At 41.2% G+C, this 144,179-nt stretch overlaps 1 protein-coding gene across 2 annotated transcripts; it reads right to left on the bottom strand.

Moving 5' to 3' along the window:
* Positions 1–55,534: 55,534 nt before the first annotated feature.
* Positions 55,535–140,284, bottom strand: CLIC5 (chloride intracellular channel 5). 2 transcript variants are annotated; one of them, XM_065835810.2, is made up of 6 exons: positions 139,682–140,284; positions 85,407–85,516; positions 84,950–85,075; positions 83,499–83,605; positions 62,475–62,656; positions 55,535–60,186 (listed from the first exon to the last, which is right to left on the bottom strand). In XM_065835810.2, exons 1-6 carry the CDS (start codon positions 140,168–140,170, stop codon positions 60,019–60,021), a joined length of 1,182 nt encoding a protein of 393 aa, XP_065691882.2. In that variant the 5' UTR covers positions 140,171–140,284; the 3' UTR covers positions 55,535–60,018. The 2 variants fall into 2 exon arrangements, with proteins under 2 accessions (XP_065691882.2, XP_065691883.1); XM_065835811.2 differs by lacking the exon at positions 139,682–140,284 and adding an exon at positions 113,975–114,336.
* Positions 140,285–144,179: the final 3,895 nt, after the last annotated feature.

The raw sequence follows: 144,179 nt of genomic DNA, 5'->3' as shown, positions 1-144,179 counted from the left end.
GCTCAGGTTTCAATAAGTAAGGCATATGGAGGCATCTGCCCTGGTCTGGCCCTTTCAGTATTTTCACAAATGACTTGCATGAGGGGCAGCATAAATGTAAGGGTATCAACAGCATGGGAGAGGCTCTGTGCATGTTGGAAGCATGAACTGAAAAAAGTGGAGAAATGGTCTGAATGAACAGGGTGTAATCTAATAACAGCACACCCAAGTCCACATCAGAGTAAGAATAATCAACTGCACAAATATGAGGTGAGGATGACTGGTAGTTGTGTGGAAAAAGGTCAAAACGTTACAATGAATCAGAAATTGAGCGAATGTACATCAACAGTGTCATGCTGTTGGGGAAAATAAAAAGATGAACACGACAAAGAGCAGGGTAGCCCACAAGATCATGAAGCATCCCTCCTTCAGTATCAATATGTCCCTGGCTGAGATATACAGCATCCAGTTCTGGCACCTCTCTGAAGGAAGCATACCCACTGACCAGGGAGCAGCCAGGGGACAGCAGTGAAGCTCACGTGAGGATGGGAGAACAGCTAGAAATCCTGGCTTGGGAGGAAAAACTGAAAGAATGGTTTTTAAGAAGACAATGAACCTGCAACAGCTCCTGAAGGTGTCTTCTGTACATTCATGTTTGCTCACAGAGTCCATAAAACATGTTCACTTTATTTCTTCAGCAAACACACACGAATTCTCTCTTTGCCCTTTGCCAGGGATGACTCCCAAGCATCTATGAAGAGTCCTGGATCTCCTTGTTTGGACTTCTCCAAATTTGGGATTGATCTCCTCATCTCAAGCCTTTAGACAGCTCCAAACGTGTCAGCCAGCAGGTCAGGGCTCTCCACAGCCTCACAGCTTCTGCATGAGGAGTTGGCTGGTCCCTGCCTGCTGTGTACAAAATAGTCTGGGTTTAGGCATCAACATGTAGATGAATCCTTCCCTCTGTGGAGCAGTGTCTTCCCAGCTAAATTACAAGAGCTCTTACTTGCCTTTAACCAAGATCGTAGTAAAGTAGTCAGCTTTGAGCTATAAATGCAGATCCATTGCCTATTTAGCACTGGGAAATGGCAACTGTTCATCTTTAGGGCCATAAAATCAACTATAATAAAACATATACTTTCCTAAAAGGGTATGTGTAGACAGCAGAGCTGAAATAGCATCTGCCTGGGTACACAAAAGGACAGGTACTGGGGTCCAGTCTCTGCCACAGGTTTATCACTTGAACTAGATCAGTCATTGATGCTCATTAGCTATGATTAATATCTGTGATTTAGAAAATTTCCTCTCCACCACGCATTGCCATCAGTGTAGTTCAAAGTGAGTCACCAGGTAAATTGTGCACATTAAAACTTGAAACTCATACAAGGTAAAACAGACGAAGTTTGTAGGACCACGTGTACTTCCATTGCATCACTTACTGTTGTACTGCATTAAGGCACTATGCTAAAAGGGTTTTTTTCCTTTTTTTTTTTTTTTAAAGACATGCATTTTCAAAGCAGAGTATTTGATGCTGCAAAAAGTTAACTTCTGAAGCCTCAGTCAGATCTCAGACAAAGCAGGAATGTCATAGGCTGTAAAACTATCTGATTGAGGTATTCATTAGAAACACACATGAACACACACACAGAGGAATGCACGCTACATACGAATGAGACTTGAGCAAACACAATCTATATTCTGACAATATCCATGCATGTACACCATTCATCTACAGATGAAAGATTTGACTGCTTGTATTCTGTCTATTTTTTATTAATCCAAACCATTTTAGTGAAAACAATCATTGCTGGGGATTTTCTCCAGTGCCATGAATTAAAAGAATGTCTTCAAAGAGTTTTCAAAGAAAATAATGTGCATCATCATCTAGGACTATTCATAGCAGCATCAACGGTGCAAATAACTTTGTTTAAAGCAGTGAGTCTAGGAACTTACCATGTAAACAGATACACTGAACCGGGTAAATTGTGGGCACCCATTTAAAAGCTTGGCCATTACTGACCACTGAGCTCAGAATCATTTGCAAAAATTTTTTTAATAAGTTATCACGGAACATGGAAAAAAATCAAGGGAATCAATAATATAATCCAAAAATACAGGACTTACTGGTTGAATTTTTTTGTGAACTTTTAGCCTGCAGTCTGCACATAGCACGTATAAACTAATTTTCCTAGAAAAGAAGTCTTAGGATAGACTTGAACTACAGTGAATCTTGCAGCTGTTCAAGCTGATTGTATCTCCATGAAAACCGCTCAAACCTCTGTTTATTTCTTTTTTTCAGTTATACTGAGTTACTACTGAAAGGAAGAGTTGTGACTCCAGGTGTCAAGTATGTGTATCCATTTAACAATCAGATTATTGACATTCCAGTCCCCTTAGTCTTTAGGCAATACCTCCAATGGAAAACTTCCCTTTGAGGTGAATGAATATTACATTAAATGCTCAGTTTGTTGTGGTTATGATCAATTCACGCAATGAAGCCAAACCCAAAAGAATTGTTTTTAAAAATATGTTGAATGAAGCATCCGAGGGCATTACAAAAACTGAGCAAAGGTGAAATTTGGAGAAGAAGATACATTGTCTTGTCTCAAATATATCAAGCATGTTCATTAATCCAATTTATGGGTAGATGTGTGCATCTACACACACACATATGTGCATACAGAGAGACAGATACATGCACACACACATCCACATGCATATGAATAGTTTTATGGCAGGTGTCTCCAAATGGCAGCGTTCCCACAGAATCTCCAGTTCTATCTCCTGGCATACAAACAAAATTTTCTGCCATGTAAAGACATGCTGTTACGCTGTTATGAGTTTTAATTTTCTAGCTAATTGTTGACAGAAGATCACGAAATCTCAGGGCACCAAGTCAACCCTGAGACTGCAAGGGAAAGTGAAGAGCCGAGGCACACTTAAGAACTCTTAATAACTTGTTGAATCTGAACTTTTGTCGACTCTGGCCTTTATTCTTTCCCCGAATCTGTGACTGGAGCTGTTTTCCATGTTGAGACATCTTGGAAGGAAGGATTTCTCTGCCCACGGTTGTAATCCCCTCTCTACAGGAGAGGTCCAGACATCTAAATAAAGCAAACTGCACTTTGCGTGTCACCAGACTCCTCATCCATCATGCTGCTTAGTCAAAAAGTGTGTTTATATGCCTCCAGTGAGCTATCTATGGTGGAACACATAAAAGAGCATGAGGGATTGCAATATCTGTCTGGTTTCTAAGAAAGCCATGGCCTTCCAGCCTAGCAAAAAGAAGAGTTCAGATTAGAACACCACAACTCTTTCTGATTCATTGCCTTGGAGAAGTAAGAGCAGATTTGGCATGTACCCCTGTTATTGTGTGCCAGCTATGCAAGAAGCCACACTGGAAAGCCTGGGGCCTTACACCGTCAGAAAAAAAAATCCACCACAGTAATTGCTTCTTGTTAGTGCAGCTCAAACCCACAGACTTCAAAAGGTTAACCTTTTGGTATAAAAGCTAAATAGAGTTTGTCATGTTGGTCCCACATAAATACAGTACTCTACTGTTTAGTTTGTTGTTTAAATCCTCCCCCTGCCAGTGCCTGGGATTTCTGCAGATGTCTGAACATGGGAGAAGCTTTCTGGTGTCAAATTCATTTTGAGCCTAGCCATTTATTTTGCTTTGGTGGTTTTGTTTTGTTTTGCTGTTTTTTGTTTTGTTTTTGTTTTTGTTTTTTTTTAAATTCTTATTCCATTCACTGTGATCAACCTTCTACATTTGACACGCAGAAGCACACACGCTCGTGAAACAACACTGTGGCCCCTTGCCAAGGGAAGGGTCGGGTCCTCAAGACGTGGGTTTGCATAAGTGCATAAGTGTCTATGATGTGAACACGTTCACCACGGGAGCTCACCCAAAAGTGCTATGACAGGGCTTGGGGCTCTCACCAGAGCTGCCATCGAGAAGCCACAGCCCCAGCATTGTGGGGGTTTCAAACCCCAGAGCTTTGAAAAGGCAGCAGATTTCTCAAGCATGGCTAATAGCTTCACGAAAGCCTTTATGCACAATTAATTTGGGGAACTCGTCGTCACTAGATAGACTTGAAACCAAGGTTCTACTGACATTCAAAATATAGATACTAGAGCACACCACAGAAACATCCAGAAGTATCTTAGCTTGCATAAAAATATGTGCATAGGAAAAGCAGCACTTTACATTCTTAACAGGCAAATTTCTGAAGTCTACACTTATTAACAAATTTCCTTAAAAGGCAGCGAAACAGTTAACCCAGGCTACAGCTCCCTGCCGAAACTGTGCATAAAAATGTAAAAATTTTGTTTTGTTTCTCCGTATCAGCTTGTGTCCCAATGAACTTCTATAAATTATCCTGCAATACAGATTCTGAGTAGTACAGTTAAGCTCATCTCAGATAAGAAAAGTTTGTTGTTTGCAAAGATGTCATGGTTATACCCATAGTAATAATGTATCTCTAGACACAGGAATCTCAGCCTGCTCGTGTGAATCCTCGTGACTTGCTACAGCGGGAAAATATCAGAGTTAAAGATGGGTTGGAAGACATCAAGTTAGTGATCAGCAATGCTGTCTCCTGAACTAACCTCTGAAAATCATTGTACCAAACTCAGAGGTGAAAATAAGTTCAGCTTGAGCCATTTCAGCACAACCTAAACTGTCCTGTTCAAGCCATACAGACAGTAGGAAAACATTGCATAGCAATTTCTGTAATAAAAAAAAAAAAATTCATTTAACAGATTTTAAATAGGTTCTATTTTCCAATAGCAATTATTTTTTGTGAAGCACCTCATTTAAACACTTATCAGTATGACAATTACGATATGAAGTCAACTTGGGAGAGAGTGAGATTTTTAAAAGCAATTATTTTGCTAATGGTTAAGACAAGAATTTCCCTAATCATTTTAATTAAAAGTACATTGTAAAAAGTGAAATAAAATTAATAATATTGGAGATTGTGCACCCACAAAAATGTATCAGACAATTTGCCTTTCTTTAAAGTAAACAGTTTAAAGATTCTTCTATTATTTTGCTTGAAGCTATTAAACATTCAGTTGCACTGACTTGAGATTGCAATCATGTCTTTTGTGATGAAAGAAGAAGATTAGATTTACTCTGGCTGTGGAGCCTGGATCACGACTGCTTCCTGTTCTCTCTAGAAGGAGTATGAAATAATTCCATTTAAAATCCTTTTATGAACCTCAAACCTGATTCAAGTCTCATTTATAGGCCTTTTTACCAAGGCACATCTCCATATCTACCTGCTGTCCTGACATCCCTTCTCAGATTCATGGTTTACCACCTCTCCCATTCTACCAGCTGGCTGCCCTTCAGACTTGGTTTCATCAGGCATGGCCCGTACTCTCTCTAGCATCTCTGTTGCTGGATTCTGCTTTGGCGGTGGGTTCTGCCCCTGCTTCCTGGCTCCTATCCTTTGCTTTTGTGTCTCCTCCCTCTTGCCAGGTCTGCTCTGCCTCCCGCCTCTGGGGCTCACCCCCAGCTGCTTCTTGCCCACCTCTCTTGTGTGCAGAGACTCATGGGAAGCCCCAGACTTGGCCAGTTTCCCTCTTACTCCATACATCTTCCTGTAACTTTACTGACCATCTAGCTAAATATTTTTAAACTATTTCCAGACAAATCTACATCCTAACGTTACCAAAGCCTTCAGTGCAGTTTCCCCCACCTCACATTTGTCTCACTGTCATCCCTTTCATCTTCCTTTCTTCTTGAACTTTCTCCAAGTCAGATCTCACCAATGCTTTCAGAGGTGCACCATAGCCTTCTTTATTTCTTTGGTGACTACCTCCCAGCTCTCTCCTTCCTTCCTCCTGATACAAACAGGGACATATGCGTTCCTCCTTTAATGCTGGCAACCTCACATGACAACCTTGTAGATCCTGTCCTTCATTCCTCTGAATTTTTCACTTTCTTTTCACTCTTCTTGTATTTTTCTCTTCCATACCCCTCCTTAAAACATTGTACCTCCAAAGATACTGGCCAGGATTTGAGGTGCCACTATGCTTTGTCTACTGATTGTCACATTAAGTAGCAGTTGTCTCCCTTGCTGTCCAACTCCATCTGTTGTTTCTTCCCTATCACTGCTGTACAAGATCTCCTTGCCAACACTTGGAGAGTCACCACGACCTTCTGAGTCCCCAGGACAGCCAGTGTGTAAGCCATTAGCCCTCAGAAAACACGATGTAAGACAGCTTAGGTGGTAACTTTATTAACACAGAGACTGTTATTTATACATCTCCTCATTGGGGACCTGACCTTAGAGTTCAAGTCTCCCAGGAATGAAGATACTACGACTAATAATAATACTAATCCCATGAATATCAGCAAGGGAATGTTTTTGATTACAATACAGATGCTGATGTTTGAACACGGGGTTTCAAAATCTGCTTGCATTGTAATTTAAAATAAATGGTTATGCTGTGGAAGGCCCTTTGACCCATCTATACTTGCTCCCAAAGTGATGTGAAATTCATCCCCTGCAGACAGGCAGTGCAATGAGCCGATCAGACCCCCAAGACCCACAAAGGGTGAGTTATGTTCAAAGAGTACCTACATGTTATGAAAGTATATTGCTGCAAAAAAGTACCCTGACTCTGTAACAGTCTCTTTGAACACAATATAAATGCTACTGTGGACCACAGGGGTTAATCCATTACAACAAGGCAATTAGATTTAGTGACTGTTTGGAAGATAAAAGCGGCGAGTCATAATCAATCCTGAGAACCCAGACATGATAAATTTCTATAATTTCCTCTTACTTCATAGATCTGAGCATGACAAAGCGAGTTAGGGTGGAGTGGTTACAGTCCCATGTCAGAAATGCAAGAGGAATTTTATTTTTATTAAACAAGTTACTTGCGAAAGAGGAGTCTTTCTCTCGCTCTCTTTCTGGCACTCCCATTCCAGATGATGATACGTTTAGCCCTCAAATGTTTTGTAGATACCTCTTGCTAAGCTTTGAATGTCAGCTTCTGGAAGGAGATGGGAACAAAGGGGTTTTTTTCCTGATTCTACTGCACCCAGGTGACTTCAAACTGAAGGTCCCATTCCCCAGCCCCTGGCTGAACCCTGCTCAGGACAACTATGTTATGCTTACAGCTTGTTTCACCCACAGTGAGAAAACATATTTTCAGTCTCCTTTAGAGGTGGTATGTAGCATTATGCACAGCCAGATGCTTCCCAAGCCAAATTTCAATAGTGAACCAAATGATTTCTGCAGCAGAGAGTGGCAAGACCCCAGTCATCAGGCTCTCCACAAAACCAAAACCCCAGGCCACTACAAAAGACTTGTGAAAGGAAAAGCCATTGCAGCAGTTTGAGTTGTGCATGTCAGTCCACTCTGCAGCACAAGCCACCTAACCTGGCTGGAGGAAGATCTGGCTCTCTGACAATGTCCTCCAGCAACCTGCGCGTTGGTATAAATCAGATACGCGAGGTTGAATGCCTGCTTGGCGCAACTCAACTGATCGCACTATGTTGTCATGTGCCTACAAAGCAAAAGATCTTGTTCTCATAGGGTATGAGTATCAAGGTGATGCCCTTGAAATGCTGATCTCTGTGAGGAGTTGCCACTCAAACTTTCCCTGGAGACTTGAGTTGGAGAAACAGCAATGCAAGTGCAAGGTGTTACCACCCCATCCAGCACAAAGCCTGCTAGCAGCTGGGGGGCTGAGATTCATCTGCAGATAGTGGGGTTTATCTCACCTAATTTTGGCTCTCCAAGAATTAGTGACCTAACCTAGGCAAGCCATCGAGATTTCCTCTGCACTCAGGAGGAGGAAGATATTACCAGGGGCTAAAATATCCCTAAATAAATGGCCTCTGAAGGTACTAACCATACAGAGTGACTAAACGATTTGTTTGGACAAAACGCTTAGCTTTTAAAGAGTTAAACTTAGGTGAGATTAATACAATTCTCTAAATCTGTACCAAGCTAGAAGCAAAAAATAAGTTCAGGTGCCTAAAATTGTTTGATAAACCCATCAGCTGATTAGCCTCCTGCTCCCCTTTTTCCCCTTTTCCAAGGGAAAGACCCACATTAAGCAGGTTGGGCAGCACTCAGGCATTGTTCTGACGCTTTGTAGAGATGTTAACTCAGAAACACCACATAGGAATTCTCAGGAAGAAAAACTGTACCTTGGTGGGACAACCCTACCTTTTCCTAGAAGAATATTAGTGAATTGTCTTCTTCAGTGAGCCCACAGGTCAGTGTGGCAGGAGTAAAGCACCAACCAAAAAGGTGTCACAACTCTGAAAGTAAATAAACTGCACTCCCACCACTGCCCACCCACTCATCTGAGGTGCATCTGCTGGTGGCATTTGGGTCAGGAGAACTGGGCTTGAGCCGCCTCGTCGGCTGTGCCTTTATTCAGTGTCTTAAGTGACACATAATCCCCCATTTGACAACTGGCCTGCATATTTGTGGTGATGCGGCCAGTTAACTGTAGTTCAAGCATTCCTCTTCTGTGTGTCGTTTATTAGGACTTTCAGAATTTTTTCTTATTAATATAAGAATATATGAGGAGGAAGAACATGGTAGCAATTAAGTGCGCCGTGAATTTTATGAACAGTTTGCTGGCAACTGCATTAATGACTTCACCAAGGCTAAGTGCGCACTTCGGCCCAGCAATATTTACTTTTTAAAATAAATTTAGTGCTTAGGAAAGATGCCCAGCTGACGGCCCTGCAGACAGAAGCCTTCTCCTAGCCACAGAAGAGATATAGTGAAAGCAGTAGTGGAATATACCTCACCATGTTGCCATGCACATGTGGGCCTCAAGAATGTTTCAGAAGGGTCACCTCTAGACTGGCAGAATAATTCAATATTGCATCCTTTGCTGTTTATCTGTATTTGGAAGAGGTTTGCGTTTACGTCAGCAGTAATAGTATCTCTAGAGCTACAGTAGCCAGAGCCTGGATTCCCTTCCAAACTGCAGCTGAAGAAATCAAGTTACAGGTCCCCAAGAGTCAGCATCATTTTGGTGTATATCTTTGCCCAGTAGAAACTAGTGGCTCTGAGCTGCCTATAAAGCTAATTGTTGTTGTCTACTTGCTATTTTTTCCTGACACAGACCTCTGTGCATTTTTCCAAGCTGCCCCTTAGAATTTGGAAGAAGTTTCCCATAAATATTTGTAAACCTGACCTTTTCTTTTATTACTTTGGTTCCCTTCTTAAGCATCTCCTTTGCCATACTATCTACTGATGACTAATTTGAAAAAAAATCTTACCCCAGTCACTTTCATACTGACCAGCAATGACTTGGTGGCTTTTGCTGTGGGGCCATCTCTTGGCTTATTCTCATGCAGCTGGTGGCTCATGGTCAACACTATCCCGCTAGATGATTTATTCCAGCCCACTGCGTTGGTACACCTAAGAGGTGGACAGTCTCACACTAGCCAGATGAATGGTTGGCTTTTGAATGCAGGAAAGTTATATTTTAGACTGTTGGCTTTTTAGTGGAAGAAGCCACCTTTAATGGAGTTTGAGCAGAGAGCGGAGTGAGGTCCAAGTCTCCCGCAATAACAACAACAAATATTTCAGACAACGCCAACCACGAAATTCATATCCAGTTCAGCATCCAAACACCCATAAATTTTGTTCCTGGTTATGAAATTCAGCTCAGATACTCGTTACAAATGATTTCTAAGGTCAGTGTCGTAACTGGACCCAGGCCATTCCCTGCTAGGAACTGAATTACTGCACATAGAAAAATGGAAAATTTTCAACTGAAAAGAAAAAATATTGCAAAAAGATATTAATGCAGAATCCTTTCAACAAAAGGCTGTTACCTGGGTACTCCATTCATAACACTTAGGTCTGCTTCACCCTATTTTTTCACACTTTTATTCCAATGCTGGCAAAATTTATCACATGCTGGTTTTGTGTGGGTACTATTTCATGAGAAGATATTTGAGATAAAAGGCGAAACCAAGTTTTCATATTTCCTCCTCCTGATAGTGTAAGGAATAAAGAAAATTGAAAGGAAGTTCTTTCAAACACATGAGAGGAAAGAGCTTTTTAACATGCTGGGTAGTGAGCCTGTGAAATTCATTACTTTTAGATAAGATTATCAAATCTACCTGAGGACCTAAACCAAACAATTGATTTGAAAGCAACCTTATGTATGAGCAGAGCAGGTTTGGTTTTTGTTGGTTTGGTTTGTTTGGTTTTTTTTTTGGCACTAAGGCCATCATTCATTTATTTTTTTATGGATTTTCATGAAGTTAAGCAAATGAGGAAATCATTCATCACAGAAATTGTGTTCTCTTCAACAGAACTGCAGAATTGCAGAACTGCTGAGTCCAGAAGGCACCTCTGGAGATCACCTAGTCCAAGTCCCTGTTCATCACCTACAGCAGGTTACCCATGACTTCTGTCCAGTTGGGTTTGAATATGTCCAAGAACAGAGGCTCCAGAACCTCCCTGGGCAATCTGTGCCAGTGTCTGACCACTCACCCAGCGAAAAACCTTTTTCTTGTGCTTAAGTGGAATTTACTGTATTTAAGTTTGTGTCCACTGCCTTTTCTTCTTTTACTGGGCTCCACTGAGATGAGTATGGCTCCCTCTTCTTCCCCCTGCCCTCTCCAATCAAGTATTTATACACAGTGGGAAGATCCCCCTGAGCCTTCTCTTCCTTGAGTGGAACAACCTCAGGTGTCTCAGCCTCTCCTTCTGTGACAGACGCTGTGACATGTCCATGCCGTGCACTGGGACACAGCATTCCAAGTGTGCCCTCACCAGTGCAGGAGGAGGATCACCTCCCTCAACCTGCTGGCAGCGCTTTCCCTGATGCAGCCCAGGGTGCTGTTGAATGCAAAGGCACATTTCGGACCCATATTCAATGCTTTGTCTGCCAGGACCCCAGATCTGCAAAGCTGCTTTCCACCCAGGTGCCACCCAGCCTGGTACATGGGGTTGTTCCTCCCCAGGGGCAGGACTTGGCATTTCCCTTTGCTGAACTTCAGGAGGTTCCTGTTGGCCCGTTTCTCCAGCCTGTTGAGGTCCCTCTGAACAGCAGGGTGTCCATCTGGTCTGCCAGCCACTCATTCTGGGTTTGTATCATCTGCTGACATGGTGAGGGTCCATTCTGTTCCATCAACTAGGTCACTAAGCTGATAAACACTGTTGGCCCCAGTGTAAACCCCTGATGGAAACCATAAGTGACCAGCCTCCAAATGTATTCATGCCACTGGTCACAACCCTTTAAGCCTTACATACTACATATACATTATTCTTTTCTCACCTATATCAAATGATCCTGCAAACACTTATATACACATTTTTATTTTTCATATATATATATATATATATATATATGCAAACATATGACTGGCTTTAAAACTGCATATAGCCCTGATCATTTTAGTTATTCTTCTCTGCAAGCCTGTACAGGATCAGAACTTTTAAAATAACCTATTTGGATCCAAACAAGAAATATGCATCTGACCTCAGAATGCTGGGCATCTCACAATCATAACTGAGAATTATGTATGTCAGGAAACTTATGGGGAGAAAGATTAGAAATGGAAACTATGAATATTTAAGTGTCTCCTTGGGTTTTTTTAATGTAAATTTCACTGAAGCCAATCTCTTCAGTCCATGTTTTTTTAAAACATTTCCATACCTCTCAAAATATCTAAGGTATGTTAATAGCCAGCTTTTATGCAACGCAAGCAAAACTACACCGTTTCAAGTTATCAGAGTTCCTGCTTTGCAAAAATGTCACCTTCCCAAGGTTTTGCACTTGATTTGTTGAGAAGCAAGGTTTCTTCCTGTATCTTTTCTGAATTGAAAAAGGGAGGGCAAAGGTGGATAATGAAACGTGCTGTGAAACATAGTTATATATGAGGAACCGTGCATGTAATGTGTATTTTCATAATGTCCCCAGCAGCAACTGAACTTCCATTTCAGAAGAGCTAGCCTTTCACTTTTTGCTTTTTTTTCCTAGAGGAGGGAAGATTTCCAGCACTTCTGTGTTCAGTTTCCATATCATACTTTTGCTGGAAATGTCCTCTTTCCATACAGGACCTCTGAGTCATGGCTCAATGGGAATGCTGACTATAATCTCCTCTTGACATTAAGATGTTTCTGAGCGACTAGAGGATATTTCAAGCAGTGGAATTCATGTTCAGCCACATGTCTGGGCTGACAACCAGTTAAGCCTTGCTAGAGCAATATTTTTCTACGCCGTTAGTTTTTATACCAAACAAGGTCTGTAGTAACTGGATGCCCCAATTGAGCAAAACTGTTTACAAGAAATAAATCACTCCTGGCATTAAGAAAACACAAGGCCCATGACTCGCAAGCACAGCACCATTCAGATCTTTATTTCTCATAAACCTAACCCCCAAACATGTGTATTCTCATACACTGTGACTTGCGCTCTGAGTTGTGGTCTGTGCATTTCCCTAACCCTTTATTATCATGCTTACCTAATCTTGTAGCCATATTTAGCTGCGAATGCATAAGACACCATTTCACTGCTTGAAAAGGAAAAAAAAAATGCAGCTGAAGAACTGACATAAGGTAGACATTTTATTTGCTTAACACCAAAACTTAATTCTAACGCAAAACTCCCAGTGATGCATGAGCACCAAAATTCGGCCCTGAGAATAGCGTGCGGCTTGTGCACGCCGCTGGCGCCCCTGAGTTTCAGGTCCTCTTTCTGCCGACCCACAGCGGATATGAGTTATTACAACTTCTAGCTTGGCTTTCCGGTCTGGAGGTTCCTGAGTTGCACCATGACGTGTCAGGTAAGCGGGACACGTCTGGCACTTGCGGAGCTCTCAGACCTTGGTGCTGCAGACGAGCTGGCTCTGAGCGGAGGAGGAGTGCAACCCCCCGGTGGCTTGGAGCTTGGGTTTTCACACAAATTTCACATCAGAAGGGGGTTGTTCCATTCAGTTTGTGGAGCAGCATCTTTTGCAAGGGCAGCTGCTGAAATCAGAGAGCACTGAGCAAACTGCTTAGAAGAAAAAAAAAAAGGAAATGGAGCCCAGCACCCTCTCCATCATAGAAAGATGCAAGCAGAGTGCTGGACCAGAACTGGATGTCACCCTCAAAGCCACAAGATGACCTCCCTGTCAGTGTCCATCTTTGCATCAAACTGTCCAAGTGAACTGGATAAAACTGCAAAGTCCTCTAGATCCCCCCACCTTGCAATGCAAGATCAGATCATAGAATCACAGGATGTTCTGAATTGGAAGGGACCCACAAGGATCATGGAGTCCAACTCCTGTCCCTGCACAGGACAACCCCACAGTTCATACCATGTGTCTGGGGACGTTGTCCAGTCTCTTCTTGAACACTGTCAGGCTTGGGGCCGTGACACCTCCCTGGGGAGCCTGTTCCAGTGTCCAGCACCCTCTGGGGGAAGAACCTTTTCCTCATGTCCAACCTGAACCTCCCCTGGCACATCTTCCTGACATTCCCTTCGGGTCTGACACTCTTTTGAACAGACTTTTGTCCAAGCTGCACGTTTCTCACCTCAGATAAAATGGATATTCAGTCTTCTTCGTGATGCATGCAGTTATTAGTTCCTCTTTCATAACGTAAAGAAAACAGTACTTGCATTTTATTGCCCGTAATCTCATCTCTCCAGACAGTTATCTTTTAGCACCAGAGCCTGCTTCTTCCTCCCTCTCTGTACAACACGTAGCATCAGAAGACCTTGATTTTTTACTCAGACCTCTCATTTCCTCACCATAGAAAAGAAAAAATACCAGGTTATTTTGAGACTTTAAGTTCCCACACTACAGAACTTCACAATTTTTTATTTTTTCATATAGGTAGTATGAAGTGGTATCAAAAGCATATAGTTACTGCTCAAACATAAAATGGTTTCTTAAATTATATGTGTTACATGGTTCATTGTTTATGTGCATCACTGCTGTTTTGAAACCTTTTGTCAAACGTCCTTGTGGTTCTGAGTCCATTTTACTAACCCTGTGGATACCAATTGCAATCAACAAAAAAGTGGGTTTTTTCTTAGCTTTTAATAGAAATGATTATGAAAATTCTTGCAACTTCAAGAGTGTGTGTGCAGAAATTTTGGTTACTGCAGGGAAGGTGATTGACTAGATTTCAACAGTGATATTTATGATTCTAAAAACATGGCTTACATCCACATGAGAGACAATTTTCTGTATTGTTTTCTGTTACTTATTTAATTTTAGGCTATTTGCTAATTTTGCCATCTTGGAAATGGCTATTTAAAGATGCAAGTTAACAGGCAGAAGAAAGGATCCCACTTAGAACACCTACATTTATAAAAGAAATTAAATGCAGTCGGTCCCCTTTCTCTGGTCCTCAGGGCAAATAGCACAGCGTAGCCCATGTTCATGACTTCTTCTCTCTCATTCCAAAAAACTCTAATGTGTCCTCGTCTGTACTGCTTGTGGGGAGCACCATGTACCAGGTGGGTGCTTATTGACGTCCATCAAAAGCATGAGGAGAGCTCTTTTGATCGTATCTCCCCGTGCTTGATGTGGTGGATTTTGAATCAGCCCCATGATCAGCGACCTTGTTTTCTCATCTTAATAAATATTTTTTATGGACAGAATTTTAAGGAAGTTTTGCTCCATCAAAGTTTCCTTAAGCAACTTTTTTATGCTTTGGCTATGGACGATCCCCTATCCATCCCCTTGCATGGACCCAGAAAATTTCACTTTGGGGCCAATTAATGAAATCAAAAGTGAATATTTCTCTCCTGGGCTCACTCCCAGAAACACAGGAGCTGGCCCCACCGTGTGGCCTTGGTTTCAGCTTGGTGGGCATATTTCCAGGCTCAGTGGCGAGTGCAGCAGGTAGATCTCATGAGACTCATGATGGGAAACTCAATGCCTATCAAGTGCTTTAAGATGTCTTTGAAGTCTCAGCTGTGAATAATCATAACAGTTCCATTAAACTGACATAAATTCTGCAGTGATTATACTCTGTTCACCTTAACTGTGGAGCCAGAACTGTATAAAGCTGTGGCACCGGGTGGCAAGCGTGCTCGTGAAATTGAAGACCCAACACTGTAATTTGTAAAATCGGAGCTTGTATTTGGCCATTGGATAAAATTGGAACAGCTTAACTTTGTGTCATCAGTCCTAATAATATTAGCAACACTTTTTTCCTAGATGGTCATTTCTGCCAATAATCCTTAAAGCATTTTACAAAGCTGACAAGTATAATTAACTCTGGTTTATAGGATAATAATTCTAGGCACAGAGAAGTAAAACTTCTGGTATTAGGACTCACAGTCCAAGTTTTTCATGTCCAGCACACACCAAGCTACTTTCTTACCGATGTTACGTTTCAACCAGCAAATTCTGAATTCATGTCTTTTTCTGCCCCAATGCACTTCTAATACTGTATGTATGATATGTGTCTGTAAAAGACTTAGACTGGTTGCTAAAATGTTAGTGGAATGTTATTTTACTTCCAAAGCCCTGTGAGAAAAGAAAGCAGGTGAAAAGAAAGCAGGATGGCTTTTTGAATACAGCAAAATCGCTTGTGAGGTAAATTTACCTTTTCTAAGGTGTTCAACTGTTCCAAGAACCGTTGTTCTTCAGAGACAGCAAAACAGAAAAACACAACATATGGGCATAAACCCCTTAGATAAATTAAGAAAAGCAGTTAGCAAGTATGAGACAACTCAACCAACTCTACTCTTCCTCTAAGCTCAAGTGTTGTCTTCACCCTCTCACACAGCAGTAAGTAGGAACAGCGCCAGATGCACTGGGTTTAAAGGTTCAAACGCTTCCTCCTCCCCTGCCCAACGAAGAAAATAAATGTCAAAATATTTCCAAAGCAAATTATAATGGAGCCAGCCACAAGAATGTCCTGCCATTTCACAGTGGCTTGTACCAAGCCAGTCTCACTGTTTTCCCAGTGGAGCACAGCAGAAGATTCGCAGCGCGTTGCTCTACGACCTCAGCCCCATCAGCCCTTTCCAGCCTCAGGAATCTCAGGGTAATTTATGACCGGCTGCCCTCTGCCTCTGTGGCCACCTAGGTAATTAGCAGCGTACCGGAGGGGACATACTAAAGGGTGAGAGCTGTGCACTTTGGATCACCCTCCATCATGGTTGCATGGATCTCTTGGAGTGCTTGGTGCTGAGTTTTCGGGTGGACGTGTCATCTGAATGGCACCGCTCCATTTTTGAAATGCACCACTAGAAACCCAGGCAGACTACACCAGTGTTTGTTCTTTTTTTCTGACAGCTTGGCTTTCTCTAGAGCTTTTAAAGACCTTTTTCTTGGCTTTGTTAAAAGTGTTTTCCAGTTCAAATGTCCCATTTTTTACAGTATCCTTCATTGCGCAGCTGTTAGGGGATTAGTGGCGATCAGACAGGAAAGGCAAGAGCCACAAAAGGTCTTGGCTGCTTAACTTCTCCTCACTATCCCTCTAAGCTCCTATGAAACCCAAATCTCTGCCTTACCTCCCACATAACCTTGGAGATGCCTCCAAGGCACCACCAGTTGTATTCTCTAAATTTGCCACTAATCCGTGCTCCTGACATGACTAAATAGCGAAGACACTAACCCAGGCTGCATCTCTAAATACTTTCAATCTTCTTTTAAGTGTATGCCTGTATCTCCCCAGGAATACACTCACCACTGGGGAGGAGAGGAGATTAGGGAAGGTCTAGCCCTCCTTTAACACCACGTGGAGTGGCACATACCCTCTGTGACAGCACTGGGAAGAAGCTGCAGGAGCACACATCCTCACCTGCAGAAGAAATATGCAAGCCCTTAGCTCTACACCATTGTTTATAGAAAATTGTCCTGTACCCTGTGTCCCTGAAAATCAGACATATCCTGAAAAGAAGCCCTGGCATGACTCTTCAGGATTTTTGAGAATGCTCAAAACATAAGCCCTACTCCAAAAGTAAGCCCTAGTTACAGTTCATAAAAAAAAGTCAATTTAAATAGTGTCCAGGCAGCTATACACGTAAAAAAGTAAAATTAATTGGCAGTAGAATGCATTTGAATAACTGCTGATTTTTGTTCAAGAATAAATGTAGATTGTTGTTCACAGAAAGTAAGACATCCACTGAAAAAAGACCCTAACACATATTTTGGATCAAAAATTAACATAAGACCCTGTCTTATTTTCAGGGCAACAGGACAGCATATGTGTGGCTTTCATATCCTGGCCTATGGTAAAGGAAGCTTGTACTTCCTCCCACTAAGACATTCTTTTTATAGCTCTTCATAACTTTGTAAGTTTAACCATTTGGGCTGAAATTTTACAAATGTGGTTCACCTGTTTCCAAAACAGAGCCCAAAAAAAAAAAAAAAATCATTGTTTTACAGCATAAAACACAGCAAAACCCAAATAGGTGTTTCATTAAAAAATTCTACTATCCTTCTTCTCTGGAGCAGAGATTTGGAATTCAGCAAGGGGCTTACCATAATGTCAGAGACATGCCTTTTCCTGCAAAAACCTTCTCCAGTGAAATTACCCAGTGAAATTATCCTACAAAATGAGCCTTTGGGAACTCTGAGGTCGCACACACTCCACAGAGAACTTTTTTTTCTCTTTTTTTTTTTTTTTTCAAGTTTAACAGCTTTGGAGTTTCCTCCAGCCCTGAGCCAAATATGAGTTTCCAGATAATTTGCTGCTCTTGGCTGTGGAAGGGGCACTGGTAATGCTGGGGGAGATGGAGGACGCCTCTCATATGCTCCCATTGCTCCTCCTGCTGGGGTAGCATGGCATTTGGGTGGGAGGTGGGTATGAACGGGGCAAGGAAAAGACAAATCCCTCAAATACAGGTTTTGAGCTGGTGTCTGCTGCTTGGGTTGTCTGTTAAGGCTTTTCCCACAGTCACTGGAGTTGGGAATTTATATAGTTTTTAAATGAAGAATGAACTTTCTGTGCCAGCTTTATGTGCTGATATAAGGACAAGTATTTGCAGCACCAAGATCAGGAATCACAACAAGAAAGCAGATGGGGCCTTTTACACCACTCTTTTTTCCTTTCGTAGTCCCCTACTCCGTTTCCCCACATCCTCACATGAGGTCTGGTATTGCCGTACAGCAGATCCTGGGTCTCTACGCTACTCATTCATCCCTGAGACCACTGATCCAGGGCACTGGATGAGACGGAGATTGTGGAAGAGATAGGACATAACCATCTGATCTGAGATGCTATCATGGACCTTCTGTACAGCAGAAGAAAACTGAGGTTGCAAAGGCTATGTAAACTGTGGCTTTTCCTAATTTCTTGCTTGACTTTGTAACCTAAAGCTCTTGAAGCACAGAAGGATCTGTGCATGCATATGTATGTAAAATACATATTTTTCCCTAGCTAATTTGTGTCTGGGCTGACACAGACATCAGACCATCTAGTGTGAAAAACTACAATTATACTAGATAAAAATGCAGTCAGAAACTACCGTTTTGCTATGGGTTGCAACGCTGAGAGATGCCACAAATGGGATAACAAAGCGAGTTTCATGAATCCAGTTGCTCAATAACCTAATGCAGCTTTTTCAAAGCCTCAGCGGTGGATTCGTGTCTCCAGGCTCCCTTGTGGTCAAGGAAGTGTGAGGAGCCACAAATGACAGCGTGTTCTTGGCGGCAGCATGCCGGCTTTTCAAGTCTTGTAGGACTCTGGTACTTCAGGACCTTAGGTTTTCATTCACTGCAGAAGTAAAGAACACATGTATGTTTTGGTTTGGGTATTTTTTCTTGTCTTTTGCACTTCGTGCGCGCCCTCTGGTTTATCTGTGTGAGTCTGAGAATGAAAGAGGAAACTAACAGATTTATGTATTTCACATCACTTTTCAGTAATGTTATTAGACGGAAAATTAAAAAAAAGAAAACTCATGAAGCAATAGAAAAGCATTTTTAGAAATGGAGATGGCAGAGAGAACTGAAAATAGCTGTCTGTGAGGTGGCATCGGATTTGATATGGATATATTTGAAATTTCTCAGGGAATATGGCAGAGAGCACAATTATTATATGTAGTTGTGACAGAGGGTGGTAGGCAGCAGGATATTCACTTTAAATTTCACTACAGTGGTTTTCCAGGTATCTCTCACCCCAAGACGTATTCAACGTCTGAAGTCCTTTCTAATTGTAAATACAAAAGCTTTTATTTTGGACACTATCTGAGACAGACTTGCCTGTTGTAAACCTTGGTGAAAGAAGATGTTCAGAAATTACTCCTGGTAAATGGGAGATGACTAAAGTACAGTTCCCTCCTCACAAGAGCAACTTTTCACTGTGCTGTGGGCAGCTGCTCTTTGAGATGTTGGAGGGGACAAGCTCCTCCAGAGTTGTAGAATCCCAGAGCTTCCTCCAGACCTGGTTCAAACCAAGAAAACTGGGTTAAAAACAAGCAAACAAACAAATGCAACAAGCAAACAAAAAAATCACACACACACAAACCGATACAACAAAAAAACCCAAAGAAAAACAAAACAACAAAACACAAATTCGAAGATCAAAGTGAAAATTCTATTCCCTTGACCATGTCTTCCTCGACAGTAATACATAACTGAAGTTAAAACTTCCTTTAGAAGACAAAGGGATTCAAAACTCTGCTTTGGACGGCTCAGGATTTTTATGGACAAGGTGCACACAAAGAGCAAGAGAAGATAAACAAGAAATGAGGAGCTTAAAATTCAACAAGAACAATTTAGGTTTGACAACAGGGCAAACTTTTCAAAGATAAGACAACGTATTGCTTGGGACTTTGAGTTTGTCATCACAAAGTGTTTTTTGAAACAGGCAAATATGGATGATGTTCAGCCTTGTTTTCAATGTCTTATTGAAGTCTTTTGCAGACTTCTATTCCTCTAATTCTGAGATGTCACACGCACACATGTAAAGCTACACCAGAAAAAAATCAGTAAGATTGCAAAACAGTCTTCGAATTGTTCATAAAAACTAGACTTTGTGCTTCTCTCTATAATTTTCCTATATTTAGCCTCCTGCACACATGATGAGACAGTCAGCAGCATTATTATTGCCTGTCTGCCATTTTCAGTAGTGGCAGAAGCATTGGGCCCATTTGTACTCAGATCTTTCATTCTTAAGTCTTTTTTCTGTCCTTTATCAATGTTCATTAGACAGACCTACAAAGAGGGACTCAGCCTGTCCTGAATGTCCATATTTTTGGCCTCAGACATCTTCCTGCAGCAAGCAGGCCTTCTAAGACACCCCAGCATCATCCACCCCAGTAGTGTCCCCAACAGAGGGGAGAACTGATCAGGAAGATTTCGGAGTTGGGGAGGTTTATGCAGGATACAGCCTGAGCTTTCCTGTACAGAACTACAAATTCAAACCCCAAATCTGGTGCAGGTGACAGTGGTGGTCTTTGATAATTCATGGGCATCTGTAATTCACATCCACAGAGGGAGAGAAGGAATTACAATAGCACACTGTACACACGTGGGAGCCAAATACCAGGTCACTTTCTACTTTTTAATTACATTTTCTACCAACAAGAGAAGAATGAATGAGATTGCAGAAGGACGGCTCACTTTGCTGGGCAAAATATTTGAAATATTTAATCATTTATCAATATTGTTTCAGTCAAAACACCACAGTGAAATAGCAATTCTGGTGTGTCTCTATGTATTTTCTACACTTTTATGGGAGTGAAGATTATATCTATGGTTTCACAACCAGGTAGAATCTGCAATGCCTCAGAGGAACCACTTTGTCAAAGCGATGGCTTCTTAGAAGATTGGTTGTGATCTGAGTTAACACTTTCCCAGGTACAGAGATGAAGAAGAGACCACAATACTTGTAAAAAAATTTACGATCTAAAAATCAGTGGTTTATCTCTCCTTTGCAGCTATTAGTTCTTTTTTTTTTTGCAGCTGCGTTTTTTCACTCAGCTCTGACGCACACTTAATAGGCAACTCTTCCATTTCTTTTTTCTGCTTCTCATTGTTACATGTGGATTAGCGGAGACAGGAGCCTTGAGGAAAAAATCGTATGTGATGAGATAACTGAAGGCTGTATCATAATTTCCAGTGCCAAAAGAGAATGTTTTGAAGTTGATTGACATCCTTAATTCTGACATTTATCAGCTTTTAAGTGCTTGATTCTACAACTGTAAAACGTACTTTCAGGTTGCTTGGATTATTTATTTATTCTTAGATGTAATATCCTAGGTCTCAAAGAAACCCACCCTCTTCCCATTCTCCTTGGTTATCAGGTGTTGTCATGCTGACATCCACCTGGGTCAGGGGAAGGACTGGACTGCATTAATGCAGATTATGGACCAACCACTATTAAAGGTAAAAGAAAAAGCAACGGTGGGAGGAAACTGTTGACTTCTGCTGGAGCCAGGTAAAGGTGAGAAAACCTCACCAGTAATTTTCACAGGCATTTACTGACTTCAAAGGAATAATGAGCAATAGAAATGCTGGGACCCATCCAGACTTCAATGGGCACGAAACCAGGGCTGATTCCTTCTTCCCCTTCCTCACTGACCTCTCCTAATCTCTTTCATACTTCTGACACTTTACCTCATCCCATCCTTTCCCCCTAGACAGTCTCAAATACAGCTGCTCAACGCGCAGCTAGAACTTTGTGTCAAATTATGTTTGTGGGCATTTTATTATTCCCTGGATGGACAGACTGAAGAACAGCAAGACAGACAATCAAACAGATAAAAGTTCCTAAATAGGTGGACCAGCACAAGAAGAGGTATGTATTTCTTTAACCTGGTAAAAATCTGATAACAGATTTCATATCCTTACTGTGTTCACAACTGCATTAAAAAAAAATAATTAAAATAGGGATATGTTATACAAAACTTACCAAATCTGGAGTCAGCACTTGTTCACACACATCAAAGCCCCAAATAAACGTGGGCACGTTTGACTTCATAGTACAGATGCTAGTGACTTTTTATTTTTTTTCTGTAGAGGTTTTCTTACTGGTCACTCATGTGGTGGAGAAGATAATTTTCAAGAAGCACAGTAAGTAAATTCAGGAAGGCCCAAGGAAGTGGGTATTGCCATCTGCTAACTACCATGTTGAGCTTTGAAGTTAGGAGAAGCCACAGTGCTCACCACACCGCCATGGCCGATTTTTGAATGGTAATGTCTTCCTCCAGATGTCATTATGTCGACCACTGCAATAATGTGCTCTCTCTCTAGCTTTGAAGGTTTTTTTCCGATCAGCGCCTAGGATTTTATCGGAAGAGTCATGGACCTTAGGGGAACAACTGCCAAAAACTCATTGTGAAAGTCTGCAGGATCAGATTACTGTGGTGGAGAGAGGGTGAGAGTCCAAGACAACTTTAGGCGAATCTGTCTAACTCAGTTTATTTGTTACAGGTTGTCTGATTGCACAAAGCCTTATTTTCCTGTCAATAAGAAAGTACTGCTGCTTAATAAAACAGCAATTATATATCTGTATTCTGGCTCAATAGAAGGGACTTTGCAGCAAAATAATTTTGTTCCCTTAAGATAGTCATTTTCTATTAATGTTAAAGTACAGTGTAAAAAAAAATCTTTGTAAAAATGATGTTCTATGAATGCCTAAATGATCATCAACTATTTATTACTCAGATATCATCTATTGAAAAGACATCATGACTTGTACACTAATGCTTTTTATCATCTATCTCTTTAACCTGTTTATCCTTTGAGTTGCTCCCTTACTGTAGAAAGACAGACTCTTTTAGCTCTGTTATAGTGTGGAATTCAAATTAGCTCTCTTAGATCCTCATTGTTTTCAACTAAAATATGGCTCAGAGCTAGCCAAAACCCTCATGTACCATCTATTACTGTATTACCCTTACAGTGCTACTCACCCATGGCCAAACAGGAGAACTATGAGATGACCAGAAACTGAGTTTATGTATCCTATGCCCAACTCCAGTGCCTTGACCACAACACTATCCTTCTCTTAAATCAGTCACATTTGGTTTTGGTTATCCAAACTCTCATTGATGAGGTTTTGTACAAACAGCAAAGTGCCAGCATTAGGTTAAAAGCAGCAGTTAGCTGGACTGATCCAGTCTTAATGGCTTCTGTGGGTTCGAATTGTTAATAATGAGGGCAGGATTTGCCCTTCTCTTGCTTGGTCTACAGAAGGCTTTCAGTGTTCAATTCTTGAGACGGATGCGTAAGGGGGGAATGATCGTCAAGTTTTGGATTTGTGCAAGTCAGCTATTTCTTCTTTTTGTTCTTTTTTTATTTGTTGTTGTTGTTGTTGTTCTTTTTTTTTTTTCTTTTTCCAGGTGATTAAATCTTATGGTCAGTCATTTCTTGAATATATGGATCTTACCTAAATTTTTTTTTAGAATAAGTAGTGTTGCACATTTGTATTATTAACAGCAACTCAAGTGTAGTCATATGTTTCAGTCAAGGCTTGTATGAAGCTCATATACAAAGGTTCTCCTTGAACTCAGATGACAGTGATCTGTAGGTAAGGACAGAGTATGGCTTCCAACCTAATTGCCTTCAGGAAACATGCTTTGGCAATCTATGAGGGATGAACAATTTTTAATTAGATAGATCTTGGTAATTTGCACCTAAAAACTAGCTGAAAGAAAGTTTGGTGAGTTGCTACCTATTTTTAATAACTGTAGAAGTTCAGGAAAATTCCAGAAGTTAGTTCAAAACTAATGTGCAAGTTTTTAAGGCAGAAGTGCGATGACACAGAGAGCTAAGGAGATAGCTAATACTGGTATAATTTCAATTCACAGCAAAATTAAAGGAATGCAGAAAAGTGATTCAATAAGTAAAGCATTGAGAAATAAGGTGTAATTTGGGGTCACTCAGTAAGTTAAACTGTTTCTGTTTCGAAACAACACATTTGATCTGTAATTATATCTTCTGAGATATAGGAAGTATACAGACTTTCATAAGGTCACTTGACTGTGCCACCATTCTCCTTCAACTGCAGTCTCAATAGCACATATGTTAAATGGATTAAGAAATTATTAGCTAATAGATCTCAGAAGTAGGAATGTCACCAGGAAATTAGTTTCAAATTCAGTGCATCTACTGGGCTCTATAGGGATTGGTGTAATGTGTCATGTCATTCAGTGCTTTAATCATTGTTCTGAAAACAAGTATAAAAATTGCTGCTCACAAAATGTTTGGATTGCACAAAGTTTTCCAGGTGGCTAAATAATAAAGGAAGGCAGATCCTCAACACCAAGTGATTTTGATCATTCAGTAACCTCATACCAGACAAACAAAAGATGTTTTAGTGGATCTGGATGTAAATATACCTCTAGAATTAAGTATCAGAGATGGTACACAAGATCTTCAGAACAACAACAGATGTGTTTTTGGAAAATATGGGTAATCACATGGAAGTTGTGCTTTGGACAGGTAAGATGTGGCCCAGGACAGCAATAATGGAGTAAACTGTAAAAGTCTGCAACATGCAGTGGGTTAGAACATATTATTTCAAAGTTTTCAGTTTTAGTCCACAAGAACCAAGTTCACCTGACCCCAGGCAGACACCTAAAACCAAGACCAAGTCTACCTTCACAGGTAGACACCTGAAACTCAGACCTCTGCATAAAACTAGTAATTCTGCACTCCCTTTATAGTTATGGATTTATAGAATCACAACATGGTTTGAGTTGGAAGGGACCTTTGAAGACCATCTAGTCCAATCTCCCCACCATAGGCAGGTACGTTTCACTAGATCAGGTTGCTAAAAGCCCCATCCAGCCTGGTATTGACACTGTTCCAGTGTCCCACCAACCTCATAATGAAAAATGTATTCCCTATGTCCATTCTAAATCTACCCTCTTTCAGTTTGAAACCGTTGATCCTTGTCCTGTCACCACAGTTCTTGGTAAAAAGTCTGTGTCCATCTTTCTTATAAACGCCCTTTAAGTATTGAAAGGCTGCAATAAGGTTACCCTAGAACCTTCTCTTCTCCAGGCTGAACAACCTCAACTCTCTCAACAGTCAATAAGGTGATATGCGTTTTAAAATCAGGATATATCTCTTCCAAACATAGATAAAAAAATGAGCTAGACGAAGTAATCCCCAAGAGATCTTGTTTGTTTCCTTTGGCTATAGAAGATGCTTGGGGTGACTATCCTAGAGGTAGATATCCTCACTGTAGCTTTCTAATGTTACACAAGATGAATCCCACCTCAAGTGACAATAAAAGAAACAAATTCCCTTGAAGTCAGAAGACATTAACATATCCCTTACTAAATTATACCTTCAGAACAGCCTATATCAGGAATAACTAAAATGACTCATAAATAAACTGAAATTCAACTGACAAATTATATTGGAAGATAGTTTGAGGTCTCAGTTTTCAAAAATAGGTTGTTATGGTTTCACAGTACACTTTTTGAATCACAGACTCTGTAACCCTCAGGTGAAGCTTCCTTAATCAGTAGCTGTTTTTAAAGTCTGATATTTCACTTCTATCATGATATTGTAGATTGAGTGAAACAGTGTTCTCATGTATTAATGCCATTAGTTTTCTCTTAAAATCCACTCTTCAAAGTGAAATTCAATAATAACTTTGGTGCATTCTTATTGGTGGAGACTTCAGGGTGTCTTTATCACAAATTTAACTGCATCTGCCTTTCAAGCAAGTCTACTGACATTTTGAAAGATGAGGAAGGGAGAATGGCAAGCCTGTTCACCCCTACGTGTCTGGCTTGCCTCCCTGATGTGACATCACTGCTCATGCCCTACTCCAGCATAATCGAGCAGGTCAGTGGTTATTCCAAGGTTCACCCATTCCAGATTCCACCCTTAACCCTTCAAAATGAGTCTTTTATAGTTAAATGATTCACTTATTAGGTAAAATAAACATGAAAATAATGTCAAATTAAAATAAAGCGAAGTAGCATGAAGTTAAATTCAGACTGACACTGAGCAAACAGTCTGGCTGGAATCATTATACCCTTTTGGAAACCGGCACGGATATCAGAGCATGGATCCAATTAGTTTCAACTGGGAGGACCCTTCCTGTTCCTGGCTCCTTGAGTTTAAATCTCACAGTTTAGATGTTAATTTAGAGTTTGGAACAACTCGCCTGCAGTTGCCATCTGCAGGAACTCAAGAAACCTGCAAACTGTGTTCTGAGGCCAAGGCAACAAAAGAGAAGTATTGAAAAGTATGTAATTTATCATTTGCAAAGGTATTTAAGACCTTGGTCATGTAAATGCTCAACAGGCTTTGGCTCGTACGAAAGCTTCAAGAGAGAGCCAAACCCAACCCAGGTTCACCAGGTCCAAGCATTGGTCTTCATATTTGGAGCCAACAGACAGGCCAACATAAACAGAAGAAAAATGAGTTGAAAGGGGTGTGCAAGGGCTGCTCTGCCACTACTTAAGAGAAGTGCTAGACCACACTTTCAGGTTTGCTGTTATTAATCGGGCTCCACAAATGATTCAGTTAGATGCACTACCAGACCACTGCTACAACCACTCGTTAGCTTTCCTGCTACTGCCCCTTGCTTCAGTCCAACAGATACAAAATGATACGCAAAGTGGTATGAAAGAGCAAGTAAGCAGTATGGAGTAAGCTTTTGGCTGTAAGCAACTTTCTGCCTTTCTATAACAACGTAAGCTACTTTGTTAAGTTGTGGTATCGTATATGGGAATGGCAGGAAGATGTGCCAGGGGAAGTTTAGGTTGGACATTAGGAAAAGGCTCTTCACCCAGAGGGTGCTGGACACTGGAACAGGCTCCCCAGGGAGGTGTCACGGCTCCAAGCCTGACAGTGTTCAAGAAGAGACTGGACAACGTCCTCAGACACATGGTGTGAACTGTGGGGTTGCCCTGTGCAGGGACAGGAGTTGGACCCGATGATCCTTGTGGGTCCCTTCCAATTCAGGACATTCCATGATCCTATACAGAGAAAACACAAACCCATAAAATTATTATAACTCAGTGATGCCACTTCAGAATGCAGAAGAATCCATCACTGGGCACAGCTACACAAATACAAATGCCAGAAAGGGAGGGAAAGTACATTTCCTTGCTAAGATGAGCTTGGCTGAGTTCAGTGACATGGTATCTTTCACAATCCCTTGGAAGAATAATGCTCAGTGGCACTTGTAGTTTTTAAACCACTGTTGCAAACATGTCCAGGGTATGTATAATATGAGGTACATCCCTACTTGTTTGCAAACATACCACCCTGCTGAGAACTGGCAGTGCTCCTTAGCTATATCACAAGGGGTGATACAGCTGACCCAACAGAACTCAGTACCATCTCAGCAGCTACCCAACATGAGTCAACCATGAGCACCACTGATCAGGTTTGTGCAGTTCTTGATTTTCCATGCAGCGAGAATCATGAGCAGTGTCAGGGTGTTACTTCAAATACTTGGATTTTTTTCTTGGTGGGGAGGGAGGAAATATGGACATTAAATACTTTTTTTTTTTTTTTCCTTTCAATTTATTTGAAAAGTCTTACAGCAAATGGAGTAATAGTATTTCTGCTGGTACATCCATACTTTTCTTCTATATTCTATGCATTTGGTGGCAAGGAGTTTTCAGCTAGCTCTGCCTGGTACACCTTAAATCGTCAATGCACATAAGGGTATAATGCACACACTTAAATTCTCTTTCAGCCCACTGAAAACCATACATATATTTTTAATTATCAAGCTGTTGACTTTGAAAATTGGGCAACAGTGATTTAAAAAAAAAATCAAAGCTGATATCACCATTTCTGCCAAGTGAGAGTGATCCAATCAAAACTTGGCATAATCAAGTACTATGAATCCTTCCAAGCATTCATTACAATCTTTAAAATAATCCTTCACCCAAAAGGCTGATACAGCATCAGTCATCACTCCAAGGAAGCATTAACAAAATAGGTAAAAGGCAAAAGCAAAAAGTTCTTAATAAAAATCATTCAAATCGGGCAAGGAATGTCTTAACTTTGTTTTTATTGCACTCGCATCTCAAATATGACAGACCATGTTGTCTACTTTTGCATGTCATCTGCGTAGGCTGAGTATTCTCTGGATGGGGACAACAGCTTTTCTGTAGAACACTTTACATCCTGGCAGTGTGTCACAGGGCTACGGCCACACAAAGGCCATGTCTACATTATTCTTGAGAAAATAAAACCGGCAAGATGGCAGCTCTGTAGAATTTCTCCCTTAGTACCTCAGGGAGGCTGAAGATCTCTGCCAGCATTTGATAGCTGCAAGCCAAAACCACAAGAGCAAACTAAAAAAGATGGGAGTTATCCTTGGCTGGAGAGAGCCTCTGCAGCCACCATCACTATAAGGGAAATGCATTCTTGGTACAAGCCTCATCCTCCCAACATGCAACACCAGCCATCTTCCTTTCACGCCCTTTGGTGGCAGCTTGGACCCCTGGCGTTAATATGGCCACTACCAACAGAAAAGTGAGCCTTGAACTACCAACACACACCTCTAGCAGAGCCAGCAGCCTGGGTCTTCTCCCAGAACACAAATGGCCACTTGCAGCCTCCTTGCTTCCTCCAAGACACACTTCTTCTGCCCCACCAGTCTGTCATGATGATCCAACCCTGGTACAATACTCTCTCCTCTCCTCTCCTCTCCTCTCCTCTCCTCTCCTCTCCTCTCCTCTCCTCTCCTCTCCTCTCCTCTCCTCTCCTCTCCTCTCCTCTCCTCTCCTCGCCTCGCCTCGCCTCGCCTCGCCTCGCCTCGCCTCGCCTCGCCTCGCCTCGCCTCGCCTCGCCTCGCCTCGCCTCGCCTCGCCTCGCCTCTCCTCTCCTCTCCTCTCCTCTCCTCTCCTCTCCTCTCCTCTCCTCTCCTCTCCTCTCCTCTCCTCTCCTCTCCCTCCACAGTATTCAATTCAAGGACCACAACAGCCATTATGAAGATGTTGTAACACAGGCAGCCTGTTGGAGCATTTCTCATTTGGAAAGGTTGCACATAAATCAACAGCAAATGCCCACCTACATACTAAAAGAACAGTTTTTGTGGATTTATGTACATAAACATCTTGTTTACTTTAGTAGGATAGAGAGATGGTTTGAGTGAACTATGGGCCCCAGGACTGTTACTGTTGATGACTAGAGCCATCCTAGAATGCCCTCTGAGTCCAGTTTGACTCATTCATACATTCAAAACCAAAAAGTGAGGCAGGGAATTAGAAGCCTACTACTGCTTTAGGACATCTCTGCCCCATTCAGTGTACCTGCCATCATAATAAAATCTGAAGAGCTTGACCTCTTTAAATTTCATGGGAGTAAGTACTTGTACCTACACGATCCATATCTTCCAACCAAGTCCACAGATTGCAAGCAAAATGGGGAATAATGGCCAATTTCTCTCACCAGTCTGGACCAAGGGAAGAAAGTACAATGATTTACCACTATTTGTCCCCTGTGGAACTACAAATCTTTCTGTGATTCTCTTATTTTTACCCTTAAAAAATACAACAGAGAGATTGCAAAGAGCACTTAGCTCTTACTGGTACCTAAGAGCATGTTTGTGAGCTGATATGCTGAAGAAAGTGATACTGTAAGACAGATGAAGTATCATAGAGCAGTAGTAGCTATATATACCCTATGTTTCCCCTAAAATAAGATCTGCCCCAAAAATAAGACATATCCAGAAAATGAGCCCTGGTATGATTTTTTCAGGATTTTTGAGGATGCTCGAAATATAAGCCCTACTCCAAAAATAAGCCCTAATTACAGTTCATAAAAAGTCAATTTAAATAGTGTCCAGGCAGCTATATATGTAAAAAAATAAGCATATTTGGAGCAAAAATTCATATAAGACCCTGTCTTATTTTTGGGAAAACAGGGTAGTACGTAGTATAGTGCTGGCTCCCAAATCTCTCTCTCAGCAGCTTTCAGACAACCCTTGGAACCTGGCAGGTGTGAAGTGTAAAGTAAGAAATCTTTAGAGAAATGTTACAAAACTAAGAAAAAGTATTTGCTGATTGCAAGGTAATGCCACCATTATATTTCAGATGAGAAACCTGGGAATATCATATGGAGCAGGCGATTCAGCACCTCAGCACAAGATTAGAAACTTATCAAATGGAGATTGTTAAACAGAATGTATTTAACAAGAAAACAATGGATGATTGAAGGGATTGCCTTCATGGTCCCTTAATGACAAATACTCGAAGGACATTCATCCTACAAGCTGATGGTGAAGACTGTAGTCTGGCTCCTGCCAACCCAAATGTACGTTTATATAAGGAAATCAATATGCCCCTGCATGGTCCCTCTCCTCCATTTTAATCTCACAACAACGTCGGAGCAACTTAGTATTTTTTTCCAGCACAAATATTGCCAGTCACTATTTTGTACAACACGGCATTTAATCTGTTTTGGTACTAAGAATATCTTATAAATAAACACATAAAACCTATTTTCAGTGTCAAGGCATTGTAAGCTAGTTGAGCAGATGCTATAGAGGTAGGCAATAATGCTCTCATTGACCTCACAGAAATCAGAGAAAGGCTAATAAGAAATAATTCTGGAAACATCATCTTGAAGAGACCCATGAAGAAAAAGTTGCTCATCTTGATCTCAGTAGTACATTTCCATATCTTGCCCTGGTGCAAGGCAAAAGGCACGAATCGGAGCACCTCCTGATGTCTGCTTTCCAACAAGAGTTTGAGGGCACTCTGTCTCATCAAGTTTTATAAACAGAGCAGTCCCAGCACACTTGCTACTGTTTTGTATACTGAATTGTTAGGGGGTGGTATCAATAAACAGCTGCAGAGTTGAATTAGTACTGTTTACTGTCAAATTAACAAGGAAAGTGATACTTTCTGCTCTTGTTTATAACTCTGCACAGTTGGCCCTGGCACCAGGAAGACCAAATGAAAATGGACGGCTCCCAATGGTAGATGCTCTCCTAGATCAAAGAGAAGGGAAATTTTGTTTGTCTTATAAAATAAACAGTATCTTTTCAGGTTCATGTGCTCAGAATAACAGCTATTCAGTTGCACCAGCTGTTTTTTATTTCACTGCTAATTGTATGTCTCGGGCTTCAACCGTCTTGCAGGTCATTGTTTGCTTGCTGATGTGCACTCAGGGAAAGGGAGAAGTCCAGCTCACGTGTGTGTATATTTGCAGGCCTGTGATGTACAGAGCTTTAGAAGATACACCCTGGCCTTTCAGAACGCTCCCTGGGCTTTGTTCTTGGAGAAACAGTATGAAAGAGACACCACAAACTTGCAACAGCTACACAGAACTGAGCTCTGACACTCAGAGTGGGGTTTTTTTCCCAAAAATGCCCCCAAAGTCTACAAACAGTCATTAAAGAAATATTCTAAGCTCTTCAGTCAAAATTTTGAACACGGCTGAATTCCTACTCTTATTAAAATGTTTTAAGAGTGAAAAGATTTTATTCCAACTGAGTCTAATTTTTAGGTGTGGTCTGGGCTACTTGCATCGGGAAAACATTATCTCTACACACTGCCATTCACTCACTTTTCTGACTTCTTTCTTTCACATCTCTGTTCATTAAAATTTCTCTTACAGTCACTTATTTTCTATATCCCATACATTCAGATACTAGCATATAAAGCCTGTCATCACTCTACAAAGACAATTTGCTCACGCAAATCTGGCACAAGCTTTGCTTATGATGGATTTTTCCCCTAATTTTGTGCTATATCGATTATTGTCACTTTAAGACGTGTTTTTACAAGACACTTGATGTTGGTGTATATTTCCCATTAAATCCAATAATAATTTAGCATTTATTTACATAAATATATTTAGGAGAGCTGTGTGGAGAGCCTTCTAGGACTATAGTTCTTATCAAAGGAAGTAAAAAATTGACAAAGTAGATATACAAACTATTACAGTTCACTGTTTGCATCCTTTGCTAAATGCACAGAAACTATGTGAATGAGGGTGGCATAAATGCTTGGATGCATTAAACCAAAAAGCCAGCTCTTCTCTGTCTCCAGTTAAAAGGCTTTTGTGGTGATATGTTGATAAGGATTTTGAAATGTTATAAATAGGTAGATATGATCTCCGAAGAATGCGTTTGAGGTCATTCTAATTCGTGTTGAGAAAAAAAATCACTGCAGGCAACTTTTGCAGATTTCATTAAGTTGGGTAGACAGTTCTAACAGCGAGAGCTGGTCATGTCTCCAGAGTAAGTTGGTGCCTTACAGGTCAGTATTACAGTTGAGAGTCCTCACCTAAATGGTTTATTTATAAGTTTGACATGAAGGGTGGGATGAATCATGCCCAAAGTGCTTTCTGGACATCTACATGTGTGCTGGGCATTCAGACCCCTGTTATAGTCCGTGGAGGTTCAATCCCAACAATCAGTGACATTTAGACTAAGGTTCATCTTTCTGTAGACACCTTCATCTGGTCAGATGATCTGTGCCCCAGTTCCAATAACCATCCCAATGCAATTTTAACTGTCATGGGAGCCAAGACAACTAGTTCACAAGTAAATACCTACATCTGTAAACACCTGAAGTTATGATTTAAAGGTGATATCAAAGTTACTTGCCTGTGTTCCCTGAATAAATGATGGAGAGGAGTGGGAACCCTCATAATGTTTCTTATTCCATCCTGTGAGACAACTGTCATACTTCATTAGCTTCTAAGGAACCCTAGATGAGTGATTTAAGCTACCTATGCAGCTTTAGATAAATGAAATGCAATGAGATGAGAAAAAGAGAAAGAGAGATGGGAGAAGGGTGGAGGAAGAGAAAGAGAGAAAGAAAGAGAAAAAACAAAAGAAGAAAGAATAAAAGAGAAAGAAGAGCGATTTTGCTTTTTGGTTAGAAAATAACATCATTTATTCAGAAATTATACGGTCACCTTTACTAGCATTTTTAAAGGCAAATCCTAACTTGCTATAAAGCAAGATATCAAATCAGGATCCTACCAAATGAAATTCTTCCTGTGCTTTCATCTGTATGTTTAATGATATACTTTTGATCCAAAAGCCTCTGTAATATTATTCCTTCAGTATGACACCTCACAAATGACTCATCTTCAAAGGTAAGTGAAGCTATTTCTGAACCTTCTGGACATTTGCAGGCTGATGAAAATAACATCAGAATCACACAACAATAAAAGGTGCCCAAGTAACATACAACATAGTTCTGCTAAACCCTAAACATGGTGCGTGCTTTATTTACCTCTAACAGCATTTCTGTTGTGTGATGGCAAATAATGCAGGGCAACACTAAAGCCAAACAGGGTAAAGGAAATAACTTTTTGCAAATCTGTGCCAGACCCTTTCAGAAGACAACTAGGAATGTAGAAAAAGTGATCAAAGGCAAAAGAGCCTGCCAGGCTTTATTTACTCTCTACTCCCTGTCTGTTGGGGATTGACATTTTTTATATTTTTATTCCATTTTTAAAAACAATAGTTTAGACAAATGTGTCTAGACTGATGGTAGAGCAAATGTGACATCAATTATGGATTCCTACACAGTGGCTCAGTGTATGTGGGCAGTTGCCAGTTCCCAGGGAAACAAAAATTGCCGGGCTGCCAAACTGGAAATAGCTACTCATCTTACCACGATCACGTCTTTGAGCATGACTGGTATCAGATGCTTCAGAAGAGGTTGCTGGCACTTGAAGTGGACAACTGTAGGGTAGCAGCACTGGAAAAGGTGCTGCCTTTCCTGCAAAAGATGTTAATGGGGGGAGCCTACAATGAGATTTGTTTCCACAGATCTGCAAGAGGTATTTCAGATCTAGTCACATGCCACATGAAAGCTAATCTGGCTTCAAGAAAATTTTCTGCAAATGTGGCGAGGATGTTTCTGCACCTCAGCTGAACCCTTGGTCTCCTCTCACAGGCTTGATTTGCCCAGGCTTGTCCACAGAACAATGAATACCTAGGACATAGGCAATATTGCAGATCTTTCATGACAGTGTTAAAACATCTTCCTTGCTGGAAACAGCTTCCATCCTGAGAAGACTTTTGTGTTATTCTGGTTCCATTACATTGGTGATTCTGAATAAATATGTTATCAGCTAATAAATTAACGCCTTTCCCATCTCAGTTGCTTCTAGCTGATGGCTTTGATATTCCAGCAAAAATTCCCATTATTAATTATAAAGTGAAATCCTTGTATTTTGCTCTGTTGAATATCACCCTGTTTCTACTTTTCTTACCCTCAGGACACCAGTTGTCCCTGTGTGATATTCCAGTGTCTCTTTCTTTCATCGGTAATATCAACAGCCTTTTGTGCTGAAGTGAATAATGAGTATATTAAATATGTTTATTCTTAATAAATGGTTAATGACAAGTATAATTCTTGGAAAAAAACTGATCTGGTAATCTCCTTCCAGACAAACACATAATTTCTTTCATCACATGTATTTTTGCTTTCTATTGAGCTAATTTCTTACACATCTTCCAGCTGATTAATATTTGATCACTGATGGACTACCACATATATTCTGATACCTTGCGAGGCTTTTAGAGGGCAGAGTAAGATATAAACATGCTATAACAACAGGGCAATGTCACTTAGTGTAGAACATACTGCTGACCATACCATTCTCAGTTTATACATGAAAGTCTCTATTGTACCAGTGTCCCAGACTGGATTCTCAGCTTCTGCAGAAGTTTGTAGGCAATGTCTTTAGCAAGAAAATGATTTATTAATATTTGAGTCCACAGCTGAACCTAAAAAAACTCAAATAAATTTAAAAAAAAGTAAATAAAAAATGTAGGCAAAATGTATTTGCCTTTTAATAAAGACTCAGCACTATAATTTTTAGAACTTGCAAGTGACACAACCCGTTATTGGTTTGTCCATATTAAAAACTTCCTGGTTTTATTTTTAATTAAAAATAGCTCTGACTGGCAGAAGTGCTGAAGGCTGTAACCTTCTGGTTATCCACAAAACTAGAATAACAAGGGCAACGGGGCAACCTCTCCTCACCCTGCCTCTTCACGCTGTCTCTGTTCTCCCGGAGGGTCTAACTCTTCCCACTCAGTCTAGGGCTGTTTTGCTGAGTCTGACACCAAAACTGTGGAGCTGATTTTCCTGTAGGGCTGCCAGGGAAAAAAACAGAGTCAATGTGTAGCCACAAAAAATCCCTTAAAACTTAAGACTCAGAAGAATGACTCAGACTGGCTGAGGAAGCCAATTCATACTGATAACTGCTCTCTGTAGCATTCATGCTAGGGTGAAAGAGGTGGGTGAAAGCTCTTGCCCTGTTATTAAAAAAGCAATTTCCCTGAATTCTTCTTCAATTGAATTCTCCATTGCCTTAAGTAATCTGCTGGTGAAAGTGTGGCAGTCAGTGTTGCTGGTGCCAGAACCACAGGCGCTAGGCATTGCTAGAGCATCATGCGTTCTCTCTGGAGACAATGCACCTCTCAAAATTTTTAGTTCCCAGCTCTTTTGAGGGGTGTGAATATGGAGCCACTGAGAGTAGAATGGGTAGGGAAGGACCATATGCTTCTCTGCTGTGTCAGATCAATCAAGGATCCAAACCAATTTGTTATGACATGTTCATAGAATCATAGAATAGTTTGGGTTCGAAGGGACCTTCAACGCTCATCCAGTCCAACCCCTGCCATGAGCAGGGACATCTTCACCAGCTCAGGTTGCTCAGAGTCCTGTCCAGCCTGGCCTGGGATGTCTCCAGGGATGGGGCATGCACCACCTCTCTGAGCAATCTGGGCCAGTGTCTCACCATCCTTGGTGTAAAAAATTTCTTCCTCATGTCTGACCTGAATCTCCCCTCTTCTAGTGTAAAATCATCACCCCTTGTCCTATCACTACAGACTCTGCTAACAAGTCTGTCCCCATCTTCTTTACAAGCCCCTTTTAACTACTGAAAGGTCGCAATAAGGTCTCCCCAGAGACTTCTCTTCTCCAGGCTGAACAACCCAAACTCTCTCAGCCTGTACTCACAGCAGAGTTGTTCCAGACCTCTGATCATCTTTGTGGCCTTCTCTGGACCATCTCCAATGGGTCCACTTCTCTCCTGTTCTGAGGGCTCCAGAGCTGGATGCAGGACTCCATTTGGCGTCTCACCAGAGTGGAGCAGAGGGGCCGAATCACCTCTGTCGACCTGCTGGCCACACTCCTTGTGATGCAGCCCAAGATATGATTGGCCTTCTGGGCTGAAAGTGCACATTGCTGTAGTGTTGAAGCCCCATTAAACGGCCGAGAAGCAACCAGCCTAATTGCACGTAATGTGGCTATGTCCTCCTGAGCTGAATTAATGATTCAGGCATGATTTGACTCTTTTCACTGGTGCAAGTAGCCAAGGTAGGCAGAAGGAGCTGAAAAACTAGAGCTCTAAGAGACAAGCCAGTAGCAATGCCACCTCCTGCGGTCTGTATCACCTCCACCTAACAGCTAGCGTGCAATGAACTTTCTGCCTCTTCAGCTCTGCTACATCCTTATTTATGAACTGGTGTTGCCGGTATTTGCCTGAAGACAGCAGAATGAGGGTAAAAGAGTGGGGTGGTAGCTCCCAGCAGAGAGGCAGGGTGGAAGTTTGGGAACGATGGTACCTGGACCCATCAATGCCAATTCCAACAGCACTGTTTGTTGAACTCCTGCCTCCCCATGCTGCCCCTTTTTTTCATGTGGTTTGGCTTTCAAGACAGAGCATGTTTATTCCAATCAAGTCCCTGATATCAGCGGGGTGAAAAAAATGTCCATTTAACTCAGACCTTGCCAATAAAATGTTTCTTTTTTCCAAAATGGATGCAGTCCTTGAAAGAACTACTTTTAACAGAGTTGTACCCTGAGGAGAAACTTTTACAGATATGACACAGAGAAGAAATTGGAAAGTCCTTGAAATTGTATATCAAGAAGGGATTTCTAAAAATCATTTAAAAGTGAGGTCTTATTTTACCCCAAGCAGTTCAAGGAGCATCACCATACCTGCCGAAGTGTCCATACTCAGGAACAGCAACACAGAGAGGGGGAGATGAGGTAGCATACGGGGCCAGAATGTTTCTTCTCACCATGAACATCATCAGTTCTTGGTTCTTGTTTCCCTCAAAACACACAGAGAAAATCAAGATGTGCAAACTTATTTTTGAGGGTACATACTGTAAAGGCACTGAGTTAATGAAAAGCATTTACTTCATAAAAAACAGGCATGTTAGAAACTGTCATCCTGGGGTAAAGTAAGATCTACCAAGTCACAGTGAAAGACTGAATGACATTTTGGGTATCATAAGCCACCAAGTCCCCCTACACTGTTTCTCTACATTTGTACTGACTGACAGCTTTGACATGTCCACATTTCAAGCTAAAAAAATTTAAAAATCTAGAAGAATGTTCATTTTTCATTAAATCATAGAATCATTTTGGTTGGAAAAGACCTCTGAGATCATCAAGTCCAACCCTTAACCTAACACTGTCAAGTCCACCACTAAACCATGTCCCTAAGAACCTCATCTACATGTCTTTTAAACACCTCCAGGGATGGTGACTCGTCCACTTTTTCAATTGAATCTACAAGTGGTAACAACGCATGGAGTATGGAAACAAATGGTCTGGTTGGCTGTACACGCTGGGCACAGTTGTACTAGTTGACTTAAACTCATTCTGCGTCTGCCAGAAGTCAAATCTTTAACACCAGTGCACAGCAGAAGACCAGTGACTTTCAATCTACTCCCGTTTGCATGATGTGTCTTTAAACACAGTCTAAATTTCAATAGATGGTATTGTCCCAGGCGTAACTGATTTGGGTAGGAGCTGGAGATATATTCTAAATATTCTATATCCTAATACTTGTCTTATTGATGTCTCTCTGTGCCTCTGCTTATCCTTAAAAAAGCATTAATACAGCCTGAAGCACTACGGATGCAAGATAGTACAGTAAAATTAACCAGTCCTGTTTATTTAGGAAGTTCTACAACAGAAGTCATATACAATATTATTAAATATGCCACAAAAGAAGTTGTGAAAAATTGTTGATCAAGGGTTGCTATAAAATTAATTAAAGAAAATTATTTCCTTCTTTTCCCTTTGATTTTTAACCATCTTTTTCCAATCTTTTCTCATTTTCTAGTAATTGTCCTGGTTTTGTTCATTCCTATATTTCTTTGTGTTGGATAATGCCCATGTGTTGGGTTGGGGTTTGTTTTGTTCTGTTTTGTTCTTCCCTTTCTAATATTTATGTGTTTAACTGGTCATTTCTCATGGGAAGTACTGATTTTCCCTGTGCTCATTGTGTAAGATATGCTTATGAAAGTACTGAAAACAGCCATTTTTTCATAACTGGACTTTTGGAACAGAAAATTCCTTAAAAATACGTAGGATTCAACCTCAGAATAGGTTGTTGGTTTTTTTTTTTTTTGTATTGTACCAAAACTTGATTTCTTCATGTGGGCTTTTCTGAGGCTGTTGCAGTGAATTTCATGTTCCGAGAATCCAAAGATTTTGAATGCTCGCTGTCAAATGCCAGGAGTTACTATTTGACTATTCCCTTCCTCATAAATGACTGTTTCTGATACAGAACGGGCTCACACTTGGAATGAGCCACATAAATTCAAGACTGCATGTTCATGAAATACATGTGTTCTTTAGGAGAACACGGGCCAAGATACAATAGGGAAGAGAACAGGGAGATGGGAATATTTCATAGGCTGTGAGAGGAAAGATAAAAGACAATACACAACAAAATGGACCTGCTGAATGGGGAGACCCAGGTGAGGAGGGCATGTAAATCTGTGTACAGGATCTCACCAATATCAGTGAGATATTCATAGACCAGTGTCAAGTCCCACTAAGACCCTTGGAGATCCATTCCTTTACCTTCTCTGGTGCAGCTCTTGCCCAGGTCTTCTTCGTTGACCCTTTGCTAAGTTAATTCACCTCATTAAAGTGACAAAAGATTCTTGAGTGTTTTGTTGTTCCCTCCGTCATCTCAGAAGATGATCCTATTGTATCAACATTTCCCAAACACTCCCAGCATGTGGACCCTAAGTTGCCACTTCTTCAGAACAGGGCTCAGGACTCGTTTTTAAAGCATATTCAGGGGATGGCAGAAAGATAGAGGAAGAGAAACATACAGAGTCAATTTAGTTCTTTTGTTGTACTAGAACAAATCCAGATTAATTCCAGTTGTGCTGATGAAAGAGAAATTTGTCTTTGTGCTGCCCAGCAGGGATCTTGTTGGCTACAGAATATTTCTCTCCTTGGTTGTAGACCAACACAACCTTACGGTGCACAGGGCTCTTTCTTCACAGCTTTCATCTGGCTCAGCCCTGATTTGCAGAGATGTCAACAGAACCTTTTTCCTTGGCTGCAGCAGTGGATATTGATGGGTCTTGCCTAGTTGCTTCCTGCTCATCACATTTTGCTGGCAGTTACCTCTGCCATTGGAGGGACAAATGTGTTCTCATTTATATATCTCCTAATCACTGACCCATGGCACTGCAATGCGAGGAGCCTTTCTTGGGCTGGAGTAGAATTTGTTGCTTTCGGAGGTGTGGTTCAGTGAATGTAACCACGGGTAGTCTTAGGGGTTGGTTATTGCAGCTGCTAATTGCCTGATCCAGCAAATTGTGCAAGTCCAGTGTTTCAGTTTTAGCTAATTGTAGTCCCATTAATCTCCATACAAGATAATTCTCAGCTGCCTCCAGCCATCCTAAAGCTAACTGCATAGTCTGAGATAGTCCTCTGGAAAAGAAGGTGGTTCCTTATATCCCAAGAGAGTTGTCTATAACCAGCAAGATAAACAGCTTTGTGGAGGTTCTCATCTCATGTCACTGCTGACAGAGACACCTTGGTCTGAGATGGCCAAAGTCAGAGGAGGACAAGCCCAACTGAAGGGTTTGGTGTAAGCCAAACCTTCGCCACGTCACATCAAGGTTCAATGGGCTCTGCAGAGGCAACACTCAACCCTTATTATAAAGCAGTTCCTGAAGATAAATAAAAATCTCAGCTCCCTTCCCCTCTGAATCATCAGCAGCTGATTGATGTTCATGGTTTAAAGTAGCATAAATAAATAAACTGACCTATGTTTCTCAGCAGCCAGGCTTCTAAAAGCATTTAATGTCTTTGTGAGTGAAGCTTTTTGCAGAGTGAGGTACCAGTGTCCCAATGGGAGCCACTCCGTGCTGCTGGATGAACCCACTGGAAAATCTGGCCCAGCCTGTAGACACCAAATGGAAGAAACCCAGCTTCTGGCTCTTTAAAGAACCTGGTCCATTGCATTTCAATGGACCTCAATGTGTCCTCCACAGCTCTCATCTCTTGCAGTTCCCAAGGAGACGGAAGCAATTCAATGCTAGACAATAGCAAATAAAATTTAAAAATAATTGATAATTGCAAAGAGAGTGCCAGCGGGCCTGATTTCCAGAGCTCGTCTTCACAGGTACTGCAGCTCTCTGAGACCCAATACTTGCTATTCTTAGATGTGGGACAACCACGTGATCCCCCAACAACTGCATGTGTATAACCTACATGTCCAGGAGGTTTTTAGGACAAACCACTGTCACTCTTGGTTTGCACAAGTCCAGAGAGAGAAGCCAGACATCTCCTTGCAATGCTCCTGCCATGATGGTGATGGCAAACACCAGGAAGGGGTTGGCCACCTGGGTACCACCACCAAGTCATGGCTTGGCTGGAGAAGCGGCTGCAGAAGACCAGCTTCAACTCAGGTGAGGTCAGACACATGAGGTCAGACGTCCAGTCTGAACAATGACCTTAGTTTCTCTCTGCCTAGAGAGCATGTGGGCATGTACCTCATTTGAGTGACTGAGTAGATGCTTAAAATAAGGAGAAAATGTTTTGAAAATGTCATGTCCTCCACTGCCTTTGGTGCCCACAACTATGTTTGCACAAATATATCAAGGGGATCAAGAATTTTATAATGATACTCCCTCACCAATGGTTCCAGTTAAAACCACTGTAATAAACAAAACATACAGAGCACATCACTGGCAGCAGAGGCTATAATTTTCTCTGAGCAGAAATATTACAAAAAAAAAAAAAAAGACAAGATTTCATCCAATTTAGGAATAAATCTATGCAGATCTTTCCTTTCATTAAACTTCTCAACTATTATTAAAGTCAGTAGCCAAAAATTCTTTGATGATGACATTGAATCAGTTGATGATAGAGTGTGTTGGGAAAGGCTACAGACGCAGATCACTGGTAAAAACCTTGAGTCCCAGGAAGAATAATCTTTCAAATGTCACAATACTTTCTCTTTTGCAGGGGAACACTTTTAACCCTCTTTTTCAAGTGAGCTCTATACTTTCTCTTAAATACTTTGATTTTGCAGCTATGAGGAAAATAATATACAATGTCTTTTCTTCTGAAGCTGAAGAAGATCTTGACCGATGGCAAAGAGAAAGCAAGAACCAAGGGAAGAAATCTTGATACTGCAGAATATGAAACATGCAATGTTCAAGCATATTGGAAGTAAAGGTGTTTGTTTTCTTATTTTCCTGCTTAAGATGTTTCATAAAATCACAAGGAAAATGTGGGTTACATAGTGAATGATTAATCACTGCTTAACTCCTCATTATTCTGAATTCTATGGTCTACCTATCTTTATGTTTCAGATTTCCTAATGATTTATTTTTCACTAGCTTTTAGTGTCTGACTGCAGGCACTTCAAAGAAGAACCAAGCTTTAAAGGTGCTGTTCAGAGGACAGAGCTACCTGAAGGCGCTTCTCTTGCTGTGTCATCCCCATCCAGTGACAATGACTTTTTGCCTTGTCTTTTTTTTCAATCACTTTCTCTTTAAAATTTGTGAAAATGCTCCCATTCAGTAAACTAAATGAGGAAGTCTTCAAGCACGTACTAAACTCTATCCCACGTCAACATACCATATAATGCCCTTGACTTCAGCCCTGGATTTAAGGATAAGTGTGTCACTATGTATTTTTTTAAGTGGGAGTCAAAGAAACATAAGATATCATCCAAGCTGCATCTGACCAGCTTTGAGCACCCATGAAAAGAAGTCAAGGGCTGTCTGCACCCATTCCTGAGATTGAGGTAGGAAACATTTATTCCTCCTCTCCATCCATATTTCATCAGTAAAAAATTGTGGGTTCCCTGTGTTATGTGCCACGGTACACACAAATGAAGATGTTCACCCAGTCAACACTTTAGAGGACAGCAAATGAGTAAAGTAGGCAGGGGGAACACAACGCGACAATGACTGTCAGCCAAAAAATGCCCATTTCAGTGCACTGGAAGGAACAATTCCTTTTGAGCTGCCATCTTACTTTAAAATGTAACTTCATTTCCAAATACTGACTTGAGATATTTAACTTTAGTATCCTGGTTAGTAAATTAAGATTAATTGTTTTGGTGGGGATTTGAGTGTGTGTCAAAACCAGCAATTTTATATGGAAAAGTTTTACTAGAGTACATTTTTTAATTAAGAATTTCCTTTTTGATGAAAAACAGCTCTCATTGCACAGAAGAGGAGTCATACGCAGAAGATCTATGAGGTGTGCATTCCAATTTTTCAAAACTGGTGATAAAAATGAGTTGTGCACCTGGGAACCCAAGTCACCAGTGCAGCGAGAGGTTCCTGGTCAGGTACCTGCAGGTGATGACCCACCCTCATGTGTCTCAGGATGCTCCTGGGAGACATCAGGATTTCACCGCTCTCACTAAGTAGTGAGTAAAGGCAGGAGAAGAGCGGATTTGTGATGTCCATTCCTTTGTCTGCTATAGCAATGTTAACACTGAGGAGATAAGGAAGTTTTGGTCAGTATTATTTATCAACAGCATTTTTAGACCCAAAGTTGAGCATGGTAGACTTCAACCTGCTACAAGAGATGGGAAGTCAAGAGCTAACATGAGGCATGGCACAGATGGGTGTGGCAAACAGAGTAGAGAGGAAGAAATAGCAGTGAGATTGGCATGGTTATTCAGTGTCTGGTGTGCTACATGGTCCCAAAAATAAGTGAAGACAATGACAGTTGGGGACTCAGAGAGGAGCCTCTCAGAGCATGATCTGGCTATACTTTTCTGTAGACCAAACAGATGGCAAAAAACCCTAAGGAGACCTCATTACTCCTTTGCTCTGGCTTTCTCTCCCAAACCTGTTGTCTCTAGTTTTCTCTTGTACCTCACCACCACCCTTTTCCTCTTCCTTTCTTTTCCACGGAAGAGAAAACCCTCCTGCAAGCCCCTCTATTTATACCAGGAATGGGAAGGCACCGATGGTCCTGTGCTTCATACGTTATTGTCCAGGAGATGAGAGCTGAACAACTAACCTGGACATTAGAGATGAGTGAATATCTTTGGACAATCTTCTGTCTGCAGATAGAGGCTGCAGAGAGACATCTTTATCCCATTTGGATCCCAAATTCATGGGATTACCACAGTCACTTCAAGGACTTATTAAATTACTGACATAGAGTGTTATATGTTTTCATCGTTTTGTTGCTGTAATAGGATGTCAGGATGTGTGGAAAACCTCTTTCAAAGCTTCCTGTGCCAAATGATGCTGGTGTTACCCATTCAGTATTTGTCACCATCCCTTATGCTTCCCTGTAGTTTTTCCAGAGGAAGTGATTAACCAAGTGCTCTGCTGTCAGCTCCTGACACAGCCAGGCAGGCTTGTGCACAACCATCCTCACTACTCTTCCAAACTCCTCCAGACAACCACCATCACTGATTTAAGGAGAGCTCAGGTAACCCCTTGCCCATGGGTAGAGCAGTGGAGGTGGTAACAAACATGTGAGACAAGGACATCTTCCAGGGGCTCAGCTGTTTGCTTAGCAAACCATCATCCACAGTGTTAGTGATAGCACCCAGGTGGATAAAACAGGTCTGATGTACTGGACAGGATTCATGAGGGAGGATCTCAGCACTCTGCTTTACCCAGGGTGGTTGGTGCCACCATGGTCCCACTTGGCCACTGTGGCTTGTGGCTGCAGTGCGGTGCAGTCGATTTAAATCAGGTTGTGCCTCTTTCCAAAAAGCGAATGATAAAAGCATGTCAAAATGTGATTTGTCGAATGGCAACCAACAGAACAAAACTCCCCAGACAAATGCTTTTCCCCAGTGCACCCTTTCTGACAGGCAGCTGGAACTGATAAAGCCATAATTGCCCCTTCTACTTTGGAGAACATGAGGAGGAGTGTACAGAAAGCAGCCTCTGTACTACCTGGTCGGTACAAGAGTCTCATGCAAAGCAAATCTTTGAGTGATACTGGAGCAGGGATGTGAAGAATTTCTTTTTATTTTCATTTTACAACAGCAAATATCATGCCATCTAAAGCCCTTGATCCCTCTGCATCTTCCCAGCCTCAGTCCTGCCAATCATTTCTGCAGGACTCTTGTGCAGAGGATGAAGCAGAGCCCCATGTTGCTCCTTCGTGCATGGCAGATGCTCGTCAACTGGTGGTTTGGCTGCCAGAGGAGCCCCAGAATCAGGCTGGTCTCATAGGAAACAATGGCATTGTTGCCACTGGAATAAACATCCTGGTGGCCCATTTGTGTTTATCTGGTATTTCCATTCTCTGCTGATTAACCCAGCCAAGCGAGGTCTTCATGTGGTAATTACAGCACAGCTCATTTGTGTGTGTTTTACAATGGTGTTGATATAATCCCACTAGAGCACCCCAAGCATGTGCAAGGAGTTCCCACCAGAAATCTAAATAACGCCCCAGCGCTGCTGACAGCTTAATAACATGACAAAGTTCAGTCTTGCTGGATGTCAGGGACAGGAATGCAGCTCAGGCTGCTCTGACCTGGAGCTTTCAAAATACCGTACAGTTGAGGCTGAGCATTTGACAAATAACCTTTTCTTTGCCTGCTTGAATCCATCAGACGTTACCAGGTGCCATGGAGAGGCCACATGCCACTGTTAAAATGTTAAATTGAGTGGCATGGCCATCGAAAGCTCTGGGGAGGGACATTTATCTTTATTATTATTGTTATTAATAATGCAGATATTGCTGTGCATTGCATTCCAAGGTATTTTTGCAGCACTAAATCATCCAAACGCCCATCGACGGCTCTGATAAATCACACAATAAACCAAAATTCAATACAGCTGTCAGCCCAGACCCCAAGCAAAATCTCAGTGAGCTTAATTATGAAGTTCAGGCAGGAACTGAGCCTGTTTGCGATGGGACAAGGAGCAACACAGCACTGCCATTTCAGGCTCTCAGGGAAGGGTCTATCAGTCCTTTTCTGCCACTACTCAGTGTCTCAGCACAGTCAAAAGCAGAGGGATGAGGACAGCTTCACGTGACAATATTTCTCATTGTTTTCCTCTTTCTGCTTTTTCCCTACTATTTCTTTACTTCTTCCTATTTATTTTAAGCTGTTTCTCTCTGTAGTACTTTTACTTTTGCTCCTTTCTTTTCCTCCCATTCTTTCATTCTCTCCCATCACTTGGCTTCTATCTCACCGTCAGTTTTTTGGCCTTTCCCTCTTCTTCCCCTCCCAATTCCCCCATCAAAGCAAGGAAACCGTAACCCAAAGGAAGAACAAGAATTGAACCTGTGCCAATGTAATGGGCCAAGAGGCTACATATGGAACCAGCAAATCACAGAGCCATGAAGAATGTTAGTGATTTAAAGTTATGTATATTGAAGTCTGGATCTTAAAATGAATCCATAATGGTAGAGGTAACTAATGGAGAGACTTAACTGACAGCAAGCAGAGTTTTTTCTTTTACAATGTTATGTTCCCACAAACTCCTCTTTTCCTGTCCCCACCCTTTCCCTGCTCTCCCTTCTGATTAGTTCAACATCCACATTGACAATGAAAAGCTAAAGCTGCTGGTTTATGAATAAAGATTTAAGCCCATACACTATAAATATGAGTGCTACTCCAGCTGGATGCAGAGCAAAGCATCGTGCAGGCTCTGACAGCCACAGGGCTCTCCCTGGGGAATTGTGCCCCGTGGCGAGGGGGAGTGAATTTCCCAGTTGAACGGGCACAACATTGCGACTCTCACTGCCCTGTGATGAATAATGTCCCTAGGACTTGGGCTTCAGCACTGATTTTCTGTGATCATTACAGATACCCAGAATTAAAATGCTGCTCGGAGGGAAAGATGCCACCATATGTGTATAGACACATATGTATAAATATGTGTAACTATGTGTGTATGCGTACATATGCACACACACACACAACATTATACAAGGAAAAAGCTACACTAAAACCTTACTATACATGCAAAGTCATAAAATCATAGAATCATAGAACAGTTTGGTTTGGAAGGGACCTTCAAAGCTCATCCAGGCCAACCCCTGCTATGACCAGGGACATCTTCACCCAGATCAGGTTGCTCAGAGCCCCATCCAGCCTGGCCTGGGATGTCTCAGGGATGGGGCATCCACCACCTCTCTGGCCAACCTGGGCCAGGCTCTCACCACCCTCAGGGGCAACAATTTCTTCCTCATGTCTGGCTTGAAGTTCCCCTCTTTTAGCTTAAAACTATTACCCCTTGTCTTATTGTAACAGGTCATGTTAAAGAGTATGCCGCCAGACAGACTTTGAACCAGACCAATACTGTTCGACTGAGCCAAATCTGCTACTTTTCATGGTGGTTTTGGTACCTGAGGTGGCAACAACTGAGATGCAGGATCTCTGAGCATTCCCAGCTGCCCTGGAAAGCAGTGGGAACATAGCCCAAATACCTGCATTTACTACTTTGGGTATGTATACACCATTTATTTATATATAAGTTTGTATGTCTAGACTGTGAAAGTCCTGTTGGTTCAGGTCATCTAACACCCTCCCAAACTAATCTGTCCCCAGCATCATTTGGAAGTTTGTTTGTCCAGGGCCTGTTTCTAATAAGCAGTTTGCAGGCAGCCATCCAGTTTAAGAGGGTAAAACCCATGTGGACATGAGCCATTTTGAATCAGTTTGTCCCAAAGTCTGAGAGTTTTCCCAGCAGATTGAAATTATTGGTACAGCAGTACTCTGAAATTGCTGTGCAGAGCAATGTACTGAGAAAAAAATCACATCTTAAAGAGGTGAAACAGAGTATCCAAAGTGAAGAGAAAACCTATATCTGAAGTTCTAAGCCTTGGTTCCCACGCTGTGAAACATCAACCTTTCCCCCTTAGGGACACATGAAGTGATCTAATGAATGTTTGTGAAGCAGTTGCAAACAACACTGCTGCAGAAAGCACATGATACCGTGACTGTTTTAAAGAGCTTCCTAACAGGCTGAGTAATAAGCAATAAAGAAGTTCCAGCACCACATATTGCTGAGAAAACAAATTACATCATCCATTCAGGGAACTGAAAGGGGCAGGACTTGTGCAGGACTTGGTACATGGGCAGATAGAATTATAGAACCAATTTGTTTGGAAGAGACCCTCGAGATTATTGAGTCCAACCGTAACCTAAATCTAGCACTAAACCATGTCCCCAAGGACCTCATATTTTAAACACCTCCAGGGATGGTGACTCCACTGCTTCTCTGGGCAGCCTGTTCCAGTGCCCGACAGGCCTTTCTGTGAAGAAATTTTTCCTAATATCCAATCTAAACCTCCCCTGGCACAACTTAAGGCCATATCCTCTCACTGTTTCTTGCTACTTAGGAGAAGGGATCAACAGCCTCCATGCTACAATCTCATATCAGGTAGTTGTATACAGCGAAGATGAAAGCTGGAACCACAGCCCATCCATATGAGAAGGTGAATGAGGATTACATGGGTAACCTGAACTTCAGCAGGTTTCTAAAAGCCCTTCTCTTGACACTGGTAATGTTCTTTGACGTTGGTTTAAGAAAGGGTTGAAAGATGCGGAACTTCTTTCAGTAAGCTCTTTCTCATACTTCTCAGTGAATATAGTTCCATCCAGCTTTTCCCAAATCTTGTGGCTTTCCTATGCAAGGAAACTAGAAGAAATCGACCCTAGCATCTCTGCCTGAGAAATCAGGAGCATAACAGTACTTAAACACCAGAGAAAACACTTTTTATTTTGGGCAATTTAGGTTTTCCAGACAGCTGTGCCTTCTTCCCTATGGCATGAAATTCCCCTTTACGTTCCACAAAAGCCCCTGGAGTGTACGCACAACACATGAGAGAGAAGGACTGTGTTTCCCTCTAATTGCTGACCAACAGGGCAGATTGGAGACTGACCACCAGCTCCACCATTGCCACGTTCAGCCCTGGTGTGATGGTGATGGAGGAGCCAGTTGCAGTCCTGTTGTGGAGCGACTAGACTGTGGGTTTTTCCTTTTCATCCAGGCTCCACCAGAGAAAGGCTAGATACTGTTAGCGGTGGCTGAATATTGGCCAGATTATGGGGTATGTGGGTATGGCCTATATTTATTTTTTTTAAAGTATATATTTGTTTGATGTTTTGCAAGCATCTGCTTAAGATTTCTGTGCTTATCTAACGGGAGGAAAGAGCCCATTCTTCCCAAAGCCAATTCAGTGCAAGAAAATGTCATAACACTGCTGGGCCCCTTCGTTTCATCCTTCGCCAAAGGGACTCCATAGTTCCTCTGCTGCTTCTTGGAAAGCCAAGAGCAGTGGCTGGCAATTAAAGGCATCTGCTGGGCTCATGAAAGGCAAGGCATGCACGAGATATGAAGGATGGATGACACCTGAAATGTCTAAAGTCTTGCCTGGTGCAGACTGAACTGGTTGCAGTGTTTCTAGTAGGATGTGTAGAGTGTTACAGCAGGTATTGAGATAAAAAAGAAAAACCCCAAACTAAACCCTCTTTGACAAAGCTCCCCACAACCCCATCCCTGAAGGAAGAGGTGCCAGCAGCTCTGTAGACACTGCTAAGGACTCTATTTTTCACGTGGCAAGCAGGGAGAGACAGCAGAACAAACCCCTATCAGATAGAGCGATTAGCTGGGTAGGAGTGATCCTTCAGAGACTGAATGACCCAAACCATGACCAGCAGCATAGAGACGGAGCTGTGGAAAGGGGGAAAGCTTCGGCTTGTTCAGAGTAGATGCATAAGGAATGATAAAATACAGACAGGAAAGATGATAAGTGATCCAGGTTGTTACTCACCCCATTTTTCATCATTCAGGTCTGCAATCACTATCACTCAGGCACAGAAACCTCTCATTTTACGCAGTGCCTAGTGGATCTGATGCACTCACTGCCATAAAATATCACCTAGACCAGTGTCTGGAGAGTCTGAGACCAGTGTCAGGTCTGTTTGTATAATTAGAGGACTTAGAGCTATAGGTAACTACTTTTAATCAAATAAACACCAAAAAAACACCATAGGTGTAGAACATGTTTTGAGTCTGGTCAGTGTGGTAAACCCCAAGTGCTGGGGCTAATGGCATCAGTCTTTGAAGAATTCAGTACCGGTTGCTCTTGGAGATGCTCATCAGGATGGCAGAGTCTCATGCATGTGGTTCTGGCAATGCAGTGACATGGTGGAGCTGTGCAAGATGTGGGCTTCTATGAGAAAATGCATGGCAGTGTTACCAATAACCCACAGCAGTGGTTGTGGTCAACCTTCATGCAGCTGGATGGTCAAACAGCAAAGCTCTAGTTCCATTCAGGACTGGTTACAAATCAGGCAATAATAAGGATTGCATTGCCTTATTTATTCCTTCTTTATCTGCCTGATGATGCATTTTGCAGATGCCTTGGTTTTCTTCCATGCTGTCACGATCTGAGAGAAAGGGGAAGACCACATCTGCTATGAAGGTGTACCTGGGTGCTTGCACTTGCAGATTTAGTCCAAAAGCAATCAGCCAAGGACCTGGACCGCTACAGTTCTGGACAACTGAACAGCTATTTCAGCACTAGGTAAAGCCAAAACATTAGACTGACACTGATCAGCTTGGGTTTGAAGACTTTGAGCCAAATTCTCATTGTTAGATCATGCAGCACATCAAGAGAGATGTGGTACTAGAGAGACGTGGCCCAAAGGTAGAGTCTTTGGTGACCAGAGGAAGAGTTGAAATGTAAACCAGGAGGAATCCTATTCGTTCCTCTCCAGTCCCTTGTTATTTCAGATGGCAAATGATTCCCTGACACTCTTTATTTATTTATCGGTAACATTTATCTAATATTTACTTTAAATATTACTTTAATTCATATTTAATTTTAATATTTCGTCTTAATATTTATTATTTACTAGTTACTGAGTTATCTTTTTATATTTCTTGTATTTCTGAGTATTTTCTCCTGACTGCTGTGCTTTCAATAGTATGGTCTTCAAACATGGGATTAACAGATAAAATGCTTCATGTAGATGAGATTCTCAGGGTATTGTTTAGAGGTGGACTTGTCAGTGGTAGCCTAATGGTTGGGGTCTATGTTCTTATAGGTCTTTTCCAGTCAAAACTAGTGTCTGATTCTATGATTTGCTGTGAGAGCGACTCAGAGCCTCTGTCTCTAATGTCTCTCTGGAAGTGGTTTGCTTGGAGGAAGATAAATTTGAAGTGTTGTTTATCATAATATCAGTTCTGCTTTTTTATCACATCAGAAAGACCATCCTGGAGCCAAGCCACCTCAGCTCTCACAGCAGAAGCTATGTAAGAAATAAGTGGAAACTACTTCTCCCTAACTCTCTCCCAGACCTGGTATTTAGGGACTTCTTGACCTGAAAATTGCATCCAAACTTCAGTGTTTAACAACAGTAATGGATCTGTTCTTCATGAAGTTATCCTTATTTGAGCCCCGTATCCATTTTGATCTGCATAGCATGCACTGGTAAAGGGCTCCAAAGTTTTATTACACATTCTGTAAAAAAGTACTTCTTTATGTTTGCTTTAAACGTAGTGCTTAATTATTTCATTAGGAACACCTAACCTGGATTACGAGAGACACTGAATAATCCTCATTTCAACACATCCATTATTGTATAGACCTGTATTATAACCCCACCAGTTCTCATATCCCATGGCTGCACTTGGACACCGCCTTGGAGTGTGGTCTCTGGTCCAGGCCACCACGGTGCCACCAGCTGGCACCAAAGTCTGAGGGACAGTGCAGGAGTTATACCCTGGCCATGGTTCTTCTTCTACCACAGATGTAGCTTGCTTGTCCTTTCTGTCTTTCCCTTTACTTCTATTAAATTGATTTTTAGACCCCATGATGACTATAGCTGTATTCAAGCTGTAAGTGCACGGTTTTTCTTGCAGCCGAGGGAATGTTGCCTGTTTAAATCAAAAACTATTAACAAATGAAATAAAAGTCCAGGAATAAAACAATGAGAAAATAAACCACATTTATTCAAATTATCAGGTGTTAATCACTCTTGGAATATAAGATTATAAACAGCTCCAATTCAAGAAGGTGGATTTCTTCATTTTAACACATACTCATTTGAAGGATACAAAATAAATGTTTGATGATTTATCCAAAAGCTTAAAATGAAACAAAGAGCAGATACTTTTTTTCTTTTAAAAATTAAATTTAACTGTTCCTTCAATAATAAAATATACTACTTACTATACAAAAAGGACATTAATTTTATTCACAGTTGACAGAGTACAGCCGCACAACCGTAATATTAAAGGTGAACTGCAATGACGTTTTAAATATATTATTCCTATTATTATATATTACAAGGGTTAGAGCAGCACATGAAGGCTCTAATCAGGCTCCTATTATGTTAGGAGCTGCACATACAGAGAAGAAACATATAGCTCCTACCCCAAAAGGTTACAGTCTATTCTAAAATTACCCATTAACAGAGGATGCATCTCAACTGACAATCACAACTATGCAAAAGGATTCATCCTGTCTTTCTTATCTGAAGGAGACCCCTAGATGTGTGGTCATTTGTCATTGTCAACCACTATAAAATAGTAGTTTATAAATAACTTTTCTTTGAAGCTTACCAGGTCTGAGTTTAAAGATCATTCCTGCATTCTCCTTAAGAGTTACCAATCTTTACTTTTATTCCCGCAGATCCGCCATTAGGTGTTTCTGAGATTGATGACATTTCAGTGGAGAAAATTCAGCCATGGACCAGTACTTAAACAGCTGAGTGTCCTTTCAAATGAGATACTTTTTACCTACAGAATGACATAAAAAGGTACCATGCCTGATCATCATGTCATTATTCATATCCCAAATTTTGCTTTTTTATGTTATTTCAATTTTTAAGCAGTTGTGGGGTAGTATAGGGCAATTCAGGTCTCTATACAAGTTGCTTTCACACTAAATATGGAAAATATGTCCATATAACTCTCAGGATTTCCAGACTGGTTCTTGCTGTCCTCTTTCAGTGGAAGGACAGTAGCATGTCTGGTGCCTCCCCTTTCTCTCTTTCAGCCTCAAACCTTTCTCTAAGCAACCAGAATTGTGCCCTAAGTGAGTCAGGATTTGAAAATTAATGGGTTTTGAAGGAAAAAAAAAAAGCATTTCTGTTCACCACTGTGCAACTTGGTTTTGATCTTCAGGCTTTAGAACTGAAAGCAGTCAAGCAGTCAAGACTATTAAAGTAAAGCTATTGATTGTTAGATCATACGTTTCTAGGCCATACAGATCAGAACACTTAATTAAAAAAAAAAAAAAAGGCAGAAAACAAAAGACATGGGGGTACCATTATATCTACAAAGATTTGCAGAGATGAGGACCTGTTCTCCAGAAATCAAATGAAGCAGCTATTGGCAATTGATTTGCAGCCTCTGAAAATATGGTTGCAGGCATAAGCAGCCAGTTTTACACTAGGAAAGAGGGTTGAATTTGGGTTTGGGTCTTTTCACCCCAATTTCTTATGGTCAATAACATCAAGTACTTTCCAGCACTAGACAACGCAATATACTCCTGGCTTATTTGACACAATAGTCTTAGACATAAAATAGGATTGGAAAGGAGAAGCGAGGCAGAGTGGCAGCTCAGCACACTTAAGGGAATGTTTTTAAGCCATTTAGCAGGAGTTTATTGCTCCAGCGCCGAAGCCTTTGAGCACTGGAGCACGACAGGGTGTGCGTTGTGGTGCCAGGATCGCCTGCCCCGGGTGCGTGTGGTGCGCGGCACAGGGCCAAGGGCTGTCTTTAAACCCACCCGAATGAGAAATGCGATTTAGGCAGAACAAAGGCCACTCCTGTCGTGCCTCCCCATGATTATAAAATAGATCCGTGTCATTATAAATAGAAAACGACTGGTGGCGAAGATGCCGCTTTGACTCGCGTCTGAGGCCGAGCTCTTGCGCTGCGGTTCCTGATGTCAGAGCAACTTAGCGGTTGCGCTGCTGGCAAATGTGTCTGGTTCAGGGTGGGCCAGTCCACGTCTCATGATGGCTTAATCTCATTTTGTAACAGCAGGGGATTCTCTGCGGTCATGCGCAAGCAACGCCATCCGTTCAGCCCAGGACTGTCCTGTCCGCTTTCCTGTGCCCACTGCAAGGCTCAGGTTGCTAAACAGCAAATTACCCTCCACAGAGGCTGCCAAACTATCTGCATCTGGGGAGCTGAGATCCTGCTTCTATACAGCTAAGTGATGCGGCTCTTGTTTATTCCAGTGGGAACAAAATCAAAGACTCAGTAGTAATAATGCTGTTTCAAGGGTATAAGTTTTCCTTTTATGCCACCTTCCATCCCAACACATTACACAGCATTCTTGAATTAAATAATGCAGTTAAATAAAGTCAATATATATAGTTTTCATGTTGTACAATCATTAGTTAAAATAAAAATAAAATAAAATAGAAAAACACCATACAACAGAGACTAGAACTGAATCTTGAATCCCTATTGCAGTTTCTGAAGAATCCTGTTTGTTTAGTCTTAAGTATGCTCCTCAAAGCAAACTGTAATCTTCTGGCTTAAATTATTTAATCAGAATCACACTTCTATATATGTTTTATACCACATTTTATTCCCAAAGCTGGGAATAATCTCTCATTTCCTGAAAGCTCTTAAAACCTTCCTTAATGAAAAAGCAGAGAAATTCACTGTTTGCAAATTCTATTTACTTATCGGTTACTTCCAAACTAAAGTAGTTAGTTTAATGAAGAGGGAGAAAAAAAGTCAAAAAGAAAGACATTAATGTGTTGCCTGTAGCCATTTCCTAAATTCTTCAGAGTTTATAGACCTAGGGAGACAGGGAAAAAGCAACTTCTCAGCAGTGTGGCAGAATAGGCTGAAATGACTCCGTGAAACCCAAGTGATGCTGGGAATTAAAGGATGTTCACTCCTGTTATGGTTCTACACTGTAAACTGCTTTTAGGGCTCCCAGTAGTACCCATTAGCAACAGCCAAGCTTTTCTGTTTTAATTTAGTTTAATTTAATTTCCACCAACAAATTCCACCCTGTGGTGAGAATTGACAGTATCATGTTGAGAACCATTAGAACATATTTGGATTGTTTTTACTCCATATATACATAAAAAAAAAATCCCCCACCCTTCTTACTTTTCTTTAGACAAGCTACTTCATAATAAGAGGCAGAGACAATGGAGGTGGTGTTATACTGTGGGATACCACCATAGAGAGTGTGGTTGGAGACACAGCAGAACATGCCTTGGTATCACACCATCAACGTGACCTGGTCCCAGCTCCCCTCAGAACATCCCCATGATAAATCAGAATGGGGCCTGACAGCACTGGTGATGACCCCCTATTTATCACTGGGACCAAGCTGGTGTCCTGCTTCTGTAGTAAGAAGCTGCCTCCTTTTCTCCTTGAGTGTTTTCTGTTCACTGAGGGCACCTTCACACTTGAAACATCTTCGTGCTTATATAGCCTTGGGCTCTACTGGGAATTCCTATTGGGAATTCCCCCACTGGGAATCCTGCCACCAGATTTCAAAGGAAAAGAGAATAATAATGCTCTTCATTAAGATAGGCTTCTCTGTCATGACTTTTAGGCCCCTCTCCAGGCAAGCAGGCAAGCACATGTTTAGCATTAAACACATGAGCAGTCTCTATTCACGTGCTGCAAGCTAGAAATGCTCATTAGTGCATGGCCCCAGCTGAGCTGCTAACACACTTCAGCTCAAGAGCCAGGCCGGAGAAAAGGTGGCACCAAAACCTTTCATCTTGGTTGCACCACCCTTGGCCGAGCAGCTTCAGCATTTCCCACCTGAGCGCTGCTGCTCCAACAGGCGATGGGTTGTCCCTTTGGCAGCAGAGCCATGACCTGCTGAGCTGCCACGATGTCAGCATCCAGAGCGGGTTAGGTGATGAGCACAGCTCAAAACAGACCACGTTCAAGCGCATCTTCCAGAGTATTTTCAGCTTTAGCATCTCTCCAGTAAACGGGAATGATTTGGGGCAACGGGAATAATGTGATCGTTGCAGTCTCTGAGTCCTGAGTCCTGCAACACTGCCTGAGGAGCTACACGGGGGTCTTCTGACCTTTATGTCCCATGTTAAAAGATGGACAGATCAAGCTTTGAAAACCAGCACTGGATGGGGTTCCTGTGTTTTCCCAGGGTTGGAGTGTTGCCTGGGACATGGGGCAAGGAAATAAAACAGGTTAATGCTTTCTGCTTTCCCTGTATGTGAGCCACAAGGGGAGAGAAGGGAACAGGAACCCTTTTTTCACTGCCTAGCACTGAGTTAGTGGGCTGTCGTAGTCCAGCGCCAGTACAAACCAGCAGATCCCTCCTGACCAAGGAAATGGGAAATTTTGTGACGCAGCAGGAATGTCTCTATGTATCCTGAGGAAATCCCAAGGCAAAGACACCTCAAACATGGTGGCTTGCACAGATATGTGCTGAAAATCACAGTCTGGACTCAACAGTCTATCACTCTTGGTTAAAGTATCCCAGATGAAATAACACATTTTAAAAAAATATTTTTAATATTGTTTTCTCAAAAAAAATCATTACCTCTTTCAACTTCTCAACAAGTATAAGCCTCACAGCTTTCCTGCCTCCTCTGCAATTACCAGGTCATTGCAGTCACGTAGTTAATGAAGAGATGAAAGATTCAGCAGAAAGACAAAATCTTACTGGAAAGTATTTCTTAGTATCAAAAGCAATTCAAGAATAATGATTTTATCTAGCAGAATAATAAACAAATGCAAACTTCCTGATGCTTAAAAGAACATACATGATGGAAGACACAACATTTTTGGGTTTTTTCTTTATAGCACCAATTAATTTTGAAAAGTGAATGTTTCCATTTGCTCCTGGGGCTTTACATAAGTGGGATTTCCACTACCTACATTTTTGCAATACCTGAAACTCAGATAACTAGCCAAACTCAGTCAATGCAGAAAGGGAGTTCTCTCCGCTTCTCACCTTGGCTGCTGGTGCAGTGGTGGCCTTTGGACTTCATCCCACAACATGGATAAAACCCGCTTCCCCGTGTGCCCATCCATGAGCCCCCTGCCACTTAGCACTGGGGAAATGGTAGAATTTTCATGGCTAATTTACACTTGACTTTTAGTAGGGATGAGAGAGGAGGAAAGGTGGCTGGGGGTTAAAATAAAATATATATGCAAAATAAGTTGCAACATGCAATTCAGCTGAACTTGTAGGAAACAAAGGCAACAAAGGCATCTAGTTTCTCCATGATTTAGGCTGTCATTCCTCCATGGCAGTGACTTTTCAGCTGGTGCAAACATAGGAGTTACCTGTAGCTTTGTATTTCACACTAGACCAAATAAAGCAATGTAATTATATGATTCTTTATATTGGAAAAAAAATGTTTGTCAGAAGACTTATCTTGAAAATGGTACTTCTTTAGTCCTACTTGCACAGCAAGATGACCTCTTGGCAAATCAAACAGTCCAACAGAAAATAGAATAACTAATATATGGGATCCTCTAGCACTCTCATACCACTGCTAATAGAAGAAGAATCAATATTAGTTCCAATATGAATGGAGTGTTGGATTGACTGAACAGGGAGCTTTGAAATAAATATCTAAGAAATGTTTGGATGAAATGGACATCTTTACAGACATTTGGTCTGCATTTCTGTAATGCAGATGATTAAATCCACATTGTTGGCTTCTTCCCCCTCTGCACTATGTCTTTCTTTACATCTTGCAAAAAATTTATGAACAAAGTTATTGTAAATCTGCAATGTCTGTCTTGTCACTTAGATTCTTTTCAGAAATGCTGCCTTGCCAATGTAGATATACAATCCTGTATGATTAATATTTATTACTTATAATTCTAAATACAATGGAAGGTCACAAAAAATACTCTGCTTAAAGGAGTCTGGAGCCCTTTAAAACCTCACTGGTGATGGATCCCAAGTCTCGAGAATTGAGCTCAAAATCTTAGCAAAACACTTTTCTATGTAGGATTTCCAGTATTTCCTGCTTCTGACTATGGCTAAAGCCAAAAAAGCACAAAGGTGAGCAAAAGTTACAGGTCTGAAAACATGAGCCTGGATTTCAAATCTAAACAAAGGTCAGGGAATGCCTGAACCTGTCCATAATCTTGCATCAGCCCACAATAGAGCTATGAGTAAAATGCAAAGTTAAGATGCAGAGTGAGACTTGAATTCAGACAGAATAGGCACGGTAGCTGAAAACTGTTTTCGTTTTCCTCTTATTCATTTTCGTATTGATCGATAAGTTTCATCAAGATTTTGGAGGGGCATTGTTAGAAAAATTGAGATATTTAGGGGTTGTTTAATTATTAATTAAAAGGAAGGTAGCTTGGGGAATTTCAGATTTTACAATGAAATTCTAAAAAAAATTTAATAAGAGCGTGAAAATCATCTTAGAAAACACTCATTGCACTAACAGCTCTTTTTGGTACAAGCCAAACCATTATTAAACATAGTTTTTTTTAAAACAGATGCAATTTGAAGTCACTGAAATCAACTGTATTTTGGCCTTCTTCTAGCAAAACTAAAGTAAGACATACTACAACATTTCAGGACCATGGGATTCAGGAAATTGATAGATTCACAGAGATGGAAGAAATCATGACGGATCCTGAACTGGTTCACTTACTCAGCCTGAGATGTGCTGCATGTTTGGACAATCTTCTTTAAGGAGCTAAATATAATAAGCACAGAGGAAGAATCTGCATCTGCCTCTGAGTCTTCATTCAAAGATTCACTGCAAATGTGATTAAGCAAAGCCACTAATTGAAACAAACCTGGAAAAAGACAATGTAGATTCTGTTGATTGGCATGCTCCTGGTCAAATCATAGCGAAAGTAAAAAATCCCAGTGACCATTAATCAGACAGAAGACTTTTCCCCAGAAACAAATTTGCAGAGCGTTACTAATAACACTTTTCTAAATGGACAGAGCCATCTTGATCAGTGTGCTGAGCGAAAACAAACCCAGAAAAACAGACAGAAAGGACTGAGTCAATTAAAATAAATAAATAAATAGTTGCCTTAATTTACACACACACAAAAAAAAAATCACAAATAACTCCAATGTCATGAAGAAATGCTTTTAACAAGCCACATGTGCTTGCAGACACTTCGAATCTTATTAGATTTTTCTGGCTGCTATTAGTGTTCTCTGAGCCAGCTGATTTCTCAGCAATATTTTAAAGAGTGTGAGCCTTTGCCCTCCAGTCTAGCCGTTGTTAAAATAGCCCATTCTCAGGGAAGATTTGGGAGTTCATGGATTTTCTTCCATGGTTTTGAAACATTCATAACAAATTGACCATTGCATGCAAAACAATAGTCAACCACAAGCTATCTTCACAATCAACGACCAACATTCTGCTCCCAGCTGGGTTAGCGTGAAAAGCGGAATAATCAGGCAACAGAGATGGCTTCAGATTGTCATCAGCATCACAGGGCAGAGGCTGATTTTCGGTGCTGTCTCCGGTTCTTCAACTCTCTGGCTACAAACAAGCCAGCTGTGAGGTTCCCCTGGATCACAGCTTGGGGTTACCCTCAAATCAGTGCAGCTCTCTGCAACTCTGATCAGAAGGGGAGTCACATCGGGTTTTATTTTATCTTTGAAAACAACATTTAAATCTCCCCAAACTGAAAATCAAGAGCTATGAGCACTGTTGTTCATATCAGGGCATGTGAGTTTCATGTAAATGAGCTGTCATTCTGAATTTGCTAAAATAACATGCAAATAAATGCTAGTATATAGCATATTGTGTCAGGCAGATGCTACAGACAGAACAAAACAATCAGTTTCAGGGAACAATCCTAATTCCGAATTGTGTAACCTGGGTTGGTAAACCCTGGAGGAGCAGGACTAAGGTGTCACACATGGATTTCTGCTAGCGTCCTTGCCAAATTTTTTGCTGGAAATGTGCCTCCCTCTGTTTTAGTCTGCCCTCTTTGAGGCTTTTGGAGCAAACTTCTCCTGGGGTGAGACGATGAGTGCTTGAAAGTGACCCATCTGGAACTCAACATGGAGAAAGCACTTCCCCTGCCTGGAATTCATGTGCAGCGACAGCTTTCTCCTGCCGACCCAAGCTTCCCAAGATAGTAATTATAAAGGAACTGGCAACCATACAGTCAAGACGACAATATCCTACGTGGTTTGGTTCACTGTGCCAATTCCCTGTATTTGCTGGAGTCAATATTCTGCCCCCGCTATTGCTGTGCCTGAGTGTCTCTACCAACTAGCAGATCCACTGGGCATTTTGGCATGAGCCCTGCTCTTCCAAGGGCTGCCTGCTTAATTGCTCATTCACTCTCTTTCACTTCAAACATTCGGATCCAGCAATATCATGCAAATTTTATGCAAAGTAGCATCTGCAAGTCTGACATATTCGCTCAGGCTTCCCCCCTTTGCGCCAAGTTAAAAATAAATACCCTAGAAGCTCTTGGGCCTGCTAGGACAGAATATGCATTCAGAGAGTTTTTTATAGTATAACTGCTAATAGCATTTCACCTTTGGGGACAAACTTCTTCTTTACCTCTCTCTCTCTCTCATATTTTGCTCCTGCCTCAAGGATCCCAATAGCACCAGTGCAGGGGAAGCATCCTTGACATAACCTACAAAAGAACTAGTTCTGTGTATTCCTAAATCTCTTATTTGAAATTTCAGCTAATATCTTATTTTTAAAACTCCAAACATGGTTGATATACCCCCAACATGAAACAAGAAACTAGTAAAGTGGACTCATTTCCAATACTGATTGCGAATAATACTAGTTTAGCCAGATCTTAGGTTCAGATTTCAAAGGCTCTCCACCCCCCCCGCCTAGAGCTGCCTTCTGTTTTCTCCAGGGAGAAGCAGATTTGTCCCTGACCAATACACTCGAATAGGTGAAGTCATTGGGATGCCAACCAGATAGTGTAATGATAAAGTAGATCTTAAGGCAATGAGGAGAAGAGTCTGTAAAAGGGGATACTGAGCCACGGCTGAGGGCAGTTAGGACTTGCTGAGCCGCTTGGCCACGTCCGCGTAGGCTTGCTCAATTTCTTTGTCTGCCGCACAGGTGTTGGTGAATTCATCCCTGGCGTACGCGTTCTTCAGGTACCGCCACAGCCCCGTCATCTCTGTCGGGAAGTCGAAGTTGCGGTATTTCTTCGTAACAATCTAAAACAAAGAGAAAAGAGAAGGAAAAAAAGGCATCTTACGGGTGATGCATCTCTAGATTCCCTTTTAGAGAGCTTCGTACTCTTTCTTGTCACATAATTAATAGCAAAGGAGAGAAATGCTTGGAGGATCAGGGTGTTAGAAGATAAAAGCCTGAAAAGAGACCATTGGTCATACCCTGTCTTGCAAAGATGCTACCTGGCCTAAGGACACTCTAATGCAATGTCCTGGCAGCTGTATCACCAAATTCTTACTTTTATGATACCCAAGGCTCATTAATTTTACCCTAGTGGTATTTGGTGGTTTTTACCAGTCTTATGTACATCACTTCTTAAAGTTGAGATGCCAAATAAGAGAGAGCTGATTATCTGAATCATAGAAAGGAAGACAGAGTGAGTGGAAAGTCATTAGTAACAGTTTACATATAGTTTAGCATTAATTGCTATACTTATGTCTAACATATTTAATCATCATATTTATATTTATCATTATATATATTTAACATATATTCTATATATACTATGTTTCTACTTATAATATATCTAATATATTTTGCCTGGCCAATGATGTCAGAGAATGTAACCACCTACAGCTGTTGTAAGACTGTATCTGTGTTCACTCAAAGGGAAAATTCGGGGTGGTATGTGTACCATGATTGAGAAACCAAGATGATTTAGCAGACATTAGAAACAGGAATATTAGGATAAACTGGGGGAGAAAATGGTTCTTTCAAGACTTGTTAGACTAGGAAATTGTCTATCAAGGGAAATTTTTGATTTCTGAAAACACTCAGCCCCTTATTCAGGAAAATAGTTAAGTGCATACTTAATTTTAAGCACCTGTATAGCGCCATTGAAGTCAATGGGACTAATCTGTGCTTAAAGCTAGTTGGTTGGTTAAGTAGCGTCCTGGATTGGGATATTTTAGTTTTCCTGTAAGAACGTACCACATAGAATAATCCTGTGGTGACAGAATGAACTAGCCGATAGGAAAGGATGGATTAGCTGATTTAATGTCCGCTTCCAATCTCTAATTTTTCTGACAGTATAAAATTGTTCCTGGGCATAAATTACATACATATGTGCCACAGAGTTCCCCTTTATTTTTCAAGCACTTGGTAGAGGTGTTTTCCATCACAGATTTCTTTGGACAGTCAGATTCTCAGAAATGACTGTGATTTCTTTCTATTATCAGGATCTGTTTGGTATTTGCAAGTCCAAATCCTATCCTAAACTGCATTTAATTAAGCATTCTTGCCTTCAATGATGTTTCACACACACATGGAGAAGATAAAACTTGCTGGGCAACTTAAATCAAGATTTTCACAATTTCTAGCACACATCTTCCATCAAATGAATAAGTGTTAATAATTTACACTTTCTTCCATCTGTAAAAGACTTTTCAGGCAATAACCTATGGCTATACTTGTCTGAGAAAGATTTCAATTCTCTTTTGACATCTTTCATTTCATCCCAAGGAGACAGGAACCAGTAAGGGGCAACACATTCATTTTGCATTGTCTGACTTCATCACCAATGAAAATGAGCCAAAAAAGAGCTAGATCTGTGAGGATATTGTCACATTTCTTACCTGGTGACTTATGCACTATTTTTTTCAATTTTTTCTTGCATGTGTACAGTCAGGTCCCAGGCTCAGGTTATGTTTTGGCTCATGGAGCCAAATTAGATGCATGACTTGGCCTTAATTCCTAGCTTTCTTGCTTGCCAAGGTCTGCCAGGTACTTGCTTTATTCTAAAGAAACATGTAATCTGATAAATTAAATGAATGCAACATTTAGAAGTCAAGATGATGTACACCAGCGACCACTGTACATCTTGAATCCTGGACCTCAGTGGTGAGTTTGATTTGTTGACTTCCCTGTGTGAAATACCAGCTGGAACAAATAGTCCCCAAAATGATTGACTGCTGCTCTTAAGTTACAAATGGGTGGGAACTGACTAAAGTTTTGACATCGCTCTTAATGAGAACTAATGAGTATGAAATATGCTGTTACTTGCAGCATGGTAAAAATAAAGAGATGGGATACCTAGATCTTAATGTTGTCTTTCTGTGCCTTAGTGATAGGACAATTTCTTCACGTACTAAATACGAAGTTGTTTAACTTAAACTAGAAGACATACTGAGGAGCAAAAGTGTGTTTCAAACTCTGCTCTTCTAGGACTTAAAATGACTCTGCTGAAATACATGTTGGCTTTAGCTCTTGGCTGTCAGAGCAGGCGTTTCATTGTCAGATAAGGCTTCATTGGCCATCACATGGTATCTTTTACCTTGACAACATGGAGTTTGGGCAGAAGGTTGCAGTCAGCAAGAGTCAGGTCATCTCCATCCAGAAACTTGCGTTTAGACACTTTCTCCTCTTCAGTGCTGCCTGCATCAATCTCCTCTGGCAGAGGTGTTCTCAGATAGTCATCCAGCTTCTTCAGAGCCTTCACCAAGCCTCTTTCAAGGGCTTTGCCAAAATAGAAAAGAGCAATGAATAAATGATTAGGGCAGAGTAAGACTTATTTAGAAACACCCATCATCAATGGCTACAGTAGTATCTAGAAAAAAGCCAACTACAACAGGGTGTTTCAAAAAGATGGACCAAATTTCAAAGCAGTATATTTCACAATGGCAACATGTTACAATTACACAAAATATTACAAATGGTTTAATGGTTTACCAAGTTCTAGTAACCTTTTTATAAATGCTTTATGTTCCCTCCACCTGCTGTACAGACAACATCGAGACAATAATTGAATTTGTCCCGGACATCTCTCAAACTGTCTCCTTCCACGTGGTTGCAGAGATATAGTGATTTCAAATTGAGTCCATCTTCTTGAAACACCCTGTATTTATTTTTTCTTATTTTTGTTAATTTGTGCTCCAACACATACACAATATGATGACAAAGTAGCCCATCAAGGTCTGCCTGAGGGTAAAGCTACTTCTGCAATGGAAAAAGGGGACACAGGGAATTTATGTGCCACATCTTCTCCTCACCAGCACAAAAACCAACAAAACAAAACCAAAACCAAAACCAAAAAAACAGTGAAAGAAAACATGAAAGGAAATAACAGCTCAACAGTATTATATACCAATAAAACATATACAACCTATCATATTATTTTTGTCTGTCGAGGCCATCACACAAGAAATTTGAGATCTATAGGCACTACATTATTTTTCTAAGCAGCCAGGTAGGACTGTAATGAAGGGGAATTTCCTAGCATTACTTCAGCTCTACAAAGTTGTAGTTTTACTACTTTTAAACCCCTTCCAGGGTAATTGAAGGCAATAGCAACAATTTCAGAGAGGCTAACCAGAGCTCTACAGAGCTGGAAGGTACACTACAACTGAAATGAAAGTAATATAACACTAGCTAAATACAATGCTACACAAAAGAGTTGAGATATTGAGCCACTGTTAAGGTCCCACTCACTTTGGGTTCAAATTAGATGCAAATTCTTTTTTTGATGTATCTCAAATTGGGTATCAGAGAGAAGAGACTCTGGACCTCTCACTTCAGTTACTGAAGACCATGTCCCACACTGCCACTGGTTCCAACAAATTCCAGGCTTAAAATGCTACTTTAGACATAATTTACAGCAGAATGCAAATTTATACTTAAAGATATTAACCTGGGCACAGAGTTTGTGTTGTTATGTGTTACTGGCAGGATAAAAGAAAAGTTTGATTGCAGCAACACACTTAGAAAAAGCTGAATGACTGTATGAAGGTTTGCACGCTATTTAAACTGTGAACGCTCTGCGGCAAGAAGAGTCTTTTGCATCTCTGTTCGAAGGGTGACAAGCACGATGGGGTCCTGGCCCCTGACAAGTGCCCCAAAGTGCTAAAGCAATATAAATAAGAAACAGCAAAAATTTACAATGTGAAAAAATAACAACATGACTCATGGGCTTAGGGCCAGAATTTCAGCTGGTGAAAATTACCTGCAGTGATTTATACCTGCTGCAGATCTGGCCTGGAGTCAGCACTTAAGGCCTAATCCTGTAAAATCTCATATCTATGAGTAACTTACTGCCATTTAACTTCAGGGAGACTACTCAATGCGCCAAGTTACTCAGGCGGTGTAGCTCTACAAGGCCTAGGGAGATAAATATATTTATGGAGCACAACGCAAACTTCAAAAGGCTGCAGCCATCGCCCTGTATAGAGGAGCCTGCTGGCACAGGTAGCTCCGCTGGCTCTGCTGTCAGCGTCCCCCCCATGCTTTTGGCAAGGAGAGAAAGGCAGCGCCACAGAACATGATTGCTGCCCTAACATCCATTAAACCTTGTGCCAGTGGTGGAAGTCAGATTAAGCTGCCTGATGTCTTGCTCCCGCTGAAGCCTCTTGGCCAAGCACCAAGGAACCATACCAGCTCTTTTGTGGCTGACTCTCAGACACAGTGGCAAACCCTGGCTTAATTGATTGACTGGAGAAATGACTGCGATCCAACTGAAAATACCCCAACAAACATAGCAGGGAGGGAAAGAATTTTATTTCTGAAAGCAGAGCATCTAAAGCGACTGAAGTGCTGCCATCCATAAAACAAAAGTGTTGCCATCCCTTATTTAATCAATTCAAATTGAATTTTGACACTGACATTCTGCTGTCAGATGCTGGCAGTGGTCTCTTTAATCATCTACAGCTGTGCTCAGCTGCACAGCATCTACTGAAGGGTAATAACTGCATAGCTTGTAATATACCCCCATGTGGCAACACTCAAAAGATTTAGCAATCTCTTTTTGGTTTGACCCATACCACCTGTTGAACAGATAGTTCTCCTTCTCTTGGTCAACCTCAGACTCTGTCCTCTCACAATGAATTCATTTAGAGACAATGGAATTGAATTACTCTGATTTAATTCAATTTTGCTCATTTAGATTTTAGAGAACTGGCTTAACGCTGAGCATTTTCCAGTATTCCCTTTGGTTCTCTGAGTCATCTGTGCAGTATTTCCAGCATCAGTACTACATTAGATGTTTTTTGCTGGCCCATGGGGTCAGTTAAGAGAGTGTACAAAGAAAGGAGCATCAGGTGAGACGCGTTTATGTAACTTTTCTGGAACTTATTAGGGTTGGGGCTTTTTTTTCGCTCTTATTGATATATCAAAGTGCGTCATGGCTCTCTCAAAAACAATGCCTGGAGTGAAGCCTATTTGTGACAGTGGGAAAAAAATCTATCTGAATTCATACTTGGCGCTTGCATATGGCAGCTTTAGGCCAGAAATAAGTATGTTCAGGGTTCAACGCATCTGTGACCTAATTCACAGGCTCTGCTGAAACCCACAGGATCCTGACTTCTCACAGTAAAATCACCACATGGTCAGGACCATCTCATAACCTTATAATCAAGAACTGGACCACCACACGTGACACAAATGTCCCCATTTAATTAATCAAATCTCTTCTGATCCTAGTAAACTCTCAGAAGAGCCATGAAACTAAAAGAATAGTGAATAAGGAAGAACAGCCTTTCTTCCACCTGAATAGTGACAGAATTTTGAATATGTAAGAGTATTAAGATCTTAAAACTGCCATTTCAAGTGGAGCCAAGATGCATAGGGTCAAATTTTTAAAACCTGTAAAGTTTCTCGAGGCATTTTTTGAAATCTATATGAAAATATGCATATTGCAAATCCTACTTTCTAGGTGGTTGACACATTCAACTTCATCTATATAATTTGAAGTCTTAGGTTCCTTGAGAAGGTGCTCAAAGAAATTCCCACTCAAAGCTGGAGGATGAGTAGAAGAATCTGAAAAATATTGATGCAAGAGGCCTCTGAGCCCCAAACCTGAGACAGAGTCAAGTGTATAATCCTGGCATGGGTGGGAGAACCCACCTTATGCTTCAGTTCACCAGTCACCCCCCCAGAAGAGAGAGGTATCAAGAGCAAGTCAGGTTTTTTCTTTCTTACGAAAAAATTGGGGGAAGTGCAATGAGTTTACCAGTGGTATAGGGAGAGCATTTTCCTGGAAAGTGGAAGACTGAGTTTCTAATGGCTTTTCAATGTGATGTCAGTCCAGATCTGCCAGATGAGATGCCATCAGTGCAGTATCAGTTATTCTGTACAGCTCTCCTGTTGAACTGTTTCACTTTCCATAAATAACTTATCATTTTAATGGCTTACAACTGGAGCCTGATACCACAGGTAAAAGTCAGAAAAGCACTCTCATTTTCTCTCTTCTCTGATCAATATGTAAGAAGACATCAAGAAATAAACTCCTCAGAATATCCTACAGCTTTGAAGGTTTTGGGACTCTTGCTGAGGGAAGAGTTGTCATACTTTGTATTACTGAGTAAAATCAGCAGAGGAAAGAAAGATTTCATTCTAAACCTCCCACGCTTGATGACTCTATATGTTGTCTCCAATGACAACATCAGGGACAGCAGGCACTCACCAGAGCAGGGATCTTGTGAATACCAGCCACAGCACTAGACTGAATTAAGACATTTAAAATACGTGAGTAACTAAAAAGTTACTAATTCCACATTCGTGAACATACTACCCACAATGAAGTGGCTAATCAGCTAATTTCCTTGGCAACTAATCCTCTTGTTAACATAATTAAATAACTAAATAGGTTTGCTGGTAACAGCCGAGGCTCCGTTGCAGTCAAGTGATGGGACTAATCTTCCCTGGAGGAAATTAAATGAGTAGGTTTGAATTGAACATCCTGATCTTCCTCTATAGTCAGTGGAGTCTTGATTTAGGTGACCACTAAATCAGCTGTAAGGAGAACTTTTACAGAAGTGTCTAATCTCAGCCTTGCATTGTCTTGATAATGTCAGGGTGGAGGATTCAGTGTTACAACACCAAGCGGAACTATGCCTGAAAATGTGGCTCTGTGCTGCTTTTGAAATCATGCAATAGTTTGAGTTAGAAGGGACCTTCAAAGCTCATCCAGTCCAACCCCTGCCATGAGCAGGGACATCTTCACCCAGATCAGGTTGCTCAGAGCCCCATCAAGTCTGGCCTGGGATGTCTCCAGGGATGGGGCATCCACCACCTCTCTGGGCAACCTGGGACAGTGTTCTACCATCATCAGCGTAAACAATTTCTTCCTCATGTTTGGCCTGAACCTTCCCTCTTCTGGTTTAAAACCATCACCACTTGTCCTATCACAACAGGTCCTGCTAACACGTTTGTCCCCATCTTTCTTACAGGCCCCTTTTTAGTACTGAAAAGCTGCAACAAGGTCTCCACAGAGCCTCCTCTTCTCCAGGCTGAACAACCCCAGCTCTCTCAGCCTGTCCTCCCAGCAGAGCTGTTCCAGCCTCAGATCATTTCTGTGGCTCCTCTGGCCCCTCTCCAACAGGTCCATGTCTGTCCTGTGCTGAGGGCTCCAGAGCTGGATGCAGTAGTCCAGGTGGGGGTCTCACCAAAGCAGAGTTGAGGGTCCTCCAATTGCTTCCCCACCCTGCAGACTTTCAGTATGAATGAAGAGATCCTGAATGTGACCAGCTCTGCAAGAGGAGCCCTGTCATCTACTTACTTTTGCAACAGCTGCAATGGCTGAGCTCCTGAGAACCATCTTTCTGGACAGTGAATCACCAAGCACAGAGGCACCAGCACTATATCGACTCTACACTGATGTATTTAACATAACTTCTAATTCCAATAAGTTCTACCTGTGTTTATACCAAATCCATGGTGGAACCATCTCTCTCACCCTTCACCACTCGGCTCTGGGCTACTTGTGCAGCCAAAGACAACTTACAGCAGTTGCAGTCCTATCATGTCATCCCACCAATAAGAAACAATAGTGATAAAAAAAAATCTCACAAGCTCTTTCTGATTTTCCTTCCCCCTACAAAACTAGTGTTTTATACAACTTTACTTGAGAATCTTGGGTTAGGAGCCAGAGAAACAGCACTTTCCAACCTCAAAGCAACCACAGAACACTTAATGAATGTATTACCATCTGTCAGATGCACAGGGTGAGGTTCAATTTAGCTGAGGATACCTAATTCACAATGACGCTCTGTTTTCAGCAAAAGGTTACTTGACGTTGAACAATGAGATTAACAAATCCTGACACGCATAGAAATACAAATAATGCAACAAAAGTTAATAATTGGTAAAATTGTGCTCTCAGTTACAGTGACATAAAAGAGGAGTAACTCCGCATTGTCAACAAGCTATTCCATATTTACTCCAGTTCAACCAAGAACAGACTTTGGCTCTGATATTCAACTCTTCAAGCAAAAACTTCCTTAAACTATTAGCCTGTGCAACTATTTCCAGGGGACAAGGAGAAATCTTTGTGTCTTGAAGTATTTATGCCACAACTGAACAAAACATTGGAAAATGTAATGCATGGAGCACTCCTGCAAGTCAAGGGGAGAGCCAGATGACAAAGATTCATTGCTAGGTAATCAGGGTGAAGTTTTGGCCATATCAAAGCCTGTAGAAGTTTTGCTGTTGACTTCAGTGGGATTAGGATTTCTCCAGCAGTTTTTAAAGCCAAAAGGGACTATTATAATCAGTTGATCTGACCTCCTAAATAATACCAGCAATAAAACTTCCAGCATCATTGGCCGTTTCCATCTCTGTTTTCTGTGGGTCAAATGAGGCTGAAGCAAAACGGAAAGTAACTAGAAAGTAGTAAAAGAAAAACAGTTTGGAAAAAGTAAAACTGATTCAGACTGCCCACACCCACAGCATTCACAGAGGTCAGACAAGGACTCTTCTTCCCCTTCCTTGAACTCCAAATATTTCCTTCCTTGTTTAATGCTGGGACAAGAAGAAATAGCAAAGCAGAAAAAAAACACACAGTGGCCTAAAGGAGCCACTGGAAGGCAATTCAGTCCATCCTGAAATAGTAGCCTTGGAAAAGCTGAATTACCACCAGAGGAGCCTCTCTCTCTCTTTTGAGAATAAGCAGACTGGCTACCTAAATTTAAAATAGCTAAAATTAGGTGAGATGACTCCTATTTTATGTGTCTGAGTGGAGCCATTTGCAGGATGAGGATTTTACTTGATAGTTATTATGCAAAGAGATGCAAAGCATAGAAGGCACAATGAAAGCAACAAGAACAACTGTTTCTTTGGCCAAATCAAACATAAAAACTATGTGATTTACATTAAAAGAGAGCAAAACTAGTTCAAATTTTGAAACAAACTTAAAGCAAAATAACATAAGACTTCCAAAGAATATGAAAACAAAAAGAAAGCCATGTTTTAGGATGGTTGGTTAAGTAAGTCATGCCCAGACATTTAATTATTTTCACATCACTTTTAAATGTTAGTAATCTTCAAAATTGACATGTCAGTTCTCATTTTGTCATAAAATATTTTCTCCAAGCCACAGTAAAGTACATGTGGCCTTCTTCATAGGGAATACCACTGAAAACACAGTGACAACAAGGCTTCAAAGTCATCAAAGCCCAGTAACATAATGGCTTTTGTAGCCATCATCTGAAACCACCTGAGACTGACCTCAGCAGAACTGCAAGTTTCTTAATTGGCAAGCCCAGGCAAGTTCAACAAACAATGATCCATGTACAAAAAAGAACAGTGATTCCTGCTGCTACCCGGGATCACTGATTGATGCTTTTCCTTTTTATTGCTTTCTTCCACTGCCCTCCAGTAAGATTTATCCTGTAACACACGCAAATGAACTTGGTGAAATAGGCAATGAGGGAAAAGGGGGAACAGTACATAAATATTCACAGTCTCACACAAACAATCTGAGATTTATTTTTCCTTTAAAAAAACAAACCACCTTTCCTGATCACTTCCAGATTCACAGAGTTTGATATTATGTGAGACCCAATACTGTTTTCTGGCAGGAGAGAGAAACCAGCTAAGAAACAGCAATTTAAGGTAAGAAAATAATATCATTCTACTACTCTGAGTCTGATTAAAGACCAAGGATTCATATTTTCACTCTCTTTTTTCTCCATCCTGCTCATTTTCTTTCAGGCAGGCTCAACAGAGTATTGTAAATTTAACCTGTGCAGATTAATCCCTCTCACATGGAGGAGCTATGACTGCAATACGTGTGCCACTGTATTACACCTCAAACAATTTATCTTCCCCACTATGATTTCAGTATAATCCTTGAGATTTGAGCCCTGCCTTGATTTCTTCTGTTCAGCCATTTCAGAGTCAGGTACCTTGTCCAAGGTGGTTATGGAGGTTCCCTCTCGGCTCAGAGATGCTGAGCATCTGTTGAGGGAACTGGGGCTGTTCAGCCTGGATAACGGGAGGCTGAGGGGAGACCTTATTGCTGTCTACAACTACCTGGAAGGTGGTTGTAGCAGGGAGTGGATTGGTCTCTTCTCCCAAGTAACAAGTGATAGGACAAGAGGAAATGGCTTCAAGATGTGCCAGGGGAGGTTTAGATTGAATATTAGGAAAAAATTCTTCATGGAAAGGATTTTCAGGCATTGGAACAGGCTGCCCAGGGAAGTGGTGGAGTCACCATCCCTGAAAGGGTTTAAAAGGCATTTAGACGAGGTTCTAAAGGACATGGTTTAGTGCTAGAGATAGGTTAGGTTATGATTGGACTCAATGATCCTGAGGGTGTCTTCCAACTGAAATGATTCTATGATTCTATTCTACGATTCTATGATCTCCAGAGGATGGTTTTTCCAACTGCCTGAGACACCTGATTCAAACGTGGTGTGACTCGTCCCACACATGCCCTTCTCACTGTGTGAATTACAGGCAAAGCCTAAAGGACTAGCTCAGACTAGACACCTAACTTTCAGGGAGGTGAATTTAGGCGAGATGAATCCTACCCTTTGAATCCAATTTCACAGTTCGCCTAAGTGATGTAGGATAATACCTCCCCCTTTTTTTTTTTTTTTTCTAAAGGTACATAAATATTAGGGCTCACTCCCCAAAGGGCAAATACATTGCCAATTTGAGCATTGCAGCATCCTTTCCAGGCATGTTTCTGTCTTGTAAAATCCCCAGCTCTGGTCAGCATCTATATTGAGAGGCAAATGAGTGGGCAGTCACTAAACCATTGGAAATGCAGAGAAGGATGGAGGTTGTATGCTCCCATGCATCCAAGGCATTTGGATGCCTAACTTTGGGCCAAAGGGAGTTTCTAGGGTGAGTCACCTCTCCTATTAAAGATGTTCCACTCTAGATAAATAATTCAGCATTCACTGGAATTGAGACTTGAACATGTTCCCACAATCAAGGTAAATTCCCATGCAACCATGCTGAAAAGTTGTGATCTGTCTGTTTCTACCCACTTGATGAATCAACAAATACCTAGTTGTGCACCCAGAAGATAAAAAAATGGTGTCTCTCATTCCTCAATTCTATTTTCCTGGTTTGGGGTTTCTCTTCGGGGACAGGGGTTCATATTCATCCTCCAGATCAGTCAGAGCAGAGACCAGGAGTGGGACAAGTCACACAGACACAGGTTTAGACATGCAAACAGCCACACAACTTTGGTCATAATCTGCCTTTCAGACCTGGACTAAACCAGGCATAGATAGGTACATATTTTCTATATATGTTGCCACATACATTGTGTGTATGTTCAGTGAGAGAAACAGAGGTACTAAATGCCAGGAGCACTTCAACCAGGACTCAGAGGAACATGGAGCTGAAAAACAGGCATTAGATACCCAAAGCAACCTTAGGAATCCAGACTCATCAAAAATCTACTGATTTACTCATGGATAAGATTCACTTTGTCTAACTTTAGCCACCTAAGTGTTAGGTAACTAGGCTAACCTAGTTGTCCAAGTCTCCTTTAATGACAGAAATGCAAGACAGGCATCTCTAAAGGAAGTTCTCCCAGCTTTAGATCCATATGTTAAGATAAATAAAACTGTCCTTTAGACATAAATACATTCGTATTTAAAATAAATACCTTTGTATTTATGTCCTAAATATATTTGCATTTATGTCCATCTCCACTGATCACAAAAGAAGCTGGGATAATTGAAAGACTGATGTATAATTTCAGACAGAGTTAAGTGAGATGATCCCTTCCTTATCATCCCTCTTCCTTTCTCAATCCATCTACAAACCCTTGACGACATAGATTGATTGATTAGAGGTTCATACCAAAAGTCTGAGGTATTTTGACAGACTTGTCTCAAAAGCTCCACAGAACGTATGTCTCTCAGAGAGACTGAGACCTTGATTCCCCACATACCATCTCCTAAGCCAGAGCTCAACGATCCAAGGCTTAAGAGGTTATCTGGAGTTAGGAGACCTGAGTGTCTTCTCAAGATCTTCTACATGACCTTATACAAATAATTTAAATTCTCTGTCTTCCAACTTCCTATATACAAAATAAGGATAATAGCACTCTTCAGTCACAAACTTTACATTGATAAAAATAATAGTGCACAAGCTGTGGACGTATGTTTCAAGTTGAGGGAGAGAGACTGTAAATATAACTAAAAAGAATCACCCTATTTTTGTGATACCGTCTGTCCTGCTCCCAAATTAAACCCAGTGAAACAGGCGAATCAATAATGTCTCTAAAAAGACACTTAAGCACATATTTTTCATGCATCTAGGAAATTTGTTTGGACTAGTTTATAGTTTTAGACTGAAAACTCAGGTTTGTGCCTTCCCTTATTCAGTTTTAGAGTGGTGGGCAAGTAATAAATGTAATACTTGTAATGTTATCATGAAGAATGCAGCTGGAGCACCTTCAAATGTTGTTTTTTAAGAAAACCCAGGTGTTAGAATGACACCAAAAGAAGGATTCACTTCCAAGTCTCTTAGGAGCCCAAGAGACCCTGAGGTCAGGAAGAAAGTGAATGTAAAACTACTGGCCTACAAGTAACCCAGGAAGAACAGCACCTAACTCGCATTTCACAAATCATCGTAACTCTGTAGCAGCACGTCAGTGACAAGCATCATTTCTAGAGCGTGTCCCCAAGCGCCTAAACCTGACCTCTGCAAAGCTAATCTTGCACAGGTGTCCCTAAACCAACTGCAGATAAGCAGCATCTGATTTGCATGAGGAAACTGAAAAGGGAGAAAAAAACACACCATCGAGCCCTGCAGACTATAATATCACTTCTTTATAGTACGAGATTACCATTTTGGTATCTGAATTTTTAAGATGCTGTGTGTTTACTCAGAGTGTAAAGTTTTGTTTTACTAGCAAAGAGCAAACAAGATGATTCTGGGACTAACAAAGGAAAAGTATGTGTTTCTGCGTTAAAATAAGAGTAAAGTTAGCTTCTGGTAGGGAGTGCAACTAGGTTTTAGTGACAGTGCTGTGGGGACCCCTTGTGTTCTAATATTGAAGCAAAGAAGATTGTTTTACAGGCTGTTGGCACTTGCATCTTTAATATAAATTTATTTAAATCCCAGGCATGTAGAGGAATAAAATCTGCTTTTGTTTACGCCAGGATAATCCGAATTGCCCTCCACAGTTTTCAGCTAAATTATTCACTTCAACAGTGGTGGACTGAAGAGAGGGAAACACAGCAATGCCTGCCAGCAGCACCTGAGGATGAAGTTTTAAAGCTTATTGAGTCCCCAAACCCCCCAGTCCACTTAGAAAATCTCAGTCTCAAACAGTTTTGTCTCGATGTTTCCAGTATTTTCTGCCCTTTGTGTTCAAAACTTGTTACTCAGACACAAAAAAAGAACATGAGACGATGAGATTTACAAATGACTCACATCTTAATTCTTTTCCATTGTTCCTCTGCTTTTGAGATTTTTGTTTCAAGCCCCATGAAATGACTTAGAGATCATCACGATTATGCCTCCACTTAGCCTCTCTGGAAGGAGCAGAAGCAAAAAGAATTATAATTATGTCTGGAGGTGCAAAAAATGTTCAAGTACTACTAGGGAGGTCATATTCCCTCTGTTGCAACTGCACTGTTGTGACGAGTATTAAGAACATTTTTCCCAGCTCTGATGTCCTCAGTTAAAAAAAAGGCTTTGAAAATTCAAGAAAGAGGTCAATGGAGAATAATAATGGGGTGCTCAAGGACTGGAAACAAGACTCAAAATGTCAGATTCGAAGAGTCTATTTGTTCAGTTTATTGGAGAGAAGACTGAGAGGCCAACGTGTATAGATGCTCAGTCATGGACAAAATATCTGGGAAGTGTGAGGGAGCTCTTCAGCCCTGCAGACGCAAGTGTGAAATGGTTGAAAGCTGGATAAATTCACTTTCCACATTGCCAAAGCAATGAACTGTTTAAGGATGAAACAGGGAGAGAGGAGAGGTGGACTTACTTCTTTGGGTTTTAATAATGAGTCTAAGAAAAAGCAGGATTTAATCCAGTTCTGGCAGAAATGGGAAAAACTGGGCTGCAGAGGGACAGAGTCTCATGGTCAGGTCATGGCACTTTAAAATCCCTAATATCATCTTCCAGGTCTTGGAACAAGGACCAAGGTAGGTTGACTGTACCACCATCAACACCAGAGAATTTGCTACTCATCATTAAGACAATGACTGTAATTAAATCTCATACTTTAAGACTTAAGATGCTTGCAAAGATCTCAGTATCTTTTCTCCCACTATGTGATTAATTAGATGTGTTATGGGGCTTATCCTTCTTATTTAGGTCATTCTCTGTTAGAAAGGGGAATGGTTGCACCAATTCCTTGGAGCGGTGCAGAAAGTCTTGCTGAGCAGATGCCTTCCTCACATGTTCAGAGCCATCCTGATTCCAGGTTAAAGGTCCAGGAATACTTGTTTTTCAGCTTTGACCGGCTGAATCACCGTGATTCACTTTCTTTGGCAGTGCAGAATATGGACCAGGTATTGCCATCAGCTGGGCATCGATCATCCAGTAAATTGCACCCCATTCTTTACAAGGGCATTGTGCATCAAAACCCCTTCAGTTTCTTCTGTTCTCTGCTCTGACGCAAAATAACTTATAGTCTAAAGGCTGAAATAATAAAATGTTTGCTCGAAGGGCAAAACTGTCTGGGATGTGATTTGTAGGAGATCATAGTGAATAACCCAAAGATCTTTCTAGCCTCAAACTCCATTAAATTCTGATTTTTTTTCTGTAGTCAGAAGAATCAGGATATTTAGAAAATAATTATGTCTCCAGTTGCCATTTAGTCACCTTATTCCCAGCACTGTTTTCAAGCTAAAGGTCAGCTATTTAAGACCGGATCTAATAAAGAAAATTAGCAATACTGATTTTCAGTTATGTCTCATTCTTCTCTGCTATTTTATGAAGAACATTTGTATGCATAAAACAAAAAATATGTTTTGGGAAAAACAGATTCTGGGCCAATGCTTCTCCCTTTGAAGTCACCAAGAGTTTTGCAAACTGACTTCCAGGAGCCAGTCACTGGGTTCTCTATCATGTGATAGCTTGCTCTACAATTGCTAAATATTAATATAAGCCTGTGAACAATCCTCCTGGGAAAATAAGACCAATTAGGTGCTTAAATCTGGACATTTGCTTATATAAGATTTGGACACTTAGCTAAGCAAGGCCATAACTTCATCTGAGTCCTTGCTGTGGGGAACATACTTAAGATGCACCAAATACATTGCAACAAGGAGAGTTACCCACCAGCGTGAAACCATAGAGCAATGAAGTTAAAACTCAGTTCTAAATAATAATGTAATTTAGGCCTCCCATTCCAGCAGCGAGGCGCTTAATTCCTCCCAGGACTGCTGCCGCCAGATTGCTCTAATCCACTTCCAGCTGTGCTACTGCTCCTGTGTGCGAGCATGGGAGCTCGGCTGGGAAACAGAACAAAGCATCCCAGTAAAGCCAGCAGCACTTGGAGGAATATTCAAACACACGGGGGAAATAAATTCCCTCTTAAAGAAGAGCATCTGCCAACTACTGTTCCCATTGCAAGTATTTTACTCTAGGCCTGGCCTGCGCGTATAGGCCCTGATTCAGCAAAGGCTTAAGGTTTCAAAGTTACTTCATCACAGATGTGTCAGAAAACTATGTCTGCTTGTACATTAATTGTAAATATTTACTCTTCCCTGAATGGCTGCATCTAACTCTGCTATTCGGGTACACCAAGCCCCTGCCTCGGAGGGCTTGCAGTCTGATCACATTTGAACTTACACAGAGTTTTAGTTTAAGTTTTCTCTTGCTTTTACATAGTATTTTTCACATGTCTATCAGGAAATCTTTGTACTTTAATTAGCAAGGTCTTAGGAGAAGGAAAAAACCCTAAATGATAGGGAAGTTCAGAAACAGTCCCTAGTAAGGTACATATTTCCAAGGTTAAGATGATCATTTCTTATAATTTTAGAAAACTGAAAACCTCTTCCTTCCAAGGGCATAAAATTTCAGTTTTTAGTTTTGGCAGGTCAAAAGATATTGGTCCTTAAAGCTGTCACTGGTACCAGACAGAATATTAATGGCTCTGGGCCTCCAGCCATCATGATTTTGAGAAGAAGTTTCATAAAGTTATTTCTCAAGCAAACTTCGTTTGCAAACTGCTGTTTCTTAGCATTCTAGAATCAGTCTTTGATTGCTGGACAGAAAGCAGATAAAGCAATTTAGGGCAGATGATAAATGCAACTTGTGGCTCTACTTAACAAGTTAGCACACAGCTATCACCACTGTTTTAGTGGTCTTCATATGTGTGTTTTTATAAAGAGACAGAGTGGCGAACAGTTTTATTAACATTTCATGAGTGAGTTATATGGGTCATCCCAAATGAATGGCAATAAAAGCTTTATATCACACTCACCAAGATGTATTTGGTACTTTATGTGCCACAAATGTTGCAGAAAAGCTATTTTACATGTGTTTTAAAGACTGGGTATTTTTTATATTAGGGCTGGTTTTGTAAAGCTGCCAGGCACTTTAGCTACTGCGAGCCCAACAGTACTCAGCTCAGCTCAGAGGGAGCCATAAAAACTTCTTTAAAATGTTCTGAAATTGCTTTTTTGTGCTTCAAAATGCCAAAGTTAAAGATCTGTCGTCCCGATATGCTCCATCACAAAGCAAGTCCTTTTTGCTAAAACAATTTTAAAAGCTGTTTCTAGTCCTTCCTGGTTGCGTGGCAGAGAAAATTAAATATTGTCACAGCACAGGGCAAATTGTGGCTCATGCTGGGCCTTGGACAGGTGTGGGGGTTTGTAGCAGTAAAGGGAAATTGTGCAAATAAAGAGGAAGAAGGAAAATTTGAATAGCAAGTTGATACACAGACATCACCCACACACATGCATATATATATACCTGTATATTTATATGTCACTTTGAAAATCTATGTAAAAAGCATAAAGTATTACTGCTGGTGCTGAATTAGAGCCTGATCCAAGATCCCTGTTGCAGAAAACTCCGCATAGATTCAAGGACAGCCAAACAGCATTTTAGACTCACTCCATTAAAGTCAAAAGGAGCTTTGGCCAAGCACAGGATGAAACCTTTAGGTACAGAGCAGTCCAGAAGGATCAAAGACTCAGGACAAGTTGTGTCAGGTTTACAGTTAAAATCTGACCCCTTTGGATGTGAGAAGCCAGGGTGGAAGGAACAGAAATGACCTCCAGCCCTTTCCATACCAAGCATGGAGATATCTGGGGACAGATGTTTGCTCTCCTGCACCAACCTGACCAGACCAGGCTTGTCAGGGTGACACAAGCTGACCTACAACATCAAAAAGCTTCTATCCTGGCTACATACATCAGCTTGGGTGACACAAAGGGTCTGCACCACCGAGCTGTTATTACTGCAAAGATTCTACATAAGGTTTTGGAGTGAACTCATTTTCTGCTTATTTAATGAGGTGTGCGATGGCTTCTAGTAAGGATCAGAGCATATCATCCAGCCTGGTCATGTCCTGATGCTATGGATCTGACTCTCTTCTCAGCACAAGTCAAAGGTGCCTAAAACTGGTGTAGGCCAGTTTCAATCCCAGTCCTATACGTGTCGGTGCATATCTACTGTATACATACACATGCAGCGCGTGAAGAGAGGCATTTCCCACCTCACACACTTAACCACAAAGTGTGTTGTAGCTACTGAAAGAGGTGAACGGCATTTAATCACATGTAAGTTAATGATTTAAATGCGCTTTTATTTTTGGCTTCTTGATGTAAATCCAAACCAGACAAGTGGAGTCCTCTGGTCAGACGGCTGGAAATTCCTCTGCATGAAATCACGTTGGTGGTCTCCCGGCTCAGCGCCTTCTGAAGAGCCGTACAGTGAAATATCCTCCCATACCACTAATGAATGCGGCCACCCACACTGGAGCGGGTGCCCCCTAAGAACTCAATTCAAGAACAACTTTTTAAACTCATAAATGAAATCAAAGGGCTCATTCTATGAACCAAAGAACCTACAATTTTAGGTGGGACAGTTAATGGGTGGTTACTATTGGTTGTCACCTTGCTTTGCAGTATACAGTCTCACAAGAAAAAATAATAAGCAGGATACAAAATATGTACACAGCATTCCAATTAATTAAATTTCATCCTCCTCCAATGAATACATAAATTGTCACTATGCTAGTTACTGTACAGAGCTTCAGTGACTGGCTCAGCATGAACCAAGGGAACCAAAGTAAACTCAGAAGATCTTGGTTTACTTTCCTTTGTTTAGACAAGATCTCCTTCTAGATATTAAACAATCACTAAGCAACCAAAACCTCTCAAATTGGCCATGAAAACCTGAGCAAGAGCATCCAGGAAACAATTTTTAAAACTACTGCCACTTATAGAATCATAGAATGTCCTGAGTTGGAAAGGCCCACAAGGATCATTGAGTCCAACTCCTGTCCCTGCACAGGACAACCCCACAGTTCACACCGTGTGTCTGAGGACGTTGTCCAGTCTCTTCTTGAACACTGTCAGGCTTGGGGCCGTGACACCTCCCTGGGGAGCCTGTTCCAGTGTCCAGCACCCTCTGGGTGAAGAACCTTTTCCTCATGTCCAACCAGAACCTCCCCTGGCACATCTTCCTGACATTCCCTCGGGTCCTGTCACTGGTCACCAGAGAGAAGAGCTCAGTGCTTGTCCCTCCTCCTCCCCTTGTGAGGAAGCTGTGGCTGCCATGAGCTCTCCCCTCAGTCTCCTCCAAGCTTAACAAACTCAACTTGCCCAAGGATTCCTGTTCTTGTGTGAATGAGGACTTGCCATCCCAAGTACCAGCAGTGAAGCCTGGTGGCAATGGCTGCAGGACTCAATAACCCAGTTGTGCCATCGAACAGAGGCACAGATCCAATCCTGCGATGAGGAGATGGCTCCTTCAGAGAGGCCTGTGATAAAATTATCGAGTGGCATGGGGGGTGGAAGGAATCAAGCCCGTTGTAATTGAACTGACTTGAAATAATAAATGCACACACTTTCTTTAAACACAGCTTGCCACATCCTGAGAATCTGGAATCAATTCCTTCCCTTTCAAGAAGCTTAAAAGTGGTGGGACTTTGATATGGCATGAGCATGTTTGCTTCTGGGCTTACAGCCCTCGCCAGCCCGTTCCAAACCTTTCAACATTTTTATATTATAAGACAGAAAAGTTACAAAAACAAAGATGGAAAAAAAGCATCAGAAATTCAGGGAACTATTAAATCAGGGCAGCCTGGCTGCCAAATACCTTCGGTAAGTAAATGAATCACGATCAATAACATATTGCCATACATACTTCCAGAAGGTTATCACCTGCTCCTATGCCAGGCATAAAACATAATGGCATGTGGCTAATGAAGTACTGCACAAATCCAGAAAAATAAAACAAGTACTATTTTTCTCTGTAATGTTAAAGCACGCGTTTCACTTCAAAGTGATTTTAACTCATACAGGAAAAAACAATTTTTCCATGAATTTTTTTTCAAAATCGATAGGTTACTATGAAACACTTATTTTTTGACAATGTTGCATTTTAAGAAGAAACTGTCTTGATACAAGGAAGCCTATTTTGTTAAGCGGATGTTTCAGCCCTGATTGTAAAGCTTCTTGCTTTATATATTCACATATTTGCCAGCAGAGGGTATCACAATCTTAGAAACAAACAGACATTCATATCATTGTGTCTATTCATTTACATGCAAGATTCAGACACACACTAAACCAGGAAATTATATATCTTGTTTTCTTCAGTAACTTTTGCACTGACAGAAAAAAACAATAATCATTTAGCTACTTAAAAGCTACAGATTCGGTTATCAGTGTCTTCTCATTGCCTCTCACAGGACAGAAATTTTGCAATGATATAACCAAGTGATGGCATCACTTGAAGTCTGAAATTGTTGCATTACCCTGACTGTAAACCCTCCTGGGAGGAACACCAGCTCGGGCTTATCTTCGGCGTCCATTAGGTTCTCATTAATTCTCACATCCAGTATCCTCATACTGCATAAACATCATTAGTTATCCCAGCCACTTCATGCCACTTTTCCATGAAGATATAATAGCCACAGTGGGAGCTCATGTTACACAGACCACACGATCTCTGCTAAACCAGTATGCTACAAAGAATGATCATATATAATTGCACCTAATCCACATTCTCGCAGCCAGAGATAGGCTGATGCTACAAATTCCCAGACTGGTATCCCACGCGTTAATGAATTAACCTCCCTCACCTCAAGTTAATAGGACATAATTTAAACAACTTGATGTTCGGTGGTTTAGTTTAGTTGGTATTCAGCACTCCCCTATTCACAACCAAAAGAAATTTAAAATTATTGTTTATATACTGGTCTGGATTCTCCATTCTACTTTTGATTTATTAACAAGTCATTTTCTATTTGTGTATTTTGATCATGTGAAACTGGTGTCACTGGTATGGCTTTCCAGATCAACCCAAGCACTTGGGTCAGCTGCAGCTAGGAGCTGATATGGAGGATGACTATGAGACATGTGCTACCTTTATCTGAGAGCTGAGGTGCAAAGGAACCATTTAAGATATCCACGAGCAGCTAATCTCTCTTTTTTTCGGATCTTGCCTGCTCATATGGAGATAAGGGAAAGGACATTCTCCTACATAATTATATTTTATGTTTATAAAATGCCTTTTATAATTACAGAATTATATACAACTACTTCTGCTGTTATACAGGAAAGATAAAACATCAGAACCGGGTGTAAAATGACATGTATGGGATCAAGGCCAGAGCACCAGTCCCTTTTTGATTGATATTGCAACTCGTAAAAGTACCATCAAAAAAGAAGTAAGTTCTGTAGGAAATATGTATACAGTGGGGCTGTCCTTTCTTTTTTCCACAATTTTTCCACTGCTCAAGTGATCTATCACAACTAACTTCATATTAACTCATTATATGCCATACAAATTAACCTTCAGAATAACTGCTGTAGCTTAGATGAACAGGATAGGAAAGTGAGTACAGTGTCCCTGGGATAAGGGAGAAGCTATTTTTGCTTAACCCTTCAAAACTGAAAGTTGATTTGCTGAAATTGAGCTCTATTTCTCCCTCAGTATAAGTCTGCCCTGACAGTCCCAAGGACTCTGAGGTCCTCGGGTACTTTATTCCCCTGATAGAAAGAACATGTAGGTACTACTTACACTCTGCTCGTCTCTGCTTTATTCTCCTTGCATTGCAGTACTCCAGCTGTAAAAAATTAAGCTAAAAGCTTTTCTCTACTTCAAAGAGGAAAGCTGAGTATGTTGGGAGATTGCAACATGTCTGGATATCACAGGAGCATGAATCAGCTAATGAAACCGAGCGAGGATGTTTGCAGGGAACAAAGCTTGTTTCTCTCCTGCAGCTTAACACCTCTCTTCTCTGTAACCTTGGTGTGCTCAGCTGCCATTAAGAAGTATTTTCCTTTTAATTTCAAGAGTATCTAAAGCAAGAGTTTGCTAGGCAGGACCAAGGAAAGCTCTCAATCACACAGCAGCTAGTAAAAATGGAGAAACCTGGTCATGAGCGCATTGCAGGGTTCGATTCTTTGTCTCACAGTAGCAGGTATCACACCTTGAACTCCATCTCTGGCTATAGCCAGCTGCAGACACCTCTAGGACAGCCCTTTATTACTGGATGGATCTTCCATCCCTTATGAGTCTGGGGATTTGCATACTGCAGAGTCACTGAGAAGCAACACATTGGGATTATGCACGTGGACATACACCTATGGCTGTTTTACAGCACAAGGGGCAGCACTGCTGAATTTAAGATTTACAGTTGTGGAGCAGACTGTAAAAATTCCTCGTAAATGGCCAAGATGTTTTATTTTCACTCTAACATCACTTTAGTCTAACTCTTAATTTATCTTCCTTTTACAACTTCCTACAGAGGTTAGCTGAGCATCCCATTAGCATTAGACAAAAAAAATAACTTCTTAACATCCCTGAGAAGTGAAGCACTATAATTATTTCCTCCTGTTAACAACGCAAAAATATTACAGAGCAGATTGCTATCTGACATAAATCATCATTTACCCATTTTCATCTCATGGGTCAGCCCCAGGCAATGAAACATAATCACAGAGATGAAATCTGTGGCAGAGCTGAAACCTGAAATAATCTAGTCTTCTCTGAATGATATCATATAAGCGTGTGGTGTTTAACACGCCTTAAGTGTCTATCTGTGAAAGTAGTGATATAAGGTAAGATGTACATCAGTGAGCGACTGCAAATATTCTACCAGATCCTCTCGAGGGATATGGCAGTGTAAATCCATTACATTTCATGGAGCAACAGGCGCTTAGACTAGCTGAAGTCTCGCCTCTCTGAGGGGAAAGGAATGTGGAAAAGAAAAGCAGTTTCATTACAAAGTCAGTGTAGGATGCATATAAATACACCTGGCTTCCAGTTTCAGGGAAGGGGTATTTCTTTTGGCACAAAAACATGTGCGGGAAATTCTGGAGTTTACAGAGTGCAATTACATTTCTTAAAGCCACTTCTTTTAGTTAATTACTTTATGTTGAATATCTTGATATAACTCAGTTTATATGAACAAATTAGAGCATAATGTAATCATAAGATAAGTGGGTCAAGAGTCTGATGGCCACACCTAACAAATTGTGAAGGGTCAGGGCATGGGTTGCCCCCACCCAGTCATTCACTGCTAATTTTTAAGTGCTAGCATGGGTTTGGGTCCAGTCAATTCACGCTCCTCTAACTAATGGTTGAATAGAGGAGGTAGCACAGGCCACCAGTCACTTCCAGTAAGCAATGTGGGATCTTGTTCTGGTGAGGGCTGTATGGCCAGAAACCACATCATGGCAGTTGGTAAAGGGGCTACTGAATGCTCTGTAGTCTGTTTTATTTACAAGTATAAATGTAGTTTGAACTGACTGTGGACATGTGAATTGAGTCCACTGAATCTACCATCTCAAATTGATCAGCAACAGTATCTGATGCCATATGAACAGAGTTTACAACAAAATGATGGGAAAATGGCAAGTTATTCCAATTCCAAGTACACAAACTCCCTGGCATGTTTGGTAATCGTCCTACTCACCAGCATTATCCTGTTGTTTGGTATTTTTGATGTATGCAGAAAATTTGGAGAAGATATCGATTCCAGCAGTGTTTGATTCCCGGTGCTTAGCAGCCAGCTTTGGGTACCTGAAAAGGGCAAAGCAGCACAGAGAGTAACGTCTTGTTACCAGCAACATAGTGATGATTAGAAATACAATTTACAAGAAGAAAGAAAAAAACCCTGTATGAGGAACTGCAATTAACGTTGTCATTTATCTCAAAACAACAGCTTGGCAAGTCCCTCTTAATAATACCTGTGTCTGTCAAGGCAGGCGTTTGGATAGTTACACAAGGATGGTTTCATGACAAAGGTAATTGTGCTGGTGCTTTATGTGATCACAATCCAAGATACAGTGCCCTTTAATCAGAAGGAACCATAAATTTCCAGAAAGGTGCAGGGCAGTCTGGCAGGCAGCTCTCTCTATTATGAATGGCAGTCATGTCTAATTCTCTACACCGAAAATGTACTCCAGGATGTAATAGCAAGGCATTTTAGTATTACCCAGGCGAAGGAACATAAAATTTTCAGTCTCTGAATTGTTTTTTATAGACATCTGGTGCAAAGGAATATATTGATTTGAGAGACCAACACAAGCTGACAACTCCTACTGATTTCTGTGGTCTTGGACCAGAGTTTAGAAAGTTTAAATATCTGATCTCTTGCCTCAGGACTGGCTGATTCAGTTGGAGGTAAAAGACTCCATAAGGAACTGAGCCAATTTTCATTGATTCATAGATTTTAAAGTCCAAAACAAAACACAAGCCAACATTTTTTTCCCCATTATCCTCGTATTAAGGCCAAAATGTTTGACTAACTAAGGCATATCTGGTGAATCCAAGCCTGTCCTTGGTAGTTAGTTCCAAGGGTTAATCATCCATACTGAAAAAATATCTGTGTCTTGTTTCTAATCCAAATTAGTTTGGTTGTAACTTCCAGTCATGGGCTTTTGTCATTTCTTTACTACAATAATTAGCACTTCTCTGCCTCCGGAGCCTCTCGTACTCTGTAATCAGTTCCCCTTCCAACCTTTCTAATACACCATACAGGTCGGAAACTTCCAGTTTTGTGCTGTAAAATGCTTTTCCTGGCACAGACATTTTGCGTGACAATTCTTGGCATCTATTCAAAGTTATTTTTAGCTTTGTAAAATGTGGACACCAGACCCCTACACAATTTTTCTAGTATTGGTCTCCTTAATTCTGCATACAAGGGCATCATGAAATGTGTACAGAGAAAACATTCTGCAGTTATTAGTCATACAAGTAACCTTCACACATGGAAGTCATCTCACTGAAGCCAGCAAATTTCATAAATAAATATTACTCCTGTAAGTAAAGATTGTAGGAAGCAGCGCTTTTTAGGAACTCCTCTTAGAACATCTTTCATTCCTAGGAAATGGAATATTGACTGAAAAAATCCCAAGTTCTTACTTTGGAGGTGCGAGAGTCTCTTCCAAGAATTCCTCAATCTTGTTAACATCTGTCTTGACTTCTCCATTAAAGGTCAAGAAAGGTGGGTGGGTCCCAGGAGCCAGATTGTGTAGGTCAGCCGGCTTTCTGTAGAGAGAGAAGAAGTCAGGAAATCACAAACCTTTATGTTCAGGTAGTTGCACGGATATTTATAGTTCCTACAAAATCAGTTCTTCCTTTTTTTTTTTAATGTAGTTTGTGGTTAGAAGACTTTGAAACTACCTCAAGCACCCTGTTTAATATCAAAACATTCCACAACTGAAAAAATTAAACAAGCCCAAATCTGAATCCCAACTATTTTATTATGCACCACTGACTCTCTAGGCTAGACAGAAACCTGATTGAACCTGGTGGGGCCTTTCTATAGGGAAAACACTGGATCATATCACTACTTTCAAACAAACCGAGCAATCGTTACCTTTTCAGGTCAACAGTGGTGACGTTGAACACAACTCCTTTGAGCCACAGGATCATGAAGAGTCGCTGGGAGAATGGGCAGTTCCCAATGCTCTCTCCATCAATACCGGCCTGAGGGATGGGGAGAGAGGAAAATAGATTTCAGACGTGTTAGTCACTCACCTCCCTCAGGGTGAGAAATTGGATGTTGAAAGAAAAACAGCCAGTACAAAAATAGCTGACGGTGCCTGTTATTTAATATAATTTATTATCAACACAAGAATGGAGTTAGTCCAGGATTCAGCCTTCATCAGGAGCTTGAGAAAGCAATCTGGTGTCTCTCCTGAGGGCAGCTCTGGGTAAAGGAGATGTGTCCATTGCTGATGGCAAGCAACATCTAGCAGACCCTATATTCTTTCAATTACTCTGACCCCCACAGGACTGCCTGCTTCATGGACATGCTATAAAATCCAGGACAGGTTTTCTGCTCTATTTAAATCTGTGGACTGCAGCTCAAGAGCTGCTTCACTGTTTTACTACCCAAAATGTGGAATTTCAGGTCTAGATTTAAACCCAAGCACATCGCACAGTCACTCGTTCTTGTTCACATCCAGTAAAGCAAGAGACTCAGACAAAAACAACCAAATCCAGACGGAAATCTCCATCTGAATCCTTCCAAAGTTCAAGGCAGATTTCAGCCACCACATTCAGGCTGTTCCTATCTCTAGTACCTAATGAGTTGCTTACAACCCACTGCAAACCAATAGAAAACTGCTAGTGTTAGCATGGAGGAAACAGTCTGTTTTTTTCTCTAAAAATTTATGGTCCTTAGCCATGTAAATTCTGACTTTGAGCCATAGAGGGATACAAATAACACTAGCTGAACCGAGCCAAAGCTGCATCCAAGGACAACATCCTTCTACAATAATTATGTTTGTGGCCAAAGCTTTCAGGACGATAATGGTTTTGATAGATTTCCATTTTAATTTGTGGTACCATTGTGTTTAAAAGATTCTTATAATCCTGGTGAAGCAACCAACCTTCCGTTGTTGACCCACATGGGTTGCATAACTGTATTTTATGCACACAGTGTGTGCCTGAAGACGGCTGATGAAAGAGCTAAACAAACACATGCCCTTTTCCTTTGGAGAAAATATTATATTACTTTGTTTGCTCTCATAAATTTTATCTTATTAATATTCAAGCCACGAGGTAGCATTTCTGTGTCTTAAAGAAGGAATCACTTCTAATTATTGCAGTTCTATGAGACATTCACAGCACAAGTAGGAACATTTTGAGATGTGTCCAGTTGCTACACATTCAGGCCTTGCTTGTGAAATGTTTAGCTGAAAGATTTTCTGGTAGGCGTCACAAATCTTGCTTGTGTCTTGAACTCAGCCTTTGATGATTCGGGGTTTAAAAACAAATTCCAGATTCTCCATCAACCAAAATATGGAGAGAGTAAGAATTCAAATCTTGGAGACAGTTTAGGGCTATGTAAAGAGTTTTTTCTGGGTTCAGATTTGGTTTCAAGCACTCGGACTCTAGAAGCATTTGGATATGGAGGGACAGTTTGACTGCACTTTTACCTGAAATCATGCATCTGCAATATTCCTGCCACATGGCATACGCAAGAACCACCAAACAGTGTGGGTGAAAGAGCGGTATGGCACAAGAAGGAGCAAGAGAAGATGCATTTTCCCATCTGCATGAGCTGTGAGCATCCAAGTTTTGCAAAATTTTATTAAATAGTTAGGTCTGTTCTGCAAATTTCATGGCAAACCAGTGACAATATTACCATGGGAATATGAGGCACCACTGCATCACATGCAATAATTACTGAGAAGTCATATTTATTGTTTTAGCTTTGGCTTATTAAACCATTGCCAAGAACTTTTAACTTCTTACCCTTCCTGAAAAGAAGCAAATGCTACAGGAGAAAATAGTGGTAGAACAGCAAATTTTCCCTTGGTATTTTCACCATCTCGATGATAACCATACCTTTCAGAAAAGAGCTGGCTAATGCAGTCTACAAACTACATATTACAAACCTAAAATTCAAAGAAAAACAGATCAATGACTGAATTAGAGGGCAAAAGCTCGCAGACAGAAGGGCTGATTATCTGAGTTTTCCTGGATTTATTTTGGCTTATAAATCCATTGAATCTGATTCACTGTTCACCTGAATCCCTTTCAAAGTGAGTGCAAATCCCTGATTTGCCAAGTCCTATAAATACCTTGCGAGCAGAGGGCTCTCGTCTCACAACAACATGCAAAGTTCCAGCTCTCCCGCAGGTCTCCATCCTGCATGGAGACAACCTCCTGCCTGTCCTCACCACCCTCTTCTTGTGCTGCAAGTACCAGTTTCACCTTTCTCAGGAAAGACACTCAGGGAGACCATTTCACCGGTCTCTCTAATTATATATTCTCATACAAAGGTTAAGGGTCACTCCGATCTGCATCTTTTTACACGTTTTCCATCCTGCAAGGCAATGGTGAAAACCTCTCTCAAGACCACAGACGATTACTGGGGGAACAAAGCAGATGAATGGCAACAAAGACACAGAAATGATGGGTCGTGTGAGGCTAAGGGATGAAGCAGTCATTTGGGACAAGAGAAAGATGCAGAGTCTGGAATAAATAAGATTAATTTAGACATCAAAAATAAAATTAATTGTGAAGGTCAAATGAGGCCTCCAACAGCCCCAGATGGTCAAAATAACTTCCCAACACTTCCAAAAGAGTGGGAAACATTAATTGCTAGAGACACACTGGTAAAAGACAGAGGAAATTCCAGAAATGAAAGATAAACTAAAGAAAAAAGTCGGGTATGATCTCTGTTCAAAGCTCCTGGATCTGGAAGCCAGGCTCATGATTTGGGTGGAGTCTGACTCATGGGTTTTGATCTCATGTGACTGGCATAGCTGAAAACGCTGCCACAAATCAGAAGGCAAAGTGGTGACAGAGGAGGGAGCAGAATCAAAATCCCCCCAGCAACACAATTTACCCACCTATTTTTCTGCAGAAATTATAGGTCAAGCTCTGTCAGTTTTATGAATCCTTCCTCATTGCTTCTCACAACAGTCAGTAATTCAGCATTCAGCACTCAGAAAGAGCAAAACCTTAGTAGGTAATAACTTCAAAGGCTGATCAGAATGTCTCAAGATCCCTTGTGAAGTCTGTTCACTACCAGGAGGAAATGAGGAAGAACAGAGAACTTCCCAAGCTTAGTCACTTTTAGATTCAAAGAAAAACAGTTTGCTTAAAGCACCCTGGTAGTGCCTAAATACAAGCCTATTATGTATCTGTCCGAGGTCAAGGGCTCAGAAATGAAGGAATTAAATAATACCTTCGTCAAGATCAAGAACTCAAAGAGCGGACGGAAAGAAAAGAACAAATAATTGGCAAGCTGAAGAAACACCATTTATCCCTGCTGTTTTTCACAAATGAGCACAAAAGCTTCCCTGAAGCACAGCAAAATTGATCGACCACTTATAAAAAGGAGCAAGTGGATGATATATGCACTCTCTCTGCCAGTAACACTGGATTTTTCTGATTTAATGATTGCAATGAGGGATAGACGTGAGGCTTTGTGGGCAGTAGGATCAAGGAAAGAAGGGTTCTAAAGTGTACGCTCAATCTGCCAGCTTTCACTTTGACTGAATCTGATGAGTATCTGAATTTAGGTGGGATTAATGTGGACCCCGGCAGTAGAAAAGCCTGGAGCTTGCAGAGGTAGAACTTCTAGAAAATTGTTTTGCTCCATCTTGGAAACACCATGTTCTGCTCCCATTGCTTCACACAAGCTTATTTTTATTAGTTTACCTACTAAAAAAAGATGCTTTTCTGCTTAACTTCCAGCTGTTCAGGTACTTCACACCAATTCATTCAAGGTCCTGCCCTGGAACTCAGTATAACCACTTCAGGAAAGCCCATCATCATAGCAGTTGCTTGTGTCTGCCTGGGTAAGGACAACAATGAGCAAGAGGTTCTCCTTTATTATTTATAAGGTGCTCCTCCTTAAATACTTCAGCTATTTTTAATGAATTAATTGAAACTTAAAGATATTTGTGTGCACAAGTGGGGGACGTACTGACCCATCACCAAGGAACAAAATTAAGAGGGTTTCAGGGTGGGGAGAAAAAGACGTCCCCGTGATTTCATGAGCTTATGCCAAATATTTTCGTAAAGTATCAGTAGTATGAAGAGCCTCCAACCACTGCAGAGCACAACTGAATGATGCGAACAGGGAGCTCCTCTCAAGTTCAAGCTACTACTTTACTACAAATGCAATAACTGGAATAAATTTCCTCATTTGCTCCAAAAATACTCCAGCTGGTACATGCACAGTGACTGCAATGCACACAGAAAACTGTATATTATTTTAACTAACCTTAAGGGGGGAAAAAAAAACAAGGCTCATTTCCAGTTATTCCCAAAATATAGCAGCTTTAAAGAAATATACCATCATTAATAATGACTAAGCATCTAGCAGCACTGGAAAGAATTGCATATTGGAAAGCACTTATTTCCAGGAAAATAATATATATGTTTTTATTTATTTTCTTTCTCTTTTAATTATTCATTGCATCAAAGCATTCCTCACAATGGCCCAGTGCTCTCTTGGACTCGGTGGTAAACCAGGGCGATATTTTTGATGACACTAAAGGAAATTTCTTTTTCAAAAGCGTTGTAATAAGTTAGCAAAATCAGGCAGGCTAATTCACCTCAATGTTTCCCAGTGAGGATTAAAGAGGGATTTGATTTCATCATCCCTACGATCAAAATCTAGACTCACATTACACATGGTTACACCCTCCCTGGTTTAAGACTGGGAAAACGCCTGCATTTGACACTTACTCTCCTTACCCTCAGAACCCAAAGGGGAAGTGAAAATCCTATTCAAAATGCAGAGCAAGCCAAGAAATATCCTATTTATTGTGCCATTAAAGAAAAAAATCTGTCTTAGTAATTATACCACACACACAATAGCACAAATCTCCATTGTGGGGAAAAATCATTGGCTGCAACATGCGATCAGACATGCCAAGGTATTGCTTTTGTAAGAATCATTTTTTCCCAGTTTCTTGTCTCTTTGCTTTCAAAACTTGTCATCCAAATGTAAAAGCCAGTAAGCTGTTTGGAGTGCCACCAACGGAGAGGCAAGCAAAGTGAAGTGTATATTCATGGAGCAGCGCTGGTAGGTCTCAAGTAAGAAGTAAATCTTGTAGCACAAGTCCCGTGTATCGCAGGACATTGGTGTTGACTGTGGCTCCGGTTCAGGAAAGCATTTAAGCGTGTGCTGAAATACATCCCAGTTCAGAGGAAGTATATGCTTAACTTAAAGCGCGTTCTTAAGTCCTGACAATTTCAACGGGACTTAAGCACATACTTAAGTGCTTTCCTGAATGGGGGCCTATAACAACAGTAATAAATTTGCTGTGCAGCATTTTAACTTCATCCAAGATTTCCCTTTGCAAGGAGAAACTCTTTGCAGCAGCCTTCTGAGGGAGGGCAAGATAGAGCAGGAATATATTCCTAGGCACACACACATGGAAACGGACCATGTGCATATACGTCAAATAAAAATAGAGCATTTGCTAGAAAGACTGTCAGAGTAGTAACAAAATGAAAAAGGAAGTGGTGAAATTCTTTAGCCAGCTCCCCAAAAGCCAGCCAAAATGTTGTCCAAGTCTGGCGTACATACAGACATATATTATAGATGCATATAAGCTTAAGCCAGCCAATTTTAAGGAAACTGGCTTGTTACACTCGGTTCAAACTGGCGGAGCAGCATGCCAAGAGGGCTGAGGATCTCCAAGGAGCTGCTGTTGCACTTCTCAAATCTCCGCAAACTATGGGAGATATGCATTTGTACTCTTGAAACAGTCAGGATTTCCAGGAGGTGGAATTGCAGGTTGGAATCCCCATGGGCATCAGTAGTTAAGTCACGAAAAATATTTCCTTTAGGTTTGGAAAACCATGATTTTGCAACTTCTTATATTCATGTGAATGGCAGCATGGGCAGGAAGAGATTGGTCACATAGGTCAGCTTCTTCCTAATGATCCTTTCACGGTGACTTGGGAAGTTTATAGTTAAAGATCACTTGACCCAAGCTCATTCATGCATCTGGTTCTGCATGGAATAAATTTTGCTTTTTAATAAACTTTGCAATGCCTGAGAACTCCAATCAGTCATGTACAGTGAAATTTATTCATGCTATTCCATCGAAGAACTGAAGGCTCATGACTTGATGAACATCAACATAGTAGAAAAGCACAGACTGGTTTGACACCCTGACCAAGAAATTATTTTGTGCTCCTTTATATTTGTAGATATTGCATGTGTTCAACTTAATGAGAAATTGATAGTAAGTAATCAAAGGAAATAGGAACTATAGCGAAACTTTCTACACCAATATATATATAGTGATTCCTGAATTAAGGATGAGACTTTTTTGGGGTTGTTTTTTTTTTGGTTGGTTGGTTGGGTTTTTTTGAGGAAACTATGTTCCATCATGCTTTGCTGTGAGGAATCTCTGCATACCAAATCTAACTTTCAAATGGTGATCTGTAGGGGAAAAGCCCCTAGAAGAGTGAGAGTCATTAATTTACACCAGCAGTATCATAGAGACAAACCACATACAGCCCATCTTGGACTTATAAGCAGCTTTTTAATGTCAGCAAAATACTGGCTAAAGGTTGACATTTTTGAAGTGACTGGTGGACTTAGATCCTGTGAGACAACTGAAGGCAGATGACTTCTCCCAAGTATCAATTCTCCACATTTGGAAAATCAGGCCATGAGCCAACCAGAAGAAAAAGCTGTTTTAAAAAAAGTTCTGGTAAGAATTTTCTAGACCTGTGTTGGCAGCATCCCTTACTGTGAGCTTCTTGAGCAACTAGGCCAAAAAATGAAATCTCCATTGAAGCAACATTCTGTTGAGGAACACACCTGGAATATGACAAATACCTGGTGGAGAAGGGTAATGTCTTTGGACAAACCACCCAGGAAATACTCCTGGAGTCCTGGTGTTTGGCCACCCCACCACAGTCCAGCCAGAGGATGAGAAGGGTGGTGGGACCACAAGAAGTGCTAAGAGAACATGGTGCCACCACGCAGCTCAGCCAGGGCTCATAGGGCTCTTTTCAAAATTCCTGAGACTATTTCAGTTTCCCTCCCTGCCGAAAACCCACAGCTTCTCTTCAATAATGCTGTGAGAGTTTTAAAGTGTGTTTTTTAGACCTAGAGCAATTCTTCAAAACCCAAAATCGCTGTTCTCATCTCAGCCCTCATTAGCAGATTGTGCACAAACTTCTGTACATAGTGGCCTGGAAATATATGTTTATTTCCTGGCTTGACAGACAAAAATAATAATCTTTACATTTCTTCCTGAGCCTTTTCAAAGCTAACTGAGCAATTGTGCTCCCATCACTTACCAGTATCATGGCACAGGATCCTGTGTACACACATGGGCCACAGGTTCCAACCACAGCAAACAGCTTCTAAAAGCTTTGCTTTTGGGGGACCCATCTTCAGCAATTCATTGCAAATGAGAGTCCACAGAAACAAACAAAAACCAAAGAACTCAAGAAACTACATATATAAGCTTAACATATAGAAGGATATTGGAACGAATTATTGAACAGTAAGCTCACAAGCACATGTGGTGATGTGAAGTTGATAAGAAAAGAAAAAAAGGACTTATGAGGGGCAAATTACGTTAAATCAATAAAATGTTCTTCTTTGACAGGGTATCCAGCACAGTGGGTAGAAAGGAAGCAGCAGGTATTTGGAAGCTGACTTCCATAAGGTTTCCAACATATGCTCCAGATCGTATTTTCATCAACAAAGTAGGGAAACAGGACTTGTATGAAATCTCTGTAAAGTGTGGTTGAAAAAATACTTACGGAGTAGTAATAGTCAAGCTTTCTGTGAGTCCAGAAACACATAGCAAATAGAGGAACCATAAAGGAAAGACAGGCCAGCCAGGCGTGGTGGTGGAGTTGCTCTCTATGTGAGAGAGCAACTGCAATGTACTAAATTCTGCCCAGGAGCGGATGAGGAATGAGTTGAGAGTTATGGGTCAGGATCAAGGGACAGGCTGGCAGGGGTGATACGGTTGTAGGTGTCTGTTACAGGCCACCAGATCAGACTGAGGAAGTTGATGAGGCCTTCTATGCGCAGCTGAGAGTGGCCTCACAGTCACAGGCCCTGGTTGTTGTGGGTGATTTTAACTTCCCTGATGTTTGCTGGAAGGACCATTCAGCCAGCCAGCCACAGTCCAGGAGGTTCCTCCAGTGCATTGATGATAACTTCCTCATGCAGATGGTGGAGGAGCCGACCAGGAGAGGTGCACTGCTGGATCTCATCCTCACTAACAAAGAGGGTCTGGTCGAAGCAGTAAAGGTTGAGGGCTGCCTGGGTTGCAGTGACCACGAGATGGTGGAGTTCAGCATCTCGTGTGGCAGGAACAGAATAGCAAGTAGAATTGCAACCCTGGACTTTGGCAGGGCTAATTTCGGCCTTTTCAAGCAATTGCTGGGGGAAATCCCATGGGCAAGACTGCTTGAAGGAAAAGGGGCCCAAGAGAGCTGGATTGCATTCAGAGATTGCTTCTTCCATGCTCAGGATCAGAGCATCCCCACACGTAGGAAGTCGAGGAAGGGAGCCAGAAGGCCTGCGTGGTTGAACAGGGATCTGTTTGGTATGCTCAAGCAGAAGAGGCGAGTTTACAGGTCATGGAAGCAGGGACTGGCCACTTGGGAGGAATATAAGGCTGCTGTTAGAGGATGCAGGAAGGCAGCTAGGGTAGCCAAGGCCTCCTTAGAATTACAGCTGGCGAGAGGGCTCAAGGACAGCAAGAAGAACTTTTTCAAATACATAGCAGATAAAACTAATACCAGAGGCAATGTAGGCCCACTGATGAATGAGGTGGGTGCCCTGGTGGCAGAAGACACAGAGAAGGCAGAATTGCTGAATGCCTTCTTTGTCTCTGTCTACTCCGTTGGAGGCTGTCCTGGGGAGCCCTGTACCCCTGAGACCCCGGATGAAGCCAGGTCAATGGAGGAGTTTGCTTTAGTCGATGAGGACTGGGTTAGGGAACAATTAAATAGTCTGGACATCCATAAATCCATGGGTCCAGATGGGATGCATCCGCGGGTGCTGAGGGAGCTGGCTGAGGTCATTGCTAGACCGCTATCCATCATTTTTGCCAAGTCTTGGGAAACGGGAGAGGTGCCCGAGGATTGGAGGAAAGCAAATGTCACTCCAGTCTTTAAAAAGGGCAAGAAGGAGGACCCGGGTAATTATAGACCGGTCAGCCTCACCTCTGTCCCTGGGAAAGTAATGGAACAGCTTATCCTTGGTGTCATCTCAAGGCACATCAGGGATAAGAGGGTCATTAGGGGCAGTCAGCATGGCTTTGCCAAGGGTAAGTCATGCTTGACCAACCTCATAGCCTTTTATGAGAATGTAACAAGGTGGATGGATGATGGCAGAGCGGTGGATGTGGTCTACCTTGACTTCAGTAAAGCCTTTGACACAGTCCCTCACAGCATCCTCACAGCTAAATTGAGGAGGTGTGGTCTAGACAATAGAGTAGTGAGGTGGGTTGCAAACTGGCTTAAAGAGAGAAGCCAGAGAGTGGTGGTCAATGGTGCGGAGTCCAGTTGGAGGCCAGTATCTAGTGGAGTGCCTCAGGGGTCAGTACTGGGGCCAATATTATTCAATATATTCATTAATGATTTAGACAAGGGAATTGAGTGTACCATCAGCAAGTTTGCTGATGACACTAAGCTGGGAGGAGTGGCTGACACGCCAGAAGGCTGTGCTGCCATCCAGCGGGACCTGGACAGGCTGGAGAGTTGGGCGGGGGATAACCTGATGGAATTTAACAAGGGAAAGTGTAGAGTCCTGCATCTGGGCAGGAACAATCCCAAGTTCCAGTATAGGTTGGGGAATGACCTATTAGAGAGCAGTGTAGGGGAAAGGGACCTGGGGGTCCTGGTGGACAACAGGATGACCATGAGCCAGCACTGTGCCCTTGTGGCCAGGAAGGCCAATGGCATCCTTGGGTGTATTACAAGGGGGGTGGTCAGTAGATCGAGAGAGGTCCTCCTGCCCCTCTACTCCGCCCTGGTGAGACCCCATCTGGAATATTGTGTCCAGTTCTGGGCCCCTCAGTTCAAGAAGGACAGGGAACTGCTGGAGAGAGTCCAGCGCAGGGCAACAAAGATGATTAAGGGAGTGGAGCATCTCCCTTATGAAGAAAGGCTGAGGGAGCTGGGGCTCTTTAGTTTGGAGAAGAGGAGACTGAGGGGTGACCTTATTAATGTTTATAAATATATAAAGGGTGAGTGCCACGAGGATGGAGTCAGGCTCTTCTCAGTGGCAAACAATGATAGGACAAGGGGCAATGGGATCAAGCTGGAACACAAGAGGTTCCACTTAAATTTGAGAAAGAACTTCTTCTCAGTGAGGGTAACAGAGCACTGGAACAGGCTGCCCAGGGAGGTTGTGGAGTCTCCTTCCCTGGAGACATTCAAAGCCCGCCTGGACACCTTCCTGTGTAACCTCATCTGGGTGTTCCTGCTCCAGCAGGGGGATTGGACTGGATGATCTTTTGAGGTCCCTTCCAATCCCAAACATACTGTGATACTGTGATACTGTGATAAAGGCCTATGACAAGATGAGTCATATTTAATGTTCCCATTAGCAAAATGGAGGAAGGAATAGGCAGAACTCTACATAATTTCCTGACAGTAACAAGCTCTGTCAGAGGTTATTGGTATTTCCCAGGAGAGGGGTAGACTCCAAAGTGATGCTAAGAACTTGGAACAAATTGTCTGCAATCACTTAAATGGAATTTAGGAAAGTAAAACTCAAGGTATAAGATGTAAGAAGAATAAAATCTGATGTACAAATGCAGGATGGCAAATAGCTGGTGAAGCTCTGAGGATGACGTGAAAGAGGTTTTACATAAATCACAAACAACATGAATCACCAGGGTATGCGTCTACAAGCAACAGCAACAAGATAATACAATGTACATATGACATTCTACCACTACATAACAATCCTCAAGTATGTAGTAGACTGTTTTATGAAGAGGACGATGATTCATTGTTGTTCATGCCCACAGAACATAGAATTAGGTATTTTGCTTAATCTGCAAAAATAAGGCTTTAGGGGAAAAAATCCAGTGTAATTATAGGACTAATAAAAGACAAAGCAGGCTTTCTAAGGAGGTTGTGTAATCTGCATTAGTGGAAGCTTTGAAGAAATCAAAAGGAAAAAAAAGTTGGTAAAACTGGTCTTGATTTATTTCATCTTGCTGCAGAGCGGAGAGGGTGCATTGCATGTTTTCAAATCCTTTCTAACAGTATATATTCATAATTCTGACAACAAAGTTGTTGTTGCTGTCGGTGCTTGGTGGCACAGACTTGTGCTTTCCTCCAACCGGGCCAGGATAAAATCAGGTCCCAGTGAAATCAACGGGAATTTCACCTGTGACTTTGACAGGACCGGAACGTCACTCATAGGTTTAATGGCCAGAAGGGCCAATTATAATAATCTTTCCCGACTTTTTGAGTAATACAAACCATAGATTTCTCTCAGCCTGAAGCCAACATCTTGTGGTTGAACTAGAACATATGTTTTGAAAGGTTTTCAGGATAGACACATGCTAGACATAGAGTGGTAGTAAAATCCCCTCTAGTGGCATATTTTTGCATTGCAGGGTGAAGTCGACCACACACGTCAGTTTGCAGGATTTTGCTAAAAGAAGGTAACTTACCCTATTGCTTATATATGTGGGGGTATTTTCTATAAGTTGCATTGCTGTATGTGAGTTAGGTTGGTGGAAGGAACTTCGTGACAGGATTTGGGGGGTCAGAGGTACGCAGATAAACATCACAATTTCAGTAAACACCAATACTGATTCTCAAGCATCAGCTGCTGCTTGGTTATCCTGGCTGCATCGGTCTGTCTCATAGGAAGAGGTAAGGATGTTGGACAAGAAAGCCACAAATCCTCTTTTAAGACTGATGAAGTTATCACACAACATACGCAGACTGGATGGTTTTTCATGCTGTGCAAACACAGAATGCAGCTCCTATGTTTCAGAAGCCTATTCCTACAGGGTCATATTCTGGTTTTGGCCTTTTATTGCTATAGCTATTAATGGTCATACAGTCAATATTCATACAAAATAGTCCCACTAATGAAAAATATTCCACTGATTTCAGTGAGAGCAGACATATTTTGGATTCACTAGTTTCTTTCTAATAAGTGATGAAAACCACAAATGCTTTTATGGGCTCTGGAGAAGAATCTGGGAACTAATCTGTTTTAGCTGTTCACCAGGCACCAATTATAATGGTTTCAAATATTGGTGATTCTATACCTTGAAAACTGATTAGATACGTAAACGATACATTCCCTCAGGAAAGCTGCAGAAAATAAAATGAGAGATTGTCAAAAGGTGTCACAGAAATGCAAACTATAGTCAAATTATTCCTGTTTCTAGTAGAGATCAGGTGCAAATAAAGGAGTTGTTTCTCTGAAGCAAGCTCTATATAGAGCTCCAGTTCCCATTACAGTACCAGAATCCCACATGTAGTTTTTCTTGTAAAAATTAAATCTGTGCACATCTGGAATTTTAATGTCCGCTAAAAATCTCTGAGCCAGGGATGGTAATCTGGTTGTCCAGCATATTCCGCAAACGTTGATGAATTGCAGCCAAATTTCCGTGTCTCTGAGCAGCATATCAGACTAACAAATAATAACAGCAGCCAGGTGCTGAAAGTTAATGCTGAACCTGAAATCAGATCCTGGGCTGAATTATTTATTGAAATTCCACTACTTTATTTGCAGTATTAGAAGAGAGAGTCACTTGCAGGCACTGAAAATAAAGGTCTGAATGGGGGGGGTTGTCACTGATAAGGGCATTTAACGCCACATCAAGTGACCCCAGCGCAGGCCATAATCTGCCCTCTACGGCCTCGTTTTGTATCTCATTTATCATCACACAAATCGACTGATTTAAGATGAAAGAGTGATCAGTACCTCTCAGGAATTATCCTGCAATAGGCAGGACTTGGTCTTTCTATCTCCTTTTTGCATCTCCAAAGGTGCAGAGGGTGGGAGAGAAGCTTCATCCGGAGATGCAATGAATGTTTATGACTTCCACTGAAAGCAGATCAAGTTGCCTTGCAAAGGAGCAGCACATGCCAGGCTCAAATTAGTCTTTAGTTTGATGTTTTCATCTCAATATGACTTCCAATGTAACCCACGATACCTTCACTAAATTCATTATTTATTGATACAATATTACCAGCATTTGGACTAAGCCTTACTGCCATGAGAATAAAAATGCAATATAAACAAATTTTCTGGTTCCCAGTTACTCACAGACAAATCATTACAGAGTTTAGGGGATATTTTTTTCACTTCTAGTATTTTCTTGCCTGCCAAAACTGTTGTATTTGTTCATCTGATGATTTACACAGATATACAGGCAAATTTAGCCATTAAAGGGGGTGCTACCAGGTTGTCCTTTCTGCTAGCCAAAGAACAGGAATGTGACTCTCTCTGAATATTTCATTAAACAAGAAACAGAGAGCAAGTTCTGGGTTCGTAAATGTAAATACCTACAATGAAAACAAGAGTCTCAAGATGTACACACGAACAGCAAGCAAACATGCCTTGTGACTCACCTAAAAGCAAAACAATTTGTGTTTTCAATATAAAATGCTCAAGAAAAAGAGCAGTAATGCTTTCCAAAAGCTACTGAGAAATTTTGAATAGTGTGCACACTAGTACAAGTACAATTGACAAGTATTTTACAGTACAGACTTCTGAAACTAATGTATGACAAATGTTGTATATAGAAAAAAACCAGTTATACCCATGAGTGGAGTTTGGGTCAGATTTCCTCCTGTGCTTTACTTGTGCTTGTGCTCCAGACCTAGATTTCATTCTAGATGCATTCAACAGAGATGCCATGCTACCAATCTACAATCTTTCTAGTCTTCTACAGCACTTCTATGTATTTTATATTTAAAGTTTTATATTTTGTATTTGATATAAAATATTACAACATTTATATCTTATGTTTCTTTTATATTTACATTTCTTACATATCGTATTTTTATATTACACATGTGTATTATATTATTTATTTTATATTTACAGCTTGTTGTGCAACCTGTTAACAGGCATGGTTAATCTGTTTCCAAGTAGGGTTAATCACATATAATTCATACCTTACCACTTTGTGGTGCTGTCCTCTTAGGTGAGCAATTGGGTCTAACCCTCATATCTAGAAAATCTCACCCTGCTTCACTTAATAAGTTTCTCAGAGAGCTTTTTGCTTTCTCCTCTGCTCCTGCTCTGTCCGGACAGGAGAAGGCAGTATTTCCATTTTGTAGGTTGTCAGCCATCTGCAGAATGGCGTTTGAACTCCACACACCAAGCACCCACTAAGAAAAATTTATTGGAACACCTCAGTTAATAAAGTAATTGAGAAAACAGCATTTGGCAAGAGAAATTCTGACAATTATATATACATTTGCATAAAGCTGGGTCAAATTCCCTCAAGTACCTGAACAAGCTCTGAATAATTAGCTATTTTTTCCTGTTTATTTACAGTTCTCTCTGAACCAGAGATTTTCTTTTATTATTGTGAAGTATCAAGCATGCGGGTGGGTCTTGAAAAATAACAAATATAGACAAATCCTATACATTCACACTTCAAATGAGCACCCAGCCAACAGTCAACACAAAAACTCTCTGACTGATAGCAGGGCACAACGTGATTACTACAAACTGCACTCGCGTTCAAAGGTCGTGGATATGTCTTTAACTAAATTTACATAGATATTTAAATAAGCAAATTAAAATAAATAGAATATTAAAATAAAATTTGAATAAATTATTAAATTAAAAGAATAAGCCCAGTAAAATCCTTGGTGCCCAGCCTGGCTGAGTTGCCCAGGATCTAATAATAAAAAGCCCCTCCTGCCCATGGCAGCTGCAGCAAAGTGCTGCCACATGTGAAGATGGGGTGAGGAACAGTGGCCAAGGTCGATGAAGAGAGGTGTGTCCTTCCCCTGGAAAATAACATCGATGTTTCAAGGTTCATCTCTTTGTCAAGGGAGTGGAACAGCTCTTCCTCTAAGTTCCCCTCCCAGTCACATCCTTCCCAGGCTCTCCAAGGTTGCACTTGAAGCTGTCTACCATCAGCACTTTAAAAATGTATTGTTATCCTTGCAGAATTATCTCTTTGGAGATAAATATCAAACCATCAGGCAGAGGTCCTGCCCAGCCCAGGAAAAGGGTTATGTGTCCTGTAGATGCATATCAAAGGGTGCTGGTGTCAGCATCCCAGAATGGCCCGGTAGATACTTCCCAACCTGAAACCAGTCTTCTCACATGTGTGTTCAACTTCCTTTATTACAGATTGAATAGTGAGAAATACGACTTACTGGGTGTGGAGAGAAATAAGTACTTGGAGATGAGCTAAACCCCAAAAGATCATATTTGTCCACTTTGAGGTGATCCCCATGACTCTGTCTTGGAGCAGGGAGAGAGCTTAATGCAGGGAAGCAATAAATCAAGTTTGAACCTCAAACAAGAACCAGCTCTAGAGCTGGATCCAGAGTTTAGCTGGAGGACTCGGATATACTGACTTCAAAAAGAAAGCAAAACCAAAAATTGGAAGTTAGAGCACCTCAGTGCAAGAAAGGGCAGCTCAGTAAATCAAGGCAAAAATACCATTCCTTGCCGAACTGCAAGTGCGAGTAGGAGAAGAAAATAATATTAAAATTATGTAAATACTAGTGGAAGTCAAAAAAAAAAGGTGGGGAAGGCGTAATAACAAAGGTGCAGAGAAAAACAACTGAAACTGCCATTCTGAGAGATCCTGTAACATGCAAGAATATTCCATGATTCAACCCCTCTTCATCCAGGAACAGCTTTTAAAAATATATTATAAATAAAATAAACAAACCAAACAGGTCTTCAGTTGTGCACTGAATCAGCAGCAATGGCTCATCGCAAAACACAGGGCAATGAAAGAAAATCATTTCCTCCCATGATATGCGTTTGTATCGGTTTGAAGCTGCCCATTCAGCAGCTAAAAGCAAAAGGAAAGCAGTAACACAGCGTGCCTGTTGACCCACACAAATTGAATCAGTCTAGAAAAACACCGGCAACAATAGCGATGACACATCGGGGCCGGTTCCTCTGAATTCCACTTGTTTCGGACAATACACAGGTACAGACACGCACCAGCACCCAAAACAACAGTAGTCAAATGCGTGGCAAGGTTCAGGATATTTATTAGGGTGTTAAAATGTCATGGGGAGGACAAGCTTGACAAGGGATATAGAGAAGTACCCGCCCCGCCTGAGAATAAATTCAGCATTTTATGAGGAGTTAAACCACAATGCTTGAGTAGCTTTTACAGTAATTGATCTATGTAAAGAGAAAAGAAGTGCTATTCTAGATTCAGGACAGACATGAGGAAGAAATTTTGTACATTGAGGGTGGTGAAACACTGGCCCAGGTTGGGCAGAGAGGTGGTGGATGCCCCATCCCTGGAGACATCCCAGGCCAGGCTGGACAGGGCTCTGAGCAACCTGATCTGGGTGAAGATGTCCCTGCTCATGGCAGGGGTGGCACTGGATGAGCTTTGAAGGTCCCTTCAAACCCAAACTACTCTATGATTCTATCATTTTAGCTGGACAAGCTACCAGGCTACACGGATATTAAAATGAACGTCAGTGCAAATGTTTCATAGGAAAAGCAGCCAAGGCACGGGGATGTGCCATGACTTAGGCAGTGACAGGCAGAAAAGGAATTCAGCTCTCATATTTGCCCATTTCCCTCTTCTTTCCTCTCCCTCAAGGTCTGACCGGTCTCGCCCATCACTCAGAGCCCTGGCCAAGCCAGCATCTGCTTTGGAGACTCTTCGCAAGTCTGGTCTTTGTACATCCAAAGATAAGCATTTCTATTTAACCTCCATCCAAACTAATCACATCCCATTATCACACCCAGGACACTGAGAGATATTTGAAGACACACAAGCAGTCTCTGACCATCATTTATATCAAGTCAGCTTCAACCCAGTTTGTGCTGTCTTTCAGAGACATGGAAATCAAAGATTCCTTCCGTGCCTGAGCCAAGCCCTGCTCTGGCTTGCCAAGACATCCCCCCTTGCAGTGCCTTCCAGGTTTGTAGATTTTATGGCTTGTTCTTTCCTTTATTGACTCTAACTATATGTGTGTCCTTACAGCACATCTAGTCTTGATCTGAACCAGAAGAAGAAAGGCCACAACTTCCTTGGTGGTTCATTCCAATGGTTAATCACTTTTACAGTTATTATTAAGCTTATTTCCAACTGGACTATATCTGACCTTAACTATTAGTATGCCTTGTTGTACTTGTTACCACTATGCTAAAAATCCCCCTACAGATACATTTATTATTACAATCAAGTGACATTTGGACTTTTTACTTAAATTAGAAAGACTGCCTTAAGGATGGCAATCTTACATATTTTTTAAGCTTTAAAATTATTCTTCATGTCATCCTTTCCAATGTCATGACAGACATCAGTTCTGTGTGCATTTAAGATAGCCAGCAAAAAGATAAACTAAACCTTGACCCCCTCCCTACTGACAGCAAAGGAAAAAAAATTTAAAAGCATAGTTGTGACTAGTGTAATTTGTATATTTATTATTGGAATATTTACTGTGAACTACTAAGCAGGTGTGGCACGTGAACACTGAATCATTCATGCTAAGTGTTGTACAAAAAAAAAAAGGACACGAGAACTCTGCCTAAAGGACAGAGCATGGGACCAGAAGGATGTTCTTGAAAGATGGGGACAGACTTTTTAGCAGGGCCTGCTGCAATAGGACAAGGGGTGATGGTTTTATACTAAAAGAGGGAAGATTCAGGCTAAACAAGAGAAAGAAATTTTTTACAATGAAGGTAGTGAGACCCTGGTCGAGGTTGCTCAGAGAGGTGGTGGATGCCCCATCCCTGGAGACATCCCAGGCCAAGCTGGACGGGGCTCTGAGCAACCTGATCTGGGTGAAGATGTCCCTGCTCATGGCAGGGGTTGGACTGGGTGAGCTTTGGAGGTCCCTTCCAACCCAAGCCTTTCTATGATTCTATGACCTCCTGGCACAAGGCCACTGCTTCTCAGCTTCTGCACCTGGAAAGTGCTGACCATGACCATAAAGTGCTTCAGATTTGTCTTAAAAAGTCTCTGTATTTTTTATCTCAGGAACTGGATTTTGTGAAGAGAATCATGTTCATAGACGGCTGCCAAAGCATGGAGCAGCGTGCACAGCCTCCTTCGCAGAACTGGGGTCTAAGTATGATAACAAGTATCAGCATCCAGGAAGGTTATAGATCTTCTATTAACAAAAAAAAAAAAAAAAGGCAAGTGCTGAACATTTAAATCCATGTTATACTCTCTTTTCTGAATTGCAGACAGTTTGAATCGTTGAATCATAGAACACTTTGGATTGGAAGGGATCTTTAAAGGTCATCCAGTCCAACCCCCAAGTTGTTGAGCTTAGCTGTCCAGCTTTTTTTGAGCTGGAGCATTGATCTCTATGGATTAACTCATCAAACTTCGAACTCCACTGCTAGCCTGCAGCAGCACACACTCTTTGGAGGTGATTAGCCCTTTTCCAAACAGCAGACATTATAATTATTAGGCTTTATTAGCAGCAGAAATTAGAAATTTTCATATCTGCTTTGGCATCTTCACTGTTAAGAGAAAGGGAAACTAAAACCATACCTAAATCAAGCAAACTTCCTCTGTGTGTGAACTCCATTCCCACTGTCACAAACAGGTATTAACACATGAAATACTGGTGAATGGAGAATTAAGTCATGATGTTTTTTCTTAGTCCAGAGGAAACTAACAAATGCAAGAAAAGCAACAAAAATTGTCAAGAAATGCCTTTTATACAGCCTGACTTACATGAGGAGAGAAAAAAAATACTGCTATCATATATAATCTTTGCAAGTTTTAAATGTGTGAAATTTAAGTTTTGTAGAACTTACTTAAAGTAGATTAAAATTGGCTTTGGCCTTGAATATTAGGCTTTGAACATTTTTATTACCTTTTGCATCAAGTGCATACAGGTGAATGCCATGGGCTTCTGTCATCTGTTCTGTTCACAAAATTAGTGACTATCAAGAATGAAGATGTAGAACAGCAAACTGTCACTATCTCAGCAACCTCATGCTTAATATAATGTCATTTATGCCAAAGTAGCTGTAGCAGGGATAGGTTCAACTCCTAATTTCCTAAAGAAGCATAAATAAATCATTACAACACAACAGTTCTGACATAGGTCTCCATCAGTGCTTTATCTCAGTTTTATGCAGAGTTGTCAGAAATACATATAAAGGAGATATTTCAACATCTTTTGGCAACCAGGTATGTGGGAAAAGAATTGGAGAAGCACCCAAGCTCCAGATTTACAATACCTCTTAGGCAGAAGGTGAACCACGGTACCCTGGAGACCAACACAGAAATCATGGAGATTAGGACACTGGCTTAAATTTATGAGTCTGAATGCTTGTGAAAAACAGAGAACTTGAAAAAGAAAGCAGTTTAAATGAAGCTCCCTATTGCTCCGCTACCTGGCTGGGCACAGCACGGTGCTAACACGGCTGCACAAGCTCTGCTCATATCCTGACGCTTAATAAAGCATCCAACAGCCCCTACCCGAGAGCAGAAAAACGTCCAATTTCCTCTGGTTTGATTTCTTTTATGTTCACGAAATAAACATTTTCAATATACTTTGTTAGCAGACAGTTCTAGCTCATAGGTCTGATCCCATCACAGATTTCTATTCTAAGCGGTGTTTGGGATGCTGTGCTGGGAATAAGGGTGAAGAATATTCCCTGCCCTCACAATGTGTCCACAGCTGGTGGAAAAGGACTAGTATCAGCATTTTTTCAAGGTGAGGAGGGCCTGAATAACTTGCCCGAGGTCACTGAAGGAGGCAGAAGAGCAAAAAAGCCAATAAAGACTCCCACGAACCTGGGTGGTTACCCATATATTACTGAACTTAACGAGTTGCAGAATTTGCACAGCAGGACCTTTTAATATTTGGATTAGAGCTGGACAAAAGAAAAAATACATCAATAAAAATTTATAAAATCAGACTTCCCACCTGGTGGGAGCTGTGGATTTTGCTATGTATTAAGACAGAGTGCTGAAAGACTGAATGAAATGTCAAAAATATGTTGATTTGGATTTTGACAACACTCGGAGCCATTTTAACATGGCAAAATTTTGCTGTGGTGTGTTACAGGGCAGTATCTCAGATGATTCATGTCCCAGGCTTTTTTCTGAGTTCAGTTTCTCTTACGATATTGCAGCCACACAATTTCTGCGGTGCACCAGAGTCACTGAATCAAAGAAGCATCTGTGTCGTACCATGGAAGATCCACTTCAGTCAGTGAAAACCACCATTAAAAAGGATACATATAGAACAGTAAAATCATAAACATTTTAAAGGATAAGTTATGAAATTATTATAGAGAGGGACAGAATAATACTCATTGACAATGAATCATTTAATTTAACAGAGTCAGAGGTAACACCCTATGGACCTGTTCTACCTTTATGTGTGAACTTGCAATCAAATTGCATAGCAATAGCAATGACATGCTGTAAATGTAATCAGTTACAGAAAGTTCTACCCTTAGGTATCATTAGATAAAATTACTGGCTTTGGATCCTCAAAACACAGCTGAATGTATTTTGAATTACTTTTGTCCCACTGTAATAATTTCCAACTCTTAAATCTAATATAAAAATATCATGCTAGGAATACGTGATGCTGATAAAGCTCATCAGACCTATAAAAATCAAATCTTTTTCAATTTTAGCTCCAGATGTACATACGTGTATCACTGTTACTGCATCTAGATGAGATTTACTGCATGTCAGCAGTACAGAAGTGCAAACAAAAGGAAGGAAAAGGAGTAAGCATCTATTTTGGACTTTGTCAGTGTTAAACTTTACTCTGTCAAGCAAACCACTTGAAGCTATTTTCAAAATACCTGCTACGGCACTTTAAGTACCTGCTCTCATTTCCTAGTTCACGTAATATTTATAGATTTGAACACAGTAGGAATCTAATGCACAAAACCAAATTCTTTCTCATTCCAGCTGATTCTCCCTATGCCTTTGAGTCAGCCTTTCCTGGGGGAAAAGAAAATATAGTTGAAGCCTTATTTTATTTGTGTATATAACTAACACACAAACTTATAGCCCTTTAACATCTTACTCCACTAAAAAAGGCTAATTTGAAGTGTTCTACCAGAGCTCTTAGCTGCAAAATGGAAATATTCTGATAGTTTTGTGTTACCTGTTTGTAGCATTGCTGGCATTATTTTGCTGATATCTGCCAGATTTTGAAGAATTAAGGGTCGTACAAGCACTAAGTAATATTGCTGCTGTAATGATCAATATGTTATCCTAAACAATACTTACATAGCCTTCAATTAAAATATATTTGACATAGGCAGGTGAACTAATATACTAACATTTAGCTTTGGAGCACAGGCAGACGTACTTCCTATTGGTTCTCTTGGAAAGGATCCCTGTATATTTTTGGGATGCTATGTCAAACGATCTCTGTGACATTTGCTGTTCTGGAACAGCCACAGCAGAGCCTTATATTGCCGATGAAAGTTTCCTGGGGACACTTACTGGAGCTTCACTGCCATCGCTGAATCATGACACAACGACCTGTGAGCCTGATGAGATGAGCGCTACCAGAGATGGAAACAGAGCTGATAGCAGCTAAACATAGAGCACCCAGAGGATACCGGTGGCTATTTGTAAGTACAAGCAATAATAATTATGAATATCACCAGTTACTCATGGCAGAATTAAAATCCCTATTTACGTGGTTGGACTATGCGGCTCGGAAAAGCTGGAATAAAGGAAGGAGTTAGTAGGCGGAGTTTAAACAAGATCTCAAATGTATTAAAGCTGGACTAAGTCTATTGCCAAAGAACTCAGCAGTACAAACCTGACTGGCTTTTATGGCCAGTCCATATTGGACGTGACCCATCCTGAATGTTTCTGAAGCCTTATCCATTCAAATTATGGATCTAATGTATAAAGGCATTTAAAGAAATAAAGTCTATGCATATTCAACAAAGCATTTGAATATGTTTCATTTTCATCAAATGGTTTGGTTACAATTAACATATATATCGATGCCATCAAGTTCAATAAAAAGCAAGTAGCTGCAGATATTTATATGAGGGGAAAAAAGCATCCCATGGCAGAGGAAAGTGTTATTCGTCTTTAGCTATAAACTAATGATTAGGTCATGAACTTGGGCAGAAGGAGACACAGTTGAAAATCCTCCCTTAACTTGAGATTCAGTTTGCCAAGCAACCCTAAAAGCATTTCAGACTGGGCTCAAGGTGGCAGGGGTAGTGATTATTTCCCTGCCAAGTACTTTTATAAATTTGGCCTGCTTAAAATATTCACAGCCCATCTCTAATATTCCCACCGATGAGGCACTTGTCTTGACGCAAAACAAAATCTGCAAATGCTCAGAGAGAAAACAGACACACAGACTTACAGACTCTGGGTTGCATAACTCAGGCTAAAGCTTCTTTAAAGTATTGTGTTTCCTCATCACAAGGGAAACCAAGCAACTTGTAATTTTAAAACATTTGCTAGGCAGCTATTTCTTTATTTATTGAATTGTTTCCTTTTACCAATATAAGATCGCAGCAGAATTAGATCTTGCCAAGATGGATGATTTTCCCTTGACTATTCTTTTTATTATTTTATTGAAAATGATTAATAAAAAAGACCAGAGAGTTAACTGTCAATCCAGGCAGCATTTTCACCAATTTAGCTGGCTCTGTAGTGGACTTACTGTTAATTTGTCATTCAAATTTAGGAGACCTGACTCTCTTCTTGTGCCCATTTTATATATACACATATAAACATACATATATATATGGTTGGACTCAAGGATCCTGAGGGTCTCTTCCAACCCAAATGATTCTATGATTCTATAAACTCTATGGGCTTCAACTCAGTCACTCCTGATTCAGAAAGATCTAAACAAGATAGGAACTGAGCCAGAATTACTCTGAAATACCTGACTCCCCCTGCATGGAGCTTATGAAACACGTTTATAGATGTTTAAACAGACCCAGTAAAACCATTCTCCTCACAGTATATCTGTTGGTGTCTCGACTACTGGTAAGCCTTGTATACTGGGTAACCTTAATACCAATGCACAATGCTGGCATGCTAGAAGAGGAGGCTTAAGGCTGCTGATCGTACACTGTCTCATCAAAATAAGTTTAGAAGAGACGTGAATCGTGATGCCCATCATCTGCTCGACAGCTCCTAAAGGATTCAGAATAGCCTGCCATGTTCAGGCCCCACGGGGAAATGTGAAAACCTTAGCCAACCACATAACCCAGGATCCAAAAGAATGTTATTGTCAGTCTTGGACCAACAGACAGGTTGAACCAGATGTTTCAGTATCATATCATTATTCTTCCTTGTGTTTTTCTCTCTTTATTATTTCCTCTTTACCTAGAAAGTTTCGCTGAACTTAGGAGTAACTCTGTATGGAAGCCAAAAGCTGAGTTCATAATAGCCAGCAAAATACCTACACTTCTCGAGAAACGGGAAGGAACTTTGTATCTTCCAAATCTGCTTGATTTCTACTCATCATAAAATACTTCTCAAGGGCATTCTATGAATCAAATAAATTACAGAGTCTGTATTGTTATAATGGGTTTAAAAGGTTCCTGTTGAGTTCTCTCTCCCAGTTCGTAAAGTCATTATTGGTTTTGATAACCGTGAAACTCCGAAACTGAAATCAGTTTTCTTATCAGAGTGACTTTCTAACCTTAAGACCACAAAAGCCTTAATGGCAGGGAATGATTGTTTGTACTAGGAGCAAGTAACATTTTTACTGATACCTTCCTTTAAGGCTACGCTGCAGTAGTCCACCAAAATCCAAACCAGGGTTACTTTGAAATCACCCTTTGGCAGAGACAACTGCAAAATAAAAAAAAAAATCCAGAAAATGCACAAAAATAAATCCCAGGGTGCATAAAAATCTTGCATCTCCCTGGAACAATTTGTGGGATAATTCTGTCCAAAGGAGAGAAGCGCAGCTATGACCTCCTGAGAGCATCAGCTCCGGGGATTTTGATGGAGCACGCTAAATCCACAGGATGACTTAAGACTTCTCTGTCCTGGGCAGCCAGGCTGTCCCACTGACTGATTTCTGCAGGGACAGTAAGACTGGTACCAAATCTTGCCATTGCTTTTAAACATACTCCTAACAGACCACTAAAACTTCCCCAAATGAAACCATTGGAGATAGCGAAGGGCTCACAGGAGGTTCCTGGCCTGTTCACTGCACCAAAATTCCATGAGTGTACCAGGACTGAGCTCTTCTCTTTGTGATAATCCTCTAATGAGAAATGACTGCCAGGCACCCTGCAAATCCTTCAATGCTGTTGGTCCTTGCACCTGACCTTGGCTGGTACTGTACCCCCGAGATGCTCCAAACACACCGTCACTGTACCTGGTCATGCACAACACTCAGCTCCTAATGGGAGGAACAGGCTGAGAGCCTTTGCGGCATTTTATGACTTTATGCCTTTATTGAGGCGGAAATATGGTCAATGCGTAGAATCACAGAATCATTTTGGTTGTAAAAGACCCTCAAGATCATCAACTGTTAACCCAACACTGGCACTAAACCATGTCCCTAAAACCCCTCATCTACACTTCTCTTAAACACCTCTAGGGATGCCTGAGTCAGTGAGTGTGGAAGCTCAAGGCCTTTGAAAGGTCTCTCTTGCTTCTTATATTTGAAAACACCTTCATGTTTTCTCTGGGTGGGTGTTTGGTGTGACTGCAGGTGAACACTTTGTGAAGTAAAGCCTCACGCATTATAAGCAAAAACCTCTTGCACATCTGAGCTGATGAACACATCCAGAATATCAATCACTCGATACCACAATGACTCCTTGCAGAAATAACTGTCTGCCAACTCACTACTCATTCTCCTACTACTGTGATGATACTACCATCTTTTGATTGTCATAAACGTGGATTAACACTTGCTATATTTCTGAAGCAGGAAGATTTTTTAAAATCAAATGTTCTTTGGACCATTTGTGTGATTTGTTTGCTTTCTAGAATGCACTCACTCTGAGCAATGCAAATAGAGAGTTGTACTCTCAAGTTTTGGTTGTTTTATAAGTATACAATATATTGCCCTTCATATTAAGTTTCTGGATATCAGGCATCACTCTAATTCTGAAACTCAAGGGACATACATCCAAACACCTGTTTCCACTGAAAACAGAAAGAAGCCGTAAAAGTTCTGTGGTCCTCCAGTATGGATTTTAGTAATCTGTACATAAAAAGAGCACCGTTCCAGTTTAGTTATTATGTTCAAGTATACAGGTGCAAGACTGCCAGAAAAAAAAAAAAGTTAAATATATCTCACATCAGGGTGTCATTTATCCAGAAGCACTTTGCTACTCCAGTACACAAAGAATTAAAATTAACCACAGTTAAAACCAGCTGGGTTAAGCACAGAGCAAACGTGACCTTCCGATGCTCATTTTCCCAAAGCTGCTGCTGCCAGCATCTTGTGCTACTACACATCCAACTTTTCTTTTTCCTTTTGTTTTTCTGACAGGTTCTTCCAAATCCTTTTCAAACAAGTTTAGAGAAGGAAATGCTGCTGCAGAGTTTCAGTGTTCATAAAAGGCTCACACAGGTGGACCTCACGGCTCCTCAGCTCTGCCTGATCCCACCATCTGTCTGCTGGTGTCCTGCCTCAGATTTTAGCTGGGGGGTTAATCTCAAATAAGTATCTTGCAAGAACAAACACACATTCACCAAAAAAACTCACAGATCCAGGTTAGGGCACGGATAGAAAAAGAGTAAAATGAGTGGGGATGACAACAAATAGGTGTGATAACCGGGTAACCTGTCTCTGCTGTCCTGGCAGGAGAGAGCGAACCTGCATTAGGTTACAGCACAGCTCTTTTCTTTACAGCCATCCCTCTCCTTGTCTTTCTAAGGCTCCTTCTCTCCTGGTTAGTAAATAGGAAAAGGGAAATAGAGCAATTGTGTAACACCTTTCTTTTTTTAACCTGAGACAGAAACCGCTTTTATTAGAGACTCTATGGCTGGTGGAAAACAGCCCTTTCTGGTTTATTTGTGCTTGTGGAAGACACAGTTTTCTTCAGGCCACATCTACTGCCCTATATTTTTCTCACTGGTCTCTGCATTTTCTGGCTGTGTGTTCATTCAACGACACAGGGCAGAACTCTTTTCCTTGAGTGAAGTACTAGCTCCACCAAAATCAAATGATAAAATGCCGATTTTTCCCAATGTACTTGTTATTAGAACTTGCCTCAAGTGTGATCAGTACATATAGACTGGTCACTTGCCCCAGCACCTCATACTCATCCTGAAGTTGCCACCTTTCTGTACTTCTTTCCAGTCTTAAAAGAGAGCAAGTGCCTTCTCCTCTGCAGACTCTCACCTGCATCTGCTTTCCTATTTTTCTCCTCTTACTAATATACTATTCTTTTAAATTAAATGCTCCAGCAAAGTTTTCACCTCTTCATATTTCTATCACAGGCCCCTATTTTTCAGCTTTTGGCTCACTTCTTGTTTGGATGTTTTATTTTCAACTCCTGAGCTGTATAAATTAATATTCTGGTTACATGCTTTACTATACAACTTTTCAGACTTTTAATTACAGCAATGGCACCTTTCCAAAACATCAAGAATTGTGATTTTTCAACCTAAATAGAAAGGAAGATACCAATTAATTCCTTCGCTCCAGCTCTGCAAATTATGAGTTTTATGTGAGAGATTCTACGCAATTCTGTAACATGCATTATACAGGAAGTCACATTACTAAAAATGTCCTTTCTGGAGTTATAAATCTTCAGGTGATGGCACAGCTCAGTTGAATGCAGTGCAGATTTCTTCCAGTAACTTCAGCATCCAGAACTTCACACAATTAATCTAGGCAATGACCTTCACTTTAACAGCTGATACTGTCAATGAACTGTATATCACAAACATCCCTATCGGCCTCCATAAAATCGTGTGGGCACTAAAACATATCAGTAGTTAAAGGCTGCATTCCAGAATTACATTTGTGATGACAGAGCACCAAAAAAAATCCCACTAACCTGTTTTTTAGCCCACATTCATCTCCTATTAAACTCACTTTGGTAGAAACAACTTGTAGAGGAAAGTTATCAGGACGTCTAGACCCATGCAGGTCCCTTTTCAATACATTAAGCACTATGGGGCAGTTATGAACCAGGAATTCTTGTAAAATCAATTTGTTGGGAAAAAAACCTTGGTGCTGGCTCGGTCAGAAAGGCTTGGACCTGAACTGACAGGTTTTGGAAGATGCGTGAAGAGACCATGTGTACACACCATGGATGTGGTTGACATTTCAACTTACAGCCCAAAATATCCATCAGGGAGTACAAAGCAATTATACACCCTCAACTTGACAGAAGGGAGGGGCTGGAATTTGCTTTCCCAATAGTTCTGTCCTCTGTTCGCAAAGGGTCTGATATAACTCCTGCATATTAATAATAATCTTATTGATTTATGGGGATGGTTTAGGCTCAGAGAGACCAAACACCTGCATTTTATATGGCGACAGTGGATTTCAGCCTCGATATACACAGAGGCTTTGAAACATGCTCTGAACATCAAAAAAATCTGAGCTCTTCACTGGGACACAGTTTGCATGAAGTTTGCTATTAATAAAGTTATATGTGTAAGTGGTTTGAAGCACACCACTGATTTTAATGCTTAGATTTTCATAGCCCAAGACCAACAGAGGTACCCAATTTGAAACATTCTGAAATCCTACCTATAGCAGATATACTTATTTTTCTACAGTCTCATTAAATCAGTTTCTATTCTCAGTTACTCTTGTATTAAACCAGAATGAGCTTCAGGCTGAAGAAATTGAGAGCAAAAACTCATTCAGTTTTCACTTTTTTAGAGAGAAAAAAAAAAGTATTGCAGGAAATAATCAGAAGATTGCCAGTTTATCTCAATCCTTTTTGTTTTATAATCTGTAAGCATTTAAGACCTGACAGCCTCTGCCGAGTTACCACACCATGGTACCCTTCAGCTCTTCATGCTTTCTTCCCAAAAATGCAGAAGGAAGCCAGGATTCTTAGTGAAAAACCTGGCAGTCCGAAGTTAGGACACAGCACATTGCAGGTAGCAGGCTAAGAATAAAAGGATAAACTCACAAGGAGAGAAATAACAATAAAATACAGGAACTCTGCGACTCCCTCTGCAATGTTATCTAATCCTAATGTCGTGAAGAAGAAAGCAGAGTGGATGTGTGTGCAAGAGATAACGGGCTGTCAAAGCACCGCTCCCGCTCAGCGCCAGAAAATTAAAGTTTGATTATTCAGTAGAAGCCGAGCCGATCCCAGAGTCGCGGCAGGGTCCGGCTCACAGCACAGCTTACCTTCACAAAGAGCTCGATTTCAGGGTCCTTTCCCTCCCCGTTCATGGGAACAGAGTCTGTCATTTTTCACCCCCAAAGCCACCAGGCGATCTCCTACTTTTAAGCGGCAAAAAATGAGGCTTGAACTGCACGGTGGGCAGGTTTCCCTTCCGAACAGCTCTCGCAAAGCCTTTAAAACATTGGTTTTAATGCTAAAGCTTGAAACTAGCAGAGCAAAGAAGTTTGCAGCTTAATAAAAAAATAATAATAGGGTTTATTTTAAAAAAAAGCAGGCAGCAGAGAAGTAGTCCCTGTTACGGCCGTGTAGCTCTTCAGAGCAACAAGTGCAGCCGTGCTCTGGTACCGTATCCTCATCTGTCAGAGCTGCCGTTCTCACCACCTGCCCAAAATAGCCCAGAGCATAAAACAAGAGGGTGGGGTTAACTCACAGGGGAGGAGACAAAGCTGCTGGTACCTACGGCAGGATCAGGCTCTGAGCAAATAGTTCTGCTCTTCCCTGTTTTCAGTGTTTCTGTTTGCTCCCTCCCTTATCCTACAGCTGGTTTCATTGCTTTAAGCAATAGTAATGTTTTTTTCCTTCTTTTCTGAAGGGTGTGCACCCTGCTTCTAACTGTTCAAAATCCTGATATTGTTATTGGTAAGAAAGATGAGGGGAAAAAGAGCCTTATTTCTTCACCCTGTGCATTGACTGTGCAAGGAGTGTGCAGAAAAGCCAAGCTCTGCCTCTATGAAAACCCCTGCGTGTGGTACAAAATCGTACAGAAGCCAAAACTTAACACTTTTAGGTGAGAAAAGCACCCATGGTGCCACCATGTAGAGCTCAGGAGCAGAGGAACGGGAATGGGGTTACGTGGGAGAACTAATTGATTCAGGGCCCTGACTTTTATTTTCCTAAAATATTTGGGTCCCGTAACTATTTCTTAGTGTGTCCCTCAGAGTGGTGGTTGTAGAGGGAGGAGAGGAGAGTGATGATACGCTGGGGTGGAGTGTGGAAGGAAACTTTTATGGTCCTCAGCTTGCTGTTGACATACTCTCATCACCTATACTCCCTTCTTCGCCTTGCATTCCTCGTGTGACTCAGAGGTCACCACAGCCCTCAGAGGTGGCAGAAGACAGAAAGACCTGACAGAGCTAAAAGGTGAGGAGGAAGGGAGTGCTGGTACAGGTGGGAGAGCAGACAAAGGCAAAGGGGTTGGGTGGGACCTTCTCCTCATGGCCATCACTACCTGGAGGAACTGGCTACCTTCATGTCCTGGTCCCTGCACCTCCTGCTCATATTTGGGGACCCCCACAGCTCCGGCTTGTAGGCTTCTCACTCTGTACAACTACCCAAAAGGAGGTTGTAGCATGGAGGGTGTTGGTCTCTTCTCCCAAGTAACAAGTGATAGAACAAGAGGAAATGGCCTCAAGTTGCACCAGGGGAGGTTTAGATTGGGTATTAGGAAAAATTTCTTCACAGAAAGTGTTGTCAGGCATTGGAACAGGCTGCCCAGTGAAGTGGTGGAGCCACCATCCCTGGAGGGGTTTAAAAGACAAATAGATGAGGTTCTCAGGGACATGGTTTAGTGCCTGATATTAATGGTTGGACTGCATGATCTTGAGGGTCTCTTCCAACCAAAATGATTCTATGACACAGAGAGGACTTTGGGGTATGTTTTTGACATGATCAAACACCCGTCCTTCCTGAAAATGCCCTTAACTGTGTAGTTTCATGATCCTGTTTAACTCCTGCCCATGACCCCTGGGCACTCGACCCAGGTCCAGGGTAGCAGCAGCAAACATCTCCCAGGCTTTTGGGTGAGCTTGACAGGAATTTCCCACAACAGCTGCTTCATGTGCACTACATGAAGCACTGTAATGGTTAACAAGTGAATCTCATTATGCTGTTGTAACTGTAATTACACCATAATCAACATTATAATTAGTGTAAAAGTCTGCTTATGGTTTTTAGATCTAATTAGCACTCATTCAAATAACTGGAAGGTTAACCATAAGAGAATTAAGTGTTATTACTCCTTTGATTTCAAATTTTTACATGTAATTTTTGGACTAGGCACATTAATTACCAAACATTTATAGGATAATTATTCTTAGGCCTACCGGCAAAATTCCAAGGTGTTAAGTGTACTTACATGTGGCAAAAGGAATCACTGTGTTGTAATTATATATTACAGTTATAAAAGTCTGACAAAAATGCAAGTGTAGTCACCATATCTCCAAAATGCATCCCTAAATAATATATTATCAACTATATGGTTATAAGCTTTTGTTTTTGCTGAGAAATTGTTTTGCTTTAGCACCTCATGTGATGACATGATTTCTCTAATAAGGGCTCTGGAAACATGGGGAAGTAGGTCATCTTGACTGAGGTTACCGGTACCTCCAGACTCATTGAAAACACTGTTTTGACATAGACAAGAACTTTGAACAATTTATATCACAGAAGTGTAAATACCAGCTCTGGAAGAAGAAAATACTGCCAGCTATGATAACAGTAAGGAGGCAATCCTGCTAATGTGAAACTAAAATGTTAAATAAAATCAGCATTCAGGATATCGGAACTTATTAGATGTGATGCGTGTGACCTATTTAGATGTCTATTTTAGAATGAAAAAATGTGCCCTAAAAGTGTCTACTTTTTTCCACTGGTAATAAAGGGACCACAGGGTAACAAGCTTGGATAAAGACATTATAACGGTTGAAAAAATCCTGTTGTAATTATTAAGTAATAGAAATCTGTGGCTTTAGCATCCAATTTCTACACATGTCATCTCCCGCTGCAGAAGCTGTGTGTGCTTTGCTCTTCTGAAAGTTAAACTCCAGATGTAGCATATTCAATGCACCAAAACATTTAAATTATTCCTTCCCAATCACTGTCCAGGTTTAGTGGTGTATTACAATTAGTTTGCAAGACAAAGATTATTTTGCCAAGGCTCAGCAAAGCAGAAGAAAACTCTGCAATACAAAGAAAGGGAGTTACGATGACATGAAGCTGTTTCTGTCTTGACCCAACTTTAAGTTACGGCAGGAATGGGTCAGGATTCATCTGGTTCAAGGTACTTCTGGGCAGAAGTGCCCCTGGAAGGTCCCTTCCCTGTCCCCTTCACCCATGAGGCACCAGCCTGCACCCATCCACTCATCCAGCACTTGATATGAGGGTGCTCCAAGGCTACAGAAGCCGTAGTGAGAATGCCACACATCTGGTATTCCAGCTGTGCTTGTAGGTATCCACAGAGAGAATAACCCAGCCCATCTCAAAAGAAAAATCCCTGATATTCCCAAGTCTCCCTATGGAACCCCTAGAAGAGACCATGGAAAACAGAGTCCTCATTCGTATAAATGTTGTGGTTTTTAAAATAGATTCTGAAAGCTTGATTTGAGATAAACATTGTAGTAGGCAGTGAGTAGAAGGAAATATATATACATATATGTGCTACTTCTGGAATCTATTCGTGTATTTATTGCTTTGCTTTCATATAAAACTGACTTATCACTTACATCTGGGTGGAACCTTTTTGACTATAATGGTTATTATTGTCTACACGGCTCTGTCCTGTGTTATGAAATCAGGTCTTTCTTCAGTCAAATTAAGGGCAAGATACTGATAAATAATTAGTGCACTCTCATTTTACTGCAAAGAATGAGTCACTTAGTTTGGCCTATCATTTTCTCAAAGTCAGAAGTAGCAGAGGCTTTGAGTTACGTACAAGAACATTAGACCCTGAATTATGAACTGCTCATAAGCCAAGTCATTATAGTTAGAGGTTTATGAGTTATATAAATGAATATGAGCACGTCATCCCATTAATAAAGGAAGACGGCTTCAGAAAAGAAACTGCCATGTCTCCACATGAGACCTCTATTGTAGGTGAACTCTGAGGCACTATCAGCTTTCACAGTCCTGATCCAAGCTCCACTTCCAGCAAAGATTTGTCCCGAGGGGGTGAATCAGAGGCCAAGCATCCAGAATGTAATTCTACCGTGGAGTTCTCCAGCAGACCGCTCACTACCGAGAAGGATCAGGGCACAGGGCACATCCAGCCCCCGGTGCTCACTTGCTGCTGTGAGAATAGGATATTATAAGTTTTACATAACACAGGTAACATTTGTCATGTTGTGAATAAACTTCCATTTTACAGATGAAAAGAAGAAGTAATGCATCACTATCAAGTTCTTGTTTGATCATCAGAAAAATCCAAAGGGATTTGTCTCAGATATTTGGGGTCAGACTGCATGTTCCCCTCTCCAGATGGACAAGACATGCAAGGATGTACGAAGCTCTTCACATTAGCATCATGCCAAGGCTGGGTGAGCAGATATTTTCCCTCAACTCCAGTGAGGCACAGTGCCTCAACACATGTTGGTTTGATGGAGAAACTGTGATTTTGTTCCTTCTTATAAATTGTCCCACACTCAAGAACATGGAACAAAAGACATCAAGTGATACAACAGGCGTACAGCCTGCATGACCCAAGAAATCGGATGGGATGGCAAAACCAAGGCCAAACACTTTGCATTCCACTACCTGGAAAAATTTGGATAGCCCACTCTATATCCATCCCTGAGACATTATAAATCCATCTTAGCCATGAGCTACAGTAGCTCTCCTTTACCTCATTATGAAAATACATTATTTTAGCTCTAAAGGTCTCTGCACAAAACTCAGCTGTTTAACAGAATGGTTGATCACTAGAATCAGCTCAGACAGGAGTTTCGCTAATTAAGTTCTAGTCTAAAAGAATGAAATTATTTTTATATATATTTTTTTCATATGGGTGCAGTATCAAATTTGCTGTAGCATTAATAAGCATTACCACCTTCAAGAGAAAAACACATGGCTGTTCAGTGCAAAGAGAGATTTCATTATGGAGTGAATTCAGTGGACTTTAGATGCTTTCCTCCCTTTCACTGGGAGGAGTCCAGCAGAGAGCTACAAAGACGGTGAGGGGTGTGGAGCATCTTTCTGAGACTGAGAAGGCTGGGTCTGTTCATCCTGGAGAAGAGAAGCTGAGAGGGGATTTCAACGACGTTTATAAATATCTCCAGGGTGGGTGTCAAGAGGATGCACCAGACTCCTTTCAGTGCTGCCCAGCAACAGGATGCGGGGCAACAGGCACAGATTGAAGCACAGGAGGTTCCATCTGAGTATGAGGAGAAACTTCTTTCCTTTAAGGTGCCAGAGCCCTGGCCCAGGCTGCCCAGAGAGGTTGTGGAGTCTCCTTCTCTGGAGACATTCAAACCCACCCGGACACATTCCTGTGTGATCTGCTCTGGTGAACCTGCTTTAGCAGGTGGGTTGGACTGGATGATCTCCAGAGGCCACTCCAACCCCAGCAATTCTGTGATTTTGTAATTATCTCAGCTCCCACATTGAGATGTTGTAGTAATAAATTTGACGAATCCAGACGCCGGCATAAGCTCTTTGATCGAACGGGCGGGCCGGGCGAGAGTAAGGAGTCTAATTCAGTGTGAATTTACCATCCGTACTCTTCAATGAACTCTTAACAACACTGAATATCAATGTCCCCGAGACCACGTTTTTCCAAGCCTTATATACTCTATACCAAAAGGCCATGCGGCAAGTGCAGGCTACAATTGGTTACACTTACAGTCACTCATCGCCCCCCACTATGGTGATTGGCTGCAGGGCACTGTTCACAGACTGTTCATGCGCAGCGGCAACGCCCCTCCTGCAGCCTGGGTCGAGGGCAGAGCAGCTTCTGTTTACTTTCCTTTTGTCTCTGGTGTCTCAGGGAAATCCTTCCGTGTAGCACAGCCGCATCAAGCCCTGGCTTGTTCACAGCACACAGCCAGAGACTCTCCACATTGAGATAGTCACAGCTCACCATTCAGAAGGCAGTGGCACTTAAAAGGTACAAAATCATCTCCTAATGCTGTGTTCAGTAGAGGTTTCTAGAGGGCAGCAGTTTATTCCTTCATTTCTTTATTTTACTATCATTCCAAAACTGTCATTTCAATTAAAAACAAAAGATACTTCCAAACAGGACTGAGACTGCTCTGGAAAGTGGTATTGTAGGGGATATAATGGAGAGAATTACAGATTGTCCTGAACTGCGGGCTACATGATGAAAGGAGGAATGCAGATATTCTCAGGCCTTGCTTTTCAAAATAAATTCACCACACTGTTAGGTGTTATAAAGAAAAACACCACTAGGTAAGTGCGATGTACCCGTTGTTGTTGACTCACGGCTGTCATAGAACTAAAATTACATGATTTTACTTACAAGTCTGCAACAGACTAAGGAATGCATATCCCTTTCTTAATTTACAAGTGTTCTCAGTGCAAGCCCCTATTTAGATTATTTCTGTTCATTTCTTGGTATGCTTCTTGTCATAAATTGTATCTAAATTAATTAGGATTTGAGGTAAACTAGGATTGAATCCCCCCAAGCAAAAGACCAGCACACAACATGCTACTACAATCCCAATTTATGGACTGTTATTTACAAAAGGCGTTCCAAATGGCATGTACAACTCCTGCAGATCTCAGGCCAGGTTTCAATTCCCCCCAGTGAATAAGGCCCAAAGAATGCACAGTTGCTGCTGCTTTCATTGGATACACTTGTGTTTCACCCTGTTGTTTAGCAAACAATTTGGCTGAAAGCAGAAATTACTTTTTATACTCTGATGCACATTATTTCTAAAATAAGAAGCTTTTAGCAACCAAGTTCGAAATTACTCAGGCTAGTTCCCATGGGTTCAAATGTTGGCATCAGTGACATTTAGCTGTGCCAGGGGAAGCCATCAAGTACCTGCACAGCAGGTTACGTGCATGGATCTGCACAGCGGATTACAGGATCCTCTGCGGTGTACAAACTACTATTTGGCTTAAGAAAAGGGCCTCAGGCTTTGGGCTCCCTGATAAACCTGCGCTTGTTCAGTACAAAAATCACTAGGATTAACATCTTTACATCTCTCTTTATGGCAGCAGAGTTTAACCTTTCGCATATGTTATGGCCCAACTCATCAGCAGTGGTGCTGCCCACCTGGTCAACAAACACAGTTGCCTGACCTTGAGCCTCACACTCAACTCTTCCACTCTCCTTAGAAAATCACCCTCATCCATTTTTCATTTCACCTTTTGCTACTTCTGGGATCAAGTTTCCACAAAGTTTGCCAGTGAGCAGTGCCGCTTTCCTTAGTGCATAACCTCAAGCTATTATTAAGTGGATGGTGTGTTGCTTGGGTTGAAGGAAGAACGGAAAAAAACCCAAGAGTTCAATGTCTTGAAGCATCTGATGCCTACTTAGCAATATCTCTTTTCGGTTTTTCTTTGCTTGAGGACCTTTTTCACTGCAACAAAGATGAATCGCAGCAACATTAATTAAGCACAGATGTGACCAACCTGCACAGGTTTTTAGGTCTTCATATGTGACCAACCTGTGCAGGTTATTAGGTCTTCAGAGACCACGTCCTACATCCTTAAGTGAAAGACAGGGCTGGCAGTATTTAAAGAAGAGCTCAGCTTAAGCCTGAAAGTAAATCTTAGAGTGAAATTCAGATCTGAGCACAGGCTGAATAGCGATGGGGTCTTGCTTAAATCTGTCAGAACTGGGAATACTGTAGTTTAACTAGAAAGATGTAAGATTTTTTCTTCTTAAATGGAAGATTTTCCAAGAATTTTTCATCTTTTCCCAAAAATCACAAAATTTTCACAGAGCATGTAGCAGGTATCACTCTGGTGAGGAAGGTGTGGGCCCTTGGGCTGCAATACCTGAAAGCAACCTCACAGATCATCGAAATGCCAAAGCCCAGAGCTGTCTTTGCAGTCTCACTGCTCTGACCTGGCTGACAACTACAGTACAACTCTAGAAAATGGTCTAGGTTTTCAGTTAGAAAAGTGCAAATGAGATATAGAGCAATTTACTCATTATTACAAATTTCTACCCATTCCTATCCAAGCAACAAGTGAGAGTCGATGCCAGACAAATTCATAAATATATATATGTAAAAGTATCTCATGATGCTGAGAGAAATCTAAATCCCCCTGCAGAGGATGGCACTAATAACAAACACTCAGGTTATCACTTGGCTACACGTTAACACAGAAAATTGACTTTTGGCGAGGAAAGGCGAAGATTTCCAAAGGGTGAAGTTAGGTGTGCTGTGAGGATTGACTCCTCTCAGCTCTCTGTCCTGATTAGGTGGAAGCCACTGTGTGGGAGTTTCTCCAGCCACTGCTCATGCCGGATCTCCTGACCAGAAAAAGAAGACTATAGTCCACAGAGCGACCAAACCAACATCCTTTGCAATTATCTCATTTGCCACAAGAGATGTCTCAATTAAAAAATAAATTAAAATGTAATTGAATGTTCTTATGGAAGGGGGAATGGCTAAGCAGTTATAAGCAACCTTTTCAGGAAATTCAGTATAACAAATCAAAACTGGAGGCAAGTTAGCCAGGTCATCTGTCAATCTTGCAGGATATTAGAAACCTTGTAGTGTATTATTATAAACCAGAAAAAATAAATAAATACTATAGTTAAACTGAAAGGAAATACAGCCACACAAAATCCATAGTGAAATGTTTTATAAAATCAAAGATGAGGACTCAGAGCAACAGGATTTAATACATGAGGGAATAGATTAGTATTGATAGGGCTGATACTGCCACCTATTTTCAAGACTTCCTAATGCTTTCCCTGATGACACCCTGTTTTCAGTTCAGTGTCACTTTTGCCAGACTTTAAAAGGGGAGCTCTTCTACACAGGCCGCCTGCCTTCAGACTTCCAAAGATTTATCTTACAATGCAATCAACCGGTGAAGTCACTATTCCCAAAAAGTCTACAGTTTAAATCAGAAGACAGGCAGAGCTTGAAAAGGAACAGAAATGCAGGGAAATGACCTGATTTCCCCAGAACCAACAGCCAGGCTAAGAATAGACTCCTGAACTCCCCAAAGCCCGCTTAGTCAAACCATTGTCAAATAAAACCACATTTGTTTTTCCAAGTGTTCAGGACTCCATCAACCCAGAGTAGGCTCCCCATACAGGTGATTATGTGAGAATACAGACAAGCACAATATTTTGAATGTAAAAATACAGATATTCTGTAGGCACAGTTCCAAAGACTGGTCCACCTGTTAAGGAAAACCTGCTTGGAAAATCTGGCCTTATATATATATATTTATATTTATAGTAGAACCGTGAGTCACACAGTCCAGTGTGTGTCTTTGTTAAGTGAAATAAGCAGCAGAATGTTCTCTGGTCACATATTTGCAGGGACTCGGAGAACACGGTCTCCTCCCTGGCCGGCAGTCAAGGAGGCAATGCCAGGGCAGCCGTGCTGCTCACTGGCTTTTTATACCGCAGCTATTTTTAGCTGTTATCAGCCCCGATGCCCGGGGCCAATCATCGCCCGATGGCTGCAAGAAACTCTGCCTCAGTCCAAACTTCATTCTCTGCAATCTCACAGGGAGGAGCCAAACGACCGGGAGTTTGCTGCTCTAAAACTTCTGCTGTTCATCATACGGGCTCATTAACACTCAGCAAGACACCAGCACATCGAAGTACAGGAGCACGATGAAGTTACTGATTCAACAGATAAGCAGCCTGGCTACATTTGGTGAAAACACATAAGTTTAAAGTGACTCATAACACATGCTATCCTGCACTATGATACATATATAAAACATTCATGTGGTGTTTTTCAAAGGTGTTCTTTTTTATGTCACCTTGTAACTATGCACTGTGTAACTAAAAACTACTTATTGATGATGATGAGGGTGATTATTACGATTATCATTATTATTATCAAGTTGGACTCAATGATCCTGGTGGGTCCCTTCCAACTTGTGACATTCTATGATTCCATTTACAAATCCATGTGCTCACCAAAGAAAGGAAAGAAAGACTCTTCAAAACAGGTCACATGGAGTATAACAAATTTTTTATACTGGACCTTTGTCCAGTATATTTGTTTAGTATCTTTTCACAGAAATATGACCTTGTAGTAACTTTAGGCTTTGAGAAATTGATGGTGTGGTTAGACTGCTCAGACATAGATCTCCAGATGCCCTGGGGTCACCGGCCCAGGCTCCAGCAGCTGCTTTTCACAGCATTGGATCTTTCACATGTTACAGAATCTGAATAACTTCTCCAGCTGAGAAAGCTGCTCTTTCTCAGATAGTACCTGGTCAGGTTTATCTATCAGGTGATGAGAGTTCCCCATTCATTAGAAGAGAATCATAGAATCATTTTGGTTGGAAGGGACCCTCAGGACCATCGAGTCCAACCATAACCTAACTCTGGCACTAAACCATGTCCCCAGGAACCTCATCTACATGTCTTCTAAAGCCCTCCAGAGATGGTGACTCCACCACTTTCCTGGGAAACCTGTTCCAATGCTTCACAACCCTTTCTGTGAGTAAAATTTCCCCAATATCCAATCTGAACCTTCCCTGGAGCAACTTGAGGCCATTTCCTCTCAAGTCGCACCACTGATCTACTTAATGACTGACTTTCTAGAAATTCAGACTGGACGAATTCCTTAAGACAGTCTCTATAGGGTCCTGGGGGGTTACTTCAAATAGTTTGTCTCTGAAGTTTGTGAACTGCTCTTTCTAGTCAAAGTAAGAATTATTCCTCTATATTCAGCTTCTATTCATCCACAGATAAAAAAGAGAAAAGCAAGCAGCTGAGACCAATGTTCAAGAAGATTTCTGTCTGACAATCATTAAAACAGATTTAATAAACTTTACACAGATGAATCACCAAATCCAAACAATCTTCAAACTTCACGTACAGAGTATGCATCAAAGTATCTTGAATAATACCTGTCTGCATTAAATTAGTGCAATACTCATTGATTTCAGCACGGCTTACACTTCCAGCCTGAGCGTGCCCCTCTTTAGAAATGGCCCTGAAACTTCACCAAGGCCCACTGAGCAGAGACCATATTAACTGGGATCCACATTGAGTCACTTGATTAGAAACACTTGCCCTATAGCCCTTCGTCATATTCATCTGAACTGACAAGTTTAATATTCTGTAGTCCCCAAAATGACAAAAAAGACTGAAACATTAGATAGGGAAACTAAAATATAGCTATTAATTTCTTATGATTTCATACCTTACATCTAAAGTTATCCAAGATTTCTCTATATGATAACATTTTAAATTAGTTAAGCTCTCCATGTTCATAAAGTGAAGGATGGCATTTTAGCGTTGTCCATTGAACTTTCTTTACTTAAACACTGTAGAGGTTCATGAACTTTTAAAAAATAAATCCTCCTTTCTATTCTTCCTTTTCCCAAAGCATTGAAATATTTAGAAAGGTGTATTTAGTAGAAACATAATTTTATTAATTTAAAATTATTTAGAAAAATGTGATTAAAGTTCTTACATGCTAAAATATTAGGCATGTGGTTTATACTTCTTATGGATAGCAATATGCGATATGAGTGCAATCTTCATTTTTAATGGGGGATAGGGGGGAAGGAAGGAAGGAAGGAAGGAAGGAAGGAAGGAAGGAAGGAAGGAAGGAAGGAAGGAAGGAAGGAAGGAAGGAAGGAAGGAAGGAAGGAAGGAAGGAAGGAAGGAAGGAAGGAAGGAAGGAAGGAAGGAAGGAAGGAAGGAAGGAAGGAAGGAAGGAAGGAAGGAAGGAATTGGTGCCACCATAAAAATTTTGGTTTTTTTGACCATGGGGCAAACTCCATGGTACCTAGTCTCATGAAATCAGATGGGCTTCATCCCTCTGGGAAGAGCAAGAGGACTATAGCCCATAAGTTGGCAGCACTGATCAAGAGGGCTTTAAACTAGGTTTGAAGGGGGAAGGGATTGAAACTGGGCTCTCCAAAGATCAGCCTAAGGACAAAAAGCCTGAATTAAGAGTGAAATCAGCAGCCCACTTGAAGTGCATGTACACTAATGCACGCAGTATGGGCAACAAACAAGAGGAGCTGGAAGCCATCGTGCAGCAGGAAAGCTATGACATAGTTGCCATCACAGAAACGTGGTGGGATGACTCGTATGACTGGAGTGCTGCTATGGGTGGCTACAGGCTCTTCAGAAAAGACAGGCAGGGCAGGAGAGGTGGAGGGGTGGCTTTATATGTTAGAGAGTCTCTTGACTCTGTTAAACTTGAGGTCAGTAGTGACAAGGTTGAGTGCCTGTGGACCAGAATCAGGGGCAAGTCCGACAAGGCTGATGTCCTTGTGGGTGTCTGTTATAGACCACCCGACCAGGATGATGAAGGAGATGAATTATTCTACAAGCAGCTGGCAGATGTCTCAAAATCGACAGCCCTTGTTCTTGTGGGGGACTTTAACCTGCCAGATATCTGCTGGGAGCTCAATACTGCACAGAAGAGGCAGTCTAGGAATTTCCTAGAGTGTATAGAGGACAATTTCCTTCATCAGCTGGTAAATGAGCCTACCCGGGGTAAGGCCTTGCTAGACCTACTGTTTACAAACAAAGAAGGGCTGGTGGGAGATGTAGTGGTTGGCGACCGCCTGGGGCATAGCGACCACGAAATAATAGAATTTTCAATAGTTAGAGATGCAAGGAGAGCCACCAATAAAACCTCTACACTGGACTTCCGGAGGGCAGATTTTTGCCTATTCAGAAGTCTAGTTCAGAGCATACCCTGGGAAACAATGCTTAAAAACAAGGGGGCCCAGGAGGGTTGGACATACTTCAAGCGGGAGGTTTTGAGGGCACAGGATCAGGCTATACCAGTGCGCCGAAAGGCTAGCTGACAGGGAAGACAACCGGCTTGGCTAAACAGGGAGATTTTGAAGGAAATCAGAAATAAAAAGAGAGTTTACAGACTGTGGAAAAAAGGGCTGGCTACCTATGAAGAATTTAGGAAAATAGCTAGATCGTGCAGGAAAAAAATCAGGGAAACAAAAGTGCAGTTTGAAGTTAATTTGGCCAATTCTGTTAGGGATAATAAAAAGTCCTTCTTTAAATATGTTAATAACAAAAGGAGGGGCAAGGAAAACCTCCATTCTCTACTGGACTTTGAGGGAAATATAGTTAACAAAGATGAGGAGAAAGCTGAGGTACTTAATACCTACTTTGCCTCAATATTTACCAGTCAAACAGATGGCCCTCAGGATAACTGGCCTCTGGAGATGGTTGACAGGAATAGGAAGCCAAATAGTCCCCTTGTATTCCAAGAGGAAATAGTTGGTGGCTTACTGAGCCATCTGGATCCTCATAAGTCTATGGGACCAGACGGGATCCATCCTAGGGTGATGAGGGAGCTAGCAGAAGAGCTCGCCAAGCCGCTCTCCATCATCTTCCAACAGTCTTGGCTCACTGGGGAGGTCCCAAATGATTGGAAACTGGCAAATGTTACCCCAATCCACAAAAAGGGCTGCAAAGCTGACCCTGGCAACTACAGGCCTGTCAGCCTGACCTCGGTGCCTGGCAGGGTGATGGAGCAGATCATCCTGAATGCAATCACACAGCACCTCCAGGATGGACCAGGGATCAGACCCAGCCAGCATGGGTTTAGGAGGGGCAGGTCCTGTCTGACCACCCTGATTTCCTTTTATGATCAGGTGACCCACCTAGTGGATGAGGGGAAAGCTGTAGATGTGATCTATCTAGACTTCAGCAAAGCCTTTGACACTGTCTCCCATAATATACTCCTTCAAAAGCTGATAGCCCATGGCTTGGACAAGTGCACTCTCTGCTGGGTTAAGAACTGGCTGGAGGGCCGGGCCCAGAGAGTGCTGGTAAATGGGGCTGCATCTAGCTGGCGGCCAGTCACTAGTGGTGTCCCCCAGGGGTCAGTGTTGGGTCCAGTCCTGTTTAACATCTTTATTGATGATTTAGATGAGGGGATTGAGACCACCATCAGCAAATTTGCTGATGACACCAAGTTGGGGGGCAGTGTTGACCTGCTGGAAGGCAGGAGGGCTCTGCAAAGAGATCTGGATAGACTGGAAAAATGGGCTGATTCCAATGGGATGAAGTTCAACAAGGCCAAGTGCCGGGTCCTGCACTTTGGCCACAACAACCCCCTTCAGCGCTACAGGCTGGGCACAGAGTGGCTGGAGAGCAGCCAGACAGAAAGGGACCTGGGGGTACTGATTGACAGCAAGCTCAACATGAGCCAACAGTGTGCCCAGGTGGCCAAGAAGGCCAATGGTATCCTGGCCTGTATCAAAAATAGTGTGGTCAGCAGGACAAGGGAAGTGATCCTTCCCCTGTACTCTGCATTGGTGAGGCCACACCTGGAGTATTGTGTTCAGTTCTGGGCCCCTCAGTTCAGGAGGGATATTGAGGTGCTGGAGCGGGTCCAGAGAAGAGCAACAAGACTGGTGAAGGGACTTGAGCACATGACCTATGGTGAGAGGCTGAGGGAGCTGGGGTTGTTCAGCCTGGAGAGGAGGAGGCTTAGAGGTGACCTCATTGCTCTCTATAACTACCTGAAGGGAAGTTATAGTCAGGTGGGAACTGGTCTCTTCTCCCAGGCAGTTAGCAATAGGACAAGGGGACATGGGCTTAAACTCTGCCAGGGGAAGTTTAGGCTGGATATTAGGAAGAAGTTCTTTACGGAAAGAGTGATCAGGCATTGGAATGGCCTGCCTAGGGAGGTGGTGGACTCACCGTCCCTGGAGGTTTTTAAACTGAGATTGGACATGGCTCTTAGTGCCATGATCTGGTCAATGGGCTGAAGTTGGACCAAGGGTTGGACTTGATGATCTCTGAGGTCTTTTCCAACCTAGCCAATTCTGTGATTCTGTGAAGGAAGGAAGGAAGGAAGGAAGGAAGGAAGGAAGGAAGGAAGGAAGGAAGGAAGGAAGGAAGGAAGGAAGGAAGGAAGGAAGGAAGGAAGGAAGGAAGGAAGGAAGGAAGGAAGGAAGGAAGGAAGGAAGGAAGGAAGGAAGGAAGGAAGGAAGGAAGGAAGGAAGGAAGGAAGGAAGGAAGAAAAGGGGGGGAAAGGGGGAAAGAAAGGGGGAAAGAAAGGGGGAAAGAAAGGGGGAAGAAAGGGGAAATAAAGGGCAAAGAGGGAAGAAGGGGAAAGAAAGGGGAAATAAAGGGGAAATAAAGGGCAAAAGAGGGAAGAAAGGGGAAAGAAAAGGGGAAAAAGGGGGAGGCGGAAAAAGGGGGAAAAAAGGGGGGAAAAAGGGGAAAAAAGGGGAAAAAAGGGGAAAAAAGCGGGGGGGAAAGGGGGGAAAAGGGGGGAAAAAAGCAGAAGAAAGGGGGAAAGAGGAAAGAAAGGTGCAAAAAGGGGAAAAGGAGGAAAGCAAAAGGGGGGATGGGGGAAAGAAAAGGGGAAAAGGGGAGAAGGGGAAAGGGGAAGGGGATTTAAAAAAAAAAAAAAAAAAGACTCTTAGGTCAACAAGTGAAAAAATTCAGGATTCCTGACTTATTTTCTCCACTACTTATCTGGAAAGTTCCTTGCTAACAGAAATTAAAATTAGGAAGAATTTCTAATGACATTAAGAAAGAAAATAAATCTTTGTAAGTTTAAATTATTTGTCCTGGAATTCCTGTTTCATGAAGACTTGCCAGTATGATTTATACACCTCACTGAGCAGTCACATGCTATTTCTGGCTAACAGAGACCCTCTTGCAATAAGGGGCCATGAAAGTAACAGCGTCACAGGTAAGGATGCACGTGTTTATTGCAAGTATAAATGTGAGGTACGTATAAAACATTTCTGCTGGCCAGATTTTTAATAAAACACAAAATAAATGAAAAAACGGTATGAATGCACATGAGCAGAGGTCAGAAGAGGAACTAAATAGATATATATTCAGATGCAAAACTTCCACTCCTTCCATTTGCTTCTCTAGCAGTCCTCAGGCTACAGGGACACAGTGTTGAGTGTTGGGTGCTGATTTCCCAGAGCGGTAACACAGACAAGGGAACAACCCCATCTAAATGTCAATTAAGGATCCAGAGAGAAGCTGTTTGGAGCTGTTGAACTTGAGATTCAGAACTTTTAACATCAATGGGACAGTGGGAATTGTGCCTTGCTGGTGCTCTGCAGGCAGACCAGGGAGCCTTACAGTGATGTTATTATAGAAGAACATTATTGCTGAAAGGAAAACAGGTGTCAGGGTAAGTGAAAACCCGAGAAAGGCACCAAGAAATTAATGAAGCTTTTTCTGACTGACTCTAACGTGTTTATGTCAGGACATTTCACCTCAAATAGAGAAAAGTTTACTTAAACCATCATAGGTATCTTAAACCAGGAGGTTATTAAAAGAGGCTTTTTTTCTGCTTGTTTAGTCTGGCTATAAAAGTGAAGCAACCTGAGACAGGATGCAGCTGTGAAAAAAAGGGACCTTTGGGGAAAGAAGACATATACAGAAGAGGATTACTATGACAACTGGAAAAAATAGAGACAAAAAACGATTGGATGGTTTATCCCAAAAACCTCTGAGGATGTCTAAACCTAAACTGATTTTAAAAAAGCACTTAATGAAAGAATGAATGCTAATGGATCATGGTGGCGCAAGAACAAGGCTGTATTAGCCACAGATGAATAAACGTCATTTGGAAATTACAGGAAGGTGTCAAACCTCCAGAGCAGTGACATTCTGAAGCAGATTTCCAAATGGAATAATTATGGCCACTTAGTTTTTAGATTGACCTTGGTCAGTTTATGAATTATGTATTACATGGTGAGGCTGTCTGTGACAGAAAAGGACTCTATTTCAGGACCCAGAAGGTCACCTACACTCCTATGGATTTTTTTACAGATTAACTGGAACAACAACAAAAAAATCATCTTGGTGAGTGTGCAAAGATCTCTACCTCTCTGTGACTCATTTTTCTCTCAGAAGAGGTGTTCTCAAGTTTTACACCATTAACACTTGTACACTGCCTTGAGGTGACTGCATGGAGGCTGCGACAGAAAAATCAACTAACTTGCAAATCAAAATCCTGGTTTCAAACACTATTTTCCTGTATTGAAAGCAGACTTGTACACTAACTGATTCGCTTCTCATCCATTCCTAATTGTACCACTGTAACTTCATGGAGGTCACTGACACCTTACAACGTTATCAGAGATGTACCAACAGTAAAAAGTCAACCACAATTCTATCCTTAACTGATAAGAAAAAGAGCATCCAGAGGGCTAAATATAAAAACGACACCTGCAGGTAACAAATCAATGACTCATTTTAAAGTGATATGCCACCTCCTGTTCTTTTTCCCCACTTGCCATTAAGCAGTTTTAAGTATTTAAAAACTTGCCGCTGATACAGAAAAAATATTCAGGTGTTCCTTTTCAGCCACAGTTGTAGAGCAGTGGAAAGCTTCCTTCAATACGGGTCTTATGACCCAAAGAAACAAAGTGAATTTTCTTTTCGCAATTAAAATCTTAAGCGGTGTTTGAACTGGCACCTGGGAATGCAAATCTAGTAAATTCCATTGGCTTTTCTCTTCTACTATGGAGTCTAAACTAAAAAGTAACTGCAAAAGAAACATAGTTGAAAGAAATATATATGGAGTTTGCTGTTAAGAAAACGATATGAGTTGACTGAAGCTAAAGAAAGTGCTGGTTCTCTAATCTGAGAAAGATGCTAAAATGGATCAGATTATTTATTCCGATGAGGTTAGACTATGCAGTGAACAGCCAAACTGTCCAACATTGCAATGTTTGTTCACTATTTCACTTCAACTGTTGCTGAGTGTGGACATTGAAAGAAAAAGGCAAATGAAAGAGCCTGGAAGAGGAAAAAAAAATAATCACAAGAAAACAACCAACCAACAGAAGAACAAAAAATCCCACAACAGTCTGGAGTTTGTTTCTAGATTATATTATCAGAATTAGCTTCTAGTCTAATCTAGTAGCCCAGGCTTAGCATTTAAACTGTCACTGGTGGCGTTCAGTTTGTTTAACTTCAGGTGACCATGCCCTTGTTTGCAGTGAAAGTTTATGGCTTGATTCAGGTGCCTAAGCCTTGATATCCAGCAGCATTTGAGAGGCCCTGGGGTAGCTGAGGAAATGAGTAAACATATATGGGAAAGGATCTACGGGAGACCCGTGGCCTTCTGCAGAGGCAGCTGGGGGGAAACCTGAGGGCACCTAAGATGGCACCAGGTGCCTGTGGTTGGAAAACTGAATTTGGCTCCTACTCGATACAACCAATGGAGCCTGGACAACAACCAATCTCACCCTACAGCCGGTGCCTACATGGTCATGGGAATTAACATCCCTTTGCGCTATTTCGGAGAGCTGTTTGTTGCAAAAGGAGCCTAGACACCCTGCAGAGATGGAGTTAATAGCTTACAGATACACCTTGCATCAGATGAGCCAAATCCAACCCTTGATATCTAAAGAAAACAGAGCAGAAAAGCAGCTTTCCTCTCACAAAATCCAAAATAATTTATATATAGCATTACCAGTTGCTTTGAAGACACACTCTATTACTTTATGTTTGTAAAACATCAGTCTCAATAGAGCTGCTCTTTAAGTACTTCTGCAATAAACAATTAAAACCAATACAAATCCCTCTAAAATGGACAGAAACCATTTAGTAGCTGACAGTACTGCTACATAGATAAGTTGTCAGGGACAGTAAAAAAGTCATCAATCCACAAATCCACACATTTTCTTTTCCTAAAATGTAATAAACGGAACTGAGATGTTTCAAAATAAAAGAACAAACCAGGCTGGGACAGCAGTCCTCTTTTCAGAACATCGAAAAGAAAATTATAAGAAAAAGAAATGAGTAAATAAACCCCATTTTAATTGTCTCCCGGTATGACCTACATGTTTACATTCTACTTGCTATTGGTGCAATCACGGTGCTGTAACGATTTCCTAGACAATACGGGTCTGTGTGTTGAAGCTGTTGCTACGCCACTGCGCTATACCCAGGCACAGGCGCTGCCGGAGCCAAGAGCTGAAGGTGGCACAGGAGCTGAAAATTGATGCAGTGACCTTCATAGAACCACAGAATATCAGGGATTGGAAGGGACCTCAAAAGCTCATCCAGTCCAATCCCCCTGCTGGAGCAGGAACACCCAGATGAGGTTACACAGGAAGGTGTCCAGGCGGGTTTGAATGTCTGCAGAGTAGGAGACTCCACAACCACCCTGGGCAGCCTGGGCCAGTGTCTGTCACCCTCACTGAGAAGAAGTTTCTTCTCAAATTTAAATGGAACCTCCTGTGTTCCAGTTTATACCCATTGCCCCTTGTCTTATCATTGTTTGTCACCGAGAAGAGCCTGGCTCCATCCTCGTGACACTCACCCTTTACATATTTATAAACATTAATGAAGTCTCAACCTTCAGACCTTTCTGGAGGCAGACAAGGTACAGGATCAACAAGAGGTCAGGAGCAAGATCTTTTACCCTTTGTATCCAAAAGATTAAGCAAACTGCTACGCCCTGCCACTAGAGCACACGTTCTGTTCATGACCGACAGCCCAGGAACTGGATGTTATCTCTGACACAACTGCCATTCACTAATCTGCTCACACAAGCACACAGAGTCATTCAGATAAGCATAAATCAAGATATGAGGAGACCAACAACAGTTTTCCTCCCCAGAAATAAGGGTTACATAGCTATGAGGATTATATGCTAAGGTTTAAGAGATTATCGGTCTCCTATCCATGACAGGGTGTAGGAAGTAGCCATAAAGCCGTGTTGTGTCTGCAGAGTATGGTGTGGAGATATCACAACTGTATCTCTGTTTTCTGAGTTAGTTGAGCTAAAGCATTGGTGACAGTATGTTCCACATCAGATTTATATCAGAGCAACTCTCTGTCTTCAAGACCAAACCATTTTCAGTGACGGGTGATCGGAGTCTGATCACATCACCAAGACAAATCTAATGCTCTCAAAGCCAAATGTCAGGCGCAAACTATGCAAAAGCTGGTGGCAAACAGGCCAGTAATAAACAGTTGAGAACTTTACAGAAGTATCTATTGGGAAAATAACAGGGCCAGAAGATGAACTTTGTAATCCTGAACAAAATGTCAAAGGATACACAAATATGCTAAAATACAGCAGATAAGGTTTCACGAGTAGAGATTTGGACAGCTGATGAATTAAGGGGGCATTTGCTGCAGTAATTTTTATTGGCACTTCCAAATACACTACCTGGACCTGAAAACTGGGGCTTAAGAAATATATCAATTAAATATAGAGAGCCTGGAAAAGGTAAAACAAACAAACAAAACAAACAAAAAAACCCCACACACATACACACACCCTCCCTAAAAACCAAACAAACAAATAAAAAACCCTAAAACAAACCAACCAACCAACCAACCAACCAACCAACCAACCAACCAACCAACCACAACACATCAAAGCATTCAAAGTTTAGAAATGACGACTCAAGCTTAAAGGCAGGTTGAAGGAAACAGCATAATTCAGAGGAACAGAATTTTGATAAAGGAAAATATATATCTCAGGACAAAGATTAAGCACTGTCACGGTGTAATTAGTGTATGTGCTGAATCTGCACCACTGAACGTTCTCAAATAAGTGTCTGTCAGGGATGGTCTAGATAAGACTGGGAGCAGGAGGACACATCTTATCACTTGATACTCCAGACTTGCATTTCTATACCTAATTGCACTTGTAAGCTATCTTAAGCAAGACTATTTGCAGTGAAAAACATCAATTCATTAAAATGCTCAAAAAAGGTAACACTTCAGGATATTGGCTCCCCATTAATCATTTATTGCCATACACATGTTAGCTCGTGTTGCTTCTTGGTCTGTAAATCTGCCATAACTGGAGAAGCCTGAAAATAATTCTGGAATCTTTTCCTTGCTCAGGTTGCTCTGTTAACACTATCTAAAAGGTGGATTATCAATCATTTAACCTTTTCCTAAGCTTATTCATAAGACCAAAATAATATTTGCTTACTTCCATTAATTATTAAAAATATTTTTAAAAGCTAAAATGTCATACAAGACAAATTACTATAATTTTATGTACATACAGAGTGTTATATCTGCCATCTGGCTCCAGTCAGAACACTTTTTATTACCTGCAAACTTTGGTAGAGAAGATGTGGTTTAACACCAGCCTTGTGCTGTATTGGAGTCAATTAAAAGACTACCTGGCTTGCATTGCTAAATGATATTTAGACAACCAATTAGGCTTGCAAATATCTAGCACCTCAGAGTAGCAAGCACAGTTCTTTTATTCTGTAGGCTATTGAGTGTAGTAGGAAATAACTGCTCGAAAATTTGAGAAATTGATAATCTCATTAATGTCAAAATCCACCCTTTTATTTGAACCCTCCCACAGGACTTCCTACTGAAAGCTACAGATGTGCAATCTCTACTGGGTATTCTTATTTTTAATCTGCTTCTACAAAATGTTCAGTTCTTCTCAGTGAAGCACAAGCATAAGCACTAAAAACTGGGCATCCACACAGTCGCATTATGATTTGGTTCTGCTCTTTTCGAATAATACGTGCTAAAAAATAAGTATGTCTGGTAACTTCATATTTTAGACAATTAATACACATTTTTAAACAAAACTTTCTCAACAGATACCAATATACTCTCCAAATCAACAGAAAAGCCAACTTGATGAGAAGGAGTATGACTTTTTGCAGTGATTTAATTGATCAATCCCACTGTTCCTGTTAAGACCATTGTCTGTCACTCATAAGAGCTCAGCTGAACTTCTTATGTCAGTAGGGAGTAAGCAGTGGGTTGTGCCATCAAGTTAGAGCCCTCACACCTTCCCGACTTGGAAACACAGGAGTGGGAAGCATCTTGCAGGAAAAAACAGAAATGTCCTTTCTTTCCCAGCTACTAAGTTAAAGGAATTTTACTAAAAGATGTAATAATCCAAATGGAAACAGCTAAATGATTAAGTTATGAGGTATAGAGAAGTTAAAACCAGTATGTTTCTTAAAACAGCATTGTTAAATATGAACACTTATATCCAGTGAAAGGACAGGAGGCAATGGGCACACGTTGAGATACATTAAATTGAATTTAAACATAGGAAATTTTACCATGAGGGTAGGACACTAGAATGGTTGCACAGAGAAGTCGTGGATTCTTCGTCTTTGGAAATATTCAAAACCTGATTAGACACAGCCCTGAGCAACCTGCTCTAAGTGATCTTAAGCTCTAAGTCAAGCTTCAGGAAAACCAAAAGTTAAAATTTTCGAAGAAACTCAACCTTCAGAACAAACACGCTGCTGAACAGGGAAACAGAGCGGACAAGTGAAAAGGTTGGACCTCTGAGCCACAGGTGCAATGAGGTCAAGCTGTCCTGTGCACTCGGGAACACAGCCCGGGTGTCAGTCACATTTCTGTTCAAATTTCAAAGGCTTTTGTTTGAAGAAATTACAATGCTATGGAAAGGGCATTGAGGTGGCTGCAACAAGTCTGGACACGCTGGATTCACACAAGTGCCTCCCTGTTGGTACGTGCTATATTCTGCTATTAAGGGTACAGGGAATTCCTTGAGGAAAGCCAATGTTTTTTACCTTATGGCACATCCTGAAATAGTCCACTGACCATGACATAGTTACAAAGTGCTAATAATCAGTGAAAGATGAGTTATCCTGGGATGTATTAGAAGGGGGATGGTCAGTAGGTCGAGAGAAGTTCTCCTTCCCCTCTACTCTGCCCTGGTGAGACCACACCTGGAATATTGTGTCCAGTTCTGGGCCCCTCAGTTCCAGAAGGACAGGGAACTGCTGGAGAGAGTCCAGCGTGGGGCAACAAAGATGATGAAGGGAGTGGAGCATCTCCCTTATGAGGAAAGGCTGAGGGAGCTGGGGCTCTTTAGTTTGGAGGAGTCTGAGGGGTGACCTCGTTAATGTTTATAAATATGTAAAGGGTGAGTGTCACGAGGATGGAGCCAGGCTCTTCTCGGTGACAACCAATGATAGGACAAGGGGTAATGGGTACAAACTGGAACACAGGAGGTTCCACTTAAATTTGAGAAGAAACTTCTTCTCAGTGAGGGTGACAGACACTGGACCAGGCTGCCCAGGGGAGTTGTGGAGTCTCCTACTCTGCAGACATTCAAACCCGCCTGGACACCTTCCTGTGGAACCTCATCTGGGTGTTCCTGCTCCGGCAGGGGGATTGCACTGGATGAGCTTTCGAGGTCCCTTCCAATCCCTGACATTCTGGGATTCTGTGTAATGTGATTTAAACATCTTCCTGGCATCTAATAACACAGAACAGGCTACAGAAAAGCTTATTCAATCTGACTGAAACTATGGTCCCAGGGCAAGAGCACTTAAAATATTCTGATGATGCTAAATTTCCATTCTAGGCAATGCATTGCAGCCAAGGCACCTAGACTGTAAGTTAGATACAATTTAATCCTCCCAATTTCTCTGTTTTTCAGTCACCAGCAACCTCTGTCTGAGCAACCTGATCTGGGTGAAGATGTCCCTGCTCATTGCAGGGGTTGGACTCGATGAGCTTTGAAGGTCCCTTCCAACCCAAACTATTTTATGACTCTCAAGGAACAAAATGCTGTCGGAGGAGTTCAGTTCAGTCACCCACACAGAAGTATTCAGTGCCCTGCCCACAAGACCTCCAGCTCCTGCTGGAGGAGGATCACAACATGGATCACCTTGAAGCCCCACGCCTCATCTTCCAGCCAAGTACGGATATCTTGTGGCTCAAGGACACCTCAAAAGCACAAAGCACTTAGGTTTAGGCAAGAGAATGAAGTCCAAAGTTTGTGTTTCTCTCTAGACTAGCTGACACAACAAAAGCAAGGGAAAGGACTTCCTCAGTCCTTCTCCCTGATGGTTCTTTGCACAGTGCCCCTCTTCTCACTTTTCAGAAATTCAAATGAATCCCATCATCTCTGCTTCAGTGGCAGCATCTGCACGCATTTTATTTTTTCACGCATAGAGAGGACATAATTATTTTGAAACAAGAGGAAGGTGAAAGAATAAGACACACAGAGATTATTTTAAAGACTAAACATTCATGTTGCTAACAAACAAAATATACTCAATTGCCACAACTATTACAGCACGTGTGCAGAACTACAAGCAGAGATCGGACTAGAACCAACACCACAGATCCTACTTTGCCCATGTAATTAATATATATTTTAGCAAGGACCATGATCCAGTCACAGAAATAGGACAGTTGCCACTTCAGTCACACAGTGTATGTACTGTGAAGATAACGAGGGCCAAGTGGCTTCACACATGGCTCTCATGGCTCACATCTACAGAAATTGGTACCAAACCTCCCAGAATGATTCAGGACCCAGCAATTATTAACAGTAGATGCTCTCTCTCCTGAAGATTACACACCTTCTTAGAAGAGTAGCTGCCCTCATATTGAAATTCAAGAGAAATGGTTGAAGTTCAATGGTTTGCCTTATGCAGAATAAGACTAAGCAACCTGATAAACATTTCTGATTTGTTTGATTTATCAATAATTTAAATGATCTATCTTTATCTAAAAATTACAAAAGCAATCACAAAGGATTATCACATAGAGAAGGGAGACATGAAGGGGGAATAACATCAACTTTTCATCTGCAGGAAGACATGACACAACGGGAAAATATTTAAATCAGAACTTTCTTAATCAATTAAAAGGAACCTGAGGATTCTCTTGACACCTCATGAAGACATCGCCTTTATCCTACGAGTAAATGTAGGATAACTGTTTAACTAACTCAGTTTTCCAAGAAATCCAAGATTTACAACAGAAACCAAATGACATATTATGAGAGTCCACCAAGCCATTTGATCTACCTTAGTTCGTGTTATAAGATAATCAGCACCTCACAGCAATGCAAAGGTTATAGTGTGCTCTTGCTCAAATAAACCAAATTAAGCAAAAACAGACATTGCTGGAAACACTTCTCCCTATGCGTGGTAACAAAATCTCTTACCCTGCTTTCAAAACACCTGTGGAAATGTGGAACAGCTTCTGACAATCTCATTTACTTTGAAAAGCAACAAACTTTACAAGACTCCTGTTGAAATAAGAGTTATACTCATGGTGTGTGGTCCTACTTCAGGGAAACATGAACTTGAAAATTTCTCTCCTATGTAGTTAAAAAGGAGAAACTGTCAGGTCTTTGTTAAAGCCTCATAAATATTGAGAATGGTTGAATACAAGAGCTTTTATAAAGGGAACTATAGTGTTTATTTAAGAACACAGGTGTTTACAGTTTAGAAACCTAAGTCCTACTTTCAAGGTTAGAGAAAGTGTGAAAGTCCCTTCAGGAATTTAAATCTAACTTGAAATTAATGAAAAATACATGTTAAAATTGTCACAGAAATACATTAATCACAGAAATACAGTGCTATAAATATTGAAAGAAAGACCTCTTTTAGAGATGAGCATTTGTGGAAATTTTATTGCCATTGCTTAAACTATACATTTCATTTTGTTCGGAGCATTTATAGCTATCACTTTTGAGCTATTGGCTACTAGATAGTGAAAGAGGGACAGCTGAAATAGATTAACAAAACCAGTTCAAGTAGTAATAGTGTATCTGAACCAGCAGGGAGATTTCACAGAATAAACAAATTGCAGCAACTATCAGACATACTCATAGTTCCACTTGAAATGAAGAAATCCCACACATCATTAATGAAACAAAGACATCTCCTTCTCTTTCAGTGCCTTAAGATGCAAAAGGTAAGTGAAAAGCTTGGCCCCTGGAGCACACAGGCAGCAGAGCTGCAGACTCACAGTGTGTAGCTGTATTTTACTGATTTGGAGGATACATAGATAGATTTGGGGTTTAAAACTAGTGTATTCTTAGGAGCACCCAAGCTCTTACCTTTACAAACATGAAAATCTCATACTCCTCCTGAAAGTTGTCGGTTTCTCCAAAGTTATTGTTGAGGGGGAACTTGAGGGAAATTGAGGAGTTGGAAGAATTGCTCTGGCTCCGACGCAACTGGAAACCTGGAGGAAAATGCACGTTGCTCTCAAACATCATGCCCTCTACATGTTTATCTTCCAGAGTTGGGCTCAGCAGATCCATCTTCTGGTATGGGTGGTCTTCTACAGCACCATGGTGAGATGAAGAACCATCCTCCCTATCAGCCCCATGCTGAGAGACCACAGAATTACTATAGCTATCTTCTGAGCTCTCTTGACTGATATCCATGCTCTCTGGGACAACAGTGATGGAAGGAGATCCTGGATCTTCATGGACACGATCATAAATAACAACCCGTTGTTTGTCTTCCTTGGAGTCTGGAAACTCATAGATAACGGTGTTGTTAACATTTTGATAAACATTGAAAAAGACCTGATCTTCCATGACTACTGGCTGGTGAGTTTTGCCTGCCTTCTGGTACCTTAAAAACTACAACTGAAGAGAGATGTTGACAGACAACCGCTCTCCAGGAGGAAGCAGAGGCTGTGATATGCTTTCCGAATGCTCTGCTCCCCATGGCAGGGCTCCAACAATCATTTACCGAGAGCTTTAAATCATCAACTACACTTCCACTGAAATAAAAGATAGGGCTGTCTCACTTTTAACCCCTTTGTCGATCTGATTGCTGGTAACTGTATCTTAGGAGCTACAATCACTTTTTGTTCTTCCAGATATAGCCTGGCCAAGCACAGAGAAAAACAGCTGAAGCACCTACTGGTATTAGAAAGAGATGGTAAAATTTATGCATTCTTTCACAGGAAATCAAATATCGTTTTACTGGAAATCTTACATACATTTTGTGTAAAGAGGTAGAAAAGGCAGACTTCACCCATTTACTCATATTTCCAACACACAAAAGCCTAGCTTCAAGGAAAAGCAAGGCAAAACTGCTTCAAGAATACAAGCAACCTGCAGCATTTCAGTGCTTACTTACAACATCATCAAGAAATGATGACAATTTATAAAATACTACAGGTAAACAAAATTATAACGTGGTATATCCACGTGAAAAAAAGGCATCAGACTTTAACCCTTTCCAGTTTTGCCACTGGTTCACTTTAGCACCTTGAACCAGCCACTTCACATTTAGTGACTTAATCCTCTCATCTATAAACTAGGACCAAAACTGTAAAAAGACTTGTGAGCTGCTCTGGAATCCAGGAAAAGAAAGCACTGAATAAGCATTAACTATTGCTACATATACTTAACATATCAGTTACTTATAATCACATTTAGGTTATATGTCTCCATGTCCTAAGGCATAGACCCAAGTTGCCAAAGGTGGGTTAATGCCACCTGACTTTAGCAATCTAGTTTGTCAACTTGTCTATATATTCCGTTTTCTCTAAAGAAAGGAGAGACACACAAAACTCCTCAGAATCAAAACTGGATCAATACTTCCAGCTTTAGCATAAAACGAACTGTCCTCTGAGAGACAGATACACATTCCAGAGCATCTGAAATCAGTGGAGCTGCAACTCATTACAGATCCAAACCTGAATTTGATAACTCAGAGTTATGAGGACTTCAGACCTCATTGACTAAAGCCTTTTTATCTATATGTTTACTGCAGCTGGATTACGTCAATTCTTACCAGAATTCATACAACCTAATCATATTTAACCTTTTGGGTTTGAGCCAAAAGGAAAAATAAAGAGGTTTTCCTCCTGACGCACCATTGTAAGAAGTAACCACCACAGCCAGGTGGGATTTCCAAAAGAAACATAGAAGAAAGGTTAGACAAAAAGACTGTGATTCCAAATGAGATTGTAATTCCAAAAGAGACTGTAATTCTCCAAACAGAACAACGAGGGAACACATGCCATTTCACCTGGTAGAGCAGCAAGTGCCACCTGCCTGATATTTATCATTGTTGTTTACTGTCATTATTCTTAAATTGAATATTTTAGACTACTAACAAAGTATTGAAAGCAAACCAATACTTCAGCTTATTGAACTTGGATTCACCTCCTAGATAACCCCCAAAGGTTGAAAATCATAGTCACAACCAGGTTTAATCACTGTAAGAGTCAGGAAAAACATTACAGCAGAATTTCAACTCCCTGCATGGAATAGCAGCAGAGGACAAAGACGCAGGTAAGAACAGGTGATCGATGAAACCTCTTAGCTCAAGGGCGTATTTCTGGCATGATGCAACTCAAGGCCTCCAAAGATATGTAACTCATATCAAGGCCTCATTTCAACTATTACCACATACAAATTCCTGCTGGCACAAGTGGTCCATCAGCAAACAGAGCAAAGCACATCTCTTCTTCACATTTTCTGTATGTAGCTCAGTCGCTATTCTTCACATGGAAATCTCAGATAAGAGACTCTGGAACATGTGCTGCATTGCAAACTTCCAGTATTCAAGACTAGGTGTTAGGCTAACAATAATACTTATTTAAAATCATGAGCTTAAACTGCTAAATATCAAGAAAATGGGGAAAAAAAACCAATGAGCCACCAGAAACTTGTATAACTTTTTAAATTTTATTTTCATTTAAGAACACACTTGCACTTCTTCACATTTTGTAGAAATAAAAACGTATTTCTATCTGCCTCTGTTCAACTTGTTCTGAGCATGGCCTGGATAAGCAACTCCCACCGATCTTCCACCCCTTCTTTCACAGAGTGCCTGCAGGATTCAGTATGCCTGGGTCATAAAACTCCCTCCTTTGTCACCCTGCTGGCGAATAACTTGAGGAAGAAAAGGGAACAGGGCCACATTCATGACACAAAACAGAGCAAAGTTCAGTTGCATAGTATTACATCAAATGACTGGGGGTTTTTTTGTTTGGTTGTTTGTTGTGTTTTTTTTCCTTCACGAAGACGACATTAGCAGGATACAGCAGCACCTGCTGGAGGGTATAAAATATCATGGGTACGATAAAGAATAAAAGTGTAATGTACAAGTGTTATTTTAAAATAAATACATACAGTTCATGTGGAATTCATCAGTCAGAAATGTGAGTTACCCGAGTTCTCTTTCCCTCTGCCCCCCTCCAAGAGCAAAGAAAAGCCCTCTGAGCAACAGTCCCAGCCTCATGGCCACAAAAATGGAAGATTACAAAAAAGAGAGATCACCAGTTTCATTTATTGCCTAAATTCCTCCGCTCCCAAATCTAGAAGGTGCTGAATTAATGTGGCAGTTGGTAGCAGCAATATTTCCTGCTGTTAGTTCTGTAATTCAGGTTGTGTCACTTACCATTGCATGTACCAGCCGTACCCATGTGGGTCATCTGATAACACGAGTTACTCGCTTTGCAGAAATACAAATAACCACATAAACCATAAATAACAAAATTCATACAAGAACATGAGCAACAGAAGTCCTTATTTTCAAGGTTTACTTTTTACTTCATTATTCCATTTCCAGATTTACTCTAACCTTATTTTTTTTCAAGCAAGAAATACCAGAATTAATATGACCGAAATCCAGTTAGTATACATGATACACAAGTTACAGGCAACTAGTAAGATCCTTTGGTCTCATTTTTAGAAACTTCGTTTATACTAAGTTTAGCTGTCTATTGCTCAGCATTTAGATTAAGCTGATCACTGATTCCTTCTGCAGTCCAACAGTGACAGACACCTCAGGGTATGTGACAAAAAGAGATGGAAAGCATCATGTCAGAAGGAGATGAAGTATATTCTGGAGATGGTCTTTATTACTGCAAAATTCAGTAATCCGAGCTCCCTAAAATAGATGTCTTTTTAGACAGCAAGGCTGGAATTCACGTACATTTAGAAGCCTACAAATGGGCATCAAACACACTAGAAACTTAGGTAATTGCCTGTTTCACTCCACAGAGATACACAGAGCTCAAGTCAGTAGCCCAAACATACAAAGACATTTATTGGTATTTAAGTTGTTTGCTTAGACCAACTTGATTTTATCTGAAGGACAGCTCACATAGCAAAGGCCCTGACAGACTTAAAACAGTACGTTAAAATCAGGCCACTGAAGCTACTACTGAAATGCTATCTGTTCACCCTCTAGCCCTAACAGAAATCAGAACTTCCAGCTTCAACTTACTTTAAAATACCAAGTAGAAGACCAGCTTGTAAAGAAATTCCTGCATTGCTAGAGTCAGTTATTCCTCAGTTCCAGAGCAGAAGAGAGGGTTGAAAGAAGGAAGAGAAACAAGAACCTAAATAGCACATCTCACATCTTGTCACAGACTAATAATTAAAGGCAAAAAGCCACATTACACTATTTAATCAGATTCCCACTACAACTACAATTTTATCTGGGTACACCTCTATTAAAGCAAATAACTTGCACATCTTCTAGCTGTTCCACAGTATTGGAAACTTCAAGAGATGCCTCATCCATTAGTGCCATCAGTAGCTTCAGCAATTCATAGCCTTGTTTAGAAATATAATAGCA

This window comes from Patagioenas fasciata, chromosome 3 (genome assembly GCF_037038585.1).
Source record: "Patagioenas fasciata isolate bPatFas1 chromosome 3, bPatFas1.hap1, whole genome shotgun sequence".
NCBI lineage: Eukaryota > Metazoa > Chordata > Aves > Columbiformes > Columbidae > Patagioenas > Patagioenas fasciata.
The sequence above is the reverse complement of the archived record's forward strand: the minus strand, read 5'-3'. Positions and strand labels throughout refer to the sequence as shown.

Coding starts and splice junctions, on each gene's coding strand:
- CLIC5 (XM_065835810.2), bottom strand. CDS start 140,170: ATGGAAGATCAGGTCTTTTTCAATGTTTATCAAAATGTTAACAACACC. Junction 85,517..139,681: donor AGATTTTCATGTTTGTAAAG/GTAAGAGCTTGG, acceptor CCCATCCCTCAG/GCCGGTATTGATGGAGAGAG. Junction 62,657..83,498: donor CAAACAACAGGATAATGCTG/GTGAGTAGGACG, acceptor ATTTTGGCAAAG/CCCTTGAAAGAGGCTTGGTG.